The sequence below is a fragment of the Aulonocara sp. 'chitande type north' Nkhata Bay genome, linkage group LG12, assembly GCF_057382095.1.
Source record: "Aulonocara sp. 'chitande type north' Nkhata Bay isolate Kocher_YH1m ecotype deep benthic linkage group LG12, A_spYH_male_GT1.1, whole genome shotgun sequence".
Classification (NCBI taxonomy): domain Eukaryota; kingdom Metazoa; phylum Chordata; class Actinopteri; order Cichliformes; family Cichlidae; genus Aulonocara; species Aulonocara sp. 'chitande type north' Nkhata Bay.
In genome coordinates this window covers 19,150,031-19,285,211 of record NC_141355.1, presented here as the reverse complement: position 1 = coordinate 19,285,211, position 135,181 = coordinate 19,150,031, and the positions used below count along the sequence as shown (strand labels likewise).

The 135,181-nt window shown below is 41.3% G+C and overlaps 1 protein-coding gene and 1 long non-coding RNA gene across 17 annotated transcripts; both read right to left on the bottom strand.

Moving 5' to 3' along the window:
- Positions 1–14,185: 14,185 nt before the first annotated feature.
- LOC147317265 (uncharacterized) lies at positions 14,186–49,074 on the bottom strand. Its single transcript, XR_015131817.1, has 4 exons — positions 48,729–49,074; positions 35,337–35,434; positions 17,641–17,738; positions 14,186–14,443 (listed from the first exon to the last, which is right to left on the bottom strand). It is a non-coding gene; the product is annotated as an uncharacterized LOC147317265 (long non-coding RNA).
- Positions 49,075–55,331: 6,257 nt separating this feature from the next.
- On the bottom strand, positions 55,332–124,241 carry mef2cb (myocyte enhancer factor 2cb). 16 transcript variants are annotated; one of them, XM_086314048.1, is made up of 14 exons: positions 124,134–124,241; positions 123,983–124,041; positions 116,771–116,910; positions 92,945–93,188; positions 83,412–83,615; positions 69,635–69,778; positions 69,315–69,452; positions 66,723–66,903; positions 65,838–65,885; positions 61,531–61,703; positions 60,929–60,952; positions 59,900–60,029; positions 59,446–59,581; positions 55,332–59,149 (listed from the first exon to the last, which is right to left on the bottom strand). In XM_086314048.1, exons 4-14 carry the CDS (start codon positions 92,996–92,998, stop codon positions 58,801–58,803), a joined length of 1,581 nt encoding a protein of 526 aa, XP_086170174.1. In that variant the 5' UTR covers positions 92,999–93,188; positions 116,771–116,910; positions 123,983–124,041; positions 124,134–124,241; the 3' UTR covers positions 55,332–58,800. The 16 variants fall into 16 exon arrangements, with proteins under 16 accessions (XP_086170174.1, XP_086170179.1, XP_086170173.1 ...); XM_086314053.1 differs by lacking the exons at positions 116,771–116,910; positions 123,983–124,041; positions 124,134–124,241 and adding an exon at positions 114,539–115,158 and having other exon boundaries at positions 55,332–59,053; XM_086314047.1 differs by lacking the exons at positions 116,771–116,910; positions 123,983–124,041; positions 124,134–124,241 and adding an exon at positions 114,539–115,154.
- Positions 124,242–135,181: the final 10,940 nt, after the last annotated feature.

Sequence of the window (135,181 nt, the reverse complement as noted above, 5' to 3'; positions counted from 1 at the left end):
TGATCTAACAGCACAATGTGGTTACAGAAATTAACATTTCTGCCAATGCCAATATTTCCTGTAACCATCTTGCTCCACATATATACTGAAAAAAATGCTGCTTAATTTCTATGAAAAGATTAGGGAAACCTAGTTTGGTGTACTTAAAATACAGCTGTCTAATCAATATCTATCTGGTCTTTGGTCACTTTTGGTTAGTGTTCATTTTAATTATTTTAATGCATGTAATTATTCATTTATTAAATGCATTTAATTGTTTACATGCCCATATTGCTTTTTTTTGTGCTAGTGTTTGCAGTTACATTCACTGAAATTTTGCACAGGATTGTTTAATTACACAAAGTTGTACATGTTGGTAGACAGCTTTGTTTTAATCTGCTCTCACGTCCTGCTACAATTACTGCCATACAAGGTGAAAACAGATCCGAGTAGTGACTTTTCATAGACATGAACTTGAGTTTCTCTGTGCCATTCATTTTAAAATCTGAAGCCCCTCACTTTAAACACCCTAAACGGAGCCAACATTGGAATGGTCATAAACCCAGCAACCCAATGCACTCGCGGTTTCACGGCTTAGTTAATCTCGTGAAAAGGTAAATAAAAAACATTATGTGCAACCGAACCCCTAATATAATAGAACGACAGAGAAACGCTCACTATAGCAGAACATGCGTACCATTGAGCTTTTAATGTCAGCAAATTCGCCAGACACACATCATTTAACAGGGCTTTTATTATGGCACACTTACAGCACTTTCATAGGCCCAGCTTTTAATTGGCTACTGATTGTTATTTTAAGAAATATGGTATAGATAAAGTTTAAATGTACAGTTAGTTAATAGCTTAAAGGGAAGAGAGGGAAGTAATAGTCCAGTAAGTCCAATTAAGTTTTTGCAAGTTTGACATTATTGAACTACAGAAAAACAACTTAACAGAAGCAAAGTGGTTATTATCTAGGAGACTACAGGGATGTACTATATTTATATAATAACACAGAGTAAACTGTTATACACTCTATCACTCTATTGCTGTTACAATTAGAGATGAGGAAAAAATCTGAGTATAATATCTTGAAATCAGAGACGTCTCCACTTCAAGTATTCTCTGAAACGGCGAATGAAACTAAATCATGGAGTGTACCTACGATTGGCTGGGGTTACATAAGTACATTTTATGCAAGACTAATTATAATAACTAAATATATTTTATACAAGCTGTTCTTTATTGACAGCACTTGAAATATAGCATGCATTTTTAATGTTTTACATATTAATTAAAGTGCATGTGTAAGCAGTAATTAGCATAACGCTTTGCCACGAGCAGGCCTTAAAACGACCCTTTGACGTGTCAGCCAGCAAACCATGTTCCCTTATTGAATAGATGTAGACTGGTCGTGTGTGCTCTGTATGTTAATTTATGCTGTGTGACTAGATGATAATGCAAGCTTAAATCAACAGACTTCCCCCAAATCCAGACATGTGTCTGTGGGAACTGAGGACTTTGTGCCAGACATATTCTCATCAAACTTTACCCAGGTAACCAAAGTAAATGCAAGTGAAAAAAGTATTATTTTTCTGCAGATTGTTTTATTCTCATCAATAATTGTAGAATATTTTACAAAAACAATTTCTACACTATGCAAGCAGGACTTGTTGGGTAATTTGTTGTAAACAAATAGTTACCGACATAAAAAAAACACACTTTAATTTTGCTCTATACTACACTCTGTCACTTGCTCTGTACATGCCTGTAGTCCAGGTTTCAAAGTTTTGATATCACAGGGTTTGTTGTGCTGCTAGTATGACAGGAAATGGAATTTATCAACATGAAAACAAAGGTGTTATAGGCCCCTTGAGGGACAGGCTGTAACTGGGGTCAGGACTGTGGGGCCTTGTCTAGACGGTCTCCTTTTGCGGTTGCCGGGTTTCAGCCTCTATGTAACCTTTTCAATAGAAGAACTTGACCCGTGTCTAGTTGTTGTGGGACTCGCAGACAAGGAGACAGGGAGTTATAGGGTGATGAGACAGTGGGAAAGCAGTGGAAATAATAAGTTTTTGGTATTTTAAGTTATGGAGGGCCTGACTTTTAAATATGTTTTAGTGTGATAAACGTCTAAGTGAAACAGCTGGTGTGAAACTGCATTTCTCATTTCCTTTTCAGTGTTCTTTGTAACTTGTTTAACTCTACTACTATCAAAAACTATTAGGGCTCTTGAACTCTTAAGTTATTTATTTTTTTCAGCACCTGGGATCCACTACTTTGGGTTTTCCTTCAAGGCTAAGTACTTTTTTCCTCGTGCATCACTCAAAATCATACCTAAAACATAAAATAGCTGCTCATAAGGAGTCACAATACTAATAAACAGAAAACCACAGGAACACCAAAACATCTATTAGATGCCAAATTCAAATCAATTCCTCCCACTCTCTTAGTTCCTGTCTTGGTGTATATGGAGGGTGCAGGGTGCTGCTACAGGGCATGGTATAATTGAAAGGCTGAACAAGAATACTGCTTGTTTAAACCAACCAGCAGGCAGCGAGGGCATGATGGGAAAACAAAGCCGGAGCCCCAGGAGTGGGTGACACGACATCAATAATGGCGACGCAGAGAGGATCACTGCTTCTGTTGTGTTACCCTTAGTCCTCATGACAACCAGCAGGTCTGAGATACGGCAATGAACAGTTCAAGAATTCAAACCTGAAGTTTGCACAGATGAATTGAGTCAGTCCACCAAGGGCTCACCAGGAAGCTGGCTTCAAAGTTCATTTATTGAACTTTTTATGGAAATGTATCATGACATATGTGCAGTTTGAAGAAAAAACATAAAGAAATTATTCATTCTTATTATGATGTTGTTTTTACTTTTAAAAGAGTTTTCAGGCAGCTGCAAGAAACCCAGAAGAAGTGCTCAGACGAAGCACATGTAACCTAGAGCCTAGGTTTCTACCCTGTACACTGTAAATACACATTTATAACCAGGAAGTTATAGGTGAATGCACAGAATGCAAATAAGCGACCTAGACAATATTGAAAATCTCTGATTATCCCATTTCCAATGTCTTTTATATATATATTTTTTTCAATATATGGGACCATGAGGTATATCTCTGCTATAGCAATTGTGAATTCCCTCAAAGCAGCAGGCATGTGTGTCTCTTATTGACCCATATAAGGAATCCCTGCCTACCTCTCAGAAGACGGACGACCATTTTCGGCAGCAATAAATATCAATGTTGGATATCAATAAATTCATCAGAGAGGAGGGTAAAAATAGCCAGGAGGAAAAGAGGTTAGATTGAGCAGGGAAAAGATGAGGAAGATGAGAGTCGCAAATTGAGAGGAAAAAAAGGAGAGTGAGTGTGAACTAGAAGAAAGACAGAAAGAGAAGAAACAGTTTCGGCCCTGTGGTTTCGTGCCTCCAGAGATGGCTGAACACTGTCAACATCGTACACTTCAAACCCAATCACTCTCCACTGGACAAAAAGAGAAAGACACACATGCAAGCTCATACACTCAAACATGCACATGTTCACACACCATATTACAGGCAACGATTTTTGCCCTTGTCCAGCTTCAACAGGGCAGACCTAGGATGCCGAGACAGCGTTTAACACCTGACAGTTATCATGTGATGTGACAGAGTGAAAGGCATCCTCTGTACTGGTGATGATCACAATTCTCTATCTCCAAGTAGTAGTGCTACAGTGCTGTGCAAAAGTTTTGAGCCAGTCCTCATTTACGGTATTTACATTTTGCTTCCCAGTCATTTTTTAAAGTGGGTGGTCTTCAGATATAGTTCTTCAGGCTCTTTTTTTTTTTTTTTACTCATTTCCAGTCCAGTCTTTGTACCTGTCAATTTTCAGAGGTGTGTATTTTTTGGTTAATACTCATCTAACTCAAGTGATCATCCAGTGTTGTTTCTAGACAAAACAGACAACTTGTCAAAAATAATTTGTTCTCATTTCTTTAATTATGTCTACAGAAAACACAACACAATTTGACAGACATAAAATAGTATATTTTGCACCAACATGGTGATTCCCAAATAGCCATTAACTGAACACTTACCATATCTCAGCACTGTGTACAATGTGTCCTTAAAAAATAGAGAAACAGGTAACTAGAGGAAAAACAAAACATGGATGGCCAAAAATCAACTGAAGATCCAGAAGCATCTCTCAGATCTTTGATGGGGTTTTTTTTATTTCTTAAGAACCTGATTTTCAGATATCATCCATCTGCTGTAGTTTTTTTTTTCTTCCAGTTGTCCAGTTTCTCCAATTTTTGTTTATTTGTTTTTCTTTTACACAATCGGACTATAAGTCATGGATTGGCCTCCACAGAACCTGGACCTCAAGATAATTAAAGCAGTGTGCAAATGTCTTGGCAGACAATGGAAAAAAAGGCAGCCAACATCCAAAGAAGAGCTTTAAGATATCCTTCAAGAAGGCTGAAGAACCGTTCTTGAAGACTACTTTAAGAAATTACTTTAAGAAATTAAAAGAAAGCTTACAAGAGAGTTCAGGCTCTGTTGAAGAATAAAGGTGGGCATACCAAATGCTGACTTTGAACCTTGTTAGAATTGTACAGACTCTGTGTTTGTCTTACATGCTGCATTTCCATGTATATTTGTACATATTTCAATAAATAGCTGAATGTACTTCCCATTTTCCTAGCAAATGATAAAGAAATGACGGTTGACTTAAGACTTTTGCACAGTACTTTACAAAAGCCAACATGACTAAACAGATCAATGATGAGAACTGATCACGTCTGTAAAATGATGATCAAATCAAGTCTATCACAACATTCTCATTTAAAAAAGCCTTTAAAAAGTAGGCTGAGTAACCTCGACAACGTTAAATAATAAGTCATCCTTTTTGCTCTTCCAGTCTACAGCTGTGATCTACAAAAAAAAAAAGAAAAAGAAGGAATGAACACATAAGCAAAAACTGGTTTAAAATGCAAACAAACTATTTCATTGTATACTAAAACACCAGCAGATACTATGGTTTGGAGATCTTCAGCGGGAATTACCAGAGTTAAACACAAACCAAAGATAGTTTCAGTAAGACCTCATTTTTCTCTCTGTGAAGTTTCCAGACTTGGAGTTCTGTATCTTGTCGTCTGCTGGGATCATGCGGCGGATAGTACTTGTGAATCTTCCCCCAAACAAAATAAGATAACACAAAGTCCTGCTATTTGCAGATAAAAGTGAAATACTGTGCCGTCTAGTGAAAAAAAAACAAGAGGGAGACAAAGAACGGAGCCAAAAAGTTCTATCACATAATAGAGTTTAGAAGTTCTATTCTTTACTTTTCCTCACCAGTAGTTACCAAGGTCATGTTCATGGGCTAAAACACTCCCACCTAAATGTGGAAAGGCTTTTTTTCATTGCTTCATAGCTCTGCATCAATAGCAGAATTCTTCCTGAGTAAGTGCCAGTTAAAGTCATCTGAGGTCTTTGTGTTTCCCAAATTCTCCAGGTTCCATTCAACAGTACTGAAAGATGTAGACAGGTGTCTCATGATTCTACAAAAACCGAGATTCACATCTGCACATGACTGAGTTTGTGTTCTTTGGATTTCACATTCATTCATGAACTACTGCGGTACAGTATTATCAGTGTTCTCTTTCATGGATAGCGCCAGGCTATTGACAAAGTATTTGATGTGATACAAACGCACCTTGTGTGTCTGTACACAATACACACATTGCATATAATTGAGGGACCAACCCAGTTACTGGGTATACTTTGTCATAACAGGAGAACAAGATAAAAATGGGCTTGTAACTCAGTTTCCATTAGTTTTAGTTTTTCAGAACATGACCTTCATATATATTCTTTAAAACATTAACGTCTTCTACAAGAACAAGTAATGTATGTGTGGTTGTTTACTGACAAGACCCATGGAATGAAGAGGTGTGTGTCCTTTTTGGGTCTCTGAACAAACCCAGGTGCTTGTGTTTATCCACACACGTTGCACATGATTGCATCATTATCTACTGGAAGTTACCCATGTTAGTGAAATATGAGAGCCTATGACTTTGCAATGAGGTAGTGTGTACAGTTTGTCTGTTTGTTTGGGGTTTTTTTTTACTTCTAAAGGTTAACCGAGTCACCGTAAACCAAATTACTGCAAGTAAATTACATTCAATAGTTTAAATTTAATTTATTTTAATTCATTTTAAAATTCCATTAACAAATATTTTGAGTTTCCATGACATTTCCTTTCTATTTGATTCAATGAAACAGATCATTTTGGATTCATTTGAACCAGTTTTGCTTTTAATGAAGCTGTAAACAGAAGTATAATTACAGAATACCTTTTTTAACGAATAAAGTAACATTTTTCTTCTGAAGCGTTCATAGTGGGCATGCTGGGTAAGTTCTGCCTTTGCAGGAGTCAGTTATGGAGTTCTTATACGTTTGTTCCATTATGTTGACAGTTGGAAATGTAAACTTAATGGAAATTGGTTGGAAATGTGAAGAGGAGGAACAGTAAATATGGTGCCACAAATAAGTATTTGCCCCCTTCCTAATTTCTTAGCTTTTAACGTTTATTTGTTTCAAATCATCAAATTTTAATACTATAAAAATAATAATAACTAACCAAGTAAATACAAAATGCTGTTTTTAAATGATGACCTCATTTAATAAACAAAAAAGTTACCAAACCTACATGCCCCTATGTGCAAAAGAATTTGTGCCCTAAACGTAATAACTGGATGTGCCATCCTTGGGAACAAGAATTGCAAACAAGTATTTGTGATAACTGGCGATGAGTCTTTTATTTCACTTTTCAGGAACTTTGGCCCGCTGTTTTCCATAATTGTTTTAATTCAGCCACATTTAAAGGCTTTCCCACATGAAGGGTCTTTTTTAAGTCACGCCAAAGCATCTTGCTCAGATTTAAGACCAGACTCAAAAACCTTGCTTGTTGTTTTTTTTTTTTAACCATTCAGTAGAGCACTTGCTGGTGTGTTTTGGATCATCGTCTTGCTGCATACCCTAAGTGCACTTGAACTCCAGGGCACAAACTGATGCCATTCTGCTTCAAATTTTCTGGTACAGAGCAGAATTCATGGTTCCATCAATTACTGCAAGTCGCCCAGGTCCCGAAGCAGCAAAGCAGTCCCAGACACACCCAGCCACCACCTTGTTTGACAGTGGGTATGTTTTTTTGTTTTATTTTTTAAGGAAATGCTGTGGCAGATGTAATGAGACTCAAACCATCCAAAACGTTAAACTTTTGTCTCATGATTCCAGAGATTATTTCCCCAAAAGTCTTGGGGATCAACATGTTTGTGGGCAAATGTGAGATGAACCCTTGTGTTCTTTTTTGGTCAGCAGTGGTTTTTGCCATGAAACGTTCCCAATGATACAGTTTTTGCCCAGTCCTTTTTTTATTGCTGAATCATGAACTCTGACCGTAACTGAGGCAATTGAGGCCTGCAGTTTTTCAGATGTTATTCTGGGCTCTTTTGTGACCTCTTAGGTGAGTAGTCAATGTGCTTTTGCTAGGCCAGTCAGTCCCGGGAAATTTCACCTTTGTTTCAGAATTTTTTCCATTTGTGAACGATGGCTCTCACCTTTGTTCAAACAAACATACTTTCTTCCTGAACACTTGTGCTACAGTTAGCTGAATTCAGTTTTTGCGGGAGGAGGGAAATGATGAGGTGCTCTATAGTTTTTGAGGAGTGGAGATCTTGAAGCGCCTTGAGGCGACTTTTGTTGTGATTTGGCGCTATATAAATAAAATTGAATTGAATTGAATTGAATTGAATTGAATCTTTTTTTTTTGTTTTTGTTTAATTGCACAACAAGACAAGACTGTGCGATTGGTGAGATGCAGACTACTACACACAGACATACAACTTTGGCTCCCAGCAAGCATCCGTACATACCACATGCTAACACAAAGCTAGCCAAGAATCCAGAGTGATGTTTAAGCTGAGTGGATCGTCACTGCAGCCCAGGAACCAGGTCAGGAACCAGACCATGAACTACAACAGGTAAAACAGGGTAGTGGTGACCCATTAGGGTTTCACCATTTTGAGCCTCCATTCACCTGTACATGTTTCTGCAGTAGAATTACTGTGGCTTTAAAGTCTCTTTAGGGCTATTTTTCATCTTTGCTTTGTTGGTTTTGCGTTCATACATGAAATTGTTTATGTGTCTTAAACTAGTATAGGGGTTTGTGTTGATGTGTGTAATTGCCGCCTCGGGTTTTTATTGTTAACTGGTAATTAGGTACCAGCGGTTTCTGGTCTTTTCACAGAGTAACGTGAAATTGATGTAACAAACATTGAACATTGTAAAAAAAACAAAACTTTTTCTGGCGAGGAATTTAAGTAACGTAAGTTAATAGGTTACACTAATTTTATGAAAAGTAGTACATAATACATTCATATTTTTGAGTAACATCTCCAACACTGGTGGTATGATTTGTTGCTTATTGAGACCTTTTAGCCTATTTTTACTTTGTCAGGTTCTATTTAAGTGATCTCTTGTTTCAAATTGACCTGAACTTGCCTTTTTTGGAAAGTGGAAAGTTTTGATTGTGATAAACACAGTTAATTAATTATTTAACTCAGGCTCAGGTGCATTTTGGTAGTTTTTTTTCTCCCCTTTATAAATTCTGGCATAATTTATGACCCACATTTACTCTTTTTTAATATTACCATTTGTTTGATGGTCTGAATAATATACACCAAACTAAGAAATCACGTGCAATGTAAGGCTACGTCCACACGTACCCGGGTATTTTTGAAAACGCAGATTTTTCTTTGCGTTTGCACCTGTCGTCCACACGTAAACGGCATTTTCAGTCACTGAAAACGGAGATTTTTAAAAGCTCCGGCCAGGGTGGATATTTTTGAAAACTCCGTTTTTGCATTTACGTGTGGACAAGAAAAACTGAGAAAATGCAGAAAACGCAGCGTCAAACGTGTGCACCTTTTTTGATGTCACACTGTGCGCCACGTTATTGTTTCGGTGAAATGAATTTCTACAATAATGTTACTGTTAATTGTATTCTCTGCAGTGTTTAAATGCTTACATATACACACACAATTACTGTCCCTCCACACATACAACTCGGTTCTGCTTCTATGCCCCATCCTTGTTTACTATTTCCCACCGAGGCTTCTAGACTTCTGATTGGCCAACATTTCTACACGGTTAGGAATATATCGCCACCTGTTGCTTTGGCATGTTCCTAGCAGCGTTTTCCTTCATTTCTGCGTTTAACGAAAATGGAAAACCTCCGTTTTCAAAAATACCCGTGTACGTGTGGATGTAGCCTAAGATAGGATAAAATGGAGGCAGATGTGGTGACCACTAAAAGTAGCAGCTGACAGAAGAAGAAAAAGATAGTAGTTGATAGTAAAGATTTGTGGATTAGATATGCATTTGTAGTATTATTAATGTCAACTTCACCTCCAGCTAATTCAGAACTTTACAGACAGACGCACAGCCCATACACTAACTAACTGTTCTAGCGCTAGCTGTGTTCACAATATTGAGGAACTCTTCCTGAGGACTTTGGAGAGGTCAGTACAGTTCCCATTTCAACATTTACATGTTAAAAAGTTATCATAAGTATTAACATTGCTGGTGCAGATGTTTACATTAGACGTTTAACTGTTAGCAATTATCTCATAGTCACATTAGCTGTGTATTATCATTAAGGTAGCAGCTAGCAGCTATGGCTAACAACAACCCTGTTAATGTGGAACCTGAGCAGCAAATGCTATCAGTTCTGCCTCTCTGTAATAATAATAGTTATACGCTTAGAAACAACATGAGTTGGACTGTGTTATAACAGTGAATGCCCAATGCATGCAAAAGCTAACAAAGTTTTGCCCAGTTCCATTTCCCATTCTTTTCTTATTTATTACCATGGACCTAAATGGGGATATAATATGCTTATCAGTTAAGTCATAAACATAATTAAGACTTATCCATCCATCCATTCGCTTCCGCTTATCCTTTTCAGGGTCGCGGGGGGCGCTGGAGCCTATCCCAGCTGTCATAGGGCGAGAGGCAGGGTACACCCTGGACAGGTCGCCAGTCTGTCGCAGGGCTAACACATAGGGACAGACAACCATTCACACTCACTTTCACACCTAGTGGCAATTTGGATTATCCAATTAACCTATCCCCACAAGTTGCATGTCTTTGGACGGTGGGAGGAAGCCGGAGTACCCGGAGAGAACCCACGCAAACACGGGGAGAACATGCAAACGCCACACAGAAAGACCCCGGCCTGATGGTGGAATTGAACTCAGGACCTTCTTGCTGTGCGGCAACTGTGCTAACCACCGTGCCACCGTGCTGCCGTATAATTAAGACTTAAATAAACTTAATTTATAAATATGTTACCTTTGTTATCTGGAAGAGCATAAAGTGAATGAGAAGCTCATTATATAGTTAACGGCTACAGTGCTAAGTCGTTTTTACCAGCTGCAGGAATGACAGGGGAGCTTGCACAAGATTTCATGTTGGATCTTTCAAACTGACACCAAGACATGTTTGAGCTATTTTAACACTCCTCTGACAGTTGTTGTTGAGGCTTCCTTTATTTTGCCATAGTTACCTGCAGATGTGACACCGCTGGCTCCAGGGCATCCTTTGTCTCATCACAAAAGCCACTAGCAGTTGATACAAACATCATTGGACACTCGTGGAATACACACCATCTCACCTGTCACACTGTAACGATCACATCGACAATGTGCTGCAAACACGAGGAGCAAAAATTTACACAGACACAACCCTCAGCTTAGATTCATGTCCCATATGACCACTGACGTGCATCCGTGTGAGCGCGGCTGTGTGTAATGTGTATGTTTTTATGTGTGTCAGTCTGTCTGTGTGGGGATAGTTGGAGGCCATCTTTCATCTCTTGCTGTGATCAGGTATTCTACATGATATGATATGATGATACAGGCCCAATTAAGGGATGGGGCTGTGTGAAAAATGTGATGACAGGGCAAGCGGAAGACTAGACTGTGATCTGACATCTGAGAGGGAGAAAAATAGAAGTGAGAGAGAGGAAAAGAGAGAGAGAGGGAGGAAAAGAATGAGAGGGGCGGTAAAAGAATGGTTTAGTGTGGGAGAGGACAAGTGAGGACAGATGAGCCTGAAAGATGGGTGAAGGAAAGAAGGGAAGAATGATGCTGGTAAAGGAAATGAAAATGGGGTAAGTGTGAGAAAAATAGTGACAATGAATGTTAAGTAGGGAGAAGCAGAGAAAATTAATGTGATTAGAAAAGGAGAGGGAATAATGAAGAGTGTGGCACTTTGGATTTTCAGTGACACCAGATTCATATTAATGAATTGAACCAATTAAAATAAATGTATCAGTCTAATTCATAAGAAAAGCCTTAATTTTATTGACCCCCAATTCTGTGCAGAATCACAGAGACAATGATTTGGTCCAAATGGAATGTATTTATCTCACATATTACATACATAATCAGCAAATAATGAGTAGTCAGGGTGAAAAATAAATATTTAATTGCAGAGTAATTATTAAGTGATCCTCCCTTTTAGCCATGAAGGACCAGAGTTACTATGCAGATCAAAGTAATGTGAGACTGGGCAGTGGGAAGTGTGCGAACAATCTACTGAGTGACTTAAAAAGATAAGATGGCTTTCACAGGCAGTTCCTTGTAATAGTGACCAACACAAGGCAACAGTAGTACTTTAAATTAGTGTCACTAATGAACAGACCTGATGAGGGAGCAGTTTCTTATGATGTAAGGGCAAACTTTAAAGTTCTAAGAAACTAAATAGTGTGCTTTGGTGAAAACTATTTCACCGGTAAATCTTGTGTGACAGCTGTCCTGTAGGGTGAGTAGGGTAACACAGAAAATTACCTTAAGCATTTTGATTGAGTGATTATGCATAATTGCTTGTATTATTCTTGTTTTTGCCATACAGGGTTGCAAGTATTTATTAAAGTTCATTGTGGATATTGTGAGAGTCAGGCATTAATCAAAAACACACCTTTGACCTGCTTAAATCACTGTAATCTCTGTAGTTTGACAAATCAAATATTGGGAGTCAGTAAAAAGCTCTGCACTCACGACATTGAGCCATTCACCTGTGTCAGTATCTTGTGCTTAAAATATTCCCTTGGCATTCGACAAAAATTACCACTCCTGGCAGCAAATATCAGACCCAAATCAGGCTCAAAATATGATGGTTTTTTTTCAGTATTGCAGTCAATGTACTTTGCAGTAGATTCCTTGTGAAAATCTTTGTAAATTAAGTTTGCATGATTCATTTAAATAAGCTCCTCTCCAAATTTTGCATGGGCGATCGTGGCTCAAGAGGAGTTCGCCTTGTAATCGGATGGTTGCCGGTTCGATCCCCGGCTTGGACAGTCTCGGTCATTGTGTCCTTGGGCAAGACACTTCACCCGTTGCCTACTGGTGGTGGTCAGAGGGCCCGGTGGCGCCAGTGTCCGGCAGCCTCGCCTCTGTCAGTGCGCCCCAGGGTGGCTGTGGCTACAATGTAGCTTGCCATCACCAGTGTGTGAATGTGTGCGTGAATGGGTGGATGACTGGATATGTAAAGCGCTTTGGGGTCCTTAGGGACTAGTAAAGCGCTATATAAATACAGGCCATTTACCATTTATTTTATAAAAAGAAGGTTTTGCACTGGCCTTTAGGCTTGTTTGATAAAAATATACAAAATTAATGTTGTTCTGAGGTTGTTTAACTTACGGCCCCTGCTGGGTGATGTCCCTTGTGAGTTAGCTGAATTTTATTCAGTGGCTTTTCAAGGGAAAGTTTACATACCACAGTTTTTATATGCTCCTTCTTCTGAAACAAAAACATTTCCAAAGAGGTGGAATTACGCTTGTGACTTCTATCTTTTGGTGTAACATCCTTTTGTACTGCAGTGCATTGCAGTTATATTGCTGATACTTGAAAGCTAGTTTGGCAGTTGTTGTACAGTTGATATCTTTGAGGGTTATAGAGGCATGTATTCAGGCGGAGAACATTTAAGCCTCAAATTTACTCAATTTTATTCTTTCTATAAGAAAGAAAGACTACTGGAATATTTTGACATTGAATTGTGGTTAATTTGGTGTTTTGTGCTGTGTTTTAACTAGAGGCCCTTAAAACTATAAATGAAACCGAATATTAAACTAGTTAAGATCTAGACAACGCTAAAATAGAATAATCGAGGAATATACGCAGGTTTCTATGTCATATTATTTTCTTTACACAAATGCTACAAGTGAGCTCGAGCCATCACTTAATCAATTACAGTTTACAGCAGTTTAAATTGATGTTGCTAACTGGAAAGCAAGGAAAGCCCTTAAAATGACAACTTAATAGACTAGAGAGCTGCACAGAAATGAAAAATAAAGTTGGTTTTTACACTTAGTGGTATTTTTAAAAAGTACTTCACCAGACGCTGGTGTTTGGATACTGTGGGAAAACGCAGGACATCAGTATGAGTTTGTCTGTATGTGTGTGTCCTTTACATGTCCAGTTTGCATTTTCCAGTGTCAAACATTAGCTTTCTACTTACCTCATGAAGTGTTATGATGTTATTGGTTCGCAGCCTGGTGTGCTGTATACTGGTAGTTGTGCAACAGGAAGGACATAAAAACTGAGTAATAAAAGATAAAACCAAATTGTTTCTATACCGAACAATTTGTAAGATATCGTGATCCTAATTTGTCTTTGTAATTTAGCGTGTGGATGTAATTATATAGACACCTTGACAGCACAAACAGAAGTCAGACTGTACATCCCCCCCCCCCCCCCCCCCCCCAAAAGGAGATATAGACAAAAATAATAATTATTGTAATTCTTAATTATTGCACATGCACTTACGCTTGATTTGACAGACAAGGAGCAGCGTGTCAAAATGGTTCACAGTGTTGAATGACAGAGATTTTCAAGAGGAAGGCTTCTTGGCGCCGACTGAAATTTCTTTCCTCTACATTTCGTAAGTTTGTCTGGGAAAACTACAACTGTGTCAGGTGTGTGATTTGATCAGGACACATAGTGCTTTGATCACACTGCCAGCTTTTATCAGTGTGCATGCTCTTTTCATAACCACATAGGACCCAATTATGTCAAGCACATTGTTCTTTACCTGGAGTGCCACAGCACTGAACAGAAAGGAAGAAATAACTCACACTTAAAACATCACTTATGGGGGAAAAAGTCTTTATTTAGCTGTCAGAAAATATACTTGTTAAATTCAATCACTGACATGAAATAAATACATGTTTTAATGTGTAGAATATTTTCATCTTATTTTAAGAAGTGTTTTTCCATTAAAAAAAAGAAAAGAAAATATGATACCCATCAGAACAAAGGCACAGTAAGTACTATTTTCAGGCTGTTGTAAGACTCTGTATTGCTGAAAGTTTGGCTCCGTTCTTCTTAATCAGGATAACTTATTTACCTAAAAAAAGAGAAATACAAAGAAAAAGAAATAGAAGAGAAATATGAGTTTATCATTACAGCAGTGTTAGATTTTATCACAGGAGTTTATTAATTACAGTTTTAAAGAAAAATATTGATGCTGCGTGGAAACAAATGTACAGCACACAACGTTTAGGAAATACTCTTTAGCTTTCAGTAAACACAATTTTTCCACCAAGATTGGGGAAAGAGTGAGTTATGCTTCATACACAACAAACACATAACCTCCGTGTTTACAGTTTGCCATCAAGCGTGAGGGACGGCATTTGTTGTAGAGTTTCGTCACATCCCAGAGCATGAGCCTTGAATGAAAGGAGCTCAGTGAGCTGCGAGTTCCCAGTGTACTTGAAGGCGACAAAGGCCTCAGCAATATCCGCTGACATTAGTCCCCCTCATATCACACTGCACTTTCCTCCTATTGTTCTCCCTGCACTTCTCACATGTATTGTCTTACATGATATCCTTAGAACCTGATAAGAAGCCCAGTGGAGGTTTTTGTAGCTGAGGACACAGGCCTGGGAGTGTCTCAGGGTTACAGCTGCTTATTATTCTCTAATAGAGAAGCCTAGAAGACTCTAAGGTCTGGGGAACGCCTTACCGGATCCCTGTACCCTCAGCCTAACCTGGGTTACCTGCATTTCCAGCCTTTCCTCCATTACTCCTGCCATACCCGACACTCCCTTCCTCCAAAAAGACATTATGGTATTAAATTTCCTCGAAACCATAGAGCTCGTTGACAAGCATGGAAGGTATTAAGGGGCCCAATACAAATGTATAGGCTGTACAGAACAGCTGGGGTCATTTGAGACAGTAAGGGTGGCTGAGTGTCTCGTCAGCTGCATCAGACTACAAAGACAACAAAGCATGTCATTTTATGAACCTGTGACTGCTGTTTGCTGATTTAACTGACCACTTGAAATAGCTGTAAGAGTGCACTACACCTTTACAATCTGCAATAAATCAGTAACTCCCCAAAGTTTTTTTTCAGAGAAAACAAGAATTTATGGATGTAGTGTTTTGGCCAGACATGTTTCCTTGAACAAGTTTGTCTGATGTTTGGCTGACAGTACAAAATAGTTCAGGGCTGGCATGGGGTCCCTGGGCCATCAGCAGTCCAACTCAGCCTGACTCCAAAAGATGAAGGGAGGTGGATTCAGACAACTCAAACACACCACCCTGTCTGTTCACAACTCCTCAAGGGCAAACACTGCCTGCCTGTCTGTTTGTGGCAGCTGATCGCAGTCAAAACTACATGTGCCTTTCTATGCATCCTCCTGATGTCCTCTGCTGACACTGCAGTTTTATGCCTATAAGGATGATCCGCTGTATTTGCCTCTTTCAAAAACTTTCAACCAAAGTGTAAAATATTTCAAGAAAAAACAGAAAGACTGAGATGAAGCACACTGTGAAAACTCGTGCTTCAAGATGAATACTTAAAGGGTAAAATATTGTAATATGTTCTTATAACTTTATTATTTCAAATGTCCCAAAGAGAGTTTTGCATCTTTTACGAACTAGGGCATTTTTAATAGTTTTAGCCTTCGTTTTCTTGGTTGTCGTAACATTTCATTGACTGTAAAATTCAGAGAGAGACATTTTGAGAAAGCAGACCCAAGAGTTGTGAAATATGATCTTCCCATTTTTAGCTTTATGATACTGGTTGATGGCCAAAGTCTCAAACAGTGAAAGTGCAAGTTTTGTTGCAGTCTTGGATCTATGTGATGTCAAAGACAATGATATCATCCTTAATGCGGTCACCTCAGTCCAACATCTTTGGCTGTTAGCACAGCAGCCTGGCCTGCTTTCTGCTTGTGAGGAGTAGCCAATCAGAAGACAGTTTATTTAAAAGGAGGTTGGCCTTAAAGGGAGAGGAGTTAAAAACATTTTTTTTCTTTTTTATTATACAGAGGTTGAATTCAGGGACTGAACCAATATGTTTTAGCCATAAACACTAGTAGATTCCAAATATGAGCATAATAGCATAAGCATTGAAATATGAGCATAATAGGTCCCCTTGTCATTATTTTCACCATTTATGTTATAAAATACACACACATGCACACATCTATATTTTAGTTTACGGATATTGTTCGGTGACTTGGAATTTCCCTGAGCGGATCTGTAAACATGTATAGTTGTCGTGCTCTCCATCACAATGCGCATTTATGCAGAAAAACACTGGAATTTTGGGGAGTGCTCTCTCCTCTTCCACAAAAAATAAAAAGGATTTCATGTCAAAGTGTCCCCCAGGAAATTGACAAAGGCAGAAAGTAGTATCTGGTGTTGCCCCAAGTTGTAGGAGGAGTTTTATGCCTTAGTCTCCTTCTGCTAACTACTCCCAGTAGACAACAGTCAGATGCTTCCAGTCTCCAGGAGGGAGAAAGTGATGCTGCTAATCTATAGAGAATAAGACCTGACTGAAGTCTATTAGAACTGGAAGAGAATATTTATACAAAGTCAGCAGGAACATGATGTATGTATAGACAGGCACATGCACTAAATAAGACTGTTTATTTTGCATTATGCAGTCTATGACTGGATATGTTTTTCAACATATAAGTGCATGAACAGATACCGAAAAACAAACTGGGGGTAATAAACAGACATACAGATGCACAGACACAAAAACGAACATCCACAGAGATGTAACACACACACAAACACATCTCTCCACCATCCCATTGCCTGCCTCTCCTCCGTTCTCTGTCTATCTCTGTCCAAGCTTCTGAACCTTTGGGAGACACATTCTTTTTCATCTGTCAGTATGGATGGAAACAGACATGTTCAAAACACACAACAATGGCCTCACCAGCACCAAGGAGGCTCTATGTTTTGTATGCTTGAAGCACTGCATTATCTCTTAAGTGTCTAGCAACCTCAGTATAGTAAATAATGGATGCTCCTCTTCCTTCTGAAAAACCCCCTCTTTCACTTCAGGGACCAGTCATGGTTTACCTGTATAAATGCCCTTTCTGTGTCTTTGGAGAAATGGATAGCACGAAGGGATGTGGGTCAGATGATTTCATTAGCACAGCATTTCTCTCTGGGTCTCCTTCAATCAGCCATTTGACAGAGGCAATGTCACTCAAAAGTGTCTTACAGACACCTCCATATCAAATGTTCTGAGAAAAAGGATGCACAGAGCAGGCCATGTAACAATGGAGCGAGTTCGGTTACCTCTGAGATCAGCAGAATGTATTCCATGTCCTTAGTCCGAGACTCCAGTCATTATTCCAGATGTTTGTGGATCATGATGGACTTCTGGTCCATCAAACCTGAAATAACAGGACATGTATATTGTTTAGCGCTGTATATATGAAGACATTTCACAGTTGTTCCATGTAACTAGACTTAATCAGAAGGTGAGGGGCCTTTCCACTTATTGACCTACTTGTTTCTTTTTACCGTTAAGTCAAAGCAGGATTTTGCAAGACTATATTGTGCCACTACATAACTAAGTCTCTTTGGTATCCCTCCCCCGTTCATTCTGAGGTTACATCGAAAGAGTTTCAGCTATTGTGAATTATTTACTTGATTCTCCATTCGGCCCTTTAACCCCTCAGCAAAAGCACAGGCAGTTGGGGTTAAAAATACACTCCCGCAGGATCTGAGTTTGACTCTACATCTGTGAGTGTGTGCTTGTGTGCATTTGTGCTTGAGTATGGACAGAAAGGTGAATTTAAAATATAAAGCAGTATATATTCCATGTCACAGAAAGCATCTTCCTCTGTCTCACTCTTGTGCACTGTCTCCCTTGTGCTGTCTCTCTCTCTCTCTCTCTCTCTCTCTCTCTCACACACACACACACACACACACACACACACTGAAACACATATATGTGCTACTTTATGAGGTACTTTCTGAGTGAGAATCCAGGCCATCCCAGATGGGATTATTATAACACAGCTTGAGCTATGCAAGACTCATGAGAGTGATTGTGTGACTTTGTGTCTGAGAATGTGTTAGTCTGTGTTTTAATGTTTGTTAGGCAGCGACCTGAGTGCACATGAGGGTGCACCTGTCTGTATCTGCGAAAGCATAAAACACACAGCACATAGGAGGAAATGCTGAACCATTAGCAAGAAGAACCACTTACAACTGTGTCAAAGTAAAAAACTGGCTTACAAAAGAGCACATCTATTTATGTTTAGCTTCTGAGTCAAAGGCTAAAGATATATGTCTATCAGCAAACTGAGACTTCAGCAGCTTCCCGGTCTAACTGAGGGAATACTTTCTCTGAGATACAGTATGTGGACCTGAATGGATCTGCACCGACACGTACACACACACACACACATCTACTCTCTTAACTTTCCTTGGCTATATTGCCGTGGTATATCCCTGCATGCAGTGAGGTTGTCATGGATACACCCAGACACATCCGCCATCCCATAAGCGGGGGGATGCTGAGCGCTTCAGAGGGGCTGGCGCCAAACCCTCAGTCCCCATTCTCTACCCCTTCCCCCAAAATGAATTCTGTCCCTATTCTCCCTGAAAACTGGCTCAACCTTAAAAAAGGCTCTCTGCTTGTCAAACACGGAGGCCTGGAAGAAAGCCGGAGTTATTTTTTTTGCTGTGGCCTCCTTTGCTCCTCACTGGAATGGATCATTATGGGCCTTTAAAGATGATGGAATGATGACGAGTAAGCTATAAACAGGGAAAAAAAACACATTGGTACCGATTTGACTCCAGTTGGAGAAAAGCTGAAATCAATGCTGCACCTGGAGAATGGGTGTATATGCATGTACTTTGTGTGTGTGTTAGCCTCAGGGCTGTGGTTAAGCCTGTAGTTCATCCTGAACTGATCCTTTTCATTAGCCATTATCAATAATTCAACATTGCACTTGCTTTAATGGTTTAATGTGGGCAAACCCTCAATCTGCACACATTCACTATGACACACACACACATACACACACGCTCATATGCTCTGCCTAATAGCGCTCGCTCTCTTGGCCTGTACCCAGTGCCACCAAGGTGAATATAGATGTATTATCGTGCACATAACACAGTCAGTGCACCTAAGGCTTTCAAACGTAAAACACCTATCAATCAGATGCACCATTTTGCCCTACCAGAGTCTTACAGTATCCTCTGACTTATAGGAGAAATCATTTTTTCCTCCTTCTTTTTAAACTGCATATCAAGTTATATATGCAATAAAATGGCACGCCAGCTCCTCCTGTCTGAGATGAGGAAGTGAAAGGGTTAATCTTTTATGACGTGCCCCCTCCCGTTCCTACACTCTTTGCCCTCCCTTTCATATTCTCCACCATGGCAGTGCTCAGTAGCTGCACATATGCTGAAAAAATAATCCTCTTTGATTGGAAGGCTAATTTGAAGTGTCAATTATTCTTATGCAAATTAAGGTACAGTTTCTCACGTCTGAAACGGGTTTGGCGGCACAGATGCGTGTGTGTGTGTGTGTGTGCGTGCGCGCAAATCTCCTTCCAAAAAAAAAACAAAAAACCATACAGCACTATCAAACCCTTCCCCCCAACCAACTCTACATCTATACCTCTTAGGCAAGAAAGCTGACATACAAAGAGAGACAGTATAATGGGATGAGTATATTTGCATGCACATTGTCCACGCTGAACGCTAAACAGATCATAAATTGAGAGTGCAATGTCAAAACAGTAACAAAGGCATAGAAGTGCAAGTCAGCTCCCAAAACAGTCGACAATACAGAGGCATGTAATGTAAATAATGAAATGATGTCGGGTAAACAGGAATACAACGAGAGCTTGGATGTATCACGGGAAGTATTGTGGTTTAACAAAACAATTTGCGAAAGCTTTTGTCATCTAAACACTTTCCAGTAACATTCTCCCTTCTGCCACTGCCACACCAGAGGTGCAAAGCGAGGAATATAATCCCAGTGTCTCCACAGTAGAGAGAGAGAGGCACAGGAAGATCTAGTTTAAAGAAAAAGGAATAAATGGAGTTTTGAGAGCAGCACCATGCACCTAAAAGCACACATCTGTGTCTAAGTAGAGTATGTGAATGAGTGCATGCTCCTCTGCATTATAATTAAAACTTTGGACTCTAGCTTGAATCTGGATGAGGAAGTTGAGCTGACAAAGTGAGGATGGAAAAAAAGGACAAAAAACTCCCCCAAAACCCAGAAGCGGACAGACTGAGGACTTTACAAATAGACTCTGTTGTCTGACCCTCTCAGCTGATCTGGCAGCTCAAGTAAGAAAAAAGCTTTTCAGGCCCAAAACAGGATCAAACAACCTGCTATAGAGTCCGGTTACACCACAACAATAGCTTACATTCACTCTCAGTTTCAACACACAAGCTTCTTTTTTCTTTTTTTTTACCTCAAAGAGAGCAAAGGGAGAGAGTGCGTCTGGTTTAGAGGGTGGGTTCATGTGGGTATGTATACTGATATCTTAAACGATAATGGCGCTCAGTAGATTAGATGGTATCCGCCATACTGTGTTTGTTTTCAGCGGTCGACTCCTGCCTCTCGACTGAGATGTATGGTCAACCCTGCAGGCACTCTCCCTCTCAAGGAAACCTTTAGATACTGTCAGGGAAAGTGAAGAACACTGACAGATAGCATTCAAAACTCTGAGATAGAGACAGCTGTGAAATGGTAGCAGGAAGGATCATTAAATATATAATGTGAAATGCACTGACAGCTAAAAACCTGTGATTGTGAGAATAAGTAACCGTTAACTGGTCGCATTAAATATTTGAGGAATTGTGAATTCATTTTCAAGCTATTCGTACACTTTCCTTCATTAGCTCAGGATTTTATACTCAACACACACTGAGAGAGTCCTAAAGATACAACTTGCAGCTCATTAATCACACACCCAGAATAGACAGAATAATATCTGCTAACCTGCTAAGACCAAGCTGAATAGAAGCCCTGGCAGACTGTATTTGTTTTGCATTGGCTCAGTAGTTCGGAAGAAATTAGTATGCAGTTAGGGATGGGAGGGCTTGTCAAGATCAGGAAGAAATCTCTACCCACCCACCGGGTAGCTCTACATTCATGAACAAGGTTGACAAGAAAGCTGACTAGTGTAAAGACAAGGAGCAAATAAGATGGCGGCGAACGCGCTGAATATTCTTTTTCATACGAGTGCACTGAGAACACTTTCACAGACAGGTCTGTTCTCTGTCTGTCTGTCTTATATGTCTGCTCATCTGTCAAGACACTCACTCTCCCTTTTTCTTTCTCGCACCCTCTAGCCACTCTTTTCTTTTCAAAAACTATGTGTCATGCACGTCAAAATGCGAAGGCCAGCCCTTTTGAGGGTGTTCTGCTGGACCATAGAGCGAATAAACATCCATGTCAGGAGAAAGCGATCTGGGGCCCTTCTCTAACTGAGCCCGAGCTCTCCTGGGAAACACACAGCTCATACAATGGATAGAGGAGGTCTTTTGTTGAGTCTCTGGGAGCTGCAGGGCTAGCTCTGGATCAAACAGGGGTGTATGTGTGTGTGTGTATCTGTGCATGCGTGTGTGTACATTTCTTCATTTTGTGCACACACGCACACACCTTTGCCCACACACAGAATCACAGACTCTCCTCATCTCCCTAAACTCAGTGTGACTAAGTAAACTTCTTCACCCTTTTATAGCTGTTACCTGAAATCACCAGCAGGAGAGGAGAGGTGAGACAAAAGATGAGAATTGTGACGCAAGCTAGTGTTGTACTGATTTAAACAGGTTTAGTGTCAGTCTAAAGGGGCTTTCTGATGTACTGTATTTAAATCACAGTTCAAAGCTTGCTGCTGTGCTGCCTTGCATCCCGCGCACGTGCGGGTGCAAGACAGGAAAAGTCTGTAGGGAAGTGTCTAATGCTAATGGGTTACCTGTGTGTGTATATATATATATATATATGTGTGTGTGTGGCCCTGTTATGTATTATATATGCTTGAGAAATTTCTCAAGTATGTGATCTAATATGAGTTAATGGGGAAGTGGATGTGCACAATTTGACTACAAGAGAATAATAATGACCAGAATTTGTTAAACGTGCACCTCCATCAGCTGTTGTGCTGTTGTCTAAAAACTGTGTTTTTTGTGGCTGAACAGCATGATTATATGTGGTGACAAAACAAACACTGCAATACAAAAATAGTGTAGTTCCTCCCCTTCTCCCAGAATACATTTTAATAAATTTCCATTCAAGCCTTGCTTCTGGCCGTCTGCCCCTCATGGAGGATCTATGAGAATTCTTCCTACTGAAATGAACTCACACCGTCTGACCTTATTCATCCCGAAGACTGCACTTTCTCTGGGACTCCCCCTTTTCCAGTCCCCCGTTTCCCACAGACCCCCTCACTCTTCTCTCTCTCTCTCTCTCTCTCTCTCTTGCACGCTTTCTCTCTCTTTGCATCCTCCTCTTCTTTCTCACCACCTTCCCAAGCCTCCCCCTCCCATCTCGTCTTTGCCTTGCCTTCAACTCCAATTTTGGGCACAATGAAGTTGTTCTGGCTGACAGTTTGGCCAGTAGAATAAGTGTTGTTTGAGCCTGCTGTGTGGCCCTGTAGTGGGCCCATTCTCCCCCTCGCCGGCTCAGTTACCGAGAGCCTGGTTGGTGGGACACGGAAGACATCCGTCCCCACACTCCCACCCTGACCCAAACAATTAGGCTCAAACCACCACGAGGCTCACCTGCACCTCCTCCTTACATGTTCCTACACATGCATGGATAAACGCACATCTGTTATGGTGTAGCTGTTGCTACACAAAAGCCAGGTTGGCCTGATTTACTCAGTTACTCCATGTCTTGTAGGACGTGTCAGAAAGGATTCTGTATTGGGGTCAGCTGGAAAGACAAAGCCTGCAGCCCTCTCTCCTCTGTCGCTTTCAGTAAGCATCAACCAGCCTCTCTCTCCAGCACCCCCGTCTCACACACACACACCCGTGCCCCTGAATCCCTCTGTTTCTTCTCTCCTGTTTCCCTTTTCTGATGAGTTACCAATGAAATACAAAAATGCACACTATAAATATTCTTCCTCACGCTACGTCCAACTCTGCGTGTACACACACAAAAGGACAGTCATGCACAGAAGCCAGGACATGGGAAAGTGGTTGGGAGAGGCACTTAAGGGGGGGGGGACCATATGTCCAGACGTTGTATATCAGTCGGCTCACCCCCAGCGCTCTGCCAGACCACCATAACTTAGTTTGTCTTCAGCACAAAGTTTGGTCCAAGCTTGGCTGGGTTCATTAGGAACCTATTCTCTGGAACCAATGAAGCTCAACAGACCTCCAACAAAGGAGCTAATCACACCCACTGCTGCTCTCTCTCTCTTTTCCTTACCTTCAGTTTGATTCTAAAAAAAAATGCCTCTATCATTTCCAAGCAGTACGACTCCTTTACTTAATAGAAAACCAAAAAATATATAATCTGATGATCCCAAACAATGATTATTCCAACAGTTAAATGATGCCAAAAACCAGCAGTTGTCAGCTAACGATACTATTTTATTCTTTTCTGCTACAGAAGCAAACGTGGATAATTGTGCCTTCACCAGAGAGTCACACATGCAGCTGCTTGTATATGTGAATGGACTTACAAAGTGTCATGTTCACACCTGACAGACACTTTCCTCCCTCAGATGTTTGTGCATTTTTGAATAGCTGTGTGTAGAATGAATCCCTGCATACAATGTCTCGTATGTGAATCCGAGTGGATGCGTGAGCAAAAGGATGTGGTGCACTGACAATGGAGAGCCCCGGGGTGCAGAATACTTGAAATGACCTTGAACCTCGGTATTCTCCATTCCCATGACTGCAGGGACGGTGAGTATGCCTGTGTGTGTGTGTGTGTGTGTGTGTGTTTGAGAAGCAGAACAATGAGGCTTTGCACTTTCTTTTTTAAAACACATCAGCTCTTCCAAAATTCTTCATTCCAGAAAGTCAGGGATAAAAAAATTCCAAGAAATCTACGTATATATATTAAAAAAAAAAAAAAAAAGAGAAGCAGTTTTTCCCTTTGATAATTGAATTTTTAGATATTTCTTTAATAAGAAAGACATATTTAGACATATTTTCAAGTTACTGTCACAGAAAAGACCTTGTGAGTTGAGCTTATCACATCATAGTGAGCTATCCACTGTAACATACTCCAGTACCCCCGCCAGCCCACAGCAACTGTATTTGCTCACCCTGTATCCAGCAGAGAAAGAAGCTTGCTCCATACCATGTTCCCTACTGTGCTCACAGGCTAAAGGCAAGCATGAACGTGGCTGATCTGGACATGGCTTAAACACACAGACACTGTACACAGAGGATGGTCCCAAAGCACACCAACACACACAAGAAAACACACACACTCATTGATGTGCACGCAGATGAAGAGGACTTGGTGGGTTAAGAATCACAGTAGGGGGTGCTGATGGTGAAGGGAGACCCAGCAAGGGGTGGTAAAGGCCATACCACTAGGCCCTGCTTGGACACAAATGTCAGCAGCATGATGACCTGTACACAGGAACCCACAATGAGAGAGTACAGGATATGATCAAGGAGGAGAAATAGATAAAAAGAGCTGGCAATGAAACCAAGGCAGAGGTATATATAAGGTAAAGAGAAGCTCTTAAAATGTATAAAGTAATTTGAATTGAGGCTTTAGGAAAGAAGATACAAGCCGTGTTATTTTTTTATGTTTCGTCTTTTGTGTGTTTTCAAATGACAGCAAAGGCAACCTCTTTCCATCTCTTTCTTTGCAAGTGAACAGCTCACCAGCACTGGTGAACATTTCACCTTTTCAAGTGCAGGAGGAACAAAATACCCACTGAAGCTTTAAACAATGAATACATTACACACATTTGAATATTCCAGGTGATTCAATCATCTTCCATAGCACACATACAGTATGAAATGTCAAAATACAACACTACAGTGTTTCCAAAAACTCAGAAGACAAGAAATATAAACACAAGAGCTGATCCAGTTACACACAAGCAAACAGACAAAAACCAAAGATATCGTAATTAATTAATAATTATTTGCATATTCTATTGAGAAAGGATACGATCTGGACTAATTGTGGTGTTGACTTAAGCTCCATTAAGGGTGGTGTCAAATTTCTCTCATAGCAAGCTCAATAAAACATACTGAATAGCCAGTAATAGCAGTTCACACACACACACAGGTATTCACTGACGCATGCATGCACGAGTTTCTTAGCATACACAACATGGCTGGTGACTCTGCCTTCAAAGTGAAATTCTGCTGCTGCAAATCGTTGGAGCAGTCTTTCAACGCCTCTCTCTGTCTCTGCTAGCAAAGTTGACCCACACAACAAAGTAAAGCTATTTTTCGGCTACGAGCCGACAGGGACCCCGCCGTATTAGTCAGAGGTCCCTTTACTACAGTTCGGAGTCGCGGACCTTCAGTAATAGTAATAAATCACACAGCAATAGTACATTCACGTTGTTGTAAAAAGCACGATAATATATTAAGTAATCCAAAGTATTCAGAATACGTTACTCTCATTGAGTAACGTAACGGAATACGTTACAGAATACATTTTGGGGCATGTATTCTGTATTCTGTAACGGAATACATTTTAAAAGTAACCTTCCCAACACTGCATGTCACCAATCAAAAAATGATATGGCAACATGGCATTTAGTTGTTTAGGAAGAGGGAAGTTTTAGGAGTGACAGCGGTGTTTTGAGATGTGAGAGATTTGCGATGTTTAGCGCAAATCTTGTGTAGTTCGTGTGTAGTGTAGTCGATAGTTTTGTTGTGTGCGTCAGAACAATGAGGCGACTGCTGAATGTTACAGGTGTTACAGCAGTGATACATCTCCTGTTGTCAGGCCTGCAGGTATCAGGCTGTTGTTCTCCTTTATGTCATAGTGGACAGAAATTATTTTTTGGAGTGGCACAAATAATTTGTGTGGCATCAACTTTGATGCAGAACACCTGATTGTTCTGTAAATACTTTGAAATGTTTTTTAAAAAAACGCCTTAGCTGCATTTTTAGGTAAACAGCTGCAAAAAACTTTGTTGTTTGCAAAACTCGGTTACTTTTTTGAAAAAGTAACTATGTAATTACATTTCCCAACATTGGTCATTGTATACTGTATTTTGCAGACAGACAGCTACAGAACTCTCTCCCAGACCACAGACTCATAATACAAGTCAGAGCTTTATATATATATATATATAAATATGTATATATATATATATATATATATATATATATATTTTTTTTTTTTTTTTTTTTTTTTTACTTCCAATAGTGTTAACATACTACACAGGTCATGAACAAGATTTTTTTTTTAAATTTTCATTGTAAGTGGGCTAAAGCAGTTAATTAAAAGTAGTCTAACATAAATGTAAAGGCTGTAATTTGATTATTTTAATAAACCATGTAACTTGGATGGATTCGATGCTGGCGTGACCACAGTGCACACGTCTGCTGTTGCTCACAGTGGTCCAAAGGACCGCTCAGGGAGTTTGTGTGTTCGCTGAGACACATGAAAAATTAGAGGGAACATTGTATGTAAGTATGAAATAAGTATAGACTTTACTTACTTAACAGCTTTGTAGTAATGGGCTTTGTAGTAAAGCCCATAACGTTCATAGTTTATAGTCTTTGTCTGCTGTGCATTGTGAATTAAATATATTGCAACATCATTAGAAAACAAATGCTTTTTTGTGGTAAAACTAGAAAAATTAATTTTCCAAGAAAACTGAAGGATTGTTCTGTATTTTCGCTAATTTGACCTTTGAGACATTAATCCTTTTAAATGAGAAAATTTAAAATCATGTCAAGCATCAAAGTTCATTCTGAAGGACATTTGTACACCGTTTGTTTAAGAAATTGTATTCAGTGTTAGAGTGTATTATGCCCCATGCCATAATGGGAAAGGTGACTGAAATACACACACACACACACGGGCGCAATCTCTAGATGGCCATATTGAAAAGTGTGAATGCCCTGACAAAAACAGGAAAAGCTGATTCGCTGAACCCAAACCCGTGGCCATTTTTCTCTCAGTGAGCTCTTTCTTCAGGGGAAAAAAAAAAAACAAGTCCTGAATCCTCACTCTTAATACAATTTTTCCTCTCTCTCATGTTCCTGCATTTCCTTTTGTTTCCTCTATCTCCAGCCTCTACCTCGAATCACAGCAAAGTTCCTCGGTGAAAGCAGTCTATTCTACTCATCATAGACACTTCTACAGATCCTCAGCCAGACAGTTGTGATTTGTGCCTGTGTTAAGGCAGAACTACTCCTTGCCTTTTTCACAATAAAGATTGCTGCCATTATCTGGAGCTATTCCTCTAGATGACACAAAAAAGAAGAAGAAAACATGGGGGTAAGAGGATGAAGGAATTTCATCCAACCACTGTGTGAACTGCTGATGGAAACTTGACTGACAATTTCATATGCAATTGTCAGTGTCACTCACAGATACGTTGTCATGTCTGATTCCCATCTTCTCAAGCTAAGCTTTAGTGGGTAGAGTGTGTCGTCAGTGGACAGCTTTCAAATGTCTAATAAACTTCGTATTGTTTTTATTAGTGTAGATAAATGGGACTAAATGGGGTTTGGGAACTTGTTTTCTAATTCCAATTTAATGAATGCTTTTGTTTCTGTTTATTCAGTCACACACACATGTGACCTTTGACTGCAGTAAAACCTGAGTAATAATTCAACCCATGTGGCGTGAATGTGGGGGACATGCAAATTCAAAACTGTCCCCTTTCACATTGATGTATCAAAGAAGATCTTTTGTGGCCACTGGGCATTGAGGGTGGGAAAAACAGAGATTCGAGGGGGTCCCTTCAGTCACTCGTTTGGGCTTTGAATGAGCCAGTGCCCAGGCAGGAAAGATGGTGTGCCAGTGGTGTGTGCTCTCTGCTAATTGATTGCCTCTGCTAACAAGAGCATAATGTATTCTATTGTGATCATCCTTTGCCCATGTTCATTAAGCCAGGAAGCAGTGTGATCTTTTCTTTTTGTCTCGGTCCTGCCTCTTTTACTCTCTCCTGCTCCTCTCATCCACCTCCCCCCACTCCCGCTCCTCTTTTTCTTTTTCTCCCTCCTCTTCTCTCTGCCCCCCCCCCCTCTCTCTCTCTCTCTCCGGCACTGGATGGGAAAGGTGATACAAAGGTGGTATGACAGGCAAAACATCCCTCACCATCCCAAATGCAAAAAAAAAAAAAAAAAAAAGGGGAACAAAGGGCAGGTGGAAGGAATAGAGTAGATGACTTTTAGAATGATGAAGGATGGAAGTATCGATGAAAGGCTGAGAGGGAAAGACGGGGTAGAGAGGTGTGTTGGAAGAGAGGAGGATATGGAAACAAGAGGGAGATGGTGAGAAAAAAGACACAATGATAGTGTGAAAAAAAAAACGAGGATCAGAGAAGGACCTCTCACTACCTTCCTCCATACCTCTCTTTTTCTTCACTTCCCCCGCCCGTCCCAGCTTCTGTTACTGCCAGGTTCCCACCTGCTCCTGCTCTCTTCTCAACACCCCCACCACCCCTTTTCCCCCTCTTGCCCCTTTTTTACCCACCTCTCATTCCCATTTCCCTCTCCCCCATCTTTGGTTCACTTCTTAATTAGAGCCGACTGGACAATAGTACCACTGTTGCCCATGTTTGGAATCCTGGACTGAAACAATCGCTGTTTACCCAAGCGGTGGCACAGCCTAGACTCTCTCCTTCATTATAGCTGGGCCAAGTCTGATTACTTCTGTTCTGCAAGTGCTAGAATACACCACTGAGCCCGCCACTACGACTCATCCACTTTCCCATCTTTTCAGTCATAACTTCAGCTGCTCCCAGTTGCTAGCCTTAGTCTCCTTTTGATTTACATATTCATTACCAATGACCAACAGAACCGCATTTACTACAGGAGGAGAATAAGACGGATAAAGAAGCAGAGAAAGCAAAACAGAGACGAGATGGGTTATAAATGATAAAGTATTTCAAAAAATCATTTGTTGAATCTGGTCTATTTTCAAAATGACCTTCATAAACTAGGACAAAGCTAATTTCTTTATTAAAAATTCCCACCGGGGTTGAACATGCTGCAGGCAGTGGCAGCATGACTGACTGCAAGAAATAAGAGAAAGCTCTCTTTCCATAATGGTCTGAGATAATAAAAAAAATGGCATGGAGGTACTGTTATCAAGCTGATGCTTGTGGCGAAGACACGCTGAATCAGTGGATTGAAAGCCTTTTCACTCAGCCACATCCCCTCAGCTCTGTGGCTTGTAACAGAAGTATGCTACCAGCACTATGCAAAACAGCATCATGAATATGCGTAATTAGGTGGGACTAGTGTAATTTTTCTGGGTTATGGGATGTGACATTTGTGGGGCAGGAGCATACATCAGTGCAAGCCCGACTGACAAATGCAAATCCCTTTCTCTGCAATAAGCCTTTTTACACTTTGCAATACAAAATATCCACTTTGCTTTTATTCACCTAATAGCTGTATGCAAAAAAACAAAAAAACATACACAGGTGCACGTTTACACTTTGCATGCATAAACATAATAAAGACACTAAAAAAGCGCCTTGAGAACACAGCACAGCTTGTGTATTTGAGCACAAACTCTCAATCACACTCCATTTTAACAACACAGAGACAGGTAAGCACAGTACATTTGTGTTTAGACAAAAAAACCCAGCAGCAATAAATGAAGGCCTAGTTGCTTTTAAAGGTAGCGGACACGAGGGCATCACAATTACTTCATGATAATAATGAAAAGCACAAATCGATACAAAAAGTCAAATTAAATGTGTCTCAGAAAGACTTAAAGGATGCCAAGAGTCCAGCAGGAAGGTTAACAGAGGGCTGATACGTCACTGTGTTTAACAGAGCTACATATCCTTTGATAATGAGCTTTTAGCAGTATTGTTTAAACCACAAACAATCCTCTAAGACAACCCCAATCGAAACTATATTGTTAGGAAATTTATGCAAGGTAAGATTTTCTGCTTTTTTTCTAGATTTCATTGAGTTATGCTGTTATGCCTGTTATTGTATACCTTGTGTTTTTTTCTCCTCTCCTTTTTGCATTAGTATTCAATTCAGATGAAATTTCAAAAGACCGGAACATATGAATTCACAAAAAAAAAGAAAAAGGAAAATGACAGGTACATGGCCAGGGGTACATTGCCAAAAGTATCTATTAATAATTGGATCATATTCTTATACAACCAGGCACACTTGCATACACACACAAGCATGCACACTTTCAACACACCTCTCTAGCTCTTCAGAGAGAACCAATTTATACATACTGTACTGAACCCCCCACCACCACCTCTCATCTCTCTCTTTGCCTTGCCATGCCCCTTTTCCTTTCCCCATTCACCCATATAGACACAAACACGCACACACACACAGAGACACGCACACATAAACACACCGGCACGCAAAGCACCCTGACACAATCCACCACCCTGCCACACATACCGAAGGGGAGGACACATCCCTCATAGCGCCCAGGAAATTAACTTGACATTTGATGCAGACAGAAAAAAATATATTTTGGTGGGGGAAGGAAAAAAAAAACAAAAAAACAAAGTGTACCAAAGCAGGGATAGCATAAACCCAGCCCTTGTTCACCCTTCCCCACTCCACCCTCCTTAAGCCCAGGGATGCATTCGAGGGGGATTTTAGCGATCTGCAATGCAGACGCCACTGGGTGCCCATGGAAAAATGAGCTTCATCTTTTGCCTGTCCTTGCCAGTATATGCTGTCTGTCCTTCTTTGTTTCCATCTTTTATGATCTAGCCGCTCCATTTTCATATCCATATTCGTGCAGATTTTATTTGGAAGGAACTTGAAAAATATGTGCCACACTTGATGTTGCTTGCATTTCAAATTGGCCACACCCTCTAAGATATTCTTTGTGAATAAATATGATGAAGGATGATGATGTTTTAATTTGTTTCAACTTGGCTTTTTTTTTTTTTTTTTAATTTAGCTGTTATCTGCTAAAACCTTGGAATGCTACACCCACTGCTATTCTTTCGTTTACATGCAATATTTAAATAGCTTTGCAAATCTGGTTAATCACTCCAAAATGAATAAGCGTTTAAGAAAGCAAAAAGCAATAAACGGTCTATTGGTTGCAATTCTGTGCAAAAACCAAAGCAAACACGGATGTTTCTTTAGCAGCGCACCTAAAATTTAACGCAGCAGACTAGAAAATAAAGCGCAGCGTGATCTTGCATAAGATTAACATAGTCTTGTAGTAACCTCAGCAAGGAGCCCAAACACTGAGAGCGAGAGCAAGCCACAGTTAATACATCATTATGCCCTGCTACCGTTTATACCCGTGAACACACACAATGTGCAGCGAGACTGCAGACCAGCTAGTGTCTGTCTCAATATCCCCTGCATTAGACATGCAGGAATGTTAACATCATTATGCACAATTGTGAGTGTGTTTTTGTGTGTGCCCTCCCCCCCTTTTTTCCTCCCCTGCCATATTGTGTCTGCGGGTTGGTCCGTGTGTGTATGTGTGCACGTGTGTGTCTGAAAGAGGGCGGTGTTATTTAAATATGATTGTTTGCAGGCGAGCAGAAGGCATTACTGACTGTTGACTGTTGTCTTGATCAGCTTTGGTCATCGGGGTGAGATGCTACAGGAATTAATTTCAAATAAATAAATATATTGTGCAAAATGTTCAGTTGTTGATAAGGATTTTATTGGGTAACTGCAGGATTTATATTCAAATAAGGTATGAAAATGAAATATAAGCAGGGAAATCTAAACCAATAAATACATTTCAAGAAAAAACAAAACAAAAAACATTTCATCTAAAAAAAAATGCTATGCAATTTAGGATGTAAGTAATGTGACTTTGAGTTTAGTAGACCACAAATTATTCTTTAAGGAATTCTATGCTGATGAAACCGTGATGATGCAGTAACCCTGTCATGGCTCTGAACATCCACATTAACAGCCAATTCTAATATCAAGAAATATAATGCAAGCATATTGCTTTTTAGAGGTAGAGGGAAAAGGACCTGGCTGTCTTCACCTAATCCCTACAGTTTCTGTATCACGTACGATAAAGTTTTCACTGTGATGGCAAGGAGGAGGGGTGTGACCGTTATTAGCATGGTGTCACTAATATCTGCTCTGCATTTTTCTGAGGTGGTGCAGCCAAAATATTGCATCATCCCAGCACGCACGCTCACACAGACACACGCATGCTTTTTGCAGCCAGTGAATCACATTTGCATTCACTGCATTTACAATAGCGTCCTCAATGAGCACTATACATTTTGTTGCATCATAAAAATGGAACGCGGTTCTCCGCAAATAATACAAATCCATATATCGTTTATGCATTGCGGGTAAACAGAAATAAAGAGGAATTTATAAGGAGAAAGTCTTGAGAAGAGATTTACAATGAGATTCAAAAGCAGTAAAGCAGTATTCTTCAGTTATATGACACAACTTAAAGAAAGACTGTGTGTGTGAGTGTTGTATACAAAGTCCTTGGCATCCCTCTCTGCTTATACAAACTCCCCCCCTCCTGCTACTACGCTTTCTCTTGCTGCCAGCAATTTGCATGTATTTGCATGATTTTTACGATGTGCATATCCTTTGTTCTGACTGTATGGTGATGCAGAAGAAAGCCTCCCTAAGCAGCGCTATTACACAGCCCACTGAAAGCTACTTAGATATTATATGAAAAGGGGGGAAAAAGAACTGTAGCTTTATATATTTTAATTATGAATTGATAAGATGAGATGTGCACAAATACCAAACTCATCCTCTGGTGCATCCGTGATTAGAATGAAGGGTGTTGGGGGTGGGAGTGGGGAAAAAAAGAGATGAGGATGTTCTAGTTTTGTGGAATTTTTGAACAAGCATGGAAAAGACATATTATGCTAAGAGGCATGAGCATCTGCAATATATAGCATGGGGAAAGGATTGCATCCAAGCATGAAATATGGAATTACTTGACAAATAGGAAATAGGAAAATTATAGATGGAAACTAAATCATTGAAGAGAAAGAGAGAGGGAGAAAAAAAACTTTCAGTATTTTACAGTGTGTTTTTTAAATAATTCACTTTTTCTCCCTTAATTTCCACTTTGATTTTACTCATCCTTTTCTTTTTTTTTTAAATTGTCTCTTCTTGTATAACCTGATCATGAAGAATGAAGCCTTCATATTTACTGTGCTGTTAATACTGTGCAAAATTGTTATTTTGCTCTTTGGGATTGGACGAATGCGATGCTTTCTCGTATGCTGGCATCTTTTGTTCTGTGCTGTTGTTTTATCTACGAAGACCAGACAACATGCGCGCACGCACGCACGCACTCGCACACACATACACACAATGACACTTTAGTGCTCCTTAATCATACAGACACATGCAGATGACTTCATTAATCGCTGTGGGATAGCACTGATGATACAGAAGCCGGCCTGCAAAGACTCGAGGGTTTCGCTGAATGCAGGCGGCACATTATAAATACTTACTCCCGCTGGCACCCTAATAGTAAGCAGCTGTACTTCAAATCTGCATGACTGATAGATGATTATGACTATAGCATAACAAATGAGGTGATGGAATATAAACAAACAATACTGTGTAGCAGACATCCTTTATTTTTTATTAGTGCTTGTTTTAATGGTCGACAGATATGACTAAAGGAAGATTTACAGTGTAAATATTTTTGTGTTGTCTAAGTTGTGTGAGAGAGGGAAAGAGAATGAGGGTGAAATTTAAGACTTCTACAGACTTTTGCAGTGACTGCTCCTACCAAGTGACTTGCCCTGACCTTCTAATTGGCTCTTCTGAGAAGTCCACCGAATGCGTACGAGTACTGGGAGTAATTAAGAACAGTAATGCCACAGGGCACTGTGACCTAAGGGTGCTAATATGCCACCATACCGGCGCTTCTTCTTTCTTTTTTTTCTTTTTTTCAGCATCAGCAAGAATCAAACTAAGAATATATGATATATATATGGAATATTATGAGGAATATTTGCTCTTGCTGTCAGCTAATTTAGAAAGAATTTCATTCTTATGAGAACCATTCATTAAACTAATCATTAAAATATCTGTCTGCCTACGATTGCATAAAAATGTTGCATGTGAACAGCAAGATGCCTTGCACGTAATTAGTGTTAATGTGCGGGTTCTGGTAGCTAGAGGAGATGTTTCTTTTGCAATCACTTCCTGGTTGTAGTTACTGTTTGTGTGTGCATTGTTGTGATGATGAATAGTGAGCAGTAACCTCTGTTTCCCCCGTGCTTGTTGTCTTTGGTATCGACCACAGGGCAAAGAATGGGTCATGGGATTTGATATTGCCCACGATCACGTTGCCTGAGCTCCCTTCAAACCGCTGTTATTCTGTTTACTGTGTCCTCTGGACCACTGCTAACATCTATGCCTTTATCCAACACACACGGGCTAACTTTGCTGCAGGCAAACACACACACACACACACACACACACACACACACACACACACACACACACACACACACACACACACACATCGGTGGAGATAGGCATAGAGGAAAAAAAAAATCAGTCAAAACAACTGGCAACAAAGAAATTTGGATGTTCCAACAAAATTCTTTATTATTTTGTATTCAAAACATCCAAATGAGTTTCAAATGCATAATAAGACCGCAACATGTGTCTAGCAAATCGATAATTCAATTATGTTTTATAGAATAAAACAATTATTAATAAAAAGCCAAGCAAGAAATTGGTACAGAGTGTTTTACTGAAATGTTTTGTCCTTGAACTACCAGAGGTCACAGTAAACTCATGTTTCTGATAGATACACAAAATGCACTAAAACTAAATGTTCATACACGTTCATTTCGAACAGTTTAGACCAACAACACACACACAAACACATACTTGGTTTATTAACCAAAGCTCACCTCGTGTGGGTCCATTAGAGAGCAAAACCCCCGAAATCTTGTGTTGACCTCTACTTCCTGCTGCAAGCAGTTCCTCTCTCAGCTTCCTTTCTCCAGCACTGCAGCAATGAAAGACATACACAACACAAGCAGGGAGTGTTTACCAAGCGGTAACCTTTACTTGTTGAACAGCTCTTCCCGAGCAAATCACAATTAACGGGTTTTCACCAAAAAAACATCAGAATGACAGCAAACACACAGTTATATGGTTAAGGAGGGAAATAGCTAGCATAGCTAAGTTTGCTTGGAGGAATTCAAATTGGCAATAACTTTGTGCAAATGTCTTCTCAACCTTTACTCTTTGCCACAAATAGTACGCCAAACCTGGGACCTTACAGAACATGAACGGCTGACTTGCGTATCACTTGAAGGTCATGGCAAGCAGTTTTGCATACTTCAAAATATCATTATAAATCTTTGCTCAAATGTTAAAGTTTTTGCTGCGGCGTTTAACGCTATAATATTAAAAGAGTCTGCTATTTCTTGTAAACTGCCTGATTATCTCTGGTGTATGCCAACACACTTTCTGCAGCCATGTTGTTTGAGTAATGCATTTGAGGTCAGAGATGGTCATTACAGACTGCAGCAGCCTATGAGGATAGTTTGAGACTTAATTTGTGACTTTATCCAGCGAGCCACCATGTGAACCTGAACACATCCTTAAACAATCAGGATTATTTCATTTTAGCTTCTCATTTTCTGTCCTTTTGCCCCCTGTATATGAAATATGACCGGTGGAACTCTCCTCACCTTGAGACAGAAGTCAGTTAAAAAATTGGCCCGATGTCAGAAAGTTGAACATGGATGACAAAGCGTGCACTTTAGACATAACACTTCTTTAGGTTTCGCCGCTCTCATGTGGTGCTTATGACTCATTAAGAGGCTATGTACAGAAATATACTGTAGGCTACTATGTAGTCACTTTAGACTGGCTTTCTTTCCTCCTGTGTTCCCAAGTGATTGCGAGACTCTTTTAGCGAGTCAGTGTCAAACTGACAGGTGCCACATTTTATTAGAGCCCTGTATTAAAGCTCTCGCGCATGTGCAAAACAACACATTCACCCTTGCAGTGCGTGCTGTAAGAAATAATTAATAATGCATCTACGACATCTTATTTTTCCCATTTACTTGCCTTTTTATTTCATCAAATACAGGTTTTACAAGCGCATTGATATCAAGCACCCTGAAAGAAACGTGGAAGTCTTGCATCTCTAAATTCAATCAAGACTTCGGGAGTAAAAAAAGAACAAAAAAAAAGAACCTAAATAAATAAATAAATCACTGAGATATCGGTGCATATTCTCATACTCCCCACTGCAATGTTCCACATATTTCTGAGTGTGTTTTGCGGTCGTGTGGCAAACCAGTGTGCGTGTGTAAGTGTCTGCATTCGTGTGTTGCTGTGTCTATGTGTGTTTCTAGCCCTACGGCAGAGTTTAGGGTAACTATACAGCATTCCCCCTCCACCTTCACCCTGTTCCCTTTGCGGCTTGTGTGACTTGTCTCATCCCATCTCCCTCCTGCTCCTCTATCTCCCTGCTTCGCTCTGCTCCCCTTGCTCTCCCCACCACAACGCTTTGAGCCTACATGTGTGTTGGGTGGATTGGGGGGCTGGTAGAGGTGCTACACTCTACCAAAAAAAAAAAAAAAAATTCAAGCCGGCTTTCTTTTAAGCGACACTGTGGTGATGCATTGGATGCTAAATATAATGCAAATTGCAGACGTATACATATCACAGGCAATCGCGCACCGAGGCAATAAAAGACAACATAAAGGGAAATGTACACGAGCCATAAAATGATTATCTTGTGTGGAGAAACATTTTTTTTTTTAAAAAAGCCCATTTAAGTGAGCTGCAGAGATTTGGAAGAGATTGTAAATTAAAATGGGGAAAAAATTACGACTATTTTGACTGAAGTGACGCAGGATTGACGGTGTCTTTCCCACATTGTGCGACACCTTCCAATTGCACCTGCCTATATGACAAAAGGGAGTAGTCGCAGAACAAAAGCATTTGCTTTATGAGAGGTGTGTCTTCTCTCCACCACCGTGGCTTACAGTGTTTCATTATCCAAAGTCAAGGTCTGCTTTGCCACCCAGCTCCCCCATGCTGCCTGTCTCATTTCCTCTCAGTAACAATCCATTAGCCAACGCGAGATTCAAACTCACAGCCTTTTAATTATTCTCACATCTTTGGCAATGCGCCAGGGCATACCACTCATCAGAGGAAACCGGGAGGTAGGGAAGGGGATCAGCTGATATTGTGTATATACTTTATGCATGGAAAACTGGGACAACAGGCAAGTGTGCAAGGACGCAGAATTCACATGGGAATAATTACACGTAATCTTTGAGACAGTTTCAATGTATAAGGATGGCAACTCACAAATGAATAGACTAACAGCAATGCACATCCACGTACGGGAGTTAACGGCCATTTTAAGCTAAATCTTGAAATTGTAGCGAGAGCCAAATTTCCTTCAGTAACATACTTTCCCCAGATTGGTGAGCCCCATATTTTTTGGCGTGTAAGCTGTGTGTGTGTATTTGTCATTGTATGTGTGTGTGTGTGTGTGTGTGTGTCTTTGCCTGAATCCTTGGGATGATGTGTGGCATAATTCATCTTGAATAATTTCCTGCACATTCTTTTTCATGCTTAGGAGCACTTCACGATGAAAGGGAATGCTAATGCTGCGTCTGTATCTGACTGCACAATGTGTGTTTGTGCGCTGGGGATGTGATTGCGTGTGTGTGTGTGTGCGCGTGCCCGTTTGTGCCCGTGTGTGCCAGCTCACTAAGCACATTTATGATAATTAACAGATAGGAGAGGTCAGCTAAAGTGTGTGTATGCGACAGCGAGAGTGAGTAAGAGAGAAGGAGACAGAAAATGATAGGGAGAACAGTAAAGCGTTCATTTACATAAACTTACAATATTGTCAGTGCCTTTCTTAGCCTGCTCTGTAGCGTTCGTATTGTCATTTTTGAAATTTTGAAATTTTGAAATCTATATATATCTATATAGATATATATATATATAAAGAAATAGTTGGAGTGTCTCATTACAGTGCTTTCATCGAGGCCTTAACGAAGGCTCCGCTGAAAATTGTTTCCAGGGATAAAAATACACTGACGTGCCAAATTGAAATTCCCAAAATATTAGCAAATGTGATAGCCGCAGTGCCGGTATTAGCGCTCGTACACAATAAGCGGCGAGCAACAGAAAGCTAAACACAGGTCGATCTGCTAAGTGACAGTAATCGAAGGAATTAATAGATGCAAATGAAATGCTCGGCATGCATAGCTGCCGACGACAGTATCTGAATAATTGACTCTCAGATCTGTGTGCTATCCACATGCTTCACGGAAATTTGTATGCATTAATGTGTATGCGTGCGTGTGTCTATGCCAGCGGACATTTTAGGTCTACCCTCCCCACAATCTCACTACCGCCAAACGCCTTAAGATGGTGGCACCTTGAGGCAGAGAGAGACACTCTTACAGAAAGCCAGTCTCCTCCTCCCTTTCCCCCCCTTCTTTCTCCTCAGGTCCTCATGACAACACAGGACAGCCCCCCCCACCCCCACCCCCCTTCCTAACCCTTAGCCCCCCTAATAAATATTTAATTCATCCCTCTCTAATAAGGATATTAGGCGAGTACACCCCAGCCCTGGCGTATATGCATGAGTCCTTTCTCATCAAATTTACATAAAAGGGCCAGATGCTAATGCGAGTGTAGCAACTACTGCTCACCATTCTATATGCAGTGGTAGTGCTTCCTCATCCAAGTGCTCATATAATTTAATTGCTGAACAGCATATATTTTTCAAACGATTCTCCGTATTCAAATTTGTAGCCCGGCCTCAATACCACATGCCTTACAAAACGCGCGACGATGGGCATATTTTAATTGTAGGGGATGCGCGTCTAAAATATTTGCGCTTATTAAATTTTTTTTGCGAAGCCCCTCCTCTCATACATAATTACAGAGGCACTTGATATGAAAAAGGAGGGGAAAAACAATGAAAAAGGGCGTTGTGTTTTACACAATCAAGAGCCCGCTCAAAAATGAATTACTAATTCAACGATTAAAGCCAGTAGAGTTTGGGAAATTGCGTTAGGATGACAATGCAGAGATAGTTTTATAATAGGAAATGATTATGAAAACAATGAGAGGCAATTTGAATTAAAACTGCACTTTGGAAGCAAGTATCTAGATACTGACAGATTGCGGTTGTGTACACAATGTGTTCTATATTTAAGAAAACAACATCTGAGTGTGCGTTGCCCTAACACCCTAACACCATCTAAATGCAGAGTATAGCACGCAGTCTTGTGTATGTAATTAATAGAGAATGAATTATGCAGTGACACCAAATGTATTATTTACACGCTTTGAAGCAGGTTTCAGATGCAAGTGTACTAATTCATTTATAGTGCATAGTATTTGCATAATCAAAAGCCAGCAGAGCACAGATATAGACAGGCAGACAGCCAGATTCAGACTTTAGCAAAAATAGCACTTATGCGTACAGCCTTAGTCTGCACTGCTGCTGCCACAGTGCTGATATCTTATCGTACAGCCACGAAGCTGAAAGCATATTTTACTAGTAAGTTGTTGTAATGTTAGATTTTAGGGAATTACAAACATCTTATCAGCTTAAAAAACACTCCATTAAAAACTTCAACAGGGGGTGCAGGTAAATAGTAAGATAAGCTATATATCAACTTGGATTTCAATTATTTATTTATTTATTGATTTTTAGACAATAAGGTGGGAAATTCTTTTTCTGTTTTTTTGTTATGCATTAAAAAGGGCTGGCTTGTATTTCCTCAAAATTCCCTCCTATGTCTGTTTTTTTTTAATTGTCTTGAAATTGAGCTTTTTGTGGAATATTTTTTACACTGTGATTAACTTTAAAGGTGATGCATAAAATATGGGGGGAAATGTAGGGTGCTTTGAGAGCATAGCATGCATACTGGCGATGCAGATTAATAAGATTTGGGTTTGGGTTAAGTGAGGGGGTTAGAAGTGTCAGTCTTGGAATTACCAAATTTCAGCTTCACTTTTGCCTTTCCTTAATGTTCAGTTAATGGAATAAAGTTCAGAGTTTTACGCATGCTCAGAACATTTTCAGATTATCATAAGATAGTTTTAAATGATGAATGTAAACTCATTTTGGTTCCAGTTTTGAAGTTTTGAAGATGAAATTTTTAAACATAGTCAAATAATTTGACAGTCTACTTACATTTTATTTCTAACATCATACTAAAAAAGATTAATGATAATATTAACAGAGCTCATAGTTGCTGACAAAGGCAGGATTACACCATACAAACAACAAAAATGTGTTGCTTTCAAACTCAGTCCCATTATGTTGCATAACAGACATTTGACAGTTAAGTGAGGTGTCTGACTAACATGTCGGTCATGCATATCCACACAGTTAGTTGAAAGAGGGGGGGCATACAGTGTGGCAGAGCACAGCATACCCGCTGCTCCCCACAAGACATTCAAGTGGCCATGCATGATGTCATTAAAAAGGGCTGGGCCATGACATTCTTTAGTGGATTATTGGCAAGTTATGGTTGGCTGGTCTGTTATGGAGAGTGGCTGATCAGATCCCTGTTAATCAGCAGCGACACCCTTAGTGAAGTTAGTGACACTTTTAAGCGTGCGTGTCTGTAAAACACGAATTTGCTATCTCAGACTCTGTTTTGTGTTATATATCGAGACGCTTATGAATTTTTCACGAGCTAGATTACCATAATGACTTCAGTTTATGAATTTAAAAAAAAGAGGAAACAAGAAGAAACCTGAAGCTAATCAATTAACAAATGTCAGGGATTTAAGCAAAAAGATGTAACCTTACACAAAAAGCTGTGTTTACGCTAAGCCACGGAGACAGGGGTAGGTGGCATTCTAGTTTCTTGCATAAAACACTCTGTATTCACCTGCGCACACAGACACGCACACAAACACACACGCTGAAACTAGGAACCTGTCCTGCATTGGCAGGGACTGATGCTGCCATGCGCAAGGTGATCTCACCTACCGTTGCCAAGGCGACACCAACCAGAGGGAAAAGTTTATTGTGTGTGCGCATGCGTCTGTGTGTATGTGTATGTGATTGTGACAGAAGCTTGAGCTGGAAGAAGAGAGGGAGGAGTAGGAGAAGGAGGGCCTGCAGGAATTCACATTGTGCCTGGCTTGTTTAAGGTTTATGCCTCATTCACTTACTACCCTTTATCAGGGGAAATACTGAACTGGCTCATTCAATTATCAAGGCAATGAATTCAGCACAGTCGTGTTGTTAAAATAGCAGGCCAGCGCTTTATTGGAGAAAAGACCAACATATGGGGAGGAAAAGAGGTCCGTGTCAATTAATTTGCATATGCTATATGGAGAGACAAAGATAAACAGGAAAACATGGAGGCCTTCATGCATACATGCTCACACACTGACAGGCATGCAGACGCATACAAGGATGCACAATGCAGGCATACACGTAAGGTCCACCACACTTGCACAGCGCTACTCATTTAGGGAAACAGACAAAACAATCCCCCCTACTACCAGCTGGTAATGTTGAATTCTATTAGTGATGAAGAGCTAACTCAGACTATAGGAGTCATCTGCTCATCAATGGGTGGTGGTGGCCTAGGCTTGCTCCACAGCCATGAATGCACTGAATTCATTACCCCTGGTGCACAGATGGTGTCTGGCCGCCTGTCTCAAGTTCAAGTTCATGTCCAGGGGACACACACACACACACACACACACAGATATACACAAAAAGAGTGAGACATGGCCCAAGCCAGACAGACGTTGTTGACTGAGACACAGCTATTGTTCCCTTTCATCAACATGACTGTGGTAGTCTCACTAGCTATCCACGATGCATGGTAGGGCATAAACGCCACTATGTAGATACACATGATGTCTTTTTTTTTTTAAACTAAGTGGCTGTAACTAACTAAGTAGCGTGTATAATTCTGTATACCCACAATCTGCCAGCTTTTCTAGCTGCACAGGAATATATATATATATGTATATATGTGTATATATATATATATATATATATATATATATATATATATATATATATATATATATATATATATATATATATATATATATATGTACATACGTGTGTGTGTGTGTTACCTGTATGAGAACTATATACTATATTCACATCCTTTGTCTGGCGCACAAATTATCCAAGTCTGGTACATACTATAAACCTGCTATTGCACCTGCCTTACACAGCACAGAGGCACAGAGGAATCACATAAAGCGCCCAGACACATTCACATAAAATATGCTGATTGCACGGCCAATGAATATGAAAACACCTTCTATGATGGTCGTCATGGTTATGTTACTCAACAAATCAGGTGACAACAGTGGTGTGGCAGCAGTGGACTGCATGTGTGAACATGGATGGAAGGCTAACCGATTATATATATATATATATATATATATATATATATATATATATATATATATATATATACATATAGATAGATAGATACGAGAATGAGAGCCTTGTTTGTATACTATACTGTACTAGGAACACCTCCGTGAATAATATAAAAGCTTCCTCACAGACTGGAGGACACTTAACTAATTTAAGGCATATTTTAGAGACCATGCACAACAGAAGATGCACATTTTCAGGATCAGTTAAATGTAAGTTTCAGATGGGGCCAAGTAATCATCACATGTAGAGAATCCTATTGATTATTTTTTGGACTTATGGCAGCAGTGGCTTCCACTTCATATAAAACCAGCATTTTGAACCAAATTAGAATTTAAAAGCCCAAAAACTACACAAACGCTAGCCGCCAATCATACTGCATCTTCCCTGCATGCAGCAAAGGAGGTTATTAAGTAGGAGAGACATGCAAGTGTGATTTGCAACTGTTTGAGACCTGATGCTGCTCTCTCCTGGTAATAGCACAACCAAGCATTACATTTCAAATTCTATTCACAAGCCTTGAACTAAGGTCCATTAGTGACTACTAGGATAGATCAGCAGCATACACAAATTCAGCATATATGCTTTTTCTTTCTTTTTCTTTTTCTTTTTCTTTTTCTTCTTCTTCTTCTTTTTTTTTTTTTTAAGAAAACCAATATATATATATATATATATATATATATATATATATATATATATATATATATATATATATATATATATATATATATATATATATATATAGCATAATTTGTAATAAGGACAGGCTGAATATGCCACAGTCGAAAATTTGGCTAATGACAGGCTATGAGATGTTGCCTTAGTGACGGAGGCATTTTTTTAATTTTTTTTTTTTTATATTCCTGACTCCGAGTTGACATTTGGTGTGCCCCCCAGACTTAAAAACACTGTTCTCTTTCATAACGCTAGACAAGGATTTCAATCGACTTAACCGAGGACAATAAGACTTGTTTTATTCACCGCAGCTCGGCCCAAATTGTGTTCTCAAATTTCTTTCGGCCAAACGACCCGGTATTGTATGCCGTCTTTGACAGGGGTCGGGAACAAGAGACACTAGTTTTGTCTGACGGTGTGAGAAAGTCTGCAAGAGACCTTTTCAGCAAAGCCGGTGTTGAATTCAGCCACTGTGCCTCTGTTTAACACGGCACCTAAATAATCCTCTGTTGCAAAAGACTGTGAACATATGCTGAACTTGAAATAGGACTTAATCAGATGGGGTTTTTTAATCTGAACTTTTTTAAAAAAGAAAGGGAAAAAAGAAAGGAAAAACATACACTGTGAATGGGAGTACAAAGAATGAAAATGAAATTAAATCTGTAAATATTCAAAATAAACAGGCAAGCTGGAAACACGTGGGTTGCAATGGAAACAACCTCTCATTTTTAAGATCAGGCAATCATCGAGAAGGCTAGCAGGCATCTTCGCAAGCTTACAGGCGTTAAAAGCTCGAATCTACAGCACCATGAGTGATAAACTTCTTTTACTGGAGGAAATGTGTTTTCTTTTTTTAAAGGCCCGTCTGAGGGAGGCAGTTAAATGTGCGTTACAACGCTTGGTCCCATGTGTCACCCCACAGTTTTATCTGTGCCAGCTAATTTTCTACCCCCGACATTGTTTTCTTAATCTCAATTAGGACGTTCGCGGTCAAGTTCAAATACAAAGTGCTGAGCTGTGATCCATTCAACTGCTCCAAGACTCATTTGCAAAATTATTCTCGAGGAAAATGCCCGGATACGCGCGCACACAGGGCACATGCGGCCATAAACCGCAGAGTTTTAAAATAATGACACCCCCCCCCCCACCAAGTCCTCATTATCACTTGCTACAATTGTGGAGACATTAACGCATTCAGGACCGTTACTACTCCAAGTTTAGGAGCGCCGCGTCGGCTGGGGCTGGGAAACGTCGCCTCTTTCTTTGGGGATGCAGATGAGTCTGGTGCACTTGACGTCTTTTCATGACCCCTGTCGTCCCCCATCCCCCCACCCAGCCCCTCCAGGTCCTCACGGCGCTGTCTGTCATACTGGGCCTGGGCATGGCATTGCCACTTGCCCCACCGAGCGTGGGAATGGGATCGTCCAGTCGTTCACATCTCCTGCACTGCGGTTAACGGAATCAATTAAGCGGGCCCGATCCCCCACCCCCTCCCACCCCAACATCTCCCCAATCCCCTCCCTCCCTCCTGTCCTCCCTCTTCTGCCACCTCCCTCCTGCTTTTACCCCTATTCCCCACCTCTCTCTCTCTCTCTCTCTCTCTCTCTCTCTCTCTCCATTTTTGTCACTCCAGTATATGTCCTAATTATTACTGTTTGGAATGCCAGCGCCGTTTCCTGGCCGGACTCGATCATGCTGGAATAAGAAGCATGGAGTCATACACGTGGATTACTACAGAAGCTCTTAATGCCAATCTTTAATGCTCCCCATAAGCTTAAAAACTACATTTAGATTGAAAACAATTTGTAGAAAGTATGAAACAATTTAACATAAGTGTTTCAGTCTAAGGAAAAGTTCAGCGTGTGTGTGTGTGTGTGTGTGTGTGTGTGTGTGTGTGTGTGTGTGTGTGTGTGTGTGTGTGTGTGTGTGTGTGTGTGTGTGTGTGGTTAAATGTGGATAAGCTTGCACGTGTGTAAGGGGAGGGAGGGATACAAAAATGATAATAAATAAAAGAACAAAAATAAACCCATTTAGATGAATCACATCTACAGTCTCAGGTCCATGGGGAAACTGAGTAGGAATAGGTGGTCCAAAAGTCCTCGACGAGTCTGGAAGTAGTTTTTACTTTCGGTTATCTAGCTTTATGACGAGCAGAACACTCATACAGCTAGATAACCAAAGATAACAACCCACTTCCCAATCTTCAGCAATAATCCACATGTGTATTTCATCTTCTGGTCTCCAAGTTTCCATCTCTCAGAACTCAAATATACATAGCGGTGGGGAAAAAAGTCATCAGTTTCCTGCTTCAAGTCACATTGTGCATTATATCCCTTATATTCCCTTATTTTTGTCGTTGAGGGGACCATAGTACAGCCCGAACTGTTAGACACCTGGTGTAAAAGAAAAAAAAAGATATATATTCCCAGTGTTAATGTCATATTCACTTGACATTAACCAGTATTACTGAGCTGAAGAGGGCCTTCAAAATCGCGGTAAGGTGTAGTCATCCTTGCACAGGGGCCATCATTTGCAATGCAAATAGCTTCAATCCCACAAAAGGCTCTTTCGCCTCTATTAAGTCGTTGTGGCAGTGGCAATAGATATCCTGCGAGGCCAGTGGAGAAGAAACGCGGCAGAGAAGGTGGGAAATCCTGTTTCCTGTGGAAAGTGCAATAACAGCAGAGGGAATTACGACGCAAATGTTTCGGATTATGAAGACAGGAGCTTGTTTTTTTTTTCTTTCTTTCTTTTTTGGCCAGAGTGTCAAGTTGTCCGCTCGCATCCAATGTGTACTTAAGGAAAGATAAAAACCGATGACTATGAGCCAAAGGGTCCGTTCTGCAGGCTTGCATGGTCGATCAGTCTGAAAAGGGGGGGATAAGGGCCATCCCCAAAGGATAAGGGGCTGGGGGTGGCCAAAATATGGACCAACCCCAGTGAGGTCAAAGGCCTCAGACCACGACAAAGTAACTCCGGTGATGTCATAAAAAAATCGCAAATGCAGCCTCATATCAATGCTCAATCTTCATCCATTACACAGAGCGCGTTGGAGTAAGTCCGCCTTGCAGCGAGCAGTCTGCACACCCTCTCTCACACAGGGATGAAAATGGATCGCAGAGGGAACCATATGTGGGTTTTTTTTTTTACACAGAATGAGAGCGATACTACTGCTTTTAGTGGGAGACTCGAGCAGAAATTGCAGCTATTAAACAATAAAAACGAAACAACTTTGTGAGGAGAGCATCGCTGCGCTGCTTGAGCGCCAGCGTCTTCCTGTCTAGGCTGTATTTTTCTATTCGCAATAACACGGTACCCGTTTGCTCACTGCTCTGCTCCTCACACGAGACACATCTGTACAACAGGAGTCAAATTGCTCTCACGTGCTCGATCTTTGCGTCGAAATCCTTAATAGCCGCTTGTGTGTTGTTGTTTTTGTCTTTTTGCCATCGTCGCAATCAGATGGGCAGACTACAATGGCATTCAGGTAGGCTGCCGGTGTCGCCTCCCGCGGAATGAGACCCCAGCGCTTTTCCGCGAGGATGTTAACCCGCTCACTTTTTCCGTAGAAATGCAAGTAGTTAACTGATAGCTCGGCACAAATAGGTCAAAAATATAGGGGCTCTGTAAGTGTGTCAACAATAACACGCACATGGAACATGTGATGGATCATGCGCAGGAGCATGCAGCTGCAGGTTATCGAGTGCATTTCTTGTATCCTGTGCAGAACTTTGATTCTGTTCGAACTGCGAAAGGCTCTCAGCTCACAATAAAATAAAATTAAAAAGGTCAATCTCACACCTTGGCTGAGTCGGTTCATGCGTGCATATCGGTGATAAATTAACATCCAGTTATTTGTCAATGGCACATTAACTTTTTTTTCTCCTCTTCTTCAGGTGTTCCATTCACTTGCTACAGTTTTAGACCTGGCCCTCAAGTGTACTCTCATTTCGTGGATGGGAGGGGCAAAGCAGAGGTGTTTTAATGAGCAAATATGAGTCACAGGGCCTGTGCATTTCAATGGGGGATTACTCTACACACTTTACTCCTTCAAACGTTCACAGTCACATCTAGTAAATTCATATTTGCGAATCTCAGCTGTCCATTTCCAAACAACATATTCCACTCGCAACGTGATATATCCGAATTTGCCCAAATGCGATCTTCGCACAATGGAAAATGCCCCCAAATTATATAATTTACGCACACATTGTTAATGTCTTTATTTCTTTTAATGCACCGTAAGCTTCACCACATCCAAAAATCATCCTGTCCTTCTGTTGATCTGTTGGGTGACTAACTGCATATCATTGCGGTTTTCGATATAAAGCACACCTGATTAAGGTAAAGAGGGGTTCAGAATGGGCCTCCACACAGAGACCACGCTCTCATTACAGCTCACCGTTTTTCAGAGGTAAGACCTGCTGATCCTTGTGCAATTACAAGAAGCTGCATTTCCGCGAAAGTTAAAGACACAATGCCGAGAAGCCAAACATTTCAGAAGGGTGCAGTTCTCTTTGCAGTATTAGCTTTATTCGAACATACGACGCATTCATGCTAATAACACCTACATAAGTAAAACTGTACAACGAACGCTTTGTTTTTAAGACGGTGTGTGACGATTTTGGTGACGTTATTCATTCAGAGTAAAGTCAAACTTTTTTGTGTTTTTTGTGTCTTTTGTACCAAGACATTTCAGGTCCAAACACGGTGGATTCATTGGCGCTGAAGTATGCCTTATGTGGGTGTAATAATAATGTCAAATTTTGGACAGCACTTCTTTTTATGCTCGGCTGTTTTTCATAACCAGAGAGGACGAAAGAAGATTATCTCTGACGCACCCTTTACTCTAGTAAGACTGCTGACAATCTTTAAAGATGACTTAATTGCAGAAGGCTGAAATGAAAGAGTGAAGACGCTCTTAAAGTTAATAGCATTAAACTATTCTTTGTGAGAATAAAGCCTAACTTAGGATCTGAATGCATCTAAAGGCTGCCAATCAGTGTCTTATTTCCAAACTGTGCAAAAAAGGTTAAAAGCCACAAACTTCACATTTCTTTCCTGAAAGTGTAACGCAATTGCGAGACATCATTCAGCGACGTATTTTAAGAAAACAGCAGCGCATGTTTTTAAACGATAGTCTAGATTCAACTTTTGCGCACAAGGAAATCTTTAAATCAGACACACAAGTTGCACTTACTTCCTAATGGCGAGTCACAATCAGACCAGAAGCCGTCCCAACCCGGTGAAGAACAACGGGGTCCGAGTGTACCGTGATATGGTGTATGTTCCCTTCAAATATCCCAGCCGTATTATTTGGTGGGTGGGGGGGCGGAAGGGAGGGGAGGGGGGGACTTTAAAATTGCCGCTAACACTCTAGCCTGTATTCGGCGTGCTACAGCTGCTCTGTGCAAAGCATGAGCATCCCACGCACATGACAGACGAAGAGAAGGAGAAAGAGGGAGGGATGGGGAGAGGGAGAGACACAACTTTCCCATAACGTCTACAAGCACCAAATAAAAAAAAAAGTGCATGCACAGTTGAGCTTCTCAGAGTGTGCACGTTTTTTTCTCCCCCTGTTGATGGTGGGTTCGGATGAGGAGGGAGGGGGTGATGATGATGATGATGAGGAGGGGTTGTGGGTTTGGGGGGGGGTAAAGTCCATCCTTCTGTGTGAGCAGAGGACGTGCTCTGAAATTCAAACAAGTTCCCTCGGTTCTTTTGTTGCACGCACGAACTAAGGCAGCATTGTTCGCGGTTTGGCGTGGACAACTCCCTCCTCTTGCCTGACCAGGTTGCGAAGTGAGCCTCGCAGTTGGGTGGTAATGAATTTGCTGCAGGCGCTTCGCTAACACGCTTTGACAAACGGAACGCATTTACCGGTTTCCAGACAGAGGGGAAATGATTTGCTACATGCAATTCCCAAACTAAGTCTAGAATGGGGTCAATAATGAAAAGAAAGGGGAGAAACACACTTTTAAACTTCACTCAGAATCTTTTGATTCAATCTCGGTGTACAGCACAGGCCCATACTAAGACTTATAAATCCACCTTGGTCCCAGTTGCCTAATAAGAGGTAGGCTAATCTCATAACACACACACCGCCCCTCCCAAATTGGACACACACACACATCCGCACGTATACACAGCTTGGAGAGAGAGTGAAAAGAAAAGAAAGATGAGATTTTTTTTTACACCACAAAAAAAAAGTTAGAATGAAGTGACCCACTTGTCAGTAACCTACAAGTAGCCAGTGTCTTTATATAATTCTCTCGGTGAAGACGTACTTTTTTCTTTTTTGGGGGTGGGTGGGGGGGGATATATTATACTGTTCGATATTTCCCAGTAAAACTAGTTAAAAGGCTTTCCTCCTGCCAGAACACCATTTCTTCCAGGCAAACGCCTCGGGCTTCCCGCTCTGTTATTTCCACCGGCCACAATTTCCACGTAGCCTATTTTTCATTTCTTTTAGCAAATCATCATGTGACCGAAACAGGGAAAATGCCAAAAAAAAAAAAAAAAAAAGGAAAAAAAAAGGAAAAAAAGGTTGGGGGGGGGGGGGGGGGGGGCTCCAGGCATCCTCTCTCATTTACCCCCCTTACCCCAGCCCCATCCCTTGCCTAATTGCAGGCGTATCCATTAGATTCAACCGGATTCACGTTTTAGTTTAACAGCGAGGGCACGTTCAATGACGTAGACAAGCATATCAGCTACGTGCAGCCATATTTAAATACATCAAGGCAATTAGCGCATCAAAATATGCAAATCCCTCTTACTACATAGTCCGCCCGGCCGCAGTCGGAGTATTTCCCCTCAGCCTGTTCTTGGTGCGTTGCCGTATTGAAAGCCAACATAGCTTTGTTTTGTCTTCCAAAGAAGCTTCCCTAATGTGAGCAAGACAGAATTAAAGGGAAACATGAAGAGAAGGAGAACCCAGGCTCCTGCGTGGAAAACCGCCCATGCGTAATGAGACGACCCGCTCCGCCATTCTCAATTCTCCGACGCCGTTGGCTCTGGTGTGCGTATTATTTTTAATATTGATGCATATTCAGAGGGTAGATTTGCATTACACACTTCTTGCTTGCTGTTTATTGCGACGCATTTCCTCATGTTTTGACCGTTTAGATCTGTGCAGAGCTCCTGTGCACCTTCGTAGCGATGATTTCCTTTATTTTTCAAATGCAGTAATCAAATTATTTGACTAATGCTGGCTTATATTAAGCCGACAGCGAAGATAGCGACGTCACTGTGTGCTTAAGAATTAAATAATACACTGGATCTTAATGTAAATCGGCGATGTCTTTTGAATACGTAAATGCACCATGCATGAACAAAGAGCTCTCTGGTGGGCAAACAATGGGCACTCAGCATAGGTGATAGCATAGAGGTGATACTGATACGACTGTCTCAGAGCAAGAAACTGACAGTGTCGAAAAGTAATAACTAAAAAGTCTGCTGTCCCGTTTGTGAGGGGGAAAAAAAACAGTGACGCAGCGCTGACATTTAGGTTGCAATTGCTCAGCCTGTCTCCTTAGTGTCCGTGCACGCGCACAGAGCTGACGCCAGGGACGAGAGCGCGAATGCAAGTGCTCTTGGAGAAAAATATCCACAAACATGATCACATGTTTATATGAAACCAAGTAGAAATGCGTTAAAACATGGCAGTTTTCACCTTTTTTCTCCTCCCCTTCCCTCTTTTTATGATTCATTGTGTTTCCGCACGGGTCTTAAATGAAAAATCTGACCACTTACCTCCAAGTTATCATAGTCCAGCGCTGCTGTTGCTGCTGCTGCTGCTGCTGTTAATTTGTGTTTGGTTATAGGTCACTTTTCGATCAAGTTGCTAGGACGTTTTCCGGGAGGTCAAACTTTCTTCTAGCAGCCACAGCAGATGCAGCCCCTATGGCTACTCCCCTTGTCATTGAACCTTATTCTTAAATTGCTCGTGACTCAACACCAATGGTCAGGCTGGCTCACGTAAAGATATTCAAAGCCACAAGAGTCCGTCACCACACCTATGCGTGGCTTCTAACTAGAAAGCAGCCCAACATTACTTGTTATAAAAAAAATATTAGAATATTTGGGAATCCATTCATCATCCTTTGTTGCATCACACACGTATTCATCACCATCACCAAAAAACAAAATGTAACGCGTAGGCCTTTATCGTTGGAAATGATAAATAACTGAGCATATTGATTAGTGGTCAATTTTAAGAATGTTTAGTGTTCACTCTGGTGCTATAGCTTGAACAAAATGAACGATTCTTGCGGTAATAGTTATTTTGTGATTTAATGATGACGATGTGAAGAAAGGTTTTTATACTAAAGGGTCTGGAAAGGAGGCTTTCTCTTTTTTTAAACAAATGTAACCTTTTATTATTTTACTTGTTATCCTTTTAGTGTAACCAAAACGGAAAAAGAAAAAAAAGAAATGGATCTGCGCAATTCGACAAAGCAAAAGAAAGAGCTTATGATGTTATACGTTTTAATTGGGAGACCACTACGTTTCTGGGCACGAACTTACATTTACACTTTCCAGTTCTGTAATCGGAGTTGGGGAGGAGATCAATTCGCTGTTCCGTCATCCTCATTTGAATTGTATATAGAAGAGACACCTTCATGGTGGATTCCCACTGTTCCTCATGGTAAAATCACTTGTTTGCGTGGATAATACAGCCTTTATCTCGGGTCTTATCAGGACAACAGATCCCCAGCAAATGAGACAATGTGATTTCAAGTAGGGGCACAGAAAATCGAAAGGCATGTCGTTTTTAGGAATAAAAAAAATATTATTGAGAGATGAAGCAGTGATTCGGTTCTCAACATGCTGAATTTAATCCTCGTTTAAAAGGGAGCAAATCAATGAGCGAAACCAGTTTGGATCAGATAACATTAACTGATCTTCGAAAAGACAAAAATAAATAAATAAACAAAATAAAATAAAAAATATTGCCTATTTTCCAATTTGAGGCCAGGGTAGACGTCAGCCTACGATGCAGTTTGTAAGAGGACCCGGGGCGCTTTGTCTGGCACATGAAAACGGTATTCAGAAACTGGCGTAATGAAACACCTCCAAGGTAAAGAACCAGCCAAGCTTTTTTTAAACTGAATACCTGAAACTGTAAAAGTGCGAGGTCTCTCTTGCAGCTGTGTTCAAAAATAAAAACTTTTTTCTCTTATAGTAATAAGAAAAACTGTATTATTATTATTATTATTATTATTATTATTATTATTATTATTATTATTATTATTATTACTATTATTATTATTATGTCACAGTTGTTGGGGTTTTTTTTTCTTTTCTTTGCAACAGAGTACACATTATCATTGTTTTCACAATCGGATATTAAGCAGTAATTGTTAGAATTAAATGATAATAAATAGTGTATTATGTATTTACACTTACCTCAAAGAAAAATGGATGAAGCAGCTGGTGGAGTACACGGGACCATTCAGGGTCTGGTCTACAGCTTCTTTTGGAGAAAGACGGCGAGGAAGATCCAGGTTGTGAGGGCATCGACTAAACAGCTAAACGGTGACATCTAGTGGTGATTTCTAGTTTGAGTACTCACGGTGAACGAGTGTGCAGCCTACAAGGGTGAACGAGTATCTGTTCCTACCAACGCCACACTGAACTTGCGCAATCCAACGTCATGCGTGCAATTTAATGTACATTCATGATCTTAAAATAAGCCTGATGCTGGAAACACACATGCCCTCAGAACTCTTTCATTTTAATGTTACAAAAGCAGCAACTGAAGCCCTAACTGGGCTTTAAGCTAAGAATGTATTTTAGATATTGTTTTCCCCACCCTGTAAATGTACAAGTGCTGTCTTGATTTTAATTTATTTATTTTAATTTATTCACCCTGAAGGCGCTGATTTTTTTACAATTCGTTTTTTTTTTTCCTTTTTTCATTTCTATAGTTTTTTATCAAAAAAGTGGCAGCCCGTTTGCAGATTCAGGTTTATTGCATCAGTTTGAAAACTGTGAAACCTGTTGTCACAGTATATTATTTTTGATAGATAATTCATTATGTTTGGTCTGCAGTGACCTTACAAACCTTCTTTCACACGTTACTGGTAGAAAACTCTTCAAAATCACTTCAGTGTGTCTGGTATTAATGTAATGGCGAAAGAAAATGTGAACATTTAGACCGTTTAGGAAACAGTGTCAATAAAGATGCTGTAAACATTAAAACTGTTACTTGCCGGCATCTGCACACTCCTGCTCCAGTCTGCACAAGTGAAGAAGTCAGTAGAATACATCGAAGCATTAGCCTCATTGTTATATATGATCTTAAAAGAGTAACTCCGTTACTTTTAGATCGTGAACAATTGTTTAAAGCATATTTAAAGTGATGCATGTAGACATGTTGCTGATGTAGCAATTACTTGTGAAATAAAATAATATCCAAAACGTGTTGAATCTGTTTCTTCGATTTGCCATCTTTAAATACGTGCAATTAATAGATGACGTGTGACAAGTTTATGTATCATTTCTTGTTACCTATTAAAGAAAAAAACAAAAACATATTTCTCAGCAAAAGAAACGACGGCCAAATTGTAGACTACAAAACGGTAGAAAAGCAAACGAAACCTAATTGCAATTAGTTTCTCGATAATTCTGAAACCATCCTACAGGCAGGCCTATGTTCACAGCAACCCACTGCAACGTTTCTCTTCCTGGAAAATATATTTATTCATATCGATTCACAATTTTTCTGCATGTAGTAAGTAAATAAATAAATAACGCTAACGTTAAGAAGCGATAACTTCAAGGAACAATGACTTCAGACTAACAAGAAAAGATAGAAAAGGGGCCTTTAGAAAATATAGACGGTAGACATATATTATATATATCTAAAAAAAGAGAGATTTATATAGAAGAAAAAAATGAAAAGAAAAACGCTATCAAAAGGATTTCTTTGGCATTACAAAATGTTCGAAATCTCGCGATGGATTTATTTTTTATTTTTGTAAAACTGTAATTCGTTTGTTTTTTCTCTCTTTCTGTGTGTGCCTGTCTATATGGGTATTCACTAATGTTATTACATTTCCATTCGAAAAAAGTGATTCTTTCAGGTAAGCTATACAGACCTGTACTGCCTGCAGAAAAATGCATGAACAGTCAGGAAAATTTCTTCCTTTTTTGCGTTTTGATAACAACACAACCCAATAATTGTTACAATAAAGTTAAGCTATATTTTGGGGGTCAGTCATTGCGAAATAACTGTTATAAGAAAAGCTGAAAAAAACAAAGACTGTCATGTATTTTATAGAATAAGCTGTCCACTCTCTCTTTGATTCAGACTTCTGAGTTGTTTTGCTTTTTTCCCACTTTTTTTTATTGAAGAAAAATCGAGTAGGACAGGAGTAGGCCTAAACCTTTACCTTGTTTCTTGTGGTGTGGAGCATACGACTGTGATTGCATTGTTTAGGATCTCTGTGCTCTCATGTTTAAATGTAGTTTGATTTACTACTCAGAAAGACGATGTAACTGTAATTGTGAGGCCAACTGTTAAAAAAACTGTTTAAAATATTAAATAAATGTTGCTGTTGCTTTTTTACAATTATTATTTATTTGTCATTATAAATATAAAAATGCACCTATTGAAAAAAATGTGGATGACAAATTATCTGCGAGTGAAGTTGCTATGGCACCATGTCCCTTCATTTCCTCATGGAAGCTCTTTGTGTTGATATGTTTTTTGAGTCTGCATGGTATGAAAGCAATCGCTGTATGGGATGCATGTAGAAACAAGTCAAACACAATGAAATCACACCAAGTCACATCAGGATAACTAAGAAAGCCAGTAACTTTACTGAAATCTCTGCAAAATACAAATAGCCTTTCCCTCCTGCAGAGGAGACTTTTATTTCATCCCCATACGTTTTCACTACATACAGCTGAATCAAGTCCCTTGAGTTACAGAGATGTGATTTTAATTTAATACCATCTTAGTCTCAAGTGGCGACAAAGGCCAGCTTATGCCGCTGAAAGCCGCTCCTGCATTCCAAAAGACCTTAGTTACAAACGTCCGCCCCCATCATCAGGTTTATACAAGCTACATTGATACTACAGACTGACTTTTTAAGTATTTTAACATATTACTCTTTTTTTTTTAATTTCAGCTTTTGAGTACAACTTAAATAAACCACAAACACAGAGGAGCAACAAAGAATCCCGTAGCATGTGAATGTTGGGACCTTAAGCAATTGTTATTACACATGGCTGTACAGGTGAATGGTCTCCCCTTTGCACGTTAAGTGACTTATCAAAAAATCAGCTGAGGTACTGCTTGGGTCAATTTTGAGGTACCAACATTTAGTCTGATATAGTAATGACAAAGAACAACTGATCAACAGATGAAGAAAAAAATTGGCTTCAAATTGAACAAACGTAGAAAGAAGAAGAAGAAAAAAACAACATCAAAGATATAAAGACAAGCTTTCTCCATGTCTTTGGTTAAAAATACTGTCAAAACTATAGCACTCTAATTAACTGTCAGGACATGTTGGCATTATTTTATTCAGCGAGCAAGCAGTGTGTAATGTTGATTGATGAAGTGAAAAACAAGTACAGCTTTCACACGGGCCTGAATGATTCCGAGTTAAGTAACAAATTGTAAATAGAAAATGCGTTTTTCCTTTCCTTTTTGTTTTTTTCCCCCATGTAACCTTTTTCGATACGCTGCACAGGGAGACAAATGAAGAAGAAAGCAGGGAAATTAATACGATTCCTATGGACAATGCAGTTTGATGGCTAAAGCTACAATAACTAACTGAAAGTGAAATGTGAAAACAGTTGTGAATTTAAGCAGAATCTTTTATTATCTTGTTTCAATGCTTGCAAAACCAAAAGAACAAAAAAAAAAAAAAAACCCCATATATGAATGTGAAAATAAAAGCTGACTTTACAACACAGAAATGCCACTGGCTTTGGTTTCTCCACACTTATGCTGCCTGAAACATCATGTTTATTTTTTTCCCAACCTTTTTTTTTTCTATTGAAGTTTAAAAAAAAGAAGAAGAAGAAAAACACTGTTATAGAGGCTCTGCCCCATTTGACTACACAGACTGTATACAGTAACAACCTAGTGATCCTGCATGAAATATGCACATAGAAATATCATAACACTTAAGTGACAGCAGATACGGGTGTGGGAGGCGGAGAGATATGTGGCTAGTCTCATTGTTTAAAAAAGAGAAAATCAAAGCTATTCATCAAGAATAAACAATTGTGCTTCTCCCATACCAGCATGATCAGTTTGTTCTTTTTTGTGTCTTACGCTGAACTGTCTGTGACAGTGTGGTAAAGGATGTGGAACCCTGTTTTCGAGACTGGAGCGACACAGAATTAAATTAGGTTTGAAAACAAGAGTACTTAATCACGATGCATAAATCGCATTACGTTAATGCGATTCAAAGGAAGATTTTACAGTTTGCGTCTGAGCGACATCTCCAACACAAGGTAGACTGGGTCGAAAATTGAAGGTGGTATTCAAAATCGATGAGGTCAAATCTATGTTTTATGACTACGATTATTAAATTATAATAATTTGGACTCCTAACGAAATATCCGGATGCATAAAAATGTATTCGGAGACTCCGGCTTTGTCATATTTCCTCATCAGTGTGACAATCGTGTACATTACGTGTCAACATTTATTTCTGTGTGGTCTCCAGATTCAGCCTCGTGACATTTTCCACTAGAAATGAGGTTTTTCAGCATTCAGGCTTCAACCCTGGCAATGCTTTCCAGCTGGTTTTTAAGGTTAGTCTAAACACCCCGCCCAAACAGCCCTGTTCAGAGTTAAAATGAAACAAACCAGACAACATGTGCAACAGCACATAGAAACTTCACTAAGAAACCAACAAAAAAAATCATTATTATATATATTTATATATTAGAAAGCTATACACAAGCATGTTAATTTCACAGATTTTTTTTAAAAGATTCTTAATATTACCATTATTATATATAATAAGAAATACACGTTTAAAAACAAACCTCTACAAAGATTAAACAGTTCAGCAAAGCATTGGATCTCAGTCTGTTTTTCATGGCTTGGGGCTTGAAGCCCTGTCATTTCCCCTCTGGGTGAACTATCCATCTCTTATTGGCAAAGCTATCAAAAAACACATTCTGGCTTATAGAAACTACAAAAAGCCACAAAAATGCTTTGCATTTTATTCCTTTCATATGAAAATATAAGCAAGTGTATTGTACAATTGTTTTTTTCTCTTTTTTTTGTTTATCAATACTGAATAGTTAATACTAGATCCAGAGATTTTCTTGATTACGCCGACATAGCTCTTAGATCAAAGAGTGGTCCTCACTCCGTTCTTTAAGGGGAGCACGAAAACGATCAAGGGTTCCACACATCTAGCATCGGGTTTTCTCGTTTACCTGTACAATCCTTCAAATGTTGCATAATAGCTTTTTCATTTAGTGAGTAAATAAATCTTGTAATGTCTGGCGACTTTTGACCCCAGGCCCTTTTACCCCTTTGACCCGCTATTTACATAAATACGTTGAACCTGCAACATGACATCATCTAATGTTAACACACATTTTTGCAAGGTAAAACTGCAGAGAAGGTCTATAGCAATGAAACTGATACTGTACACATGTATTGTTTGTCCAACTCAAGTGCTAAGGTGTTTTTCACTGGACACAATCACGCTCATCTTGTTTTTTTTGTTGTTTTTTTGTTGTTTTTTTGTCTCTATTCACTGATATAGCACTGGGGCAAATTGTAAGTACGTTTTATGAAACAGAGTACCTGACCTTTTTTTTGTATTTGTTGATATGCACATCTGTAGACACGTGTTACACGTGTTAAGATATATGCATACATGATTCTTTTTTTTTTCCACAATACAATTTATGCATAGTTCCCCAACAAAAATACCCCCAGATCCCATCCCATACAACAACTACCCTCCCAAGCCCCCATTACAACACCCAACTGCTTTATATAATGTCAATATGTATAACACGCACACACACGCACACTCAGCAAAATCAAAACAAGGAACAAAAAATAAGGAAAAGAAATTACAAACAGATTTTTGGAAAGGGTTGTCCCTTTGCTTTCCTTCAATAAAGAGAAAAAAGGAGAGAGGCCATGGGGTTGGGCGGTGAGTGACTCATGAGATCGAGTGCGAGGAGGAAGAAGAGGGAGCTGACTGTGGGGCATCGTAATGCTGCATTGTCGGGAGCTCGGGGCAACTTGGGGCACTGCAGAGGAGTGGACAGTGCAATCATGTCGCCCATCCTTCTGACAGGCGTACCCGTTTGATGGAGGGGCTCTCACGCTCATCCAGGGCGGGCCGGGCCAGTCCCAGAGGTGAGTGGAACTCATTCCTGTGCTCATCGCGGTCGCTGCCCTCATGGGAGCTGCTACAACTGCTCAGGCTATCAACAGGGGAGCGTCCCGAGTCCTGGCGGGACGAGGGGTTCTGGGGAGGTGGCACCCCGCCACCGTAGCCCCCCGGTGTGCTGCTGGTGCGATCTCTAGGAGGAGAAACAGGTTCGGACTTGATGTGGAGGCTTTGAGCAGAGGGCAGGGACAGATTTGAACCCTGACATAAGTGAGAGCTAGAACAATTTCTGTTGGAAGGAAAGGAAACGCAAAGGGGTTACAGAGTTACAGAGCAAGAAACAAAGTGATTTTAAAAGTCAGCTCGTAACACGCACACATACACACATGCCAGCATGCATACATACACACTCGTGAAAAAAAAAAGTGAGGTGTCACTTGTGTTCGATCTTGCAAGTGAAGATTGAGAACAGTAAAGTAGATTTATGAGTGTGGCATTTCAAAAAATAAAAAATCTCTGGGAGTAATTCATGTGTTACTTCATGCACTTCCCAACAACACCTCAGAGTAAGCTCTGTGCACTCACCCTAGCTGGCCCAGCGCTGAATGCTGCATGTTCTGAAGGTGTTGCTGTTGCCACCCACTCATTGAACCAAGGTGTAGAGAGCTGCCACTGTTGAAGCCAGACAGGGAGGAGAGGTCTGTGCTATTCAGGGAGTACTCTGTGTGCAAACACATATGAAAAAGAAGAGGAAGATTCACATTATAGTTTGTTCAATGAAGTGAAAAAAAGACAAAGTTGGAGCTCTGGTAAATCCTGCTGTGACATGAACATGTTCAAGTCACTGGGTGGGACAATATCACCCTCTGCTGTTAGATTGCTGTATAACACCCATTTGCACACAGAAAAGAAAAGCTTGGTATACACAATACAGAGTTTAAAAATAAATTTGGATTTGATGGGTCATTTTGCGTGTAATGCAAAACTATACACACTGCACAAAATAACTCTATGTTTACAGACACACTGGGCAACGTACCGGTACCATAAGAAGTAGAAATGGCAGATGGGTAACCGCCCATGCCTTGTCCTGGTAGAGTAGGAGTTGCTACTGATACCACTGGGGTGGCCAGTGACTGAGCAGACTGAGAGTTGTTTATTCTCTGGTTCTGTGGCAGAGGAAGAGAAGACAGAGAGAAAAAAGGGGAAGATGGGAGAGGCTTGAGAACATAAAATCTACTTCCAGACAAAACAAACAAAAAAAGTAATAAACCGAGAAAGTTTTTTTTCTTCCTTCTTTCATTTCTTTCTTTCACTCAACAGATGCTGAAAGAATGAATGTGATGCCAACTTCTGGAGAAATTAATCACTTGACATGCGGCAAGGCTGAACCCTGCCAACCCTATCATTTACCACCCTTTTTCCGAGGGCCTACTGTCGCTATAGTAACACCGCCGGTTTCCACGGCAACGCGGGGTAGCAAAGGCAAAGGAAAGGCACTTTAGTGAGGCAGAGGGGAGGGTTTGTCAGAAAATCATGGAGGTTTGATGCAACATGAAAGTGTACTCTTTTGTTGCCTTTCATTTCTACACTCTGAGCAGTCCTGTGAGTTGCACATGTGCAACACACAATTCTCCATGCAGGTGAAAAAATATGAGGAAGAAAGGGAGGAATGGATACACACACACACACACACACACACACACACGCACACACACAAATAAAAAGGCCAGGTTGCTTTTACTCTGGCACACCACTGGATGGCACCATGTGCCCTCATAAAACATCGCATGAGGCGACACTGAGGCCTTCAGCAGAGTCAGCAGCAATAAAGGTGAAAGTTTCTCTGCAGTCAGGATGGCTTTTCTTGCAGTAATAAGCCCTTTAGTCAAAGCAAAACTGGATTCAAGAGGTTAGTATCAGGGGACTGCATCGCTCTAGGATCATTATGCTTCTTAGAGGTTTTTTTCTTTACTGGAAAACTCGACAGCTTCAGAATGTTTCGACTGTTTCAGGGTTGTTCTTTTTTTTTTTTTAATCTCTGATTTTGAGTTGCAGTCTGACTTACCAATAGCAGATCGACATCCTCAGACTGATGGCATTGAAAGGGGAGGGTAATACATTCAAATTAGTGAGTGTAGGTGAGCACACACAAGTGGTGGTGGCTAGGCGTGGATCTAGGGATGGAGCTGCATTGGAATTGAGCCAACGGAAGCAGAGCTAATGTGAAAAGAGGATGCTAACAGCTATTGTAACTCTACTAACGTAACACACTCATTTATAGGAGGGAAGAAAAAGAAATAAGGGGGACCTTTGGAAGAAGCATCAGCATACACAAACAGACACAGCAGAAGTGATACACCGTAACTGCCAGAATATCAGCCTTGGGCCAAAAGTACATTTTAAAGAAAGGCTTTGGTTTAACAAGCTGCCAAGACTAATCAGAGAAACGTGTACCGTAAGTCACACTTATCACAAGCATAACCTCATCAACCCAAGTCTGATACGATAGGATGAAAGCAGCAGAGAGGACATGAAAGGAAATAAACAATAACAGCCAAACCTGACAGGATACCCCCCCCCCACCCCTAGAAAGGTAGCAGGATATGCAGGAGGGAAAGTGGATGAGGAAAGGAAGCAGGTTGAGAGAGGGATGCAACCGCTACTCACAATGGACGGCATGTTGTTCTTGGCACCAGGGGGGATGAGCACACGTAGGTCAGGTTTACGGTTGTTCATGCCCAGGTTCATGGGTGGGGGAGACTTAGTCTGCATGTTCTTGTTCATGCCACCTGGAGAAACCAGCAGACCAGGCGAGTTGCGGTGGTTCCCATATCCATTTCCTAAGAGAGAGCACAGGAAAAAGGCAGAGAAACATTTAATACACCAGTGTTCTCCTTTGGTATTTCTAGGAAGGCGCACTTACATGTTATTAAACCTGTGTCATTTATTAGCGCACCGTCCTGAAGAGAAGACTTGTAAATGGTGCTTCATGGAAGCGGTGCACACTGCTGGCGGAGCAGATGTGCAGTTTTCGTCTTCATTACCAGTTTTTCGTGCCCACACGACAGCACCTCACCCTAAAACTCTGCTACCGTCACTGAAGGCTATATTGTTCCCGTTTCAGCCAGCGAATCTTACCGAAACATCTAATTTTGGGTAGCGAGACCACAGAGGGATTGGGTAAATCGTAGTTAAACACAGTTCTGAGGCTCTTCTAGACAAAAGTCGTGCCTTTCTCTTGTCACTAGACCTGGATTCCTCTAAGCATGGAAGGTCAAGCATACAGCACCGGTTTCTCCCTCAAAAAAAAAAAGAAAAAAAGAAGAAAGGTAGTCCTAGCAACATCATTAAAAAATTGAAAGTGGAGACTTATTGCAAGCAACATGGTCTTTGTTTCTAACCCAATCCCACAGACTGCTTTTTCCCCCTTCCATTCCTTCCCTCTTCCTAGGGGTAGAACACAGGGCACTGTGTGGACGTTCCCACTTGAAAGACGGGCAGGAATTATACGTTAGACATAAATGAATTTCCTAATCATATACTCCAGGGGAAAATGAGTCACAGATGTCTTCCTGGGCAATTTCCCCTGCTGATCTTTGTTTAATTTGAGAGCGAGGTTTTTGTTGTTTTGAAATGAAAAGTCTCAAAAGCTCAATTTGAACAATCTGAAGAGTAAACGACCGCTAGCAGCGAGAGAAAATGAGGCCGCCTGACAGAAAACGAGAAAAATAGTGTTGTGTTACTGTTGCCGCTGATGTGTGTGCCGACGCGTGATGCCTGATATTAGCGCAGACTTTGCGTGTCACTGTATGTTTTGCTGTATGCAATGTTTCACGCTATAGGCGCCGTATGACGTTGCTTCTGCACGAGCCAGGCGTATATGGATGCACATGTGTGTTTTGTATTGGACCCTCTTAGTTCCAATGTCAGTCTCACATTAGCAAAGAGGCAGCTGCCTCTTCAGTTTTCCCGCTCTCTCATTCTCATGGCTGGCCCTTTGTGAGATCGAGTGGGTGCATGTGGAGACAGATGAATGAGATCTCACACACACATAACACACACTCTCCCAGCACACATACACATACTTTAGTAAATAACCCAGCAGGAAGTACATCACTGTTTCTGTACAGATGAATCAAAAAGACAGTGAGCAATGGAGAGACATTAATACACACTTTGGTCAAGATGACACGGACTTCATCTTGGTGACAGTCACTCAGACATCTGTGTATTGCTACCCTGTGGAGATGGCTGCAGTCCAGTCAATTATATGCTGGATGACTTTAATCATGAGTGGCACAGGCCAGTCCTTTAGCACTTCAAAAGTAGAATCACAAGCCAATTAAGCTAATGAAGCGAGAACTGTGACTCAAATCGTTCTATTCTGCAGCGTGATCAACCTGATTTTAGGGCGCACGCATTCAAAAGAGACAGATGATAACCAGAGTTCATTTCCACTCTCCTCCTCTATTACTATTTTGCGCAGTCGAAGTGCGGCGCAGGCTGGCGTCAACTGTTTAGAGGAAGTACCAAAATTAAACACGGCCCAGCAGGGAGTCTTTTTGGCTGTTGCGTTAAACTCGATGTAGGGAGAACAATATCTGATCTCAGATTCAGATAAATAAGTTGTTTTTTTTTGCTATTGCTGAGTTGTGTGTGTGTGTGTGTGGTTGGGGGGGATAGCTAAGGTCAGAGCTGAATGATTACAATCTGGCTCCATGGTTAGCTAGGGTACTTCGAGATACATGTGACAGACAAGACTCCCCCCCATCCATCCCCCCATCAGAGTGTTCTCTCTGTGTTTTTCCATCTTACACACACACAAAGCGCACACACAAAGGAGAGGTGTGGTTAAACTCATGTAGATTTTACTGTTACTGAACAAATTTCTGATGTCCTGTTGTGGTCTAACAGGCGCGCTCCATTCTATTCCCCATACACACACTCTTCCGTTGCGGTTTGGCCAAACGCGCATTCAACCCTGAATTCTCCAACTGAACAAAGGTGTCACACTTGTTCAGTTGGTGTAGGATGCTGCCAAAACTGAAGCAGACACTCATCAGCTTGACCTTTTGTCAGTTACTATATGTGAGCGCGTGTGTGTGTGTTCCCTTTTTATTAAAAAAACTTGAACGAATGCGATCAGAGATGTCCTCGAGATGTACCTTCTATGCAACTCATTTAAAGGAGGAATCGAGGCACGAGCGGAGTGAGAGGTGAGAGGAGAGTCTTGTTAATTCCTCGCTGTGCTTTGGTGAGAAGCGTGTGGACAGATGACACTTGCTTAATTGCACGCATTCTGGTGGAAAGGTTTTCACAAGCCGAGGCCTCCATCCGGACTTCTTTCCTGAGTGCTCTTTTTTTCTTTCAACTCACGTTCTGTCTCTCATCATGCAAATTGACAGATCAAAACATATGCTTAGATGTAGGCATGAAAACTTTCCATAGGAAAGCTACGATGACTCAGCCCTTCAGTAACATGTCCTATTTACACTGGACTAGAATCACCAGGGGAACTTTTGTGATTTGAATATACCCCCCACATCTGGGTTTCATGTGGCTGATTTGCAGATCTGTTTCAGTTGAATATACAGGCATAATCCACTGGATTATGTACAGATATGACTCAACGCAGCATATCTTTGTGCACTGAGAGAAACAGCCGAGGTATTTCTTTTATTTCTTTCATAGAAGCACAAAAGAAGTTGTGTGTTTCTGTGTGTCTTAAGGCTCCTCTTATGTTACTTAGGGCACATGACTGATGACACATACACGGGGCAGATGGCCACTCGTACAATCATCTTATCAAAACTTACACTGGGGAGAAGAGGAGTGTTAAAACAGTCCTCGAGGTGCCACAGTGGCTGTGCCACTTCATACTGATGATTTTAGAGGAACATCATTAAAATGGCTGACCGAGTTCGCAGAACACTTCCATCTGTGTTCCCCCCTCTGTTTCTCCTTTACACACATGCTTCCACCATTGGTGGATATTCATCACTGTGCCCCCCCCCACTCCACCCCAGATGAGATTTAAGAGAGCACTGAATGGAATCTTTCAGCTCCCACATGACTCTCTCTCCACGTTGTGTTTTTCGCCGCTGCTGAGCGACGCGCAGCGCTCACAGAGTGCCTCTGTTCCTTCAGTGCAGTGACACAAAGGCTACTTTTGAAGGATGCACTGCAAAACGCAGTCAATGGAACACACGCCACAACAAATGGGCCTGTTGTGCGCGCGTATGTGTTTGTGTGTGCGATGACTGTCCAGACAGAGAAACCAGGCACTGACCCCTTGTGATAGAGCCTCGGGGGCCAGACAAGGCTGCCCAGCTGTGACCCACTGACGCCCCCAATTCTCTCTTTTTTACACTCTGCACCGTACGCTGAAGTCGTAAAAATTCAACCCTTTAAAAGGGAGTCTCTTTGTTATAAACGCGGGCCTCACATGTCCTCGGGGACAAACCCATGTACAAACAGAAGTTAACACATAAGATGTTTTACACGTGTTTCCCAAATGTGTGTTGCTGAGCTACCGGCAGGATCATTATCCCACCGTGAGACTCTCTAAACACTGAATTAATTTGGTTCTAGACAGAAATCCGAGAGGTGACAGAAACAACAAGACAAATTTGTATGTGTACATTAAAGAATCTAGCAATATCTCTGTTATATCTGCTGCCTCAGGATATAATGCCATTTTACTTCTCTTCCCCCCACTTGCTCTACCATTTTATAGATGAACACAGGCAGGATGTGTCACAGCCCAGGCACTGAGCAAACATTCCCAGATGAACTCCACGACCACTAACTTCAACACATCATGGACAAAATCTCCACTTGGGTTTGGGTTAGTGTTAGTCATGCATTTTATGGCCCCAAGTGGGTGAGTGGGTGCCATGTATGTGTGTGAGTGGGTGTATGTGTGTGTGCATGTTAGCAGACATCTGTGTGTGAGAAGAGGAGGGCTTTCTTACCAGCACTGGTGCCTGCGCCAGTGGTAAGGTCGGCACCCATGAGGCCACCTGTAAGATGAAATAGAGAGCGCAGCAAAACGAGAGAAACCCATTAGAGGATAGACACCCACACTGGCTCCACTGCACCTTCTGTCTCTCGCTCGGTTTAATCACAATGTGCTGTGTGTGTGTGTGTGTGTGTGCGCGCGTGTCAGGCCGTCATATGTGCACTGACACCAGAAGCGGCGCAGCTTCCCACTCCAACTTGAACACGCTTAGCAACTGGACACTACGAGCGGATGCATTAAGCTGCCGTCCAAGAAAAATGACACATTATTATTTTTAAGGCATAAGAGGTGGATGAGTGGGAGGGTCCAGAGCGTGTGCGGTTTGGCATGGATGCTGCAAGCGCCAAAACTCATATTTAGTTTGCGCTGGCATTTCTAGCATCCAGTTGTAATGACAGGGTGAGGGTGTGGGCAGCAGCCTTCAGACCAAAGGGACAAAAAAAGGACTTTGGACAACAATAACAAACCAACAGGCCCAATTTGCTTATGTCACCAGCAACTCGGTGCCTATATATAAGGCCAGACGTCCTGTGTGTACAACAGAACACTAAATCAGCAGGCCTGTGGCTTGGGATTTTATATTGCATTAAATCATCAGCTCACTTTGAACAGAATACTGAGCAGGCAATATGTGAATATATGTGGGAGGGGACGACTTAGGATTCATTAACTGCCTTTAGGTGGAAAATTGTGGGTAGCTGTCATAAAATAAATTGCACATTTCTATGTGCGCCTCTATTATCATGACAGACAGGTACACACAGTTGAGAAGATAGACAGATGGGATAACAGCATGTACATGGGTGCATGAGTGCGTGCGAGACCCGACCTGTATTACCTGCACTGGGGGGTCTGTGTGTAACTCCAGGAGACATGCTGTTTCTCTGTAGGCCGTGGTGTGCCAGTGGCAACAGATTGTGGTTGCCTAGGGATCCACCGGGATGGCTGTAAATGAGATTGTTCTGGTTGCTAACAGGAATGGACACGGGCATGTCGTAGTTCGATGGGGGCACGGCCTGCTGAGACGATAGAGAGACATAAACATGGGTGTGATTAGACTAAAGATTGCAATGATTCTGATGCTTGAATTGTTATAAAACAAGGTTTGCGAAGTATGAGACAAACAGAAAGAAAGAGAGAGGAAAAAAGCATGACAGGTCAGAAATAGTCCAGGAACACAAAGAAACTTAAAGAGTGAAGTTCAATAGGACTAATGGACAGATGAACTGAACTCCTTACAGCAAGAATAAAAATACAAGATAGCAGAGTTGGGCAAAAGCAGCATTGCATGAAAGACAAAAGGAAAACTCCTTTCAGAGTTACTCAAATTGCCTCAGTGATAATATAAATGGACTGGCGGTACTTTTTCATTTCAGTGTGATCGAGTTACTTTGGAGGCTACTAATGTCTTTACGCAGGAGTCAAGTGCTGGCCCTGACATCTTGTAACATTTGCCATTGTAAAAGTCAAAAGGCTGACCAAAGGAAATATTATGCTGAAGTCATTACAGTCATACATAAAAAAATGGAAGGCTGTGGTTCACAGGGAACAAAGCCAATCGTTTTCCACTGTCCCAGCGCTTAAGATAAGTCAGTCTATCTTCACCTCACTAACAAGCCTGCAGAATATCTTGCAAAAGTAAAACGGCACAAGAGAACACAATGGAGGATCACTTATTTTCAGATCATATGGAGCTTATGTAAAGTGTTTTAAGTGACGCACTCAGATCAGTCAATAGTCTCACCAGGAACATGAAAAGCCTCCGGCATCTAGTTTGTCATTTTTATTGTGTCACTTGGCATAAGGGTTTAACCTTGGGAGTGCCCTGGAAGTGGTTGATCCTGCATTGTTAGTTTTAGGAAGTAGAAAATAGCGCCCTAAATTACTGCCATGTGTCTCAGAGCCATGGAGGGAGTGCATCAGGGAGATCATCAGCCTGGCTCATGTGGAAGTGGGCGATGTGCCTCAGCTTCTTTAATTTTCTCCCCTCTGCTAATGTTCTGTTAGCAGGCCAAATATTATTTCAATGTACAAAGATGATTACTCTAACCATATTTCATTATGGGCCTCTCCACGTTTCGCTTTAACTGCGACTTTGCACGGGAGTGGCTAGCCAAAACCTATATATGCTATTTTTTTTGAGGGTCTGTCTCTGGTTCTGTTTTTTTTATTCCCACCCACCCTATTACTTCTTCCATCTCTGACTCTTTGGTGGACTTTTTTGACCTAATTGGTCCCGGTGAACTATTATTATCGTACGTGCACATTTCTGCATGTACACACACACACACACACACACACACACACACACACACACACACACACACACACACACACACACTCTACTGCTGGGTGTAAGGGCCCCGTTTCTGAGCTGTCCTTTAACTGGTGCCATCCTTCCTGTTTTCACTCATCTTCCTCCTTTGCCTCTCCCCGCAGTCCCCTCAACAGTCCCCTGCAATCCAGAGGCCCAGTGCTTGGCAGCCACTCTGACCACACACTGAACTGCCACTTGTTGTTTGCAGAACCCCACCCCACCCCCTCCATCTCCCCCACCACCACTCAACCCCACCCATTCTCCGATCCCAAACACACCCCACCTCACCCCGACGCACCACCCCAGCTCACCAACCACTGCCTCGCTTCTAACCACATCTCCTCCTACTCCATGCGGCTCAGACACTACTCTTCTTCTCTGAGTGATTTACCGTGGAATTATCTCTTTGCTCCGTATGGCCGAAGCGCTAACCATTCTATAATGTGCTCTCTGAATGAGTGGCAAGCTCAGTTTACATAGAAAGAAGGCCTCAATTTTGTAGTTCCTGGCAACTAGCTATAGGTTAAAGTCTTCTGTAAAGTTGACATTACATAATATAAATCCAGCAGATAACACATCTAGGCATATACAAAGCTACAAAGGCGTTTGCCTGAGGAGAGATAAGCAAGTTTTTTGAGTTAGGAAGACGGGCTTATTAAGAGTGTTCGAATGCCTGCAGCTGTTTCACTGCCAACACTGTCTGTCCCTGTTGTTGCAGGTCACAGACCACTGGGTTTTGGTGCAGGAAAAGGAAAAGCGCATGCAGACCACACCTCTCCTGAGAGCCAGGCAAGGCATTATGGGTAGAGCGGGTTCAAGGTGGGAACCGGGTGAGGTTAAAATTTGTCATAAAAGAAACTATGCTGTTAAATCAGCAAACGTGCCTACTAGTTATGGTTGCAGACATGTCAAATTAAAGGACCATTCCTCTACTGTAAACAGGAAAATTCAAAGATCTGTAATTTTGCAGAGTGCAATTTTACCCCGATCTTACTCTCACTCTCACTTTGTGTAATTAGTCTGCTTCCAAACAATGGTGGTTAGCTGGGTTAGCGCAACAGTTACTTGCCAGTCAGCATTTTGTCAGCCTGCTGATTATAACCCAGTACTTACAGGTATCTTATGAGTTTTAATCATGTGATCAAACTCTTCGTTAATCTGTTTGTATTTCTCCTCAGTGTGCGGGGTGAGGATGAGCGCAGACTCGAGCTCCGGGCTCTCGCCACCTTTGTTCTCCTTCTTGCTCAATGCCTGCCAGGTCCCACAACCACAGAGAAGGATGGAGGGGAGACACACACATGAAGGGACGGAGAGATGGACGGTAGGAACAGATGACGATGACAGGGATGAAGCAACAGAAAGCATGTGGGGGGAGGGAGAGAGAGGAAAGAAAAGGTGAGAAGAAGGCTCTGGGTTTAACAAGAAGTACTTACACACAGTCTCTGTCTGCTGATCATCAGATCAATGTCCTCGTTTATTTTCCTGTACTTGTCCTCAGACTCGGGGCTGTGGCCAACCGAGTCATCTGCGTCGGGATCTGGGCTGTCACAGCCGTTTAGGCCCTTCTTTCTCAATGTCTGCAAACAGAGCAGTTGCACAACATAGTTGAAGGGCTTTGGGGGTAGGGAAGAGAAAGCCAGGTGAACAGCTTCGGAGGGACATAATGGTAATGAAGTGTGAGGAGGTTCATTTTCGAATGTAAGTCTGATTAAAGGACATCTTGAAAAAAAAGAAACACTTTTGAAAAGTTCTTAAACCGATGTGGTTTTATATCAAATTAAAAAACAAAGAACAAATCTGGCTTACTGCGTAGGGTAATGAGATCTTTGCTACAAATTATCTTAATTTTTAAAAAAGCTTTAACAAAAAAAAACGCTCACGGTATGAACTCTAACAAGATGGTATGGGGTGAGGACACACGGCCTATTTTTATGAACAAGTAAACATGCCGCTAAACACAGAAAAAAAAGGCACAAATGATTCAATCACATTCAATAACAAGACATAACAGAATGACAAATCAAGGGGGGACCTTAAAACCTCATAATTGCACAGAAAAGGGAACAGTCATAAAAGTAAAACATATTTTACAACCATAATTATCAGCGGGCCGTGAAATAGAATTAAAATACAGCCGAGGTGCACAAGTTTACGAGTGTGGTGTATGTGCTATTAAATGTGGCAGTTTCTGTTCTGGCCACCTGATGGCCACCTGCCCCCATTAGAGTGGACAGAAAATAGCACGCTGAAAGAAGAAGGGGAAAAAAGCGCACGCACACTCTCCACTCGATCACCACTCCCTCTCACTGGAGGAGAGAGACAGACAAAGAGAGCATTGGAATAAATAAGAAAACGAGAGGTGGTGGTGGTGGTGGTTGGCGCGGGGGGGGGGGGGGGCTGTATCTGTAGCTGTCTCTGTCCTTTTTTAGATATTGTTGACAACCTTAACAACAGGGATAAGTTTCAGAGCGCATTACTGTGTGTGATAGCACGAGGGTATGTTTGCTTGAGCAAGTGGGCATGTAACGATAGGTGCTGTGTTCATTTGCCTCGCAAAAGTGAGAGAGACAAAGACCGAGCGGCAGAGAAGAAAAGTACAGTAGCTGACAGTTAGAGAGATCTCATCAAAGACACCACCTCCTCCTCCTCCTCCTTCTCCTATCCACCACATGCCCCCCCCCCCCCCCCCCCCCCCCCCCTCCCCCTTGCCTCTCTCCTCCTGGCTTTAATAAAGGGAGATTAGTCTACGGGAGGAATATCACGGGCCTGCTCCTGTCTGTGCAGTCATCGCTTCACACTGCGCTCTCCTACTTTCATCTGAAGCTCCATATCAGACAGACGTAATTAAATTTACTTTAGCACACCTTGTATTTGATGCTGATCAAGTGTGTGAGAGTGTGCGCTTCTCTGTATATGTTGTATAGTGTGTGTGTGTGTGTGTGTGGGTGGGGAAAGAGGGGAATGAGTCTGTGTGTGTGTGCATGTGTGGGTGTGTGAGAGTGGGTGTTAGTCAAGAAAAAAGAAAGAGCGACTGAGCAGGAGAAAGGAGGAAGATAGATGCTAAGATAAGTTAATCTCGGTGAACTTCTTCCTCTCATTTGTTTGTCTCTGTCAGTACTCACTCACAGAAGAGATACGAGTGCTAGCTACTCCATCACAACCAGCAGCAGAAGTGACAAGGAGCGATCTGCCTGCTTAGAAAACAAATAAAAATCCAGTCATCTCTCATGTCAGCACAACAAAGGCCTGTTTTGAGTGTGGTTTTAGTGAACTTAGAGGGCTTCTTTTGTGTGTTGTGTGATAACTGTTTGATTCCTGAGGCGTCTCGTGGCGAGGCAGCTACTGTAAGTGTGTCAACATTTGCTGGCTCTCCTTTTTCTCTCTCTGAATCCTCACTTGGCCCCTGGAGTGGAAATCTGGAATTCTGAATTTGAAAGCATCTCTCACATCTTTGACAGTCTTCAGGAAATCACACCAAACAAATCACGCTAGGCGATGCAGGAGATCTGACTTCCAATAGACCTACAGTGAATCAGGCACTCTTGCTCTATCTGAGGAGGATGAGTCAAGAGAACAAAAGGGGCACAGAGGTTTAGCATGCTGTCTTTTTTGGCAAAGGCGTGAGATGTAAAACTTTGCTATTTCTTTTGCGTAGTTTCAATCTGGCCTTGGCGATGTATCATATTGAACTGACAAGAGCTGAACCACTGGCCTTTTTCCGCTCACATGAGAATGCATGCAAGGAAAAAAAAACAACAAACAAAAAAAAAAAGAAGAAAAATCAAAACAACTTTTCTTCCTACTTGCATAGATTTCCACCTACTGCCACCAGCACATGAGTCCATGAGAGAGTTACTTCCATTCTTGGAAGAATAGCCGTGGAGCATTGCTGGGAGAGGAGAACGGGGGCCGAGTTAAAGGTGACACCCATATGGGGTAATTGAGCTGGCGGTGTAGCAGTAGTGGGGCAATAGTTGCCCTGTGTGTTTATGGAGGTGCATTTAGCCAGGGTGTGAGTATTGCATGACTGACCCAGGCTTAGCTTTCCAGCCGGCCTCGGTTTATTTAGGGTGCAGTACAAAGATGTTATGCCATTCATCTCAGTTATGCCCACCTGTTTAAAGGCATCACACCTGTTGCCAAAGGCCTAGCATACAACCCAGCAACCAATCAGAACTGCTGAAGAGCTCATGTAGCCTTAGAAGGACTTCTCCCTCTTCAGCCTTCCACCTCACCATCCTGCTGCCCTACTTTCAAGCCATCCTATGTGTTTTACCCTCCTCTAATAGCCCATTGCTTTATCTGCTCCTTGAATATGCCACTGAGTGCTGCTCCAAACTTTCAGTCTGTTATACAGTAACATCACCATTATATAAGGCACATCCAAGACTTATATTTCAAAATAATGGGGAGAATAATGATCAGTGAAAAAAAAGGTTGCTGTTGTAATATTGAGAGAAACAGGAGTACAGGAATGAAGACTTGGCATGAAAAGGGAGTCTTTGGGGAATACGATAATAGGATGAGGATTAAACAAAAACACTTTGGTGCAGTTCACTTGTGGCAATAATTTTATGCACAAAGAATTCCCCCACATTCTCATGCCTAAATTAAAATTATTCAATATTCTAAGTAACTTCATTTTCTTTCTGTATTCTTAAAAAAGAAGCTAATCTTTTGGCTGCTGGCATAAATGAGCATTATTTAAGTTTATAGCGTTTTTATTACCCCGGTTTGCGATGACTGACATTTTTTTCACATGAAATATTACCCTCTGCTGCCGTGTTGTGAATCACAAGAAAGAAATGGCCAAACAGGGACACCAGATTATGAGGAGAAAGTGTGAGAGGAAGGAGGTTAGAAGACAGCAAAATGCTACAGCGATGTAAAGAGTCATGCAGAATGCTATAGAGAGTTCGTGCTGTAAATGTGAGAAAGAGGAAGGTGGGATATAAAGTATGGCGAGGAGCAAAGACAGCAAAAAAGCTGTGTCTTCTTGCTTGGCTCTGTGTTTCTCTCTCTGGCCCCTTTGGAGGCTTGCTCCTAATTAAACTCCTTCTTCATGATGCTCCCTCATGACTTGACTCACAGGGCCTGTGTGAGGCAGGCACAGCATAGACAAGGTGTCCTACATACTTGAGACGCCCGTCTCATTGGTACCCTTCAGTTTTCACACCCTCAGCTAAGCTAGCCTAGACTGGGGCTGGTGTAAGAGGAACGGCAGGATGCCGCTGTAAAAACCTAACGGAGGTAACCTGAGCTGAGACCGAGGCCAGCTTGAGCTACAAAGAAACTGATTCACATTCTAACACGCTTGCTGTTCCCTAATGTTTTAATTGCAGGAAAACGCTTGCTCTATATTCACTTCATAGGTTGGGGGTGTGAGCGATAACTTCATTTAGCTCCTGAGAAAAACAGCGGAGAGTATTTGGGTGTGAATCCCGGGTGGCCCCAGGGAGTCTGCTAGGGACAGCTGACGCCTGCCCAGAGCTCCTGCCATACCAGGATCCGTCTGCTCGGCATTCTGCCACCCTGCTCACCCTCTCTATCCCTCAATCCGTCTTTCTGCCCCCATATTTCTGTCTCAGTCTGTTGCTCAGTCTGTCTCTGTCTCACCACCTCTGCGCTAGTCCCCTAATTTTCTGCAAAACCACCACATCTCGACAGAAGCTCAGTCAAACACTGTTGACTTGACGGGTACATCTTTATTTCTGATAGACTTTGGGCAGTTGAGGATTTGTGTTTGGAAAGAGATCCATTGTTGACCATTTTCCCTCTGTAGTTATGCTGGCAGTGGCTGAAGGCTACGACACATTCAATATTGTGTTTATAGCTATTGGCGACGGTCAGGCCAGTGAATGTTCCTCAGTGTCTTCAACCCAATAACAGGGAGCATCGGCGCAAAGGCGCTCCACCAAACAGCCAGTGTATTACAGGTCATTTATATCTCTGTCAACACTGTGTGATCTTCAACGCACATGCACTACAGTAAGCTAAACCCAGAAAGAAAATAATATATAATAGCGGGAATGTTTCCCACCATAAATGGACCCAGTTTATGGGGTTTGTGGCATATTTCAGCAGTGGGTGGGAAACAAGTCTGTGATAGACAAGTGCAACATAAAAACATCAGTAACAGCGCCACTTATGGTTAATCATGATTGCTGTGCTGTTAAACTAAAATAAAACGGCACTCAAATGAAATCTTTTGTCTAGAAGGCTCCAAGCTTGCCATGTTGCACTATTAAAAATGGCTTTACTTTATTCCAGCTATCAAACATTCTCAGTAAGCAGACTGTATATATCGTACTTTGCAAAGTGTGAGGAGTCAATGTAGGCTGGGGTGTGTATCTATTTAGAAAACCATCTCTTGTCACATTGGTGAGAAGCAAAGGGGTTTTGTGTCCATAGGGGTGCACAGACAAATAGAAACATTGTCTTTCTTATCAAAAATAAGATGGAGGTAGTCATGAAGTGGACCTACTGTGGATTAAGACCTCTCAGCGCCAATTCACAATAAGCACCAGCAGGGTGGTCTTCCTGGCGGCAGGGAAGAGGTAATAGCATGTCTGAGATGTGATCTTATTCTTCTTATTTTGTTTCTTCTTCTAAGTTTTTTCCTCTTTCTTTCGTTTTTTTCTTCTTCTTTTTTTGGGTTCGTTTGGCTCAATCTAACTTGCTCCCATTTTTGTCTTTCTTCCTCGCTCGCTGTCTCTCTCGCTCGCCCGTCCTTTCTGTCTGCCTTTCAGAGTGGAGGGAACATCAGAGGGATCAGGCTGGCTTAGTTTATTGGAAGCAGATGGCAGACCAAAGGCAAGAGGGCCACAGTTTCATGAAGCGTGGTTTGAACATGCCAGGACCATGTCGAGGGGCATGCCCATGGATGATGGCTACATGGAGTGTGTATGTGTGTGAGCGATTTGGGGGAGATAGTTTATTTTGTAGGTTACCAATCTGAGGAATAGGACCTCTAATCCCTAATGTCCCATCTAATGTCCCCGCCTGCTTCTTTTTTTAAAGTCATTATCTCTGTATCCTTATTCACTGTTTAAGAAACTATCGCATCATTGGCCTTTCAGTGCTTTAGCAGCTTTGATGCCCCTTACCCCTGCTGCCCTGCTGCACTGTAATAAGTAATCAGACGTTGGCACCTGGGATCCATCATCCCTGGTGGTAAATTCTGTAATAACACCGCCTAAACATGTGATTATTAGCTTTCTAGAGACTACAGAGTTTACTCAACATTACAAAAGGGAGTGAGATATATAGCAACAAACAGAGAGAAAGTGTTAAGGCAAGTGAGAGAGGCAGAAAAGAAGACAGAGGGAAAGGGCACTGTGTGCAACAAGGTTCCTCCACATTTCTCCAAACTGTGCCACTTTGATGGTGCATGTGCTAAAATCACTATTAAGAAGAGCCCACTGCAGACGAGAGCCCACTCACAGACACACAATCTTAGCTAGCCAGTACACATCAGAATACCAGATGGTGCAGTGTTTCCCATATGGAAGAGACACACACTAAGCACATGTCAGAATCCAACACTGTTTGTTACAGCAGCATCTCGGCCCTGGGAACAAAGTGGTCATTCAGACTTGTCACCACACTGTATAATTAGCCAGATAGACATAATGAGACACAATGCCAGCTCAGTGAAACTGGATAAAGAGGGCACTTATGTCTGCGCTGTTAACCTAGCCATCTTTCATCCCCATCTACACTGCAGTTGAATAACGCCTCTCTATTCAAATGAGAGAAATGAGTGCGGGTCTATATGTATTTCTGGTGCAATGTAGAAATCGATTCGCAATGGTTAAATTGTGTGTTTTCCACGCGTATTTAGCTTTGCATACTTTGTACAGTGAAATTGCACGTGGCCTGTTTATGCCACAGTCATCATGTGACTGTACTACACCATGAATCATATCAAAAATGAACATACTTTTAAATTAGCATCAGGTAACAAACCTCAAGCCTCCTTCGCCCAACCTCTTTTTCATTTCTTGAAACTCCACCTAACCCCCAACCCTTTAGCAACAACAACAACAACAACAAAAAAAGACAACCACTACAAATCGTCACTTATCGTCTTTTGTCTCTCTGTCTCTTATCGCGTGGTGCCAAAGCAGGAAAAGGGAGCCGGGGGGAGGCCTTCAGTAACAATGACCAGCCGGCTGACCTCTATACAGTGACCTTGAGTTTCCACACCCTGCCCAAAGCAGTAACCATGGTGGGGGTGGAGGAGGTAGGGCCAAGAGGAAGCTCTAGGCAGGGAAGGGAATGCCATATGTAAAAATAGATCTTTATTCTGAATTTTCCACAAATAGTTTCAAAGAACAAGGCATCATTTCATCCTAATGGCTGGCGTGAATTGTTTTGGGCTGTGTGTAGTGGAAAAGTCTTGCCTTTTGGCAGCGTGGCCTCAGAAGTGGCCTGCCTTTTTCACTGCTCCTCACCACGGGGACCACATATTGGCACATTTCAAACAGTCTATTTTTAAAAACCTTTTGTTGTTGTGTGAGTACTTCAGACTTCCGTTTCAGTATTGACCTTAAAAAAAACACCTCTGACAGCGATCTAAGAAATATAGTTTCTTGCCTTAGCTTTTGCTTTTCTGGTCAGCGGGCATGTGATGTGGAATAAAGTGCCACGCCTGTGGATCACATATGCTGTATTATCTGAAATCTTGTTCTTAACCACTTTTTCAAAAAAGGGGTGGGTGGGCATGAATTTGTTCTCTTTGTGCCTTGATGCAGGGTGGAAGCCACAGACATATGGGTTCTCCGGGCTGATCAATTGTATGTAAAGCAGATCTGCTGATCAAAACGTACTCAGATCGGCCCAAACATATGATAGCAATTCAGAGAAATTAATTTCCTTTTTCTGTAATGGAAAAGTTTTTGAAAAGCAGACAGGAAGGCTCTGTTTGGTGGAATGAGGCGGTGGATCAACAAGAGAATTGCACTAAAAAACAAAACAAAAAACAGACTATTTCATTCAAAGGACCAAATGTTTGTAGGCAGTTCAGGGTCTCAAACCAGTGGTCTTATGAATGTGGTCGCCGAGGGCAACTCTTCATAACTGATCAACAAGAACAGAGAGAGAGAGAGAAACTGGATGAATATCCTGACACTTTGCTTACTCACTCCTCTGTTTCAGAAACAACCCCCACCCAGCCTTGTTTAAAACACAAGGGTGGGGGGGGGGGGGGGGGGGGACAGAGACAGAGACAGTCTTATTCTTCTATTCTTTCACAGCAAGAACCGCCAGCTAGACGTCTATATTTAGTTTCACCGTAGACTATTTTTAGAAAGCAACTACTTTTTGAGGAATTTATTAAGAAATGGGTATTTTAAAGAAAATGGTGGGTTGTTTTTAGGCTGTTGCTTTAAGTGGTGAGCTCGATACATTTTAGAGGAGTGGAGTAGCTGAAAGTACGTACATTTAATGATCAATAATTTTTTGTATCTCAAGCTTCGGGTTGAAAAAACGTCTTGCGTAACTGAATGAATAAAGAGGCAATGTGTTTTGTTGATTTCAAAGGAGGCCAGAGACATCTGGCAACAGGCTATTACACTAGTCCAGTATTCTTGTAAATTAATAGATGAATTGTTGCTAACACTGTAAATATGAATTATGCACTGATGATAGAGATGTGTGAAGCAGTATTGAAAGTGGTACAATTTCTCTTTCCTGCTTTTCAACGTTAATTAACATGCACTCAACCCCACATACAAGGAATTTTTGACAACCTGCTACAGCATGTAAACAGTCTGTCATTGGGAGCCTTTGTTTTAACAAACCGCTTTACTACGAGCTCGTCAGTGTCACAAGGTTAATTTACTTAGTCCCTCAAAGCAGTTTCAGAACTTAATCCTTAGCTCATCAGGACAAACAAGCCTTGCTGTCAATCGCTTCATCCCCGGTAAACACCGAGGCCTTGTGCCGACAACCCCTTCCCATGTCACACCACATGCAACCTCTTCCAAAAAACACAAAATGACTGCACACTCAATTACCGTGGACAACCAAAGCACAAGATATGATACGACGGCCTTATTTCTCTTGGAGGCGACCAACGCAAAAGCAATAGGGTATAAATTGCATTCTTGTTGGAGCAATTAATACAGTTTTAAGAGCTATGAGAAGAAGCCATTCAGTGAGCCGATCAGCATCGAAAAACCGCTCAAGGCTAATGTTCTCGTTGCTGTTTAGAAACCAAATAAGCACGCAGAATAGCTGGAAAATATTTTCATAAGAGCGAGGCAGAACACGAGCATACTAGCACTTCAGAGAGGGAGCTCAGGTCTGGTTGGCTTGGAGAACTTGAGAAAGTAAGTCATTTTTTGAGGAGATGGCGAATCGGCTAAGCAGTGCTTAGAATGTATGGTAATGTGATGTTCTTTCCAAATGGCTGAGCGTTGAGCTGGAATGCATATACCTGCTTGATGTACTTTCTCTTTATGTTTCTTCATTTACACCCCTCCAGCAGCACACACCACCCCCTCTCTCACACTCTCCCTCCCTCAAGTGTACTGTCACTGGGCTGAAATCACACCTGTGCTTCTCGCACATCTCGGCACACGGGTGAAACATACGCAGGGTGAAACATGGTGAGGGAGCTTTGCTGAATCTCATTAGCCAAGCAGGTAGTCATTAACAGAATGACCTTTGGAAATAATTACCAGCCTTCCTCCTGCCATCCCTCTTTCCCTCCCTCCTTCTCTTCTCACACTCATCCATCCCTCTGTCCCTCCCGTCCCCTTCTCATTCAATAGCTTTTTTTCTGGGTAAGGACAGAGGGAGGGAAAGTGAAAAAAAAAAGAGTTGAGGATAGGCAGGGAGTCAGATCCCTGCTGCTGCTGTTTAAGATTACAGGGTGAGCTGAACTTTCAGATTAGGTTAATCTGCTGGAAATGGGATTGGCCAGTGGCCATCCTCTGGCAGGTAGGCAAGCATGCAGGTCACTTCAGTACCAAGAGCCATGTGCTATTCCATGTGATACTTGAGCCAATGGCATCGGAGCGTGTGACCCTGGCTGAGGTCATCACAATGCCATTAGTGCTGCAGGGTTTGAGCCAATTGTCACTGTGTATGTACACACACATACACCCATGCAGTGAGGCCACTGTGAGAGCACACCTACACAGCAAACACATTACTGTGTTTTTGTGTGTTTAAGCACATATATGCTATAAGTGTGCATAGAGGCACACAAACACTTTTTCATTTGCAGGTTTTTTTGGGTTCTTTTTTTAGGTGTTGAGGTGATATATCTTCAGATCACCACACACTCACTAACCCTTCAGTTGTTTCAAAAACCTGTGTTCTTTGTTTCAACAGCGGGGGAAAACAAGCACATTGTAGAAGAGGGATTTGGCAAAGCCGAAGTGCATTGTTGGATTTGGGGCTGTTCGATCACAGCAAGACCCAGCCAATGCTTCTTAGGTTTGGGATAGATCTGCAATCATCAGGAGGGGAAGAAAGGACTCTTTCATGTGCTATTGCAATTAACAACCCCCATACCGGAATATAAATCACCAGTAACGGCTCAAAGTGATTGTTCTTAAGCATGAATAAAACCAGCGAAAAAGCGAGTGATGAATCTATTCTATTGTTATTTCCCAACACAGCTTACCATTTCTCCTCTAATGCTGTTCACATGTACAGGAAACTGGCCTGGCAGACAGAGAGTATAGGAAATCTATCTGCATGTTTGACTGTTTTATCCGGAGCCAGACTCAGAGTGTGCTGTAGACCTGCCAGGACAGCACACTTGGAACCTGCACGGACATCAAATGATGGAGGGTCTGCCTCTGTGTTTGCTTTCATCGAGCTACTAGAGAGAGATCAGCTTGGATGTGTTTTTGAACACTTAGCATTAATTAAGTGGACTTCTCCGTATTTTTATGGAAGAGCTACATATTATGTTTTTATTTAATCCAGTCACTGGAGTCTGAGTGGGCTAACAGGTCCTACATGAAATAGGATTAAATTGAAGAGTGTATAAGACTAACTTAAAAAAAAATCCTCACTTTGTTTCTAATTGCTACTCTGTTGATTAGTATATGTCTTTCAGTTCATTCAATTTTATTTATATAGCGCCAGTCGCCTCAAGTCGCCTTTATATTATAAGATAAAGACTACAATAATAGAAAGCAAGGCCCAAACAGTCTAAGAAACCCTTTGAGCAAGCACTTGGTGACAGTGGGAAGGAAAAACTCCCTTTTAACAGGAAGAAACCTCTGTCAGAGCCAGGGAGGGAGGAGCAGATTGGGGGTGATGGGAGAAAGACAGAATAAAAGACACTGTGCACTGTGAACATAATTTCCATTAGTGATGTCTCTTTTGTTTCACCACTTCTCTCACAGGAGGGTTAGCTTTGGTTTATTGTTCTTTTGCTTTCTCATATATTTGAACAAGTGTTGTTCCTAGATGAAACAGTTTTGCGGTGAGTCATCAGACCTTCTTTACTACTCCTCTCTTTCTTTTTTCTATTTCCTATTTCTGTCTTTCAAATAAATAAACCCACTGACCCAAACATAAATTCTATATAATAATAATAATGAAAAAAAAAAAGAATAGCTTAGCGACTCCAATGAGAAAATAGATACAGAAGAGAAAGGCAGACTAGAGTGAGAGAGGTAGAGAGAAAAGCCCTCCAGCCTCTTGTAAACATGCTGTTGCTAGAGAGGCTGTGCAACGTACTCAGTGCCACTCTCTCAACAACGCTAATTATCAACCAAAGACATGCTAATTACATAGAGCTTTATTGCTAATGTAGCGGGCCTCTATGCCAGCCGCCCACACTCTGAGCTCCGCTCCCCTACCTCTGCCTCTCCTCCCACTACACCTTCAGGCACAGCAGCAACAGAGGAAGAGAGATGCATGCATTTGAGCATAGTGGCAGAGACAAGAGCTTTCTACAAATTTGAAATTAAATCTGACATATATACGACTTCATATTTAAGATTTTTATTTTATTTTTTTGCTTTGTTTTGTTACACTTTAAAATCAGCGCCTCATCTTGTTAAGAACCTCCTCTTTTCCTTTTCATCATCCTGCCATCTCAAGAGGAAGTCTGCTCTGCTCCTTACTTAAAACTCAGCACGCCACCCATGTTACTGCAGCTTTGACGTCGGCACACATGGCTTGTAGGAAAAGATCTGACCATGCTGTTCCCCTTTGTTCCCCCTCCCTCTCTGTACCCCCCCATCACCCCCCCCCCCCTCCCACCCACGCTAAACGTGCTAGTGTCAATCCTGTGGCCAATCCCTTTAGCACACCGCAGCTCAGGCTAAAGGCCTCTTCAGGTCGATTTCTCCCGCTGTGAGTCTCTCAGAGATGGCAGAGCTTCCGTTCTCCAGGGATCACATTATATGTAGTGCTTTATAGCACTCTCCCCCCACCAGGCTCTTTACCATCTCCCCCTGACATGGCTGTTTACACGTTAGCTATCCTCTGCTCTCTAATGGAGACAGTTAGAGAAAGAGCTTCAAAGCAGGGAGCTCTTGTCACAAGCACTAGTTATACATCACTCTCTTCATGGGTTCAGCTGGGGAAGGATAATAAACTGACTACAGAGTGAGTGAAAGACTTGGTGAGCAAAGGACACCTGTGCTGAGAGGCAAACTGGTGATAAAAGTATGCAAAAATTACTAAAGGCATACAATTAAGGAGTATGAAACTCCGGCAATTGATAAGTATTTCTAGTAACATTAAAAAATAAGCTGTGGTTACACACAGTGTTTGACAAAGATCATCATTAGCTAATGCCTAATGCACTTAATGTACAACAGTAGTACAGCATTTCTTACTGCATAATTTATTTTGGCTAACTCCAAACATGACATGTAGAAAACGTGGGCAATATGTACATGTACATGTGAACACCAGTTGATGTTAGATGGGCATGAAGCCCAGTAACAGCCATATGGAAAAAGTCTCATACTGTTCTGTCCTGTGTTAGAGTGGCCAACCGCTTCATAATGTTAATGTTTTTATTTATTTATTTTGTGTATCTTCCATGAACATAACCAGGTGACTGATCATTTGCAAGCAAAATATGTTGTGAATCAGTTGTATTCTACAATAACAATTGATTTAAAAATAGGGGATTATATATGGACACAGACTCATTTCTTAACCTCAAAGTCCTAAACAGTATTTATGTAGTATTTACTGTCACAATAGATTGCTCTAAAATTAAAATGGGATACATATGATTCTACTTGTGGTATTGTGTTGGTCGGTGGGTAGAATTGGAAACATCAAACATAAAGAGGATTTTAATTCTGGTTAGCAGGCAAATGTATGGAATTAGCAAATGTTGTAGTAAAATGAGTCTAATTAAATCTGGATTTATTTATTTAAGGATTCTGTGTAACAATAAAGACAAAGAGCAGGGATTCTAATGTTCATATATATACATATATGTAATATCCATTCAGGATTGCTTTGTGGGGCAGGCACACTTATATTTGCAAAGCACAGTGTGAGCGTAATTAAGAGAGAGAGCAGGGGAAAGGGATAAACTTCACATGACTGCATTCATGTTTGTGTGTGGCCCACGAGGTCAGAGCTCCAGAGTGAATGTTGCATAACAGGTTCACGTTGAAAGCTTAAGGATTCAGGAGGGTGCTAGCGTCATTTCCTGCTTTATCTACCTGCCTAGTGGCGTGGCTGACAGCGCTGTTTAACATCGCCTTGAGCCACTCTAGCGACATGTGTCCAAAGCAAGTCCGATCAACATCCTCCTCTCACAGGCACATCAATGGTGACAAGACACCAAGGGCACAGCGTGGTGATTACACACCACAGGTGACAGTCTAAAAGGCCCAGATCAATGATAGGCTACTTCTTTTATGCTGCAAAGTGCAGGCGACACAAGAAAACAATTTGAATAAACACACTGTCTTGAAATTAATGACTTATTGTGAGTCTTAAAATAAGTTTTTCTAACAGTGATTGATAGTGGTACTGAACCCTTGGGGAAAAGTGACAAACTATGGGAGCAATTATTTTGTACACTATGTTAGGTGTGAAGACTAAAAGAGAGAAGTAAGGGTTGCTGAATGAGTCACAAATGCTGTAACCATCTGTCTGCTTGTGCGTTTGCATGAGCGTCCATGTCTGCGCCCGAGCGTGCGCTCCTGTGTGTCTGTGCGCGTGCACGCGTGTGTGTGCCGTCTGTGTTTTCTCATAGCTTACCTCCACAATATCAGAGTTGGTCCTGCTCTCATGGGGCTCATTGTACTCAGTGTATTTAAGCAGGACCTTGTCCATGTCTGTGCTGGCATACTGGAACAGCTTGTTGGTGCTGTTGAAGATGATCAGGGCAATCTCACAGTCACACAGCACGCTCAGCTCATACGCCTTCTTCATCAGGCCAAACTTTCTCTTTGTAAATGTCACCTGAGTGAAAGAAGAGAAGAAGGGAGAAGAGGGATTTGTGTTTAGTTTACTTTTGTGGCACACTTACAATCAAACTAGGCTGTTTTATCTGACTTGTTATAAGAATTTGATTATGACAAAAAAAAAAAAATCCCCCACCCTCAACCGCTTCGCTTGCAATGAGAGAATAAATAGGAATTTGACACCGCAACTTTCCTCTTTAAAAATTTTGAGTTTTCAGGGAAATGGCATTAAAGGAAAGTGAAGTCTGCTAATGGTTTAACACCCACTGACTGTAACAGTCTATCCACTATACCAGGAAAAAGGAAAAAAAGAAGCTGGGCTTGCATTTAAGGAACTGAAAATACTCTGTCTCAGTCAGATAACGGTAAAGAAGGTCAGTTATTGCTTGTACATCAAAGCACACAGAGTCTCATCCTGGAACATATGTCAAGTTAAATTGTCTTTTTTTCAGATGGTCCGAATGTGTGCTTCTGCACAAAAGAAACACACACTATTTTCATCTAAAAATGAGCTGAGATTAACCGTTTTCCATGTAGCGACATTAACACTAGCTCGGTTATTGTCTTGCCCAATTAACCGAGTCTCATAGCAAATAACAAGCAGTGATATAAATAACAGATAGCTTCCTCGACCATACTTAAAGCACTTAGCGCACAGATCGTGATAACGCGCTTAACTTGAACCACAAAAAGTGTCTCTTTCCCCTCTCTCTTACTGTTCCTTCATATATATATATATATATATATATATATATATATATCTGTGTGTGTATGTGTGTGAAGCCCAAGACAAGTACCTTTAGTAATACAGGCACACAAGGACCAACACTGTCAAAATAGAACAGCCTTATTCCTCTATTGTTTGAATCAAAACTAGAACAGTGAAAGTGAGTTAATGCCAGTGAGCTGCACCTGGTTTCTTTTCCAAGCCATGTGTGCGCACTCTTTAGTTGAATGGGAAAAAAAGAGAAAATGCTCCACTGCCAGCTTGCCTCTCTTAACACAGCATCATGTTTCTTTCCTCCCCTTTTTTTTAATAGAACTGTCTCTTGTGTTCCTCTGTGACTGTGTGTATTATTTACATTGGAGACTTGTATTGACAAAGTTTTTTTTGTTTTTTTTTAATAAAGAGGAAATTCTGCCAGAACTATGCCCAGCTGGTAACTAACAATCTCAGTTTGTTGATTAACTGCATTTTTGCCCATTCTACTCTAGCACTTAAGTGGGCCAAAGATACCAGATGAATGCAGAACAAATACAATCTCCGAATACAGTTATAAGGCCCTTATAAAGAAAGCCTTGCTTGTGATAGATCCTGAATATATTTTTTTAGCATTTACCTATCATGCCTTGCCCTTCACATTTTCTTTTTACAACTGAAAGAGGAGATAGGCTTGAATAGATATTGATAGATAGTTTTGAATTTCTTGAAACAATATCTCCCACGATGCACCAGGGGAACGGAACATCAAACCATCCCTAACCTCCACCCTGACTTTCTCTTGCTCTGCCTTTCTACCAGGACTGGACCGTCTTATCCTGGACCCTGTCGCTGCCACCCCATTACCCCACCCCACCCCATCTTAAAGTTTTCCACTGATGTCACCGCCTCATGCCAAACTATCTCGTCAGACAACAGAGGCTGAAACCAAAGACACGGACATGCGGTGTGCTACCTCCTTACAAAGCACTGTGTCAGGTTCTATACCTCGGTACACACACGTGTGACTCACTGACGAAATGTGTAGAAAAACGCTCCCCTGGGCTCTAAATACCATGCTGACATTTATACAGGCATGCTGAAAAGTGACAAAAAAAACAAAAAAAAACAAGCCTCACTTTTATAGTCTAAGATCAAATGGCATCTTGTGACAATAGGATTAATTGTCATATTCAAATCACTCTGCGCTCTTTATTCACAACTGAAAAGTGAGCACCCCAAAAGAGGGTCTGCAAGCCCTACAAGAGTGAGGCTGAAGTACAAGTTGTGCAGGTAAATAAGATGACAGGACTGCAGAACATAAGGTCAAGGCGTGCTTTTCAGGGACAGGACAAGCAGAGTGTTGTCTTCCCTTGGTGTTTTGATGCATGGGGCACCGGGGGCAGACGCAGGACACAGCTAGCTGGCGGCCAAGCTCTGTTATCAGCCACTCACTCAGTCACTCACTCTGCTGGGGCCATTAATGTTTCAAAAAAAAAAAAAAAGTGCAGATGGGACGCACAGTTGGAAGGGGTGTGGGTCTCAGAGGGCCAGATCAGCCGGTCTCAAAGGTGAGGACTGCCGCGAGCTTCACCGCACTCATACAAATGCTTCAATGTACTTTTCAGAGACACGCATTCTCGGCTTCTCAGCTCAAAATGCAGAAAACAAAGAGCGGAATTCAATCAAAGTTGTCTTTAGCCTCATGCTTTAAATGAGGAACTGCGTGCAGAAGCATTTCGCACATATTATAATTTACACATAGTCTGGCTTCAACAGCACCACAGGGAAGAGAATGGGTGCGATTATGAAAAGTTTTAACTGACCAAACTATAACACCTACATAAATATCACATCACACCCCCCGCGCCTTATCTCAACCTGACACGTACAACATGCTACCTCTAAAACACATACTACTACGCTGTGTGCATACATCCACGAATATAAGACAAATGCACGCAAGTAAACAGAGTGAATGCTTAAAGTCCGCAAAGGTCTTACAAGGCATGGAGGATATGCTGATTTGCACCGTATCAATGCAGGTTTTGAAGCTCAATAGTTGACTTTTCAAGATAACTCTGTTGTGACTTCCTGGCATGATATGATGTCATCTTGCAATACTTTTAGCCTATCAACGTCCAATTTGCTTATGTCACCTCCAGTCTTTCCTGTGCAGGCTTAAAAAATCTCACTAGGCCCAAACAGAAGCGGTTAACAGGTACTATGAACCTGTTTTCCAAGTACTTAAAACTAAATCCATGTGAGGTGTCATTGGTTTACAGTCTTTTGAAGAAACTTGATAAAAGATGAAGTTTTGCAATATTTAAACACTTACATGCTATATTAGTAACCAAAGATCAGGACAATAAGCTTAATTTGTAACCCAAACACTAATGTACCTTACCTTGTGTTACTATTTCTAAGTTTGTATGGACTGAACAAATCATCACTTTAAAAAAAAATCATAAACATTTACATTTGCTATACATGCAAATGGATGGATCTGAAATCTGATACATTTCTTTTACTCAATGAGTCCTCTGTCTTTGCTGTTAAAACACAAAACATTTTGTAAACCACCCATATGTCAGTGTGGGTTTAATCTTTGTTTCCTTGGTCAGTGGGTGCTGTTAGTCACATCACTATGTTAATAACAGAGAGAATGACATTACAGTGCCGTGCATGGAACAGTGCGAGTGTGTGAGTGTGAACCCAACTGTGTCTTTTCACAGTATATTGGTAACGAGAGTGTGAAACCTATCTTCACACACATAAAAGCACACATACAAGTACGCAGGAAAAATGCGTTGACTATTTTTGGTCATCGTTGAAGGTAAAGACCTAAACCAATTGGAATGGGACACATTACTTTACAGATGTCTTGGCATGCTAGTCTAACCATATTCAAATTCTAACCCTGACACATAAATTCTTCCCATAAAATATGCAAAAAACGAGTTTATCAGAACTCAAATCTCAGTGATGTCTCAACGTGATGCTTTCTGATTTTCGTTCTTCAATTAAAAAAAAAGAAAAAGACAGAATTAGGAAGTTTGGCCTGAACCTTGCAAAGGTTGAATGAATGCATGTGCAGGGGAACCTCGCAAGTATCAGAAAGTCCAAATGTTACTTCAACAAGCTTAAGCTCCTAAGAGATTACTCAGTTATAGAAGAGATCTCGGCAACGACTACCTTCAAAAGACCCTGTGAAGGACACTAAATCATCCCCACACTTCCACAGCATCTACAAACAATTATTAAGTACTACTCTGGGCATTTATTTACATGAACTAAACTATTCGTAAACTGTACACTCGCTGCAACACACATCTTATTCACTCACCCCTATCCTCCTCCACAAACCCATCCCAGGAGAGCTTTAGACTAATGCACACACACAAACAGACAACCCAGCAACCACTCAGCTGCGTTACCATTAGCTGCCCTGTTAAAGTCTCTCTTTTGTAAATTTTTATTGAACAAATTTGAGTTAATTTGTTTTTGTTTTTCTTTCTTTTTTTTCTGTCAGCTTGTGAGTTGGTGTGCTATCACCAGAAAATGACTGGTGAAAAAAAAACAAAAAAAAAAGTAATTCAAACAAATGTATAAAAATTTAATAATTTCTTCTCCGCTTGCTGCATTTGATCTGGCTCACATGGAGAGAAACACCCAGGAAAAGCAGAGGGACACAGAGAAAGGAGGGGAGAGAGGCTGAATCTCTGCCACATGGGTGAGAGAAAGACGAGGGGAAAGACGGAGGAGAAAAGAGGGGGCGGACGCACAGGAAGCACATTTGTATGCATTTCCTCTCATAACAGGAAGAGGCCAGTGGCTTCCCCTTCACAATGGCTTCGCTTCTGCTTCCCACCTCCTGCCTGCTTCCCTGGGGGAGGAGGAGGCGAAGGAAGAGGAGGAGTGGGGAGACAGGCACCAAAAAACTGCTGGTTAGCAAACCAAACATGGCCATGTGAAGACACACACATGCACACACACACACATAGATGTCAGTCACCTATGGAGCAGCGAGATTTGACTTGAAACAAACACTTATCCCATTGTCAGGGGCCGAGCAGGAAGACACGAGCTTACGCAAAAGGAATAAGAGGAGCCGAAGACCTTGGCTTGAACTTTGCCTCACAGCCAAGACGCTGTTAAGACAGGCATTACGACAAAAGAGGCTTTGTCCCACCTCTAATATATGCCGTGCTCTTCTCTCTCCTCAAAAACCCCACTCGTCATCCTATCACAGGGTGCACTGTACACCGAAGAGCGGGAGAGAGTGTGGTCCAAACGTTTTGTATCTTAATCCCACGTTAGTTAAAAAATTGCGTGTGAAAATTAATGGTGATAGCTTAATAATGGCAGGTACAACCATAGATGTCTTCAAGTCCACGCCAGTTTAGATTGTTTTTCTTAGCCGAGCAAGTAATTACATCTCAGCATGTTCTTGTTTATGCTGAAAAACCGCAACTGGAAAAGGATATACCCGCTGACTAAAAAAAGGGGATGTCACATTTGCAAGGCCCAAGTTAGTGGTCAGAAAGACAAAAATAACTTTGCTGTCATCCATTTGAAGGGTATAAACTGTCAGTGTGGCACTGAGGCCGAGGCTGTATACTTTATGCAAGGGATGCTATTTTTACTTTTAGCAGATTTTCGCAATAGGAAAATAAGTAAAAACAGGGAACTAATTGGTTTAAACTCATTTCACTTTATCTACATGTGTGTCTGATTGTTCCGGTAATCAGTTCGGAAGAAAACCACATTACCCCATTTTTTATTTTTTATTTTTATTAATACATGAGAACATTTTGGTGAGAGTGCAAATGATCTGCAGATTACGAGCTCATCTGAAAGTTATAGATGAAAAAAAAATGAATAAAACCAAGGCCAAATAAAAAGGCTGGTGTCATTAGCAACAAACTTTTTATGGTATGCCCTCTATTTTTAATTTTTTTTACTTATCCAGCAAAATATGCTTTCATTAATACACAGATTTCTTTTAATAGCTCAAAAAGGGATGAATTCCAGAGCACACAAAGGAAAGGAACTATCGAAAGCTATAACATTGATGCTTTGTAGTGGGGAGAGTGGTTAGAGTGAAGTGACGAACTGGCGGATGAGACAAAAAAAAAATGAGCGGAAAAAATGGGGGAAACAAAGTGAAGGTGAGAGCTTAGCGAGCCCACAGGTTAGCTGAACACACGATAGAAAGGAGTGCCACTCGGTGTGGTAAATGAACGAGATGGTAGAAGGTGGGAAACAGGGAATTAGAGGAGGGGTGCAGGGGTGAGGAGCTACCCTGTGGGCCTCATTATTTTCCTGCTGTTAATGTCACTCGCACATTTTCTCACCCTGGTACTGTTGATTGGAGGGAAGAACGCTTTGTCGTAGAAACAAAAAGACCCTCTTACTACAGCGACAGCGGTGCAGTTAACGTGGCTCTCTTCACCAGAGAGAAATTTTTTTTAAAAACACACCAAAAAACAAAGTCACCGCACTTTTAAAGCTTCTTTTGGCCGAGTGTGTGCTGGTATGGCTGTTGTTTGGGGGAGTTGGGAGATCCTTGTGTTTTACTTCCTGTCACTGATGACCTGATACATGTTTAACCTTTGGCCTCGGGTCCCTTCCCCCATGAAACCCATATGTCCGACACAAAGACGCACACACACAAACACAATGATTCACACAAACAAGTCATCCTAAATTAAGCCCACTGAGCAGACTGGCTGGAGAGGTAACACTAATTAGAGCCAATTGCAACAAATTAGTCGATGCACAACACGGGCTCCAGAGAGATAGATGTGTTTTTAGATGTGTACATGTGCATACACATATGCGTTTGTCACTGCTGCGTTAACAAAGGCTCCAAATGAACCGTCTAAGGTGTGTGCTACGATCGGTCTACGCCCATGGTGTCAACGCGTGTGGGCGCGTGCGCACACCTGTACGTTTAACTTGTGTGCGCCTGTCCATCTGTGCGCGTTTGCAAGCTGGCTCAAGAGTCTGCTCTTTGTGAACAGCCCATGAGTTTATGACACAGGGGGCTCTTTCATGTGCCCGAGGCTAGGAGAGGGTCTGAGTGGTCGGGCGGCTTGGAGCCAGGGCTCACACACTGCTGCCCACTGTCCAGCACTCCGGGCAGCCAGTCAACGCCAGGGAGGCCTGGCCCCTCTGCCACTGCTCTTGGGAAGTGTTTCGGGGCCTGGAGGTGGCAGCCCAAAGTGGCCGCCCAGAGAGAGCCAGGCCCTGTGCCCAATATGATGGTGCAGCTGCATGGAGAGCAGGGGTGAGGAGGCACTAAAGCCCTGTAGGTGGAAAGGTAGCGTTGACAGCTACACAGAGTGGTGCCACTCCAAAGAGGGCTGCGTTAGAAAGAGTGTCATAACCAAGGAAATGTTACAGTCGCTCTATATATTGTATTGAAGGACAATGCAGGAATTGCGCCATATCCTGTTTTGTTTTTTATGCAACTCCCAAAACTTTTGGAAATGAATATTATGGAAAATAACAATATATTTTATTTTATAACAATATTCAAACAAGATCATAACCTGCTAAGGCTGTAGAAGGGCTTTCAGAAACACGTAAAACACTGAAAGTATGTGAAGAATGTGAGGTCAAAAGCAACACTGCAAAAAGTCCTCTGGTGTTTATTTGGCTCAGGCTCTGGGACATTTCCTCAAAAAGGAAGTGAAAATATGTAAAGCTTGAGCTTCTGGTTTTTTTTCTTTAAAAAAGAAAATTTAAGTTTCTGTGTCTGTCTCCGTCCCTGTCTTGTGATATCCGCCTCTTCAAAACACGGTGATGTCATTTTTATTTTAGGCTGTAGGTTTTATGACATTATGCTCCACAGAACATGTGGTGCTTTCCACATGACTCGATGATATAATATCAGGAGGAATCGAAATCGCTTAAAAGCAACAATGAGTACATAATATCAACGAGCACTCTATGGTTTTAAGGATCAAAACAACAAAATCCTGCGATATATTGATTTTCTTTTCCCAATGAACCCTTTCTCTCTCCTCAGTCTCTTCTCCTGCCTCCTTCTCCTCTCCCTGTAAGTGAAGCCCGGATATCTCAGGCATCGATTTCCCTCAGGTGTCCTTCCTGTCTCCCTCTTTCTCTCCTTTTCCTCAGGAGTCGAAGAGCCCGGGCCCATTCTTAGGTGGGATAAGAGAGGAGGGCTGAGATAACAGCAAGGAGGAAGTGTGGGTGCTGCTGAAACACGATAGTTTTAGTCCTCATCTAAAACTCGGTGACCTCTTCCTTGCTCTTTCTTTGTTTCTCTGCCTGTCTGTCCGTCTGGCTCTCTCAATAACAAACAAAGATATACCATCTCACATCCTCCATACTTTTCAAAAACTGTCTCTATACATGACTCTTGGTTACACTCTTTCTTTTTATGCTGCATCTGTGATTCTGAGAAACAACATTTCTGATGTGACCTTCTTCGAGTCCAGCACGCAAACTTTCTTACACACTTCCTATTATCTTCTTGTTTCTTGCAAACACACTTGAGCTTAGTCACGACAAGGGCCAACATCTACTTCAATTACTCCCCCGGCACACTCCAATCAATTCACCGAGCCTTTGCTCCGGCCACATATGACTGTTTGAAAAAAGCACATTGTGAAATGGCTCAGAAATACTATTGAGAATGTCACGCGGTGTAGAAGTCTCAAGCAGCATTGAAACGGATTGTGTTCAGAACTGTGTGTGTGCTGGTGTGTGTGTGTGTTTGACCTGTGATCCGGGGGCCACATTAGCAACGTATGGATCCAATTGGGCTGCCAGGAAGCTGACAAAGTGTCAGTGGTCAGCTATGCCACAGGAAGTGATCGATTGTGGGCCTCAAGGGCAGTGAGAGAGCTCTGTCTCCTGCCTGAGACAGTAGTGTCCACAATTTATTATCCCAAGTCTCAAGTGATGCCAGCTGTCGTTAAGAGGATTCTTTGACTCTTAACATTGGTTGTTGACATTTTGTTTTAAATTAATGTGTATTATTCTAGGCAGAGGAAAGCTACAGCACTTCCACTGTTACTGATTTAGCTCGAGAAAAATAGCATTTCAGTGTTTGCGTCCCAGTGTGTCATTTCAGACCATCCCGAACCCTCTGTTTGGTTGTTTGTTTATATTTTCCTCCACCCTGCCTCACTGGTGGTACCACCCTCTGCCCGGTAATATTCCACTGGCAGGGAGCTAAACAGGGTGGCATGGTGTGAGGGCTTGGGTGTGTGAAGGGTGCTTCAGTTGAGCGTAGGCTGCACCCCTCAGACTTCTCTGCGATATGCAGAATGTGCTTTAAAAATCCCAACAGTTTTAAAGCAAAATCCATTTTAGGAAACACTGTACACTCCTCGTGTCCTCACACTGGATTGTTAGATTGAAGGGAAACAAACATTGCTATTCTAAGCTGATGGAACTCCTCCACCAAAAGCAATATCTGTACTTTCCCTGCAAGGACTGCTCTGTCTCCCAGCTCGCATATTGCCCAGACTCCCAGAAACCTTCATTGTTAAGAGCTATGTGGGGTGTAGGGTGTTTCTCCTTCCTCCCTCCTCCACCCTTTTCTCCCCCATCCTCATACTCATCCATCCTCCCATCCCCCCGGGACTTACCTGTCTGTTGCGTTCATCCATAATCCGCGTGATCTGAATCTTTTTCCTCCCCATCGTCCCCGTCTCTTTCTTTCTCTCCTCTTTCTAAAGAACTTCAAGCTTTCTTCTCTCTTCTCTTTCTTCTTCTCTTCTCTCTCTCTCCGGTTCTCTTCACGTTTCAGCTCTTCCTTTGCTTTGTCTTTTCTTCTTTTTTTTTCCTGCTTTCTATTTGTTTCAATCAACTCAAAGATTCCAGCATCTGTACCTGCAAGACAGAAGGGAGGGGTCGGGGAGAATAAGCATTAAATGAAATGAAATATGGCAAAATACTGAGAGGGAAAAAAAAATAATAAAAGTGGCATCGTGGCAGCCACAAGGGAGGGTGAAGAAAGACAAAGAATCTGTCAACAATGTTGTGAGAACCGCTGTGTTTTTCACTGTCGATATCATGCAAATCAGTTTTTGCATTTTTTTTTCTTCCTAGGCACCGACTATGAGAGGAGACAGCACTGTCAGGATCTCGCCTCGTTCACAGAGAGTTTGACAGTGTTTTGGAAGTGCCGCTAACTTAAACGCTCTAATCACCAACACTGTAACATTACCTCCACACTGAGAAATACATTTTGTTTCTTCCCATGAAACTGCACTGTATTGACAGTGGAGCTGCCAGCCGCGACTTTTTTCTACTCTATCTGCAGCTCATCTCCAAAATGGCAGATGCGATATGCTAGGATAGTATACAGATGTAAAAAACGAGGACCTAAGAGTGTTGCCATGTTCTGGTAAAACAAAGCCTTTGTAAAAATAAGTAAAACGTGGCAACATAACAGTTTGATACACAATGGTTTCTTGGAGAAAAAAACCCTTGCATGTCCGGAAGATATCGGAGTAGCCAATAAACGCGTGCACAGTTTAATGTGAGTGTACCTGTGTTCCAGAGGTGCAGGCCAGCAGCTGAAGCGCCGGACTGAATGGGCGGAAGAGCAGAGTTGCGCTCTGAAAAGTTTGCATGACTGAGCGACTGTGTGTGTGTGTACACGTGTGCATGTACATCTGTGTGTGTGCGTGCGCATAACTGTGTGCTCTTGTGTGAGCTTGGCTAAGCCAGAGCTCCAGTGCATCTCTCCAGAGTGCTAAAGTAGGCCAACCCAATCTATCTCAGGGAGGAGCAGAAGAACTGTTGTTGTGTTTTCTTTTGACAGTAGAGGTGATAACGTCCCTCGTTATGCAAATGAGCATCCCATTATTTAAGCTCAGTGCAATGCAGGGGAGCTGTCAACGCCGTCACATGAAAAAAAAAAATAAAAAAATCCTCCATCTACCCTGCCTTTTTTTCTCTACTTTCCCCTTCTTCTCTCTTCTCTCCTTTCTGAACCAGATTTCCGGCACCTGGCAGCACAAGCATCAGACATTGATGTGGAAGACGACACCGCTTCACCAAAAGACATGTCAGTCTCAGTCTCTCTCTCTATCATTCTCTCTCTCTCTCCTTTTTCTCAAACACCCTTGCTCTTTTCCTCACTCTCTCATATTCTCTCCTTTGCGCACTCCTGCACACATACCTGCACATTGTAATGCACTTCCTTTCCTTTTTTTTTTTTACCTCCTGCTAACCTGAATCCATGTATTTATTGAGTAACATGCACAAGAAAGATCTGAACCCCTCAGGTGAATGCAGCACATTGCTATGCACTTGACCTTTTTGTGCTAGAGAGTAGGACATTGATAATGAAAACTCATAATAGAGACATCCAGGGATGCAGTGGCTCTTAATGACAGACCAAGGCCTGTAGCGCAAGCAAGGCTGTAGCTATCTTTTCCATTTGCAGCATGAAATGCAGGCTCTGTGCTTTATTCACGACTCAAAATTTAGAATCCTGCATTATAATTGAGGCCTTCTCAGTGTATGTATGCGAAACACGGATTTGGTAAGTATATTACATTGTATTAAAGAAACAGCATTGCATTGATTTTTATGGATTTTATAAGATTGCCTGCCAAAAATGTCCATCACACAAAAACTGAAAAAAGTGAGACAATACAGTCTCAACAATAATGAAATGCATGACAAAAAACTTCCTGAGATGATGGTTTGGAATACACCCACTCATGGAAGAACTGAGATACGAACATAAATGCATCATTTGGCAGTTAGGACAACAGCCGGACTGCACCATCATAATAATAACAAGATCTAAAATAACTCTGTGGCAGCTCTGAAGAGGCTATCCAAAACATTTTAGCATTGCTCTGTGCAAACACACCCATCCGTAGACAGACACACAAAGAGCTGCCCTGTGGAAGAAAACAAAAAAGGATGTTGTCAGACAAACTAGGATTACAAGCCAACACTAAGGCGCTTGGCACAAGACAGCCAGACAAGGATATCAATCAAGCCAGCGTACCTCAATCACAGGCTGACAGCATCATCCCCTCCCAGTCTTTGTACTCAACACTACCCAGTCCGGGCATCGCTCCAAACAAGGAGGCGTTACCTTCATGATCCCTGCCTCCTGGCCTGCACCTCCTCCGTGTTCCTCCCACAGCACGCTGAGCAGAGTTGAACCTCTCAATGTCAACACCCGCTGGGGCAACACCTTAGGCCTTACGTAACATTAACACTAAGATTAAGCTCGTGTCCTGAACATTTAATCCCCGCTTTTGGCTCTGAGCACCAGCCAACGCTCCCTGAGGTGAAGCTCTGCTGCTGCTTACCCCCATGTTGGTGCCTCTTAACTTCACCCAGCCTCCTTCCCCATCCCATCTTTTTCCTGCTTCCTTTACCTCCTCCTACACAACAACAACAACAACTCAAGTTGCCCCCCCCACTTCCCCTCCCCACTCCTGCCACCACCCCTCACTTTTCCTCACACCCACCCCCGTCCCTTATGGGTGCCAGGCAGCTCCTGGGTAAAAAAAACAAAAAACAAAACAAAAAAAAGAACAAGTGCCCACTTCCCCATTGCGTTCCCTTCCCCAGCGCTGGAGAGATCATCGGTTAACTTAACAGATTAGCAGTGAATCACTAAATCCAATTTAGCCTCGTGACGCCAAGACAGTGAAGTGGAGGGGAAAGCAGGAAATAAGCACTGCTTAGTGAACGTGGTCAAGTGGGACAACACAGTTGTCCTTGGCAGGAATGTCTTGCAAGGCAGCGACACTGACATCTGACCTTGACAGGGCAAAGAGGATGAGAAAGAAACAAAACAAAAAAATGAAGACACATGGTGCAAGACAGCAGAAAAAAAAAACCAACCTAGCAAACTTGCACATTAAGCCAATTTACTAATCCCGAAGCAGGCAAATAGGGAATGAATCTGTGGGAGATGAAGAATAAACAAAAGAGCTCCGTTATACTCTGTAGACTTGTTGACTAGCGGTATGTCTGTATTCACACTAATGTGTGGTAACTGGAAGGAGGCCGGGGTGGGCAAATGCTAAGGTCAGAGGGCACGCCGGCACCGAGCGTGCTGAAGGACGACGGTTATGCCTCTGCCGGTTTTATCGTATCTTCGAGCTTTAAAGGTGACAATAAAAAGAGAAGAAGAGCACTGGGAGAAAAACAGAGAAATGGAGAGAAGCATAAAGAGGGATCTTTTGAACAGGCACCAGGCCTCTCCAGGGGGAGGGGAAGAGCTGTGCCCACGACCCTCCCATCTGTTAAGCAGACGGATGGAGAGAGAGAGAGAGAGGGAGAGAGCCAGAGAGGGAGATATGAAGGTTGGGGGAGGATGGGAGAGATGGAGAGAGAGGAGCAATTCAGCACATAGATCTAATGAGCATTTTCTCTCTGTGTCTCAGAAGTGTAGCTGAGAGGACAATGAGAACATATACACTCAGTGCACCACAAGGCTTGATTCTAGGTCGCCTCTCCCAAGTGTTTAGTCACTAAAAACTAATATACAGCACATGGCACTTTTTCACATTCTAATAGACGTCTGTAGGGTGCTTGTTAATGTGGCTTTGTTATTGAGGACATACACTGAAGATGACTTCTTTGAATCAGGGGGCAACAAAAAACAGGAACTTTACTTTAACTCATGCTCAGGGCTAATTCATCATTTTGAAAGACAGTTTCAGTTTGTGTTTTTTTTTCCCCCTTTTTCTGTGAATGAGGTGGATGGACGTGGCAATAAATAAGGAGAAATGAACACACGATCCACTTCCAAGAACTAAAGTTGTGCACAACCATCTGTTGAGATTATTTCTGCATTCAGAGAATTTCTGTGAGAAACGTAAAAACAAAACTGGGGCAACTGTAAATGAACTGTGTGCACAAGTGCAATGCCAGTGTCCTCCGTCCCTCATGGGAAATGTGGTTGTGAGAATTTGAAATAACATCTTACACTGCAGTAAGTAAACCTTTTAGGAGGTGTATGGTACATTTAAATAAACGCTCTCGTTTTTAAATAAACTCCCATTTCCTGGAAGACGAGGATAGAAAAAAAAATGTTTTAATACCATTTTACACAAAACAATCTCAACGTCAGTACACACTCGCGGTGCTCGATTTGTACGCGAGTTTTTCTGTTATGTAGGAAACTCTTTTTTTTGGCTCAGAAACTGTTTTCATTTTTTCAGTGTAGATTTTTCGGAGGTTTCTTTCTTGTGTTTTTGCTGCAGCTATGTGCATGTTTGCATGTTAAATGTGCACTTTGTGCATTTGTACTTTTGATTTGGAAATAGCAGCAGACAACACTTTATCTTCTGTAAGGCGAGAAGAAGGCATAACAGCAGCAGAAATGAGAGGCGGGGAAGAATCAAGCAAAGGAGCAAGTTGATGGCTAGGCAGGATGGAAAAAAAATGTGTATCAGGTCTCATTGTGCCTCTAATGTCATTACAGGCAGTGACTCCTCTATGTGGCACGCCACGCTCCCCATCTGTCAGAACAAGATAGGCAGGGTGACGAATGGCTATCACTGCCACCCCCCCCCCCCCCCTCCCTCCCTCCAGAGTCTGTATCTTTTTTTGAGTGAAGGGGGAGGCGAGTGACCTAAACCTGGGCGGTAGCCCACACGTAGGTGGGCCTCTATGGTTTTGAATCTCAGCAGATATTAGGGCTAATTTAACATGTTAGCAGCTAAAGAGATTAGCAACATGTACATCTGGGGATTAGAGTGATAGCGGTGGATCATCTTATAATGTGTTCATTCCTTTTTTTCTTCTTCTTTTTTTTTTCCCAGTGAGCATTCGAGCTAAACTTGAAACTGAGAGGCTGCTGTGTAAGTGTGCACGTATATGTGTGTTGGAGGATATGTCTTCACCTGTCTCTCTCTATTAGATCATGGTTTAGTTGTATCATTACCGAGACAGGGACGCTTTCTCATGTATTCTATTTTCAATCTCTAGGTGCCTTAGAACTGAGACACCCGTCTATTGATGAGGAGCAAAGTGAGCCACTAGTCTCTGATTGGCACAAGTTTTAGACACTCTCCCAGCAACTTATAGTGTGAGAGACATTATAGAACAAAGTAAATAAATATTTATAAATATATTTTAATAAGTCCTCAAGGTGACGTCTCAATTCCTTACCAACCCCACTTTAACTTAAAACCTAATACCTGAATTTCAAACTTCAAACTGATTTTTACAACAGTAGCACTGCCTGGTCTCGAACGACGGAAAGACGGGAAGTAAACACAGATACGCGGGGAGGGGGAAGGATGTGACATCAGCAGACATAGACAATCAAAGGTGCTGAAGGTCTTTCCTTCCCCAAATCGCAGGGTAAGAATTAGGGTTCAAAACTCAACTGCTATGCTCCCCTCTCATTTCCAGAGGACAAATGAACAGAAACCATGTTTTTCTCAATACGAAATACTTCAGGCCTCAGTTACTTCTAGTTCCTCAAAACGTGTCTCTTGGTTTTGTAAGGCTATGACATATTTTGAAGGAGTGTGGGGGCGGGGTAGGGTGGGGGGGTTATGCAGGAACTCATGAATCAAAGCAAAAGGCAAAAAAATAAATGTTGAAATCATAATCTTTCTGTGACGCATCAGACGAAAACACTCACTGGTTTCAACATTTTTGAACAAAAGAATTTGTCAGGTTTGTTATGAGTGCATTTTTAGTTGTTCTTGGTTGCACACCCCCCTAAACTTTTTTTTTATTTTTTACTTTTGAACACATCTGAGCATCTTTTGTGATAAATGCATACCTGTGAGGGGAGTGTCAAAATATCCCCATGAAGAAAAGTACCTTGATGCGGTGAACGTCATTCTTCTTCTTTATTCATTCTCTGTTTACTTTGCTGTGGCTTTCATCACAGCAGCAAACTTTGCCAAACATTTTCAAATTAAATTAAGGCATTAGGATTATAAAATAATTTAGAGAGTGAATGTAAATTGGAGGACTAATGCATAAATGATGATGTGTCTGTTTTTCGTGTAAACTACAAGAAAGCTTACAGACATGTTTAATTGTGAAAGCGTTTACGGACGCTCCCACAAGTAATGTGTCTATATAATCACTTTTGCATTTTTCTAAAATTTTAAAGTATCACATTGATATGATGAGTGAATAGAAATGGAGGCGACAGTGTACAGAGGTCTGCCCTTCGTTTGGGCAGCTGTACGTCTCACTCAGCACCAGGAAATGCAGGCCTTGGGCCATCAGAGCTGCAACGCAGATAGGTAGCCATCCGTCAGAGCCAGTACGGAGACAGGTGAGAGCCATCTTTCCATAACCTAATGCTGCCTGCCCCAAGGACAAAATGATTTGACACGATGCGTCAACCCCTCTGTTTGAAAGGAGGCCAAGGGCTGTAAGCAGCAGCTGCTAGGCCAAAGGTAGATGAGCAAACAGGCCCACACTAAAGCTAGGTAAAGCTAGCTCGACAGCAACAGGGAGATGGACTGGCTGTTGTGGCTCAATTCTCAGCAGCTTTTTGTTTTTTGTGACTGTGACTTACGAACATCAGAGATATATAAATACATTTTGAGGACCGCGGCTCGCCACAAACATACTCTTGAACCAAGCTGGAAAAAATGGTATCAGTGAAAAAAGGAGAAGAGAAGAAAAAGCAGAAGCATAGGCAAGCCACATTTTGGAGAGGCCCCGGAAAGACTGGAGTGAATCACCATTTCGTACATTCAGTCTTTCCGTGGCTCGAGCATAAGAAGTGACAATGGCTGAATTAAAGCATAATGCATAGATAGAAGTTATATATTTTAAAAAAAGAAAGATTAGCTTAAAAGAGGTGACAAAGTACCCGACAGATCAGTGTACAGTGTGAGAGGCTGAAATTAGAGGTATCAAAATGGTTTTGAATATGGAAGTGGTGCTGATTGTGGCGATACACACATCTGATGTTTAAACACAAATAACTTCACTAGGTTTCACTTTATCATCACCACCACAGTTTCTTTCACTTCTTCTTCATCTCTCTCTCTCCCCCTCTCTCGCCCTTCAGTCAGCATTAACCACTGTCTCAACTCGCATGTTTCCACGTTTACCGAAGGACCCAGGTGCGACCAACTGCTGACACTAAAGGTACAGGAACAGAAAATTAATGCACACACGTGCTTAAATGACCACACTGTCACAGGACAAGGTCTGCGTGCACGGATAAGGAGTTACATGCTTATCTGGATTTAGAAGAATACAAGTAAAACCATAATGAACAATAAGCCAAATGTAACAAAATTGCAGTAGAAACCCTTTAGTGAGCACACCCAGCCCCCCACAGGAACAGCCGGGAGTCATGTCACTAAGAACACAAAGCACTGACATATTCACCCAATTATGTACTCTGCCGAGTATGACAATGTCTCGGGATGTTAGCAATGTTCTCCAGTTGGAGGGGAGGGGAGAAGGGCAGAAACTGTGTGTATGTGTGTTTTGAGTCAAGAGGTTTCAAACTGAAGCTAAGGCCTCATTACTGTAGGGGCTATGCTTACTCCAACCCTGTCTCCTAGGATTGAGGTTTATATATACAAGTAATTTCTAATAGTGAATACATTTTGAAGAAAATTTTGTCCCTAATCATAAGAAAGAAATAGTGTCTGTTTGGCTGGACATGTCAGTAAAGATTTGAAAATTAACCCGGTTCCTTTATTTATCTCAGCCGCAGAATGTAACAGGTCTTTGTCTGAAGCAGGCTTGTTAATGAGACAAACCTTCGTTTCCCTTGACTACGTTAAAGTTACTTCACCAGTCTGTTAGAGGACAGTGACTCATTCTGGATAAAACTCAGAAAAACAATTGAGTACTTGGCACTCGCTTATCTCTACCAACACAGAGACGGTCATCAACCAAGGGACCTAAAACACTCACACAACAGCTGTAGCTGAACTGTATACGACACAGAGCAGCCAGCTTAATTTTAAACACATCATGCAGCCATTTCAAATTAAAAGTTCTTTTAATAGAAACAACCTATTATTTATTTACTTTGTTTAACTGAGGCTTTTATTGTGAACATGCAACAAGATTAAGGTGAGAGACGGCCGGCCAACATTCTGGGTTCGGCCTTTGTTCCTGTCTGCGGCGGTGCCCGCTCAGCAGACACAGAGGCACGGCTTTAAATAGAGCATCCTCTTTTAATTGAGGAAATATTACATTAATAATTTTTTATGTGTATTTTTAGATACTAGCAAAACGTATCGATCTGGTTGAACAGAAAAAATGTCAGCGCCGGTTAGGAGCTCTTGCAGCACTCATAAAAAAATACAGTTCTTGAACAGCTAGATTTAATTCGCTCCACACTGAAAGCGGTAAAAGAATTTGCTCCAATAGGATATAATTTCTAGGGCGACACGAGTTGCTGACTTATAAGATACAGACAACTTCCCACAGCAGTCGCGTGCCCCAACTCTTCACCCCACACTGTATCAAAGCCACACATCACGGTGAAGACAATCCACTGATGATTTCATCACACCCCCCACCCTTTAGTCTTCCTCTATGCCACAGTATTCTAATCACCCTAATTAAAAGCTTTGTTCATTTAGAAATCTCTGATGACAATTTGTTTCACTCTACCCTACAGCAGTGGTGGCTGTGAAGAGAGGAGAATTAAATTTGATCTTGTGACAGCAATTATTAAATGCTCCCTCCTGGCCTCAATTAAGGCCTTCAGGCTAATGCTAACATGGCTAACCCTCACGCAACTGCAAGGGGCCGAGTGCAGTTTTGTTCACCAACTTCATACTGTCACCCAGTTTGTTTGTGTGTACATATATATATATATATATATATATATATGTGTGTGTGTGTGTGTGTGTGTGCTTCAGTTTGGTAGCTATGGAAATGAGAAGTCGCTTATGGGCTGTTATCTCTTTTGCATTTTGTTGATGGGAAGAGATAAATAGAACAATTTCCCTTTTTGAGGTTGTTGGAACTAAGTCAGCATGTACAGACAGGCAGACCTATGAGGAAGCTGTGGAATTTACTATTTTTCCTTTTCTCGCTTCATCAGCAAATTTAGAGTCCACAACGATACCATTATATAAAACGATTATATTTTTGTCCTCCGCGACGAACGAGCGCCGGAGCTGACGGTACATCGGCACCTCTCCCGTAGCTGCGATGCTCCTAGCAGCGTTACATGTCATGGTCACAGCCTTGCGGAGCTGAAATGGGAGCCACAGCTCCGCTTTGACTCTATGCACAGTGTGTGGGTAATTTGCAGAGAAGTAGAAGGTTGCACACTTCAACAAGCATGTCCTTCATAGATTCGACCTTCTGTTTTTCTTTTTTCTTTTTCTCTTCCTCCGGTCCCTGTGCTCTGCTAGGAAACCAAGTAACCTAGATCATAAAGTAGGGAGAAAAAGAGTGAGTAAGAATGAGAGACAGAGGTAGAAAAAGAGACCGAGAACACGAAACTGCATGACAGACTGGCAGGAGACAGCCACATTATTACACCCTACCACTAACAACACTTAAGAACACACACACAAAAAAAAGAATACAGAACACACTACTTGGATGATGTCATTTTTTTTCTTTCTTTCTTTCTTTTTGTTACCGCAAGCTGATTGTGCTGATTATTGGTGAGCATTGTTTCCCTGTTGATGCTGAGCATCATTAAACAGAGATTGTTCCATTGTAAGTGTTTGTTTAAGCATGGCTGGTTTAATGTTTCCAGGCACTGCCTTTTCACCACAGACACACACACACACATGCACACACACATGCTGCTCAATGTAAACCTGAGACACAAGCTGTATGTGCCGCATCTATAATTTATGCTACTACTGGGCTTTTGTTTTAAGCCTCGAACGTAAAGACAGCCGTAAACGCAAAAGTGAAACAAAGCACTGAAAATGTGTCCAGTCTCATAAAGAAAAGAAAAACAATACATACATATATATAACGTGTAACGCGCACAACTGCGTAACGCGAGTCTTTTCCACCACACAGCCTGAACTCTTCTGCTCTCACAGAGCGTTACAGTTCCCAGGGGAAGGGTGGTGGCGGTGGGGTGCATGAGGCAAAAGGTTGTATGGAGTGTGGAGGGCGTGTGGCGGCATACGGTACCTACAGATCAGCCTCTGTTTAGGGGAGTGGCCCCACCAAGGCTCGAGCCAGGCCAGACCCAGTCCAAGCCTCTCATTAGTCATCGGCTGGGTGCCGCGCTCCTTTTTGGAGTGGTTAAGGGGGAACTGGTGAGGGTCTGGCTGTTCCACTGTACTCCACTCCCAGCACCATCACAAACCGACCTCATCAAAGTGAGCGCTCGTAATTTGTCACAGAAAGCAGCCAATTAACATATGTTAAGGGAGGAGGGAGGACTAGGAGAAGGGAGGAGAGGGTGAGTGAAAAAAGATAGCGTGTGATTAAAGAGTCTGCACAGCTGCACAACATCAAGATGGCAAAGTGAGGTTTGAAAGAGACCTCAGACCCAGTAATCTGATAAAGCATACTGTTACTTAACCCTCATAAGCAAGAGCGAGAGAGAGGGACAAGGAGAAAGGGGAAGAATGAAATAATAGAGACAAACAAATATTAAATTACTGCTGTGAATCTACAAGCTTTGGCAGAGTGCCTCTGCTCTCAATATGTGGCCGACTGTGAAGGCCGCTCTATCACACAGAGCTGACCACTCCCGCCAAAGCGCCACTGCCGTTTGACCACACTCTATTTTTAGCTCAGCGCTCACCATTGTCTTTGACGTAGCTCACACTTACGCTAGATTCTGCCAGGAATTTTTTTTTTGTCCTTTTTAACTCTTTGTCTTCCCATGAAACGAAAGCTGTTATTTCATTTATACTTTTTTCTTCTTTTTCTGTCACAAAGTCTCATACCAGTTGCTTACATTCTGACTTGTTTGTTTGCTTTCAAATTCTTGTTCCTCATGGTTGGTTTTAAAACGTGCAGCGCGCCGATATTTATGCATGTGTGAATGCCTGTGTGCGGCTGCATGACTGCGCCTCGGCAAGCGCACGCGCGTTTATGCGTCTGTTGTTGTTGTTGTTGTGGGGATGTCTTGTGAAGTGAGCTGTGTGATATTCTGCCTTGTTGTTGGATACGGTGGCATGCTGAATGCATTAGCAGCGCGCGCTGATGCCATTCTGTGTTCTGTCGTCTTTCAGCCACCTCTGCCTTGTCTCGCTCTCTGCGGCGACTGATCACACGTCTTGACAAGCGAGTTTGGGTCGTCGTCTGCGTCGCCATCTTTTTCTCTACGTGGGCTTCAAGTTTTTTTTGTTTTTTGTCTTTTCGTTTTCCACCGGGGAAAGGAAGAGAAGTGTGGAGTTAGCTTTAAACAAATTTGAATGTTAAGTTGTTGGGGAAATCCCCTGAATAAAAAAAAGACAGAAAACAATTCTTTACTCCTTGTATAGTTACTTGAGAACATTTAATTATAAATTATTTTTTATCATCATCATCTTCATCATTATTATCTCGTTTTTCAATTGAAAATCGGAAATGAAAATGCATAAACGGATGGCAGAAAAGCAGAACAGGCATTCTATATAAATCGTGACTTGCTCCCCCCCTCTCTTCTTTCTCTCTTTTGCACTCTTATCCTTGCCATCGACCATCAGTCGTTATTTATTTATTTTTCCTATTTGGGGAAATAATGGGCTAAAGTGGCGGAGCGGAGGAGCAGAGGAGTGTGGGATGGAGGGACAGTGAACAGAGGGGCAGAGGCGGGTTTGTGTTTTGCTTCGCTGGGCTTGTTTCTTGGTTGAATTTTTCTCCTCTCATCGGCTTCGCGAGCTGGTGGATCAGTGAAGGACCTGGCCGCCTGGAGAAACCACCACCCCCACCCCTCCACCCACTCCCTGCACTCAAATCCCTCTGCTGTGAGCACAGCTGCACCGTTCACATAACCTCGCATGTCCCCCTCCCACCCTACCCCTGCCCCTCACCCCCTCCGCTAATGATAGCAGAGCACGTCCCCTCCGCAAGGCAACAGCTTTTTCCACTTCACGTACATACACACATATTCTGCTGTGCACGCCCTCAAGAGCGCTGGACACATGCATGCACAGACCAACGGGCACGACATGCCCCTTTTTCCTTCTTAAGGTTTTTCCCTTGATTTTTTTTTTCTCATATCATTCAATTCCACCCACCCTCCACCCCTCCACTCCTTCTCTGCCCTGAGAAAAATCCCCCAGCCTTATGACCCAATGAAGGCCTGAGAACATGCACAAGAAAGCACACACAGATACACACACACACTTAGATGAACCCTTTAACTGCAACTGCCCATTTTTCTCCCTCTGTACAACTTGCCACAGCGAGTGACCTGCATCACAGCTGTGTGTGGGAATCTGAGTAGGAGGGTGTGTTTGTAGGAGGATTGAGTGTGTGAATGTATGTATGAGCACATACCTGGACACGTCAGTGTTCACACCACATATGCTGCGTCTATATTTCTGCATAACTGGCTGGGCTATATGTTCACTATATGTATGTATTATCTGCTGCGGGCCCACGTGCGTGCACGTAAGCGGCGGAGGAGGGAGGCGAGGGCAGTTCTGGCCTTCTGCAGCACCTACTGTGCATTATCCCAAATAAACAACTCATTACACGTGTATTTAACCAAGGGGAACTGGCGAGTAGTGGAGGCTAATCCCCGTCATCGTTCCCAGCGTTCCTTTTCTGATTAGGCTACAGGGAAGTGGAGCCCAAGAAGGTAGGTTGCTTGGTCGGTGCAGGAGGAGGAAGAGCGAGAGGGTAAGAGAAGAAAGAAAATCATTTAAGTTAACTTCCCACAAGTGCCTTTCTTAGTTATAGTATCCTTTCTCCCTCTCTCTCTCTCTGTCTCCTGCTACCCTCTCGCCTTCTCTCCGTTCTTCTCCCTGTGGATTTTGCATCGCTCTTCCTTGTTTTCGACCATCTCTCAGAACTGGGTCATCGACAGATTGTGCGGCACCATTTTGAAGAACATGGGAGGGGAAAAAAAAAAAACACGTTCTTGCTGTGAGAACAATCCAAGGTTTCTTTAACAAGTACCCCGCTTATCAAATTAAGCTGTCAAAAGCACATTAATAACAGGCAGCACAATTCTCTTCACAGAGAAAGGGGTGGGGGTGGGGGGTGGGTGAAAGCGCATTCGGGAAAAAAAAAAGATTTCTCATTCACTGTGTAAAGAGACAGTCAACCAAGGGCAGTGGAGCTTTTTAAAGATTTCTCCCTCTCTCTTTTTTTGTCCCACTTATAATATGATTATGGGGTCCCTATTATGAGGGGCCAAGATGCAGAGTGTCACTCATTTAAAGGGTGAACAATATCTTGGGTTAGAGTGTAGCAGTGATGACACTCGTGTTTAAAAGAATTACAGATGAAAGAGCATCTCGGGATAATAATGTCGTTTCAAAAGCAAACAATTAGATATGGGCTTGAGGAGCACGATGCCCTGTAAAGAATACCCGAATTAATCAAAAATAAATGTAGTCATCCACCCACAGAAGTGAGACAGTAAAAATGAGTTTGACCCTGGAAAATGTGAATCTTTGAAAACAATAAATGAATGTCAAATGGTAAAATCTAAATAACATCCAGTTCTGCTCCTATAGCTAACCCTATTTATTAAATGCTCTCGTTGCCTTCGCAAATCTGCAGTCGAATGATTCCATAAGAAATTGAGAGTACAATGAGAAGGGAGTGAGGATCAGACTCAAAGTTAGGCCCCATAGGCAAGACATAGAAATGAAATCAACAAGACAACTCGGCATTCAGATGACAGATAAGAGAGCAAGCCAGCCAGTGCCCTTCCACACATGAACTAACTGTGGAAAAACCCAGTTCTCACACACTCCCCTTAAAATCTTTACCCTCGACTACATTTGAAAAGAAAAAAAGGGGAATTAGCTTGTAGGGTTTCTAATCTGTACGTTACAAAATCTGACAGTGTCAGCTAAGACTTCTCGCACTAAACTGCGAGCCCTTTCTGCGCTTTACTCCAGAGGCTGATTTTCTCACACCCTCATTCTGAGTCCAATCCTGTTTGCACGGGCCCCAGAGGGGCTGCTCTGTCATAGCCTGGAGTGGGCCGGCGGTGGATGGATGTGACGTGGAGGAACTGGGACTCTGCTGTGGGGAGGCTGGAGCCACGGCAGGTATCCCCCGCACTTCCTCAGCTATTTTTAAAACCACGAGTCCGGAGATGGGCCAAAAATAAAACAGAGGCCATTTTGGCCCATGACAATAAAAGCAAATAAAGATCCCTCACTCGCACACGTTAACGCACACGCGCGCGCGAATATGAGAAACAGAAAAGTATCCACGCACACCGCCAACAAACAACAACAGATAAGAAGTGAAAAAGGTCTTCACCTGACAATGAAACTATATGTCCTGCTATTGAGCATACACAGATGTGCACATCCGCACATACACAACAGACAAAAGTCAATATCAAGGCTGAGCTATTTCTGTAGAGAGCACTATTTAGGAAGTGCGGGCAAAGTGCCAGTATTCTCCTCAGTATCGTCTGGCTGTCATTGCAGTTATACAAACTCACCTCTTTCCTCTCTCGCCCGCTCCTCACCCTTTCCACCCAACCCCTTGTTCCATTGTCACTGCTCTCTTGCTCTCTCTCTGTGTTGTTCTTATATACACACACACACACACACACCAAGGTTATTTGTTTTTCCACTGGGTCGAACCACAGTGGCAGGTGAAAGCATCTATTGGCAAGATAAAGAGAGTGGCTGGTGTGAGAGCACAAGGCCTCACTCTGCCCAGCAAACCTTGAAGTGAAGCGCCGGGCTGGAGTTTCAAACAAAGTGCCCCCTCATTCATTATACATGCAACTGCACTGAAAATCTCCTTCCGCAATGCCATCTTCTTCACATCTCTCTCTCTTTCTCTCTCTCTCTCTCTCTCACTTTGCCTCTCCAGGCCTCTCTCTCTCTTTCCCTCTATCTTCTTCCCTCTCTTCTCACATCGGCCCTCTTCGTTTTCTCTCATTTTTTCCAGACAGAGCATCCATAAAGTATGAATAAAATTAATGACATCACGAGCTGCACTTTGGAAGAGCCACTGTAGGAAAAAGCCATACATCACAGTGCAGAAGGAACCGGGCTGAAAAAAGAAGAAGACAGAGAAAGAGAGAGAGAGAAAAGAGTGCGTGAGGTCTACGCTGTTTCACTCTTCACCGCCTCCAGGGCCTTTCCTACTGTGTGCTATAGTGTCTTATTAAGTTTGACTTCAGATGCACATTAGCTGAAAAAGTTTAAACACTTTTATTATTGTTCAGCTTTTTCTGCATTTCTTTGTCCCGCTTTCTCCTTAATTCTTTGGTCAGCTGAGTAAACTACGTTTTCGAAACAGTCCCGTGTTGCACATTATTTCATAGGCTGGCCTTTGGTGTGGGAATGGCACAGATGACAGTGGAAAGAAACACTGGTGTGGGCTTTGGCAGGACACCGGCTGGTTAAGCAGTGTGCTCTGCAGAAAAGGGAGAGCACTGAGAGCATGGATTCTTATTTTTTTTATTTATTCCCCAACTTAGAAAGTGTTAACAGCATTTTCAACGACACAGAGGATCTCCTTATTTTACACAGGTTGTCCAGATTTCTAAAGCTGTGGTGAAAAACAAGCACAAAATTTGAAAAAAGTCTGCGATATTCTTCCTTGGAGCACAAAAAGAGAGACAGACGTATCAGTCGTGCCATCTATTATTGGATATTTACTGTTGCGTTGTTGTATTGGAAAAAAAAAACAGCAACTTCACATAAAAAGCCTGACGGGGTAGAATTCAAGTCCTAATTCCTCTGAATTCGGTGTGAACACAAGATCTGTTATAAATATCCGATCGTGACGTGACGCTCAGCGGCAGCGCGGATGGGGAGCGGTGGCGGCAGCGGCGCAGATTGTGGCAGCCGAGCGAGCAGGGGGTTTCAGATGGATGCGAGCTTGTGTGAGGCCAAGGCACAGAGCTACCTCTGTGCGTCTCACAGGACTCTGTTGCACAATGACTCGGCTATGTTGCAGTTGTGACAAAGATAAATTACAGCGACTGGAAAACATTTCTACATTTTTTTTCCTCACTCTCCCCATCCCTACACCTTCTTTTTTTTTTCCTTTTTTCTTTTTTTTTTCTTGGCATTGGGTGGATTCCAAATGCGTCCCACACCAAAGGAATATGGTGAAGGCGGGTGGGGGCATCTCTCTCTGAAATAATATTAGGGCGTAAGAAGTTGCTCCTAACTATTTACGGGTCAGGAGCAGAGTTTAATCAAAGAAAATGCCTTTGGCTGCTACATTTCCATAAACAGACAGGAAACACTTCTCTGACAAACTGGCTTCTAAAAAATCTGTCAGATAAATTCTGGTTTCGCCACGTAACGGTTCAAGTCAGCATTACAGATGTCATGTTTGCGTTACCCCTAAAACTGTCTGCACTGTGCAGGAAAAGAAGAAGAAAAATTCTCTCAGGATTGAAAGTTGGGTAAGTCTTGGGAAGTTAATGTGCCAGTTTATAAGCCTGAAAACTCTTATTTAACTCTCATTTGAACATTTAAGTCTTGATGTTGGAGGCTTTCAACCTAATTGGAATGATCTCATGTTTGGACAAAGAAACCCAAACTCTGCTCTACTCTAAATGTTTCTCTTTGTCTTATCATTCAGACTCCTCTGCTCCTGCACTCCTCCAGCCTTCTCGCCTCCCGGGCCTCTCTCTCTTTCTCTCTCCCTGTCCAAATATTTCAGACAGCAGGCCTCAAGTATGGTGAGGTGTTTTGGGTGTCTCTTTAGGTGGGCTGCAGCTGATGATATGATTGTGCGGTCAGCACTGCCGAGCACAGACCACCCAGCAGGCTGCTGCCGTAATAATGGCCAACAGGCCAGGCAGGAAACAGGAAACAGGATGAAGAAGGGCAGGACATCCTGTTCATCTAGATCACTGTGTTAAACATGACATCACGAACGCATCGACATCTTAACGGAGGGTTACCTGAGCGGAGGCCGAACACTTTGTCGGCGTGCTCTTAACTAACCTCTGCTCAAATAAATTTCCATCTGCGTTCTCTCTGCGCGCGTATCTCTCTCTGTTTTCATGTGCATCTGTCTTCTCAGTTTGCCTTTTCAGCCCTCACACTGACACTGTTTTCCAGACTGCTCCATCATCGCAGACATCAAATCCTACCCTCTTCAGTGTGAGAATAAAGGAGAAAAAGAAAAACAAGCATTTTCATTTGAATATACACCAGCAACAACCTCACAAAACTCAGACGAAGGGAAAAAAACAAAAACCACGTACGCACACAAAAGCACAAAGATTCCAGCGCACGAATACACAGAGACAAGACGCAAAGTTGAAAACGCACACACACACACACACAACTCCCAGACACACAGCACACACTGACAGACAAACACACAAAAGAAACAGCAAGCACAAAGCACAGCACAGCCAGAAGTCTACTTTATGCAGAAATATTCTAAAGTGTGTTTTACAATACAATTAAACATCAAAGGCTGATATATTCCTCTGTGATCTTTAACACCCCAGTGAACAAACCCCACACACCCCCATCCACTTACAGCATACAGAGAAAGTTGCTGAACGTCACTGCTAATTACTAGATAGAGACAGAAGAATACTTTGCATCATTATGCAAAAACCAGGACATATTCAAATATATGCATTCAATCCACCAAAAAACCATTCAAGGACTGCATTATTTACTTTTTGATTTTTGTGTGTGTGTGTGTGTGTGTGTGTGTGTGTGTGCGTGTGCGTGTGGTAAGTTTTATGAGTAATTGCAGCTCTTATGAGAAGATACACAGACAGTGCTCCTAAGGCAAAGATGCATTTGGATAAACATTTCTAACACGCACAACAGTTAGGACAATGAAAGCGAGATCTGCTGAAGACGAGTAAATAAACACATGGTGAGGTTGAGCCCTGCGTATTTCACTGCTACTATAAAACGTATGAAAAGAGAAAAAAAAGAAAGAAAAAAAGAGAAAAAAAGGAGACTATTCCTCCCATGCAGCAACTAGAGAACACCTGCCATGTGCAATAAACAGGAATGCAAGAAGCCTTTAAGTTATTATAAAACATAAGCATTTTCATCTGCTTAGAAATTGGCAAGAAGAATTGTTTTCTCAACAAATGCCTTAATATTTCTGTTATTTATGCGAGGCAAATTTTACTACACACACAGCCTGCACTTTATTGCGTTACATATGCTGCTAAACCAATTAAACGTTTTCACATGCGGGATACACAAGGTCGTCTCGCAGCATTTTAAGACGCTTTCTTACGTTATGAAGCATTGCATGTGAGGCAAATACAAATGTCTACATCTGAGTCTTATATCAGCCTCTCATTTGAGCCAAAGGGCATGAAGTCCACTTAAGAGTTCTTCAATATCTACCTCACGATCTTGCCAACCGGCAATCTGCAAATGAATGTTTTACTGATGTTTAACTGAGTAAACTCTGCAAACTTCTTCCAAAATATTTGAAGCCATTAGTGAAAAAAAACAAAAACTTTAAAGCACAGCTAAAGGGGCTTTTAAACTGTTTGCTTAAACATAAATACATTGGTTGTCTCCATTAAGGAAAAATGTTTTCATAGATCTGGTTTTCCATAAGGTGGGGATCTTTGAAATGTGCCTCTTGTACAGTATTAAATGTCTATGTGAGCAGAGATCAGGGACCACAGTGGTATAGTTTACACCTTTTTCCCCCCTGAAGATGGAAACTTGGTAGCAGGAATAGAAGTTACCACCAGTAAAACTAATTTATGGGTGTTAAATTACACATTTATAAGCAATATATTAGGCATTTCAAATGACAAATATTTGCTAATTATGCTGATTTTGTTGCAGTGCCTTGAAAACACATGGAATTACCCTGACCGTGGCATACAATGTGTTCCCTTCCTTCACTTAACTAAAGCTTTACTGAGCCCCTGGCGTACAGCAAAGTGCCCTGACAATCGGCTCAATGCCCTGGCCAATCACAGAGACACGTGACCTTCTAATCCCTCTCTGTGAGAAGGGTAAGAGTGTGTTGTCGCTGTTGGTTTTGTGAATCAGCGCCTAAAATCCCAAATGATTTGTCAAGATGGAGAGGTCTTAAGAGAATAAGAGAAACAAAAGCAGCGCAGGCCAAATAGTGTGGGTGTTGATGCATGTGTGTAAAAGTGTGTGTGTAAGGAGGGAGAGAGAGAGCGAGAGAGAGAAAGGAGACAGAACATGCTTTTGTGCACCTGTGTGTGTTTGCGCACGACTGCATACAAGTGTCCGTGTGTGTGTGTGTGTGTGTGTGTGTGTGTGTGTGTCCGTGTGTGTCCGTGTGTGTGTGTAGAGGGTCTCTTAGATTACAGAGCTTGGCTGACAGACTTCTCAGTGTGTAATCGTGGGTCCACATGCAAGTGCTCACCTTCCTCTGAGCGGATTAACCTATCGCTAAATCCCAAGAGAGCAACAGGCCAGACAGGCCACACAGAACAACTTCATTGACGATAGTCAGAAAAGGAAAGCCACACTTATGATGTTGTTTTCTAAAAAAAATATAAATAAATGCACTCTGACTTTTTTAAGACTAAAAAGTTCACATAAAAGTTTAATAAAGGGTTACTGGACAACTGGACACCACGTTCCCTTCAGAAGTTCTTAAAAATCTTAAAAATTACATACGTCTTAAAACACGGAGCATCTCTCTTTTTTTCCTGAAAGTGAACTGAGAAATGCAGTCAAGCGGTACGCAGTGTGTTTTAAACGCACACATTAAATAAGCTGGTATACAGCTACACACAGAAACACTTTTACCATTCTGTAAGTGCCTTAAAATACCTCATTTACATAGCTGTTATTTTAAAATTAATTTAATAGTTTAATGAATCTCAAAATATTCTCTAAAAGTTACATTAATTATATTAAATTTCAAGCAGTTATCACTACATTAAAGCCCTGTTCATTTCTTACTTTTTTATATAATTTATTTCACAGACAAAACTGTGTTTCAGCTTAAGAACTAATTCAGCTCAATATAAGTAAAGAGATAAACGTTTATCCCCACATTTGGCATACGTTTTTTTGTCCACAGCCAACTCAATCCCAAAATCTATCTAAATGAAAATGAAATGTATAATAGTAATTTTAAATGTCACTGCAAGCCCGAGTTTCTCTGCACATTACATGGTGGGCCTCGTGTCCGTACACTTTAAGTGTAAAACAAAGAATCCATTTTTAGCTCCAAAGCTGAAACCTGAGAAAAGTTGCCACAAGTTAATTGTAGCCTCGTGATTTTTCCTCTCATCGCAACAGGTTTAGTTGAGCAACGTGAGGCTTAACCAAACTCGCAATATGAATTTAATCATACTTGCTCTCTTGTAATAAGTCAGTCTCAGTCACAAAGGCACAGAGAAGAAATTATAGTTGAGCCTGAACAGCCAAACCTCCTGTAAAACACTGATTTACAGCACAGTCCGCCGTGTCGCTCATCTACATAAATTTACATCCAAATAAGTGTAAAAGAATGTTTTCCCCTGTATTGCAGCGATGATATGATTAGCTATTTATTTAATAATTATCAAAGCTTCCTACATAATATACCGGTTTAAAGTTTAGCACGGCATAATTGCCATCAGTTCACCTCAGTTTAGAACGTTTATTTCGTGCGCAAAGAATATCCACAAACTAGGATCACTGTTTCCCTAATCTGTTGCTTTGATGGAAATCTGAGATGTAAAAACTTGTGCATCTCCTTTTGCCTTTGTAATTTTGTTTGAGGTAGACTGAACGCTACATTTTACAACCCAAATGTAACTTTTCATATGCCACCCTGCCCAAAGGCGCAAAAAGAGGGCATAAAGTATAGTGTTAATGTGACCAGCCTGTTCATTGGCTTCTGGACTGTGCGCCTGCATGTGGACGCGAGAAAGCTGCACAAGGTCGACACAGCAGTGACACCTAAAATCACCACACGGATCTCCTAATACACCATAACCAGTGATTTGATGTCGCTCGGTAACTATATTACATTGCTGTTACCGGCACGAGTCGAAAGGGGGTCACAACAAATCAATACACGCAGTTGCTGTACTTTGTCAGGGGAGACAACGCGCATCAAACTAGACCCTCAAGTTTCCCCTTACGGAACATTTCAAATAAAATAAATAATAATTTTTTTAAGAACCATACGATGGAGTGAGGTGTTTGCCAGTGAGTGCCAAGTGGTGCAAGTGCGGTACTTACTTTATCTGAAATCTTGTCCCGAGTGAAGCGAGAGAAGGCTACAACAAGCGGTCCGCCGGGTGTTTGGTCCGGCCGTTTGACAGGAAGGTTGGAGCCGCTGCTTGATGGGGGACGGAGTTCGCCGAGACGCACTTAAAATCCAGGAGCGCAACTAAGCAGGAGGACGGCGCCGAGAGGAAAAAAAAAGTAACCTACAATACGTGGTATGAGTCCCTATAATGTCAGAGAAAACTACCCCCCTCTCTCTCTCTCTCTCCTCTCTCTCTCTCTCTCTCTCTGATCCGACAGAGCTCGCTCAGGAGGCGCTGAGGACGCACCGTCTGGTCTGCTAGTGCGTAGTACCGGTGAGCGGCGAGGGACTCGGTGGAGCGGCTGTGTTGGAGGTGGTGCCGGTATTAGTACTGGACGTCTGAAGCTTAATAGTGATGTTGCGAAGCTGTTTCTGTTCCTCCCCACAATCCCGACCAAGTCTTTCCCTAAACCTTCTGCTCTCCTGCGTGAAGAAATAATCGATTTTTTCCTCTCTACCCCTTTTCTTTTTTTAAAAAAAAAACTCCTGAAAGGGGGCGGTCTCACATTTCCCAACTCCACTTTAATAAACGAGGCAAGGCTCTTAACGCTTTATTATCGCGCCAGGCCCGACGGAGTGGACACAATTAGTGCTGAGAGAGGACCGCTAGAGGAGGAGGAGGAGGAGGATGAAGATGGGGCATGTGTTCTTTAACTAATGATGTCACGGAGAGCACCCCGAGGTCTGCAGGCGACAGCATGCGATGTGTTTCGCTCAGGCAGGTTAAGTTTCCAGCCAATTGTTTCATGCGAGTCACATCAGATGCCAAGTACACCAAAACTTAAGTCTGTCGTAGCAAGAAGCAAAACACTTCAGCGTGTTTCAGCACCTTTAGTTTTTTGTTTTTTTTTTAGAAATACTTCAAAAAAGACACCATTTTCTACAAACACACACTCACAGATGATCCAACATCACTCATTATTTTAACAATAAGAGTTTAAGATTAATTATCACATTAAATGACATGATTCTTCCCTCAATGCGATTTCGCTGGAAAAGTAGGAGCAACTTTAGCAACTCCCGAATAATGCCATTTTCTAATTCTCAACAATTCCTTGGATGTCTGCTCTGCCTCCTTTCTCAGACGCTGCAACACTTTTGCACATGCTGCACCCCGCCAATCATTCTTAGGGACCCAGCTATCTCCTACAGATAAGCCCTGACAGAGACAGTAAGCATTGGGGAATTGCCAAGCCTTTATCCGTCCAACCAAATGATTTCAAAACATCCACTCTATTAGTGTGAAGATAACAATTAGAACAGCAAGTTTGCCACTTCAGATAAGACACAGACAGGCAGTGCACTGGCTCTCTGTACAGAGATGTATACCAGATAGGCCTCATAATACCAGAGTTCTATTATACTCACATTATATGGGTGCCGTATCACGGTTTTAGGATTTTTAATGGCTGCCCTGAATGGAGCTTGTTACGCTACAATACACCGTTAGGCCCCATTGTTGACTTTATATCAATTTAACATTGAAAAAGGGAAAACATTATCACAGGCTTCCAAAAGTTTCTTCCATCCTGATATTTTAACAAACCAAAAAAAACCCCCCAAAGAACACTTGTGGTCTATATACAGTTAAACAGCAAACCCCTTTCTCTTTATTAGCTTTGCACTGTAAAAGCAATACAGACTGCGTGTTGTGTAAATAGACGCCGAGTGACTCCATAATCTTCCCTTTTGAAGTTCACCTACGACGCATAAGCTATGCAAGCAGTCAGCCACCCAGTCAATCAGTTATTCAGTCAGTGAGGGTAGGAAATGGTAAGACATCAAGTAATAAATAAATCAAGCTGGCTAATCTGCTTGACGGGTGAACATTACAGCCTGTAACTGAAGCCGCTGGTGTCTGATGACTCTGAATGCCACCTTCACATCACCTGACCCTTTAATCTTTAATAGCATTTCCTCTGGTCCCTAGACCGCCATACTAATCAATAAGGCGCTGTTGGACACAGCAAGTTCATAAACGCGACACGGCAGATATCAACGGCGTTACATGTCAGCATGTATGAAACGGCGAGTTCACAGAGTCACAGTTTCAACAGACATGATTTCCTCCTTTCAGACTTCTTCTGGTGCTCGCACCTGACAGTTGCAGTAAGTCTCCAAAATATATGGATAGCTGTGGGTGCTTATGTGGTTGTACATACCACATGCAGTGTTCCTTCTACTTCTTCTTCTTCTTCTGTTCGTGCCCTCCCTCTTGTAGCTTTCTATGCTGTTTGCGAGAAGCTCACTGAAGAGGTCCTTTCAGTGTTCCCAGTGCTTGAGGTCGTCATTTGGTTAGCACCTGAGAGGAGAAGCAAAGTAGGCAGGCACGGTGAGAAGAAGAGTGAACCTGCCAGTGAAGTGCTTACTGCTTCTGTGTAAGAGTAGGCACTTGCACATAGTGTGTAAAGATCTATGTTAACATCTGTGTAACGTGTGTGTGTGTGTGTATGATAGCCATGTGAAACAGAGGAAAAAAATGGGGGGATGTGGAATACATTTGAATGGTGAAAAATCATTAAATGAGGCAAACACTGGCTCATGCTTATTCATAAATGACTGACTTGTCTACGGGGATAAACCTATGGTGAAACCATACTAACAGCCTCCCTCAGTTCTCATACATTTAATGCAAAATAGGGAAGACCTGCTGTATATTTTGCTCTTGAGACTACTGAGCACAGGGCTAAGGCTAAATATCTATATCTATATGTATTATATACAGCATTATAACCAGGCTGATATTAATCCACATTGCAGAGCTGAAGGTGTGCCACATTGTGCTATTAAAACTGATAAATTTAGAGTTAGTTACACAATGACTGTGTGCAAATAAGCAGAGCGCGTCGTAAGTTAAATATTATATGTTTTGGCATTTGTGTTATCTTAAGACAAACTATTTTCTCATTAATCAAAATGAGCGAAATTATTAGTTTCTTGCCATCTGAAACTTTCCCAGACCTACTCATTAGCCATTGTCCCTCCCTCCTACATGAATCCTGAACTTGTGTTCTGAGGAGTGTGTTTGAGAGTGTGTTGGAGTGTGGGTTGACAGTCTCATCAAAGCCTGGTGGAGGAAAAAAAATCAGTTTAAGAGTTTGCCAAACAATTATGTAATTTCAAAATATGTCACAGTGTGCATAAACACACACTTTAGGCTTTCGGGTAAATTCAGTTTCGTGAGGTTTGGCTTCGGCTGTGCATAAAAAGTGAAACAGGGGAAACTGCGACTGGATCTTAAGTCAAACATATAAGTGCGGTTTGCTGATATTGATCTTGGTTGGATTGTTTCTTAAGCCTCTCCTGGCAGCCACTTCACAGCATGTGTCACACGCACGCACCGAACGCACACGTGCAGAACAGCTTGCCTAAAAATGTATGTGTGCGCGCACGCCCGTTTGTTTTTGGTAGCAGAGGGAGAAAGAAAGAAATGCCTCTCTCAAGCAAAAGATAAACACAAACACATTTCCAGGGCAAACAAGAACAGCCCGGGCTCAGTGCAATCTGTTGTCGATCATGCTCACGTGAAAACACAATCTGCCTGTCACAGTAGATGATGTTGTCAAGCGCTCTGCCTCACTGCTCCTGAGAATTAGCCAGCGATTACAGAAGCACTACGAAACACGCAGAGTATTTGTTGTATGTCGGATATGTCTGAAGATGCTTGCAGCTTTATTTGGTATTTACCGCTTTCTCTTCCTGCACTCGTTCCCTAATGAATTTTAGACACGTTTGTTTTTTTGACAATAGATTGATGCTACATGATGTGACGACCAAAGGCTTCACAGAAAGCACAGAAAGACCTGCAGGCCAATTTAACTCACATGCTCAGCTGGGAATCCACAGATCTCCCTTTTGCAGGTGGAGATGTCTTATGGGTGTTTCAAGGGCAATCACAGCAACATTTTTTGACTTGGTATATAATGCTAAAAATTCAATGCATATTTATTTAAAAAAAAAATTTTTTTATTATTCTTATTCAGCCTTATTGAAATGCATCACATATTATGTATCATTATAGTTAGGGTTAGGGCAAACCTAGATTGATTAAAGAAATTTGGAAAAAAAACCCCAAAAAACTGTATAATAATTAAAACGTTATTCATAATTGTGAATCATTTGCACGTGTTATGTGTATGTAATGTGACAGTATACATTCAAGAGCACAAATATCGAGGAATCCATAACATGGTCCGTTATTTTATACAATTATTAAACTATAACGTCATTCATTCTTTGTTCATTTGAACTCCTAGTATCTAAGCCATACAGTTCTCACTCAGCCTCAACATCTGGGCTCTGTTCTCAGGAAAAACACACCTGCTTTAGAAAATGAGAGACATTCCCCCGCTGATCTGTGTTTGGTCTTTGGGTAAGTCATCTAAAGCGTGGTATTATAAATAATTTGAAGCTCCTTATTAATAAGTATTATAATGAAACTCACAGGGCAATATCATCAGTAATTATAGTCGAAGGAATTGTACTACAGTACTTTATAATTAAGGGAGCAAAGGTTAGAAAATCAGGTTTAATTAACTGAAATCATATTTCTCCTTGTTATAATATATATAAAACAAAGAGAGTCATATAACCATGAGGAAGTATTTATTTGCACTTACGAATGGTTTTTTTTTTTTTATATGTGAACATGCAATTCAGCTATTAGGCAATATCTGCTTGTTCATTTTATTTCTGAAAGAAAGCAGCGACGCAGTTCTGCCTTAACTTGGCACTCATGCCTCGAGGTATTTTGCCTCTGCAAGAATCAGTTGTATGCAAATGTAAAAAGACTTGATCAAGATACACATATCATATATTCATTTCATCTACATCATGACTTTAGGTCACTATTGTATCACTTTACAAGAAAACAGATTTTTAAAAACTGTTGTGTCAAATATTTCTACATCCTGTAGTTTTACTTGTTATATCTTGAAATGTAATAAATAACAAGAGAAGTGACCTGATATATTTCAGTGAAACTGTATACGGTTTTAATTTTAATAACACATTTTTTTTTCTACCATGTGGCTACATCTTTAATAATATCTATCATCCAAAACTGCAATGGCTATATAACAAGCCCTTAACAAGCAGTGTCAGTCAGGGACAGCTCGGGTGATTTGCATGTGTTGCGTTTAACCAACACTATTCTGTCTGTACACCTTTCCTGCATTATGGATGAGGCACAAGCTGAACAACAAATTCTCCCTTTGTTCTTCTTGATTCTCTGGTTACATCACAGGAAAAGCTCCATGGTCCTGTCTGTGACTGCACTGGCACACTGAGACACAGCGATGCTGGGCGCGCTGTTAATCAGACCTGTTGCTTCTTCGCTTTGTTATATTGCATCTACGTGGGCTTTTCGACACGCAGAGACACAGACCACAAAGCAAGCACGTCTTCCACATATTTAATTCGAAGAACTAACCGTGCCACCTGTCGAATGGATGATAATAAACAATTTCAATAAGATGATCACATTGGGAAGAAAATAAAAATAGCTCACGTCGACTACAGAGGGGATTATTCAGCCTTGATACCTGCAAATTGACTGCCTGCTTATTTTATTTACAATCAAAATGCTTTAATGTCACATATATCATTAATGTGACAGGTGCCATCAGTGTGTGCCATCTGCTATATATGAACAACACAGTGTACAGGCACTGCAATTAAGTGTGCTGCCTGCAGGGGAGGTCTGCACCCTTCTTAGGGGAATGGAGAAGTTTAGCACAGGGGTTCACTGGAGGTGTTCTCTGTGCCCCAAAGTTTAACCAACTTTTTACCCTAAACTACTTCAACACGGTCGTCTGTTTAGGCATTTTAGCCAAGTATTAAAAAAAACAAAACAAATATTAAATATCTCTAACCGCTATCCCACAAATATTTTAATTGTTTTTAATTTACTTCCTTCATTATTCTAATCCCTGGTGGTTTTTTCTCTCCCACCTCCTCCTCTCCCCGTGTCTTCTTTGTGCTTAACTGCCACGCTTACTGTCTGTATATCAAGGGCTCAAAGTTCTCTTTGTCTCCAGCAGATTGCTTTGCGAGAGGGAGGGAAAAGAAACTCACTTTCTGCTAATGATTTTTCCTCATTTTGAATGGTTGGAAAGTAATTCCCTATGAACTGCTCCAACAAAGGCACAGTTATTCCATTGTTCTTGCTGCCCTTTCTCTAATTGTGCCTATAAAAGAGAGATGCCAGTGATACTTTTTTTTTATGTCTCAGTTCAAGGGGTGCCCACTGGTGTTTCCTGAAGTGGTGCAAAAGCTGTTTCTGAAACAACATTATTAGTGTTAAATGTGCGGCAGTGGAACAGAGCCCACGTCTGAGCAAAGTGCCATGATCAACATGTCAAAGAAGAAATGCAGACTTAAATTACAGCTGAAGTTTGGCTTTGTTATGTATTTGTAAATAATATTGAGCGTAACATGTGATGGGAGACAGCTGTTTCTTTCTTATTTAACCATCAACTATGGTTTCTTTAAACCACATCCATGATCGCTCCCTAAACTTAAGCGCATTTTAGAAAGGAACTGGCAAAACTTGTTCTGCTGACAAAGGAGGCAAATCAGAAAGCATTAATACGGGTCACTGGCATTGGTGGTTTAATTAGAGGCAGCAGAAGCAATATAGTTACATGCTGAGCAATAAAAGCAGTTTTTAATACTGAAGAATAAGTAAAGTTACATTATTTTTAACAGAATATTACAATATAAAGAGTAATATAAAGATGATCGTTTGTAAAAAGTTGCACTTACACTTCCTGAATAACAAAAACCAGCTGCAATGCATCCAACTATAGCACAAAAGTCTGCAGTTAGCTTTGTTTTGATTTCCCATAATAACTATTACACAGCAAAAGTCCCTCCTGCAGCTGTTGACCTCAGCCAATTCTCTTGACAATTAACAATCATTCAGCATGGCTCTGCAACTTCTCCCACACTCTCACCAAGCAGCTGATAGTGTCTCACTGCGAAGAAAAGCAACTAGAATGGAATACGTTGCGTATCTAAACGAGGATTTCCCAGCTCAGATGTATGAGAGCGAGGCCGACCATCGGCGCAGACCTGTGTTACACAGTAGAGCTTGGCAGACAAGCGGTGATGTCTAAAGCTCTTTGTGCCTCCAGGATCACCCCCAACTCATTCTTATTCAGACATGATCAGAGGAGAGGCAGGCAACTGAGATTAGCTGCAGATCAAAAGAGCTGCCTAGCGCCAGCGCTCGTGTTTTGTAGATTTAGGCGGCCCCGGCACACAAGCATTGTATCATGGCGGCGGAGCGTCATACTGTTTTCTGGCCTTGACAGTGCTCAGGGGGTTAGAAGGAAACAGAGTTTTTAAACAGAAGGATGGACCGCTGCTGGAAGTCTTCCAAAATTAAATAATAAAGATAATAAAAAGGGGAATGAAAAGGAAAAAAATAAGAGCAGAATTACTACGCTGTTACTGTAAGCCATTACAGAACCAAGGTACTTCATGCATCACAATTGAAATCACTCCCATATGTGTAATTGGTCTTGGTTCAGTTCTAATTTGTTTTAAAAATGAAATGCACTTTCTACAGTAACATAGTTTCAGTAACTCGGGAGCATCTGGATCAGTGGTGCCACAAAATAACCATGGAAACTAAATACTACCAATGCTTTCTGTCAGCAGCAGCTACACAGTAACAACAAATCAGCAAATTACTTCTACAGTGTATCTTAACGTTCCCTCTAATTTATACAAAGACACTGTGACACAGTGGAAACCACAAAATGCATATCTGCATTGAATTACCTTCCACTTAACACCAGACAAAGTGAAACACTGAAACTAAAAGCTACATTTTTAGGGAAAATTTGTGCTCGTATTATCACTGACCAAACTTTGACATTCACATTTGAGACATTACCATTTAAGTTAAAAATGTATTAATAATTATAATTTACTTACTATTCATACAACATAAAAAACAAACAAAACAAAACAAAAAACTGGAAGCAACAATGAAACCAATAGCTGACTTGGAAGGTGGAAAGACAGGATGAGGTGAGTTTCAAAGGCAGAGAGGCAACTGTACAAGAGCGCTCACCACCCTACGGAGAAAGAAAACAGTGCGTTTCCTCAACTCCGCTGACCATCAAAGCCATGGAATTCAGGGGCAGAGAAGCAGTAAAGTAAGGACTGCACTGTTCCTGTAAACTGGGTCAAAGTTTCTACTGTTCTGCTTTTTGGGTGAATAATATGACATGTGTGCATGTGTACTTCTCAAGTTTAGATGTATATTAAAAATGAAAAATAAAACTGTTTTCATTTTCAAGTAGGAGTATAATAAAGTTTTATATCCACTGTCTGTGTCAACAGTTGACTTAGTAACGATTTTAATAAATAGTCTAAAATACCCTGAACTTCAAATTTAAAGATATGAAATTTATAAGCATCAACAAATTTAAATCTAATGTGGAAACAAACTTAAAAAATAAAAGCCTTTTACGCAGTTTGGGACAAATGACATATTCTTACATCCCCTGGTGACGAATAGTCCCCTTTCTGTCAATCAAAAGTTTGTCCAGTATGTCTTCCTTAGACACCAAAATGGGAAACACACGTTTCATCTGAAGTATGTATTTGCATCTAGTGCAGCCACCTTGAGGGAATGAGTCATTTCTAAAGCAAACAACACTTTAAGGCCACGCTCTTTCTTTCACTGATAATTCCAGATCGTGCAATGAGATGTTCTGAGCAATTACCCATAACGGTACAAGTAACCTAAACTGACTGTGAAGAATTAGAAACTGAGAAACAGCACAATATAAAGTTCCACTTTACTGACTTTAACCATTTTTCTTGCCTTGGAGACATAAAAATGTACACTCCTAAAACTAAACACACACACACGCACTTCCAGGAGCCTCAATCAGCTATTCCCCAAGTGCTCAACAGAGGTGATTGGCACCAGCTGGGACCTCGCTCCTCCTACAACACTGTTTGAGATTTTTTCTCTTTTTTTTTTTTTTTTTTGGTGTCTTTCTACTTTTTCAGGAGCAGGGAAATCTAAATGTAAACAGCAGTTAAGTAGATATTCTAGCCTTGTTCATACTGGTATAGGCACTTCTGTGTTGGGTTACATGACAAAGACATCATTCACTAAATCCTGCGAAGCTATAATGAAACAATTAGGCAATGCGGCTGCAAAATAAATTTCAGAATGGTTTAAATTGTGCAGCTCAGATATCCAAATTATGGCTTAATCTGTTAAACATGTCATGACCTGCTGTGCAAAGTGTTTGAAGTTCTGACAGAGACAGGTTTTCCACTAAGAGAATGAGATTCAGACTAGAGGGTGGAAAAAAAAGTGGAATAGGTGTAATTTATAAACTCACCCGTGCCTTTTCTCTGCTTCTCCAGGAAGCTACACCCTCCAGCACCAGCTGAGGCCCGACTGAATCAAACAGGTAAAAAAAAAGTTGAAAAAGAGAAAAAAACAAACAAACGTGATAATGGATAAAAAGAAAACAAAAGGCCACAAATGACCTTAAATAGATGTCCTGCATGTAATAAAGCCAGACCAGCTGGCTTTGAATAGAACCCCCAATTTGGGTTGTCTGTTTGCCCCCGGTCTCTGACTGAACTGAAACCAGGTCCGGTTCTTTCCAACCATCTCTACCACCCCTACCCCTCTATCCCAGCTGAATCCACCTGCCCCTATCACTCTTGGGTAAATATAGCCTTCTGAGGGATCAGTGTCACCCCCCACCCCCCATTTCCCCTGATGCATACACATGCCCCAGACCTTTGTCAGCACTGGCATATAAGCCCTACCAAGAATGCTGCCACCTCCACAGTGGCAAAAAAAGACTCCCCTTTTTGCCCCTTCACATATCCACAGTTCTGCTGCACACAAACTTTCAATATCCTCTTTTAATCTTTCTTAAAAGTATGCGTATATATACATATACAGTATAACTTTACATAACAAATACTCCTACTCTTTGCATAACCAATCTGTGTAATTGTGCAAATAAATGAGCCACTGGAAGGGATTTGTCAGCATTGATAGCATCTTGTCCAATGTCAAAATACCAGGTGCAGTGGTATACACCTATAATTTCGTAATTATAAGCTCATTTAGCTGAGTTTATCTATGACTAAAATCCACCTACAGTCTTGTTTTTTTTTAAAAAGAAACATATTACTCAGGAAATGTTTCTCCTTTTCATTGCTACCTGATAAAAATCATACATCTTCATCCAAAAGTAAACTTCTGAATTTCCCAAAGCCGCTGGCATCCAGACTGTAAGCCATTTTCCCTTCTAAATGATACATTCAGTAGGGTGTAGGAATCAACAAGCTTAAATCATAACATCCCCTGTGACTGTTTGTACATTAGCTGAGTTTTGCGGGGGTGGCACAGGGGTAATTGTAATTTTATCACAAATTTTCCAGTCACGCTCTCATACCTGATGCCAAAATCTAATGTAGATAATGACAGAACAATACACCTAAATTAGTGTTTTATATATCCCTCTTAAGTCAACCAATTTGCTAATGTGGAGACTGATGGCACAAAGGAAAGATGAGTAGACTATAGATTGGTATTTTCCCAGAATACATCCAAAAGAGTGGATCCACTGAGACACGAGATAAAACAGTGGTGTTCCCTGGATGATAGGTGTTCACACTCCTGACAGTGAAATATGGTTTGTATTGATCTAGTTGTATTGTTTTCATGTTTCTGGGCACAGATAATCAACTAATCTGTTTATCTGGGGAAGTTTTTCTGTCACCATGACTACCTGTACACCTATCCAATCCAGGGTACCTATACATCGGTACATTTGCAGTGACATCATGAGCAGGAATTCACTAATCTTTTTTGAAGGGAATTGGGTGGGGAGCGGGTTGTTGGGGGGAGCTCATTTAATTGTGACCTACCTCTATGAGGGATTCAGTGTCTTGATCGAAGATGATATGACCGTGCTGTATTGTATTATTGTGTATTTTGGTTAAAGACTTCCCCTTAGTACACCCCCCCAAATATCAATAGAGTGCACTACAGATGACCAAATCCTGGTTGTCTGATTATGAGTGTGGAGAAAAATGGTAAGAAAGGAGCACAAGTACCAGTAAAGCTGTAGCACAATCACAAAACCCTTACATGTGTATCTTGTCCTAATGAGACAGTTTTAATTTTAGAAATTTTTATATTTCTTTAAAAAAAAATAAACAGTTTGTACTTTTCTCTGAGCTTTGTGCTTTACCTTATTTAAAGTCATATCTGTGGGAGAGTAAAAACAAAAGTCACTTTATAAGCTATAATAAACTGTATGAGGACGTGTCAGCTGCTCAGGCAGAGAGGAAGCTGTGTGTGATTGAATGAGGGTACCTCTCTGCACTGGTGGATATTTTGGAAAGATACTCTGCTAAATGTTTATTCTTGCTGAGTGAGTGTCAGGAGATATGTAAAGATTAAGCAGCTGATTAAAGTACCAAAAACATCCCCCACAACAATTCAGTGAAGTCAAGGACAGTCGTCTTAGATTTGAACGGGTAAAATTAGCAATATCTCAATCATAGCAGTTATGCTAAGTAAACAAAATCATAATTCGTGATGTGCAGCTGTTGCATGTCTCCTTTAGGTATCGCAGTACTCTCTCCAGTAACCTCTACTTTCATTGGATGTTGCACTAACTCTCTTCTGATTTTGACAAGCCCTCATCAATACCTTTGGAACAATCTAACAAACTCCGTGCTAGTTTTATCGGGAAACCTGAAAAACCCCACAGCATTGCACACTGCAGCTATATGACAATGTTCTGATTTTGTTTTTTTTGCATGTGGATGCTTAAGTTTGAGTTTTATTATATTTTTCTGATTAATTCTCGTAAGGCTATACGAAGGTGGTTTCATAACGTTATTTATAATTGCTAATCAGTTGTATGCACAGGCTGCAGATGTCTGTGCTGAGCTGGTATTCTTTGTTGGTCTGACTTAAGTATTCTCACCCAGGAACTGATGGGTTTTTTTTGTATTGCTTTTATTTTTCTTTAAATTAACAGTAAAGTATGGTAATCCTAATTTGCATCACCGCTGGGTTGATGATGATGTTTTCATAGCTTTTTCATGCATGTGGACTGTTAAGCATATATTCTGTGTATATATTGTATATGCTTCTAACTGCGTGCCAGTGAGGGTGAAGGTGTTCCTTTGCTATGGCTCACAGCACTGTGGGCTATGCCAGCAGTGAAACACAAAGTGTTCTGTCAGCTGGAAGGCGACAAGTGTTCAACAGGAAACATGGCATGGCCTCTCTTCTGAAAACTGCTTTCACTGTTTTTTTATTTTCTCTATTTTTTTCTGTTGCTTTATCATTAAATCATCAACAGAAAATTAAAATAATTATTGTAATGAACTCACTGACAGGTTTATGTAACTCTGGGTGGATTTATGGGTGCTTGTATAACAAGTCCACAGTAGTCTGGGGCAACCCTGCAGTCTCACTTGGAGCTGATGATTATGAGAATCATGTAGGAATACGTGCAAGTGTATTTAGCGTTAGTTAAAAAAAAGATAATAATGCAGAGTCGGGTAGAACTAATGCTTTTTAGTGAGTAATTGTGGGTGCGTGTGTAATCCTGAAGGATCATCTTTTTCTTTTGCCAACAGTACTGCGTGGCGTGAGCTGATTTTAGTGTGTCTGCCCACCCCTCTGCTCCACACAAGGTCACTCTGTGTGTGTTCGACTTTGGAGAATGAGGGGAGGCCATGGCACACAATCACCACTAAGCACATACCTTTCTGCCCCACAGCCCCATCAGGCCAGACACAAACCTGTGGGCCGCATGTTTATCAAGCGTCTAAGAGTAAAACTGCTGATTTAAGACCGCTGGTGCCTTTCACCATACATTTCATCGTGAATCACTCCGAAAAAAAAAAAGATTTGAAGTGCTGACTTTTTATTCGGCACTCTGGCATTTTTGATAAATATTAGCTGAACGCAACCTAACCAGGACTTACCGAGCCGGGTCTCCAGAGGTCTGCTCTGATGAGCTTTCGTTGGTTTTATAGGGGAGACCTTTGACAAGATCAGATAAAACACAACAGGAGGAGGATTTGAAGGAGTGCTGGAAAGCACAAGAGAGAAAGATTGAGAGAGACAAGGACGTAGGGAGATTGAAAGAGTGCAAGAGTGAGGGAACACTTACACACCTCAATCCAAAAACAATATTTTGACTGAAACCTTACCCTTTCCATCTGGCTCTTTTGAAAGGTGGGTTATGCCCAGTGCCATGGCTAACTCTTTAGCCCACACTGTTCCTTCTGTAATTCCAGTCTGACATTTTTCCAAAAGGGTAGTTGTACATGAAATAAATGTGAGTCTTGTTACTACTGTAAGGAATTCAAAATATACATCACATGTAGTCATGATCTTCAGTTTAATGAGTGAAATAAATCAGGCACAGAAGTTAAAAATGTCAAATACACTTAAATCTGTATGAAAGAAATAAATGAAAATATCTTCACGCATAATACAGTTAATCTTGTATGTAATCAACTAACATTCAGATCTGTCATGAACACATATTTTGCCGCACGCTCCCCTCTCTGTTCATCATCTCTTGTGCTGGAGAAAATCACAAAGCATTTTCAGGTGGCCATGGTAACAAAGCAAAGCAATTTTCCTTGCACTTACTGCTCTGTATTTGCCTTAACTTCCACATAAATCTCCCCCACGTTTTTCACCCTGTTTCCATGGGGCTGAGTGTAAATTGGGAAGGAAGGCTATTTTCTTGTTACTGTAGCCAATGTACAGTGTATTCACCCTAAATACATTTTGTAAAATAAACATATATAATATGCTTTTTGAACTTGTATGACGATTGCAAGTGGCAGAAGATTTAAATCAGCCTAATGTGACATGTGGTCCAATATAGGACATCAGCCCTATATTTACAATGCAGGGATAACATCATAGATATTAGCGCAGTAAGAAAGGCGGGAAAATGGGATGATTTATTTCTTGATTAGGGAGATCTCATAAGCTTTCAGACCAGTCGATCAGACCAAACTCACAGTATCACAAATGTAAACTTGATTAATATTCACACATTTAAGTCAATGGAAGAGGGCATCCCCCTCTCTCTCCCCCCCATTCTAAAACTATACTGTATTAAGCATGAGCATAAACAGCAGGTCTTTTGCTTGTAGATTCAGAGCAGTGCATACCATACTTCTGCTGTTTCAGTTAATGGAAGATAGGTTTTTCTTACTTTAGACAGTAAGACTGTCTCTTTAATTGTTTATTTTTTTTACTGACTGCATTTTAAGTAGGATACCTCATTATTTGAAGTGACACTGCTTATATGAGCGTATGTCGTATATTTACATATGCTCACTTTTTCTGGATGTCAATATACAAAATAGCAACATTTTTTATAACATTTTGTTAAACCCTGAAGTTTTAATCAGTGTGAAAGCATACATAAATAAATAAATGAACTAATCATTTCTTAAGTTAAGTTGACATTCTTTATGTACCTGGTAAACTAGGTACATAAAGGTAAACTAAAGAATTTGTGATCTTTGTGTGCAAAAAAGTATCTTGTTTTTCGGATATAAACACCTCAAAGAATTCATTCTGTTTGTCAAGTTTTCTAAGCTGTTATTTCTCCTATTTGGGGGGATATATCACTTTCAAAAGTTAAGGTTTAGTTAGCAAACCACCAACACAACAAAAAAAAACCCCAAAATCAACCTATTTATCTTCTTATGCAGATTCTTTCATTACCAAACCTTCATGACCTAATTATTGAGCTCAGTCTTGGGTCATTTGAACTGTGGTATACCCAAACTGAGTCATATATATATTTTTAGTCATAATGATAAACACAAACTGTTCACAGCTGTCTTTGCTATTTTTACATCATTAAATTCAAATCAGAATCACTAATACTCCTCTTTTCATGTTCAACACTCTTAAAGTCCCGTATACTACTTCAGTTTTTCTAGCAAGTCCAGTAATCTGGCTAAGGTGTTTCCTACGAGCTTTCAGAATATGGCAAACGTGACATGAGAGACTACAGTTAAACAGCCACAGTCTGCAGTTCACAGACCAAAGTCTGATTAAGTATTGTGCTTTGGTGCCTAGGGAAAACAAAGTCTCAGACCAGAGGTTTAGGGTGTTGCCTGCCCCTTCTGTCAACTGCATTTAACATGACAGAGCACAACTCTGACTCAAACCGCAGAGATAGAAAACGTCTGACTATGTCAGGGGAAAAAATAATATGTCAGTTGTTTCATTGTGGCATTGTGTGATTGCCACGCATACAACAGAGTGAAGGTCCTAACCTGCTCTAATTTTAAGAATAATTTTTCCTGTGTAAGAATCTTATTCTTCTACAATGATTCGGACGATGCAATGCATAGGGTATTTTCTTTACATACTTACAAGATAAAAGTCCTTTTTTGTTGCACAAAACTCATGATTGACTAACAATGGCAATTTTATGATGCACAGTTCATGATTTTAGTGTAAGTTGGTTTCAGCCATTTGGTAAACATGGGTGTGTGTATCATCAAGACGCAGGAGACAGGAAAAAACCTTTCTGCAAGTAGAGGTCTGCAGAATCAAAAGCATACAGATTTATGATATATATTGGAATCAGAATATCTATGAGAATCTACATAATCTACAATCTGCTCTGAATGTGATACTATGCAAAACAACCAGCTGATGACAATAAAACTTTCCTGTAAGTACAATAAATACCCTTTGAACAACGTTATTAAAAGATTTGTAAAAAATAACATTTAAACATTTAAAATTTTAATTTATCACTATTAACATTTGTCACAGCAAACAAGATAATCGACCTTCAGCAACATTATGAGTGTTGATGTTGCATAGTTTGTCTATGTCACGACAACCAGCTGATTCTGAATATCTGATTTTTAAATCTCCAAATATGAGTATTAGCTGGAAAAACCCCTCATTAGTCGAGCTCTATAATTTCATCATAATTTTATTTTAAAAAAACAACTCATTTTCCTTTTTTTGGCATTATATGTTAAGGTTTCATTGAAAAATATTTATTTCATATTTAATATTAAATGTACCTAATTAAGGTGGAACATCCCTTTTCTCAGGCGAAGTCGTCCTTCCACTGTTGCATCTGCGTCTGGTTTATATTTGTCCTTCTGATTTATATTTCAGAGAACAGTGTGATATTTCTTAAATTAGCATCTTCATTACAAGGTGTCTTATTTCTTCCATTAGATGCTGTCATTGTAGCGATACTGTAACCCGTCTGATGTAAAGCTTTTCTGCTTTGTGGTGCCTCTGAGTAAGAAGCTCCACAGGGCTTATACTCTTGCCTGCCAGCAATATCACATCCAAGTTCACACATCCTGATGAGTGAATGCAGACAAAGACACACAAAGACATTTATACAACACGCTTACAAGCGCACGCTTACAAGCGGAGCACGGAAACTCAGGCACTGTGAGCACAAGCTTATATAAATGTACATACTGATACTGTGCATAGGTTCACAGGAGGCGAAAGAGATAGAGCGAGACTTGTCATCCACCTGTCAGGAACGGTAATAATTTCAAAGTATTTCTCATTGCGGCCTCTGCCACACACCCTCCGTGTTGAACACTAAAGAATAATCATTTAAATGTCTCCCAATCAGCCCTTTTGCCATCTTCAATTACACCTTTCCAACCTTACATTTATATAATTTTCTAATCTAGCTGATGCGTGGGGCTGTCAAATGTGCCAGAGAAAGCAGCAAAGCACCAGCAAAGACTGACAGATGGATCCACCAGGATGGAGAGGCATGCCTCTAGATCTTCCATATGCCCTGGCACCACTGGTGGATTATGGTCACATCCGGCTGGATTTTAGTTATTATTATGGGAAGTACCAGTGATTGTTTTCTGTTTGTTAACAACAATGCATTCCACTTTGAAATAACAGCAAAGCCGAACTAGTTGGTTTCTGGAAGAGCATTTGTAAGAAAGGGAAAAAAATAGAGCACTATCAGTTCACACAACAAAATGACTACTACATCTAAATTGTTAGTAGGTTAAACAGAGGTTTAGCATCACCCAGGTTGACTACTTTTTCTGGTCTAACACATTATTTGGGCTTGCTGTAGCTCAGATTCTCCTCAGTATTGATTTTCTGTCATTTTACGAGTCTAGAACTTAGTACCTTTGTGTAGAGCCATTAAAGGGTAAAAGCATTTTGAAAGGGCAGCTCTTGGTTGTGCTTAGTTTCTGGTAGTGCTGTTCTGAGTAGATGGACATGGAGTGCGAGTATAACTCTGAGGTGTCACCCATTACAGTGTTTTAGGTTAAAATGCCCAACTGCCCACTCTCCTAACATAAAAAAACGCATCTAAAAGGACAGTGAATGGTGCTTTTTATTTATTTATTTTTTCTTGGAACCTGAATCATGGAATTATGGAACTTGAAAACATAACATCCACGTTTCCTGTCTCTCACAATAGTATCTGCATTTCCATAACATGTTTCACTTGCTAGTGGCACATTCAAAACAAAGGGGAAAAAATAAATGTTTTAAGACTGTGTCACTAGTTAACTACACTTTGCAAAATGATACAAAATCTAATCGGTGATGTTGCCATTGCCAGACAATGACAATGTAAAAAAACATTTTTAAATGGGAGTGCCACAGTAATTTTCAAAAGATGTGTGCAAGAAACACACACTTCCTCTTATACTTTTCCATTCTTGTCCACTTCTGACTGAGAGTCCTTTGATGGTGAGTATATCCGGTGGTGATGGTAGTTGTTGTGTTCCACGTGATCTCCATTGCTGTCACCTGGCTATCTTTCGTCCTTTCCTATGCTTATGTGTTCATACTGATTCGCAGGCCTCGTTACCACGTGATGCATAGCCTCAGTGATTCTGAAGCTGGTATTTACTGAGTGAAATAGGCAAAAATATAAATGCATCTCATTTGGCACCTGTAAGACATCTTCTACGTTTTCAGTTTTAACTAGCACTGTTGAAAAAATGACACAGACACCAATTTCCAATGCTTGAATGGATCTTGTCAGACACTACATCTCCATTCCCGATTTACCCTGACCTTATCATGCGACTACAAGTGAGCAGTCAACCTCCTGCTTTCTGTTGACCCCAGCCCATGATGTGTTATACACATAATGTGTAATACACATTATGGGCACATTTTTTTAAACAAGGTGCTCAAATACTTGCCTCATGCAAAGTCACACTTTCAATCTTAATGGGCATCATGGCTTCAGCATCATTTATAAACATTAGAAACAAATGCATCTCACCTGTTGGAAATATAAAAAACTTTAAGAAAAGGAATTAATAAACAAATTTATTTTGCATTCAGTAAGCTTAAAAAGAGGTTGGCACTTCCAGGTTACTCATCATTGGCTGAACTGAATCTGTACCAAACCACTGTGCGGGCAGCAGCAGACAACTAAAATCAAGTTTTTTTTTTTGTTTTTTTTTCAATAAACAGATATTGCTAATCTTTTTTTTCTGAATTGTGTTAGCTTGTGACTTTGATAGAATCTGTGTTGGCTTCAGCTTTACAACACAGATGTGGCAATTTAAAAGACAGAGACCATCTTTTGTCACCATCTGTTTAGAGCAGTTTAATCCAGTGCTTCATATTATATTTGATGTCTTCAATTTTCCTCATTTCTGTGATATTGTTGAGTGACACATTTTATTTTGCAAAGGTCTGAGTTTTTACTAAAACGACTGATAACACTTTTATTAAAAAAAAACTTCTTACTGTTAGCTAAAAAAATAAAAATAAAAGGAAATTTAACGGGAAAGATATTACATTTCACCAGCTGCGCAAACTTCACCAACAGGTTCTGAGAAGCTGAAGACAGAAACACTAACAAACCGATCATTTTGAGCAAGTCATGCAAGTGTAACGCTCTCATATGCATCACACCATTGTGTTCTTCTTGCACTGATACATGCAACATAAGCTGTCCTTGCTGAACAGCTTTCTTTATACGTGTAGCTGTTCATATTTTCCTCACCGGACTTTTGACGGCCACGTACACAAACAGAAATGCAACACCTCTGCAACAGATTCCTCACCATGACGGAGGAAAGGAGTGTGGGAGAAAGTGAGTATGAGAGGAAAACCCGACATTGTGTGTGTGTGTGTATGGGCGTGTGTTTGTGTGCGAACAATATGTTCTTAATGTTCTTACCTGTCACTGATGAATATTTTATTCTCAGCCTGTTTAAAACAAGACACTCTCAACTTGCTATGAATAAGAGTCATCTGTCAGCACTATTTTCAGACGCGCTCTCAAAACTGAACACTAAACTGGGCATTCCTCTTAGAAGCCAGGAGTGAAAGTTGACACAAATCACACATTATAATCTTTATGTTTGAAGACAGCTGAACTAATTCCTTAATTGAAAGTAGGAATCAAATGTACCATGAATGATCTTGTTTACAAGTTTAAGGAAACACACAGAAATTGAGGTAATCCACTGGAGGTGCTTCTTTTTTTTTCTCTCTTTTTTGCGGTAAGGCAACATGCTGCACTTTTATGCATTTCCAATAATATAAAATGACACTAAAACAGCAAAACCAATGTTTAACACTGACATGTGGAGGCTGAATATTGTTCTTTACATGAATTTTACATTGAAGGGTTGTCATAGTAACTCATCAACCAACTCGGTCTCCTGCTGTTTTGCACAAAACCTGTCAAATGGAGATTTTTTTTCTTTAAATCCACAGATTCTTATGCTTAACTTACATTTCCACTAGGTAGCCAGATTATTCCATTTCTTATTCAATGAAAACACAACTTTTGAATTTTCATCTGTGTTTGGTTTGCAGATTTTCATTTCAGGGTTGTATGTGACACGCTAGTTAACTATTATTTCCAGTTAACATCCTCATCTTTCTTTGAGCTAAAACTAACTACTGTTTATTCATGGGCTGTTAATAAACCAGGCAGCTGTAAAACTACAAATTCTATCTTGCAATGGGACACATTCAGTGGTAATTAGTTCTCAGACCAGGCCTGTAAAGTACCTACTGTACCTTTGTGGTAGTCCTTAATATGGTAGGTATAACAGGATCAATATTTACCAGGATCTCTCTGTCTCTCTCTCTCTCTCTCTCTCTCTCACACACACACACACACACACACACACACACACACACACACACACACACACACACACACACACACAAAGACACACAGACTCACAAGCTGAACGTTCCAGCCACGCTGTGGAGCTGGTAATAGGATACAGAAAGGGGAGAAGGTAGTTGAAGCTTATATCCTGCACATCTAACGAACATTTCTAAATGTGCGTATTACAAACAAACAAACAATAAATAAATAAACAAATAAAAATAAAACTAGAAGACTTGAGACGAATTTCTCCTCCAGATGCATCTTGGTCATATCCATCACTCATGAGTGTTCAAATCTCAAATGATAATTTCTTTGAATTATATTATGATTTCCAAGAAAAACAAAAGCTTGAAACGCCTGGGTTTAAAGAAATAGATGATAAAATAT

What these genes read in the sequence shown, in the direction of transcription:
- mef2cb (XM_086314048.1), bottom strand. Translation starts at nt 92,998, where the DNA reads ATGGGGAGGAAAAAGATTCAGATCACGCGGATTATGGATGAACGCAAC. An exon ending in CCAACTCTGATATTGTGGAG is followed by an intron (nt 69,779 to 83,411) that starts GTAAGCTATGAG and finishes CTCTGTTTGCAG; the next exon opens with ACATTGAGAAAGAAGGGCCT. An exon ending in ACACAGACCCCCCAGTGCAG is followed by an intron (nt 65,886 to 66,722) that starts GTAATACAGGTC and finishes TTCATCTTACAG; the next exon opens with GTGGCCTCATGGGTGCCGAC.